Genomic DNA, 144,179 nt, shown 5'->3' with positions numbered 1-144,179 from the left:
TAAATGCGCTTTGCACTGATGGTTTTTATCCTAAGAAATTGGTCAAAGAGGGCCCAGTGGACCCCTTTTTCCAACTTAAGGGGGGATACAGGGTGTCTAGTCTAGTCTGTATGGTTGAGACGGTGAGAAAACGAAGAAGACAGCAAATGAGACCATAAGATGTAAAAGAGTTCAAAGAGAGTTTTATTTCTTTGGAAATTATTTTGGGCCCTCAGCAGCTGTTTTTAATAATCTTGCTGTCACTCATACAAGTACTTTCTTTCCAAAAAAATATGGTCATTTAAAATAGCACTTATCCTGGCACAATTATTTGCTCCCAATTGGACGTAAATTTTGTGCGGTAGTTTCTTTCCATTTTTGGAAATCCCTCTAATCCCCCTCTGGAACTTTGTACTTTCAGGTTTGGTTGAAATTTCTCTTTTAATCATTTGCAGCTTTGTTGTGGTGTTGTTGAAGACACTTGTATGTCTGTTTCGTGAGACAGACATTCTGTCCACATGATTGATGGTCATAAAAGCACACAAGTAAGTTGGTGATGCTGAGGCATCTTAATTATTGTAAGTGACTACTTTACAACAACCTTTCTCACATGTTTTGCTCGAAGATTCCAAGGCCCCTTCAGGTAGGCACTTAACTCCAGTTTCCGTAGCAATATGAAGTGACGAGAGTAAAGTGTCTTGCCTAAGAACAACACAATGTTCCTGGCCATGCAGGGCTTGAACCTGGACTGAATATTCGCTGAGCTGAATCTCGCACTTGAAAACACAAACTGCTGCCTGCAAGCAGGCTAGTGAAAATATTATTTGTACACAAGTCACTCTGTTAATTTTCCAGACACTGGCTCAGTTGAAGTGCTTTCTTTTTACGCAGGACAAGCTATCAAGGATCTTCTCAAATGCATTGTTCTTCATCCTTTAACCACATCACAGCAACCAGTTGGTATCTCTCCAGCAGCTCAACTGTTGTTGTCAGGAGCTGACAAGAACATGTTTACAGTGGGAGATAGGGAACAAGAGGTAGGATTATTGTTTTCAAATACATCTACAAGGGTGCACTGTTGCTACAGTCCATCCTAGTTGTATCACAAACAAAATAAGCAAGGACACAACTAACAAGTTGTAAGTCTACTAAACTGCGCATGGCCGAGCCAACTCGGGCTCAGGCCCCATCCTATAAAGTGACTCCTAACCTTTTGGGTGATGAAGTGTTAACGAAAAAAATAAAATATAATGTGTTGCATATGCTCTTTATCAAAAACCCAGGGACTTTTTGTGTTGTCCTCCATTTATATCCTTTGCGGGTTCACTTCATGGTGATTTTCTGTATGTGGACTCCTGGGTTCTCATTAGAGGGCAGGACCTCCAAGTCAGCACCAGGATACTTAAGTATCAGTACCTGCTCACCTTTGCATGGGACTCAAAGGAATCCAATTCTAGAAATAATTTCTCGCCAAGTAATTCTCATAAGGATGCCTCTGTACCAAAAAATGTAATGAGACATGTGCTGTTATCAGTTATATATAAAGTACTTTCTGTTTCTTTTCAGACTGATAAATTATTGAGAGAAGTTCTGGACAATGCTACTTCGCCTCTGTTTGAACTGATGTGTGCTCTGCATCAGGTTAGGTTTGAATACCATTAACTCCTGACTAACATCTCATTTCTCCTGAAACTACCTCTCCTAAATTGAACTTGTAGGTGATGAGAATGAAAAAAAAGATCGCAATCAAAAGGACTTCCTGATTGTCAAACAAGTTCTCCTTGCCAGTATCACAGGAGATGTATAGAGAAATGGAGAACATAAATATGGATGTTATGCACAGCGTTGTTTATTAAGATTTTTGTTTCTTTACACGTTTCCTAAGCTCATGACAAGGAGAATTTGTTAAACAGTCAAGAACTTCTTTAGTTGGTGATCATTTCCTACATTCTCGTGACTCTAATATATGACTCAGGGATGACATTGTGAGGAGAAATCAGGTGCTAGTCACTCATTGTTAACTTTGATGCAGGGTTGACCTTGTAACTCATCCTTATATTCTTATAGTGAACAATGTTTAGTAACTGGACTGAATTTATGATAACTTTATGAGATTATGTTTCTTGTTATTTCAGGCCAACTGCTTTTCAGTAGAAGACAATGTCCTAAACATTTTTTGGCTCATAAAGATTGTTGAAGCTCAAAAACAAGCAGTAAGTATTTCACTTGAGGACATCAAGTATTTTGCTTGGTCCTTCAAAAATTGCTTGTTTGAGGGGTTCAGGCTTTTTAGGTGATTCGAGTGTTTAAATTCAATCTATATGAGCTCAAAAATTTCAAATTCACAGACAAACCTTCCTTAACTCTTTCACTTCCATGATCTCATTAGTAATTCTCATTACTGTCAGCCAAACAATTCTTATGATGTTTGATCTGAGAATTTGGTATTGGATCAACTAATTAGTTTTTTTGTGTGGCTTACACAAAGTGTAAACTGCACTATGTCATGATCCAAGTTATTTATTTGATACCAGTAGTCTATTTGGGTTAAGGTAATTCATCGCAACACTGATATACATGAAAAACTACACTCTTGATTGGCTGAAAACAGCTAGATGCCTTTTCCATGTATCACTAGTGCAAAACTGAGTCACAAATGTAAATTAGATCACACTGGAAACCAATCAGACTTATACAAAGGAGGTTGTGCTGATTGATGCACCCTTTAGCTGACCAAAATAAACAAAAGCCTGAATAAATTTTAGGTATATTGAAAAAAAAACAACAAAACTGCATTCCTGAGTAAGATTTTAGCTGAAAGCAAATTTTGATAGAATGTCAAGTTGACCATTTACATGACGATGTCAAGTTCAACTATTCATTTCATGTCTACACATAGCTTGAATTTGGGAAACACACAGGCATGAAATTACAATTTCAATAATGAGAAAAGCTTAAAAATTCTGATACTTTAAATCATGATACTATTGTGCACTAGCTTACCTGTACATTGAACCCTGTTATGTTTGCGTCATCATATCTCTGATTACTGTTCCTGAAATCTATTATGATGAAATTCTATCTATAATAAACTTTCTGTCAAATAAACCTCCCGGTAAAATTGTATATCTTATTGGGTTAAAATCTTATTAGCAGTGTCAGTGTAATGTACTACTCAACACATGATTCATTAAAATATTGCTTGTGTTCTGATCTTGTTATACACCTATTTTTTTCCCTGAAATTCTTCCCTTTGCAACCCCATATCTATACCTACCTTAACTGAATTTTTCTGTGTTGTTTACTGAAAATACAATCAAACCAAAATAAAATAATTATAATAAATGAAAACCTATGCTTACATGTATGTATTGTCGAAAACTAGTCATACATTCAAACCAAATCAAGCTCCCAATGGCTTCTGGTGTAGATTATATCATGCTCCTCATGTACTGGTACACAAAATGCCAAAAATATTCATACCTTGCTTCCCTGGAGTTAATTTCACATCACTTGCCTTGGAAGAGAAGATTAACCTAGAAATTTCAGAACCCAATTCCACTTTGTTACGTAAACAAATCATGACTGAATCTATCTGGCCACTGTATGATGTAGTGCTGAGGTTTTTTTCAGTACCTAAAATCTTCATATTACAAGTGTAACCTTTGTTGTCGAAATGAGACCTCCACAACAAAGTTTGGCAATTAACCCTCAACCCTCAACTTTAATGAACATTTCAACACTATATTGTATGCTAGTTATCTTGTTTTTTATCGATGAGCAAGAAAAATATTGAAAACTATCTAACCATAATCAGATTATTAACTAGAAGAAGCTCATTATGACACCAGACACTAAAAGCAGCTAAATTGCGTAAGACACACATGTACGCATTGCGGCTTACTTTTCTTTATTCTCATCACTTGTCTGCTTGATGTTTTATTGACATTGTGAGGAGAAATTCTGTTTCTGTCACTCATGGCAGTCAACGGGTTGAAGAATAATAGAAGCAAACATTTAGAAAAGATTGCTCATTCCAAGAATTATCGAAACGAAGAGAAATACAAATTAAGATAATATCAATGGACAAAAAGATTAACCAAATATTTTAAAGTTTATGCAACTGCAATTCGTTTCGAGGTGGCGAAAGGCACTTTTCCTAAACTTCTACCCGCTCTATTCGGAACGTGCAAAAAACAGTTTTCCTTCTTAACGGCGGGGATTGACATTTACGGTCTATTCGTTCATACTTTGGTCAATCTGTGTCTTTAAAGGAAACGTTTCAGCTTGGTTTGCTGCCACTTAGAAAATTTGAGGAATTGACGAATTCAACAACGTTTCTTTTCCAATAGAACACGACAATACCCAACCGACTTAAAATAAGCAAAGTTCCAATAGTACGCGACCATGACCAATTTAATTTAGCAACTAAATTGTGAACACAAATTTCACGTCGCCTGATGGTTGATGAGAACAACGGAAATATTCTAAATGCTTTACAGTTTGCTTCTTCCGGTCATCTAAAACTTTTAAGTCAAAACAAGACAGACTCGTCTTTTTCAATTTTTATTCTGGTTACAAACGCACATTTTCAGGCTACAGGCGAGTAAGTTGGCCAATCAGATAGCAGAACTAGTGATGGAACGCCGGTAGATTTTTACTAACATCTGTCAACGTTGGTTAGTGCGTATCTTAACCCATAAAACTTTTACAACATCAGTGTGCATATTATCCAGAGTGTTCTTTATACATTTCTTATTGCGCTCCTTCAGTCGGCAACCATTATCCTTTATTCTCGTGACCTTAATGTTTGATTTAGCCCCGACAATGTTGGGAGAAATTAGCTGCTGGTCAATCTGAATGGTGAAGGGTTAAGGGATCTTAAGAACGACCTTAATCCAACGACAACAGCAGCTTCTCACAATCAAAGGTTGATATTCTTCCTTCTATTTTCAGAAATATTGTGTACAGAGAATCATGGAACGTTTAACGTTGTTAGTATCATCTTCTGGCCGATATCTCTCTCCCGCCGAAGCTGTTCTTCTTTACCGACAACTTTACCTGCTCAATAATTTTCTGGAATGTGGTGCAGTGGTTGCGAATCAGATCCGAGCTGGATACGCAGAGGAATTTAGGTATGATAGTGCAGTAGACTATGAACAGTCCGTCCTTTTCGATGTAGTTCGTGGCGCGAGTCAAAAAAAAAAAAATCTTTTTGTACCATTTTTCCCGAAATTGTTGTTGCAGTTGTAATATTTGATAACTTATAGTAAGCGTTTTGAGAAGGTTTATCAATTACAAAGGCTTGCAGACGAGGAAAGGGGAATTATTCAGAGGTTTATGAGAGGGGACATATCGGAGTGGTAGTAGTCAAAAACTTGCTTCACTATCTTAAAAAAAGTACATGAAAATTAACACTGAAAAAAATACAAGACAAATCCAAAAACAAAACAAAACAAAACGTATACAGGCTGTTAAATGATTTGAAGAAGATTTGTTTTGTAACGCCCAAGCATTAATGATAAACATGTAAATTACTGTCGTAGAGTAAATGATTAGGGGCAGAAGAAATGAAAGGGCAAATTAGACAGGTGAACCTTTAAATCTCTAATGAATCATTGCCATCAATATTTTTTGTTGTCTCGTAAATGTTGCAGATATTACATCAGAAAGCCAGTGGTAAAGAAGAAACTTTCCACCAAGTTTCCCCTGACAAGTCCCATAATTGAACTACTGGAGAAAGTCACGGATTTAGTGTTAAAACAGCCATCACTTAGGTGACGATGGAAACATTTCTCGTTCCCTTTATCAAATCTAGTGTATAGGTATCATATTGAATTCTCTTTCCCATTGTTACCAGTTCAAGAGGTCATTTTATTTAAGATAAGTCATTCTTAAAACAATTTTTTGTATTTAAATCTGTTGAACTCTTGGATTATTTTTGCCGAACGTTTTCCAAAATCCTGCTCGACCATGCTCCTCTATCCCAAACTTCACAGTCAGTCATAACGGGCCGTGAAACAATTGAGGACTCTGTATGTAGTATTTTAGTCGTTTTGAATTCTGTCCTCTGCATGGAAAGTCCACAGAATTTTGCGTAGAGTTGAGCTTGAAACAAATGAGATTTGTTCGAGATACCCCAACTGGAAAAAGAAAGGAATAAAACTCACCAATTTTGAACTGACCTACAGTTGCTGTGGTTGTTTCCGTTAATAACTGCTTTTCCATAACGAAAAGGTGTAAGTTTACATTACTTTATTAAACGTAGACAGCCTTGGGGGTTCGACTTCATCTCAGAAAGAGTTCATGCTTGTTACACGGCTATCAACCGTGCCTAGAAAGCTGGTGTTGTAGAGCGCCGCACTGCCTTACGGGAGGTCAAAGGTTAAAGCCCTAGACCGTACCAACACTCAGGGTCTTAAAATAACTGAGGGGAACGTGCTGCCTTTGCTGTGACATTTGCAAATGGTTAGATGTTCTTGTCTTTTCGGATTAGGACGGTAAGTCCTAGGCGTCGTCTCCTACGTCTTTTGTATATTGTTTAGCAAGGGACGTCCCTCGACTAAACAGTGAAAACTGCCTTACACAGAAGCTTGTAAATTATTTGGACCAAAGCAACGATCACTAAAAAGAATTGTCTTCTATGCAGCGGACTCGGGAAGTTCAAGCACTGATGCTCTTTTGATCAGTGTTGCATCATCCTGATCGGCGCACCAAGTTAGTACTGATCGAGATGATCGGGGCGGTCGTACATCCGAACGATGGAAGTTCTCTTCATCGTCCAAATCGTTACCGATCTTTTGCCTTGGTTTCCAAAAATTTATGTTGATCTCTCGAGCTTCATTTGGGACGATTGGGGTGACACAGAGGATAATTTAGGAAGGCCACCGTATTACGACCCGCCTTCATCATCCTAAACGCTTGCCAATTACTGATAACTGTAAAAAGACAAAACGATACAGACTTAAATCGAGAAACAAAAACGAGACACAGAACATGAAAAACAAAGAAAAAATAATTTAAAACTGTTTGAAATGGAAATTTTTTTCTTGCCGGCCGTCGGCTAAAACAGTCTAATGACGTTACTAAACGTTATGTTATTTGTCACCATAGGGCTGGAAGTGTCATGGGTCTCTCACTTGATTGGCTGATTTAAAAGAATGATGATGTTATAATTCTAATTTTTGACCAACAGAGATAGCAATATGTTAAATGCCGAGGGGCCGTGATCTTTGAAAACATTAAAACTACATGAGACTTATTTATCTATAGGGTAGTTAATATTCCTTTTCTTAGGATGGTTGTTAATATTATACCATTGCATTTATCATCACCGTCATTATCGCAATCATTATTATCATTCTCACTTTTTCTATCCTGACACAACAATCTTTACCATGCGCGTTTCTATCTATTTTCACGGGACATATTTAGAAATATTTTATTTCAGAAGTAATTTCTAGTTTGAAACGCCTTTAACGTTTCATTATTGAAGAAACCTTCACAAGCTCTATAATGATAAGACTCCGTATTAACTCTCGATATAACTTTTCCAACGTGTTGGTTTGAATATTATTACGTTAAGAATACCACAAATAATAATATGATAATTGCAGAAGTTAATTTAGTTCTCCAGACGGTTGCAAGCCCACAATGTTCGTGTCCTCTTATTGGCTCGATTCGAATTTAGGTCATCGACATATGTGATTATTGGATTCTGAAATACGTCCTTATGCAAAGTAAACAGCACAGTCTTCCTTTTTGTTGGTTTATGTCACCACGGAAGGAATATTTATATTCAGCCACTTTCGACTTTGTTTAACGAGAATCTATTAATTCTCAGAGAAACACCCTTGATAAAGGTAATCTTTTGTTATTAATTTTGGCTCCATCTGGAGTATTGAGAACATCGTTACTCGTTTTATAATTCGGTTGTTAACCTGCCGATGAGGTACCGCGTATAATTAATCGTCGCCGACGATCATCATCTCTATTACTTCGATTCTGTAAAAATTTCTCCCATCGTTTTGCTCCTCTCTTTCGTTCTTAAATAACTATTTTAAGCTGATTGTTTTTAAGAGGCATTCTTTAGTATTATACAAATACTGATTCTAATTCTGACCAAGAAACAGCTTTGACAAACATAATATTAATGTTGCGTTAATACCGTATCTCTGTGTATTACGCATGTTTGGGCCAATATCTATTTTAGAGTAATTTGCTTCTGTATGCTTTATTTCAGATTAATGCTAGGTAAAATGAGCGTTGCTTCTATGGTCTTCTTTAGTTTTAGATCCAAGTGGTCGACTGAAGTTGAACTGAATTATATTTGTAAGTTCACTTGTTTCTCCTTTTGGCAAAAAAGGAAATAACTGAAGCACTTCATCTTAAAACAGTTCATTCAAAAGGAAGAAAACCAAAACTAAAAAACAACTGAAAGGAAAAGAGAGATTAAAAAAAAAACATAGGAATGCAAAGTTTGTAAACCACTTGGCTGCACCTCGAGTTACACCAAATTTTCTCGTATTTTCCCAACATCCCGCGCGGTCTATTACCGCGGTTCATTTTTTACTGGCAGCGCCCGCAGGCAAAACGAAGCGATCGTGTGTTCTGATTGGCGACCCGTACAGGAAAGACGGGGCCCGCTGAAGATTGTCCGCTTCTATAGCGTGCAAGAAATAAAGTGCGGGGAGCGGATCCACAAAGTTCGTGGCTTTTGGACAATGTCGGCAACAAAGTGGAAGACAGTCAAAACAAGAAAAAAAAAAGATAAAAAAAAAAACAAAACAAAACAAAAGCAAACAAACAAAAGCAAAACATACACACACACACACACACGCACAGAAAAAAAAGAAAAACCCCGACCAATATATCTAGCCATCCTGTCCGAACAAGCTTGATAAATAACGCATATGAACTGTTAGAAAGTGTGCTTTGTTTCCTAAATGATTTATCATTGTTCATTAAACTGTTATATTTGTTATTTTATTATTGCAAATATCAACATCATTATCATCAAAGAAATTAGGATTGACATTATATTGCATCATATTTCTGCGCTCTGTGAAAATTCCATGAAAAGTCACAATTACCGTCGTTCTGAATTGTTTTAATGAGCCGGTTGGAAGTAGTATCTGTATTAAACTTTAACCCAAGTTGAACTTGTTTATTCGGAATCTACTTCAGGTGGCTTTAGAAGACTGTGGCGAAAAAGTAATATACTTAATCAAAAGGTATTTATAAATCGATATATCTCTATGCTTTAATTTTGTCAGTTTGATACGAGCCGTAATTTCTTAAATATACACTCAGTATTTTTTTATTGGCTCCACACGACATTTGTGAAAACAACATTTTAAAAAGACGAGAAATTTCTCTCCAATTTAATTACTTCCTGGAAATGGTTTTATCTATGTATAGAAATCCTTTAAATAGTCTGCAAGATCTAAAAATTTCTTTTTCCCCCTTATTTATCGGTGGGAATGCTTATCTTGACTTCACGACACTCAGCAGGTAATTGTAATTTTTGCTTTCCTCCACCAACTCCCCCCCCCCCCCCCAAAAAAAAAAATATGATAAATAAATTAAATAACCTTTTGACTTTCCACATAGATTGTCATGAATCCCCTGGCTGTTCTACTGCTCATGCTGGTAGCTGTTCCCTTCACATCTGCAAGTATGTTACTGTAATATTAGGTTATGTTTAGCTCTCACTGCTACCCTAATAAGTAAACAGAATATTTGCATATGAAAATTTAACCTGCTAGAGAAAATTAAAAACAAATATTCCAACCCTATTCTGAACAGGCTTTTCTGGATCCGAAAAAGATCTTGGAGGACTCAACTTGCTACTTAAAAAGACCTATAAACAACTCATTGTAATGTCTATAAATTTTGACAAAAATTATTCACTCACTACTTGTGACGATAGGTCGAAATCAAATAACCATGTAATGCTCACATTATAGAAGAAAAAAAGCACACAAAAAAAGAGACCACATCTCAGGTAAAAGGCCAGTGGTGACTAATGAGCTCGGAGGGGAGGAGCGCGAAAAAATAACTCCTGTACCCACACTATTGTCCGAGCTGTTCTTCTGTTCATATATGAACAGAGCTATTCAATTGGTCACGCGAACGCTGTTGTATGGACAAAGCTATTCAAGAGGCCCCTTGTTTGATTGCGAACGAACCATCTGAGTTATAGGCAAAGGAAATGGATCGATTAGGTATTGAAAATCACAAATGGAAATAAATCGGGGATAAAAACACTATTGACCTTAAATAACAACTGTAAACAATAGCACACACTCAATGTCATTTATGAGATTTACTCAGTATGTGGGATTGGCCTCGCGTGTGGCTTCTATACAAACCACTTCGAGCCACTTATTTTTAAACGCTGTGATTGGTTGGTGACCGAAGTGGTGTCTGAGCGCGGAGGAGCTAGAACAAATGCTAAATGTGGAGCTCACGGATAAATTCTTCTTCACACATAAATTGTGGTCGCCCTTGGTTAATGAAATTATGATTTTACCGCAAAAGTGAATGGAGTTTAGTGGTATTGTCAAAAAACTATCTGATCACTCAATTAACTTTTCCTCTTTTTCATTTCTTTTACCAGCACCGATCAGCTAACGATAGGGACCTTAGGTTTATATTTATTTGTACAGTCCCATACATATTGCTACTGTAGCAGCATTAAACGAATATTGTATTATGAATGCGCCTTTCACAATTGTCTTTTGGTTTACGATTGGTTTGCATGTAGCCATAGACAAGAAATCTGAAATTGAACATGATCGCGATCGCAATAGTGAAAAAAAAAATAGCTTCTTTCTCTATTTAGAGGAAGAATAAAAAAGAATAGGGTGGAACAAAAACAAGGTCAGGCAGTGCTTGATAGGGAGGTTGCATGAGAAGATAAATGTAAAACAATAACAACAACAACAATATCAAATTGATAAATTTGTTCATTTAATTAAATGATATTTTTAAATTCCTTTGCCTCTTTGACAGCTGAAATTTATTAAAAGCATTATTATGTCTCTTCCTTATCCCTTCTCAATCCTCCGCGGTTTCTTTAATTTCTTGTTTTTCTTTTCATTTTCTTCTACAAAATACCATTAGTCGATACACTCATACTAAGGGAAATGAGAGAGCAAACCGACCTTAAAAAAAGGACAAAAGAAAAAAAAAGAATTAAAGAAGTCGAGGGTCAGCGGCAACTGTTTCCTTGTAATTTAGAATGTAGACCCTGTTCCTTCTGATCTTTTTCTGAGAGTTTCAATAAATTTCAGGACTTTCTCAATCGACGAAAACATAATCTGACGGCTATATCCTGCCAGTCTAACGTATCAAATACAAATAAGCATAAAAGCTCACTCGAACTCGCATTATCGGGAAATCGACAGAACACAAAAATAACAGCTTTCCAGGGAAGACAGCTTTATTAAAAAAACAAATTATCCTAAAAAAACAACACGCTTAATGTCAGTAAAGAAAGGTAAGAAAAACTTTGACAAAAGAGAAATGCAGAAATTCTGTGCTATCAAGAGATTGTCTGCAGCTAAGTCTGAAAAGAGATCAAACGCGTCGCCATCAAGGGTACTCCGACCCATCGCGAGTGCCTTCCAAAAAAAAAAACCGGGTAGAGATTAATCTTGATCTCTGATGAAATGTAACTTCACAATATCAGTTACAAAAGATCAATCCCTCAAATTAAGCTGCTAACCGCCCATTCATGGGGTTTTCAATTGTGACAGCGCTTGCATGATTCGTGATGTGGCCCTTAATATTCGTTGTCTATTCTTTTTTTTTAAATGTACATGAAGTGTAAACGATTTGTCACAATTCGTGCGTTTCTTTTCATCATCTCATAGTAGCTTGTGCAGGCGATGAGTTTGCTTGTGCAAATCAACAGAAGTGTATCCATGCGTCTCGGCGCTGCGATGGGTACAGGCACTGTAGTGATGGATCAGACGAACAATGCAGTAAGTACTGTAGTTACTTTGTTTTTAAATTATTGTATATATTTTAATATTTATTGTGGGCTGTGCTTTTTCCACCCTGAAAGTATTACAAAAAATAATAATAATCATGCTGACTTGCAAATACATTTTTTTCAAAAGAAAGAAAGAAAAAATTGTGCACCAAGAGCCCAATTTACAAGAACATCTCCTAATAGCGAAATAAAGCCTTGGCGCATAATGTTATCATATGGGAAGGTAGATTTACAGTAATGGCTGGTTATTCGTCGAATGCTGTCATATCCGTTCATCTTTAATTTGAATGAAGAGTCTCAATGGTATGAAAGAGATTTTTGTGATGGCGAAAGTTACCGTGAAAACAAATGATATAAACTGTAACAAGCAGAATAAGATGTCTGCGATTTCATGTTCGAGATGACCTGATCATTTGTATCTTAGCGCCCGGCAAACTCAATTGCAAATGCATTCAGTTGGCGACAGGAAACAACAGATTATACCTTGCAAGATAAACTGCTCGATGTAAATTATTCTGAAAGCAGACAACTGTTATGCTGTGAATGAATACTACGAGTTTTCTCGGGTATACTGAGTTCCTCAAGCGCTGGTATATTAATTTCAAAAAGAGCTAATATAGAAATATAGTCACTGACGCATCAACATTGCCTGACTACATCAATTTGACCGGGAAAAAGTAAACAAACCGTTCACAACGCAGGCGAAACTAAATTGCTGAAGGCAGGGCTTACGAAAAAATTTTTCTTTTACATGCTACATTTTGTCACCCATCATGATAAACAGCATTTAAATTTCACCGCTGAAGCTTAAACAGTCTTAGTGGTATTGTAAACATATAAATAAAAAATTTGATTGACTTTTCCTTTTCTTTCATGTTTTATCTGCACCAATCAGCTGGCCGTAAGTACCTAAATCTAGTTCTATTTTTGTGTCATTTAAAATAACTGATACATACATACATGTTTACTGATTTGATTTTTTGTCGTGGGGCAGAATATGCATATGTGTCACTCACTCAGATGTAAAAGAATCGATATGTCGACGGCAGACCAATTAATAGCCACCTTCCGAGATTATACGGAAATGCTGCCGCTATGACCTTTCCGAAGTAGTGCTACGACGTTAAAATTTAACTCGGTCTTTCTTCAAAGGACCTCGATTTTAATTAAAACACTCGTTCCAATTAGCATATGTGTAACCGAGTCAAAGCTCTTTAAAAGACTAAAGGTGTAACTATGAGTAAAGACGCTTAATGCAATCGCTTTTCCGCGCTCATCTTTCGCCATCATTTGCATTATTGTGGAATATTCCTCGCCTTTCCCGGGTATATTTTGTTTTCAAAAAAGCGTCCAGGCCACAATCGTTGTTAAATACAATTTCGAGCTTTCATTCTTCTCCCTGCGAGCCGTCAGTATTTCTATCGTTATATATCGTTCAAATGAGTAACCGGTGAATTTTTATAGGGGAAAGAGAAGCGTTGTTTTCGTGGCTGGCCAACTGTTTACTTTTCTGATGGTTTTATGTCTCATCTGCTCGGTGAAAAATTTTCTGTACTAAACAAGCAGGCTTCGGTGTAACAAGTAAGGCTAGTCGATCCGCCGAGGTCAGCGAAGATGTGATTATCCTTGTCAATGAGGGAATACCCCCAAAGAACCAAGGAGGCGACTTCGTATGCGGGTGAAATCTTTGAAGGTAAGGAAACTTTAAGTAGGACATATTTGTTTCAAAGTTACACTGCATTTGACGAATTAAAAGATACCCACCAAGAAACCACAACAACGAATAAAAGTTAATTCAATGAAATTGTTTTTACCTTTAAGCTTGGTCTAGAGAGAAAGGAATAACGGAAAGAATTGAAGAGTTTCTGGCAGAAAGACTTGCTGAAGTCCTTCGCAAATTTTACGTGAAGACACGTACAGTTAGTGGGCAACACCATTCGCGAAACTCCATGAAAGCCATTCGAGCGGGTCTTGAACGGTACCTACTTAAGCTCCACACAGGAAAGCATTTTCAATCACACGCAACAAATTTTTTGTTCCATCTACCGAGGCTTCAGATTACCGCCTAAAAAAATTGGCGAAGACGGGGGTGTCGTCACCTATAAAACACAAGCAAGCCTTGGAGCGCGAAGATGTGCAGCAGTTGTTTACCGCGAAGCAGTTAGGAAACGACAATTCTGAAAGTCTAGTTCAGACTCCTCGATTCTATCTGATGCTCTAATTTGGCAGGCGAGGCCGAGAAACCAGAGAAATGTGGTAAAGGAAGAAATTGTTTTCGGAAAAACCGCAAACGGCCTGGAATATATTGCCCTTCGAGAGCGAGCGACAAAAAAATCATCCTGGCGGCTTCCGTGACAACTTAGATAATTCGCAAGCCATAATGTATGAGAGACCAGACACTACGGAAAGATGTACAGTCAGATGTATAGAAAAGTATTTGCAGAAGCGAAACCCCAGCTGCTCACCTTACGGCAAAGGCCAAGAAACAACAGCACCGGCGAATTTAATGAAAGCGACGCGGTGCGGTACTGCAATGTCCCTTTAGGGAAAAACACCTTGCAAGATTTACTCGGCCGCATGAATAAGAAAGCTAGTTTGTCTACTCACTTCGCATCGCACTGTATTCGGGCGACATCAGTAACCATCCTCAAAGCAGCCGGCCTGGAGAATTCGAGAGAGTAAGAAGTGTTACTGGCCACAAAAGTTATGCCTCAATCTATTCGTACCGCGAAAGACTGACAATTCAACAAGTGCAGTCCTCAGCCATAATCAGCAATTTTGTGGTTCCAGTGACAGCGAGCCAAGCTGTTGCACCGCTCAGAGTCACCGCTCAGTCACGAAGTTCTCTTGGAACTCTGCAGCAAAATCAGAGCCAAACACTGCAGCAAAATAACATGCAAGTGATTGTTAAAAGGCGATTGCGTGACACTCGGTAAGTTGTAAGATGACATTTGTTACCATGTATCAGACGAAAAAACAGTTTTCAAAATTTCCAGACTGCATTCTGTACCCAATCTGCAGTCTGCATTTTGTCCCTAGTCTGCATTTCGTAGCCGGTTTGCAGTCTGTATTTTGTACTGATCGATAGCTAAAATGTCAATTCTGACCGTTCACCCGACGTCACCCCAGCAGTTCAAAATAATATCAAGTACTTTCAACTGTATCCGGGAGTTACCCATTGGAAATTGATTATCTTCAAAACTTGTTCAAATGCAATGTATCCATGACTTATTCACAGTTTCCTGTGATTTTTTTCATGATTTACTAAGCCCTTCTGTGAAGACAGCTGAAGTTCATGAATATTCATGGCATCAAAAATAGTATAATGTGGAGTCCTCATCTTTCCTTATTTGGTCTCATCCTTCTGTAATTTCCAAATGCACGCATTTTTTGTTGTTGTTAAACACCTCGCTTTTCCCAAAGGAAAAGTATATATTTAACGCCCTCAAACAGAAAAAGAAATGGGAAATCAATTAAACAGCTAAAAAAAAGGGAAAAAAATGACAGTGAAGCTAAGGGTCAGCAGCAACTTTTTCCTTTCTAGAAACGACATGAACTAAAATGTTATAATGTGACACTTGGTAGCAAGAGCTATTTTAAATCATTTGGCAATCAACATAAAAGGTCTCATTGTTTCCTAACAATACTTGTCTGTCTGCATATTGGTTGAAATAACATGAGAATAATGACACAAGCCCCATAACCCTGGCGATAAAAAAAGAAAAAAAAGAAAAAGAAAATGCTATATTTTTGATCTATATTGGCTCGGATTCACCTTGATTGTGGACTGTCTTTTGTTTTCCATCGCCAACTATGGTGGCCAAGCGCCCGCGTAACGTAAGCGGTTTCTTACAAATGTAACTCTAAAATCGGCGTCAAAGTTTATAAAGAAATGTATGGAGAGATTTTTGATAGTTCAAAAAAATTCGGTTAAAAATTTACAGATGGAACGTTTGCCAGTAGTATTAAAAAAAGGATGTCTTGGCACAGTTGCAATGTTTTTGCCTTTCTTACCCCCCCCCCCCCCCCTCAACTACCAAAAAATATACCTCCGTTGACCACTAACTCGACGATCGACTCTACGGGCACGAAAAGTTTGAGGTTTTTGTTTGGCCTCAACAGTGGCTATTCCATATTCTTGTTTCTGTTGAACAATGCAGTGGTTTACTCTTGTTGGTGGTTAATACCGTATTAACCACCAACGGAGGTTAATGCAAAGGTATCGTGACCTTGGGAATTTTGCGGTTGACCTTGGGATTTGGGTATTTAATGTTAGAAGTTTTTTCTACCACCCAGTTAATATTTCTTTATTTCTTGGCTTGGATTCTTAATACAACTTTCATCTTTCTACGACTAGCTCAGGTGTCAATACTATTCAATTCTACGCTGATTAAAAATGCTGTTCCCCAGCGCATTAAGGCGACACTAAAGGTGACACTACTAGGCTGTCAGTCTTTTTGCATCTTCATCGTTCTATCTCATCAGCCAGCGAATCGCGTTAAGTTACATGCAACAGTTCCTGCATACTAAGTATGCGCCTTCGAGTTGTTTACGAAGTTACAAAATCAGCTGGATAACTCAGAAAAATTGGCAGTCTGTTTATGATGAGCTACTTGTCATTGACAAACTCACTATATTCACCAACCTCCAGTCTGCGGCTGTAGATTCATATCTACCCTTACATAAGATAAAAGTGTGCTCGTCTGATAAACCATGGATTACCACCAAAATCAAGTCTCTAATCCGCAATCGCCAGAAGGCTGTTCCTTACAAAGGTAAGAATTCTGAGGTTTACAAAGTCTATTGGAATACTGTGCAGATTAATTGTTCTATCGCCAAGAGGACCTTTTAAACCTGAAAAGTAGCTGCCTTAAGATCTTCGAATGTTAAGCGTTGGTGGAGCAAAATCAATAGATTGAGTGGCAAAGGGGGGAGTACCTCCCCCTGGCATCTACAAATGTTGGACGAACAGATGTCAAATGAGGTTCTGCTTGCCGAGCGTTTCAAGTAGTTCCTCGGCAGCCTCACTCTTGACTTCTCTCCCTTGGAACCTCCTAGTCCTAGCATGGTTTACAATGTCCCTCCTGGGTTCCTAATTCATGAACGTACAGCATATCACGCCCTTAGGCGGGTTAAGGCTAATAAGTCACCCGGCCCTGACCCAACCCTCAACAGGGTATGGTCTGAACTCGCCTTGGAGCTGGCTCCGGTTGTCTGTGACAATTATAATTCTTCGATTATTCAAGGGTTTATCCCGCCCCAACTAAAGCAGTCAATTTTGTGTCCTGTTCCTAAATGCAGCCCTCCAAAGGTGGTTGAAGAGGATTTGCGCCCAATTTCCCTAACTTCACAGCTCGCTAAGATCTTCAAGGGATTTACCTACTCGTCCATGCTCTCCCAAGTTCAACATCAGCTTGACGAGAAGCATTTTGCGGTTGCACGTAAATCTACTACTCACGCACTGGTCTACTTCATGTACGTCATCCTCGAATCACTCGACAGGGAGGACATGTACACCAGGATTTTGTTTACTGATTTTAGTAGGGGGGTCGATCTTGTCGACCACAGCATGCGGTCGGAGGAGATTGGTGTTTATGAAGCCATTGTCTGTTGGGTTGGCGCCTTTTTGGTTGGCCGGTTGCAACGTGTTAGGATTAATGGCCAACTGTCCTCGGCCATCTCGCCTCGTGGTGGTATCCCACAAGGTACGCACTTGGCTCCCCTTCTCTTCGCTATACTTGTGAATAGCCTGGTCAGTGAATGGTGTGCTCGTCTTTAGTACGCTGATGACCTCACCATCCTGGAACTTATTCCCAGGAACTCCAATAGTTGTCTGCCCATCATCGCATCTAATGTAAATAAGTACTCCCTGGAGCGCAATATGAAACTAAACCCTAAAAAGTGTAAAGAGATGGTCCTTGACCTTCTCAGGTATAAATCAACATGTTCCAGTCCTCTACTAATAGGGGGGCGCCCTAATCGAAATGGTATCCCAGTACAAACTATTGGGGATCATAGTTTCTGATGACCTTTCATGGAACGCACATTGTGAGTACATATACGACAAAGCTACCGAACGCCTCTACGGGTTGAGGATTCTGAAGAAGAGTGGACTTTCACCTTCCCAATTAGTATCTGTATATTGCAGTACGATTCGCTCTGTGCTCGAATATGCGTCCCCTGCATGGGCGCAATTCCAGCCTACCTAAGTGACCTTTTAGAATAAGTCCAGAAGAAAGCTCTTGATATTGTCTTCCCTGATCGTTGTTATAGTGACGCACTGCATCTTGCTGCCCTTGAACTCCTTAGCGATAGGCGGCAACAAGCTTGCGTGAGTTTTGCCAAGTCCTGTCATATGTCAGAAACACTTACTAGTCTCTTTCGGGTTCCTCTGGTTTACTACCACGGTTATAATTTACGCTCAGGCTCACAATCGGTTCAGGCTTCTACTGGAAAATGCAAAACATTTAATGATTTTGTGAAGTCTGTCAAATTTCAAAATATATGTCGCGACCGCCCCCTGTAATTCAATTGTTACTGCAATAGGGTTGAATAAACGATTGATTGTTTGATTGATTGATTTTCTACCTTAAATTTCAAACCTTTTTACGGTTAAGATCGGCCAGAACGGAAACAAGATTGATAATACAAAAATCATAATTAACCTATCGGAAGAACTAGAATCATTCTTGAAAAGAGATATTAAGAGAAAATGGCCTTAGAAGACTTACACAACAACAAAATAAACAGAAGATTCTGAGAAGGGGCGTTCACAAGTACCACCCCCAAAAAATGCTACGTGGTCTAACAGCACATTATCTAATTCAAAATTCAGTGCAAAGATAAAAAGGTATAAGCTGTTTACACTCAGTGTCACCTTAAAGAAAGGGGATTGACATAATCAAAAACATAGCTTACCGCGAAATATACTACAACAAATTCCATTTACCGTAGAAACTGAACATCTCCTTCATTACCAAATTCACAACGTTACCACAATAAGAAGGTGAGAGAAATTGTACTTAGATGAGACCGTCAAAAGGAAAGGGAAATAAACAAACTGCTTTCTATAATTTTTACATTGACTGGCTTAAAGTAATCATACACTTCTATTCCTTTTCTTAACTCTTAAATAAAAAAAATCAAGTCTAAAAACACACTTGACGAAAAATCTCGCTAGATTTCAGTTTTGTCTTTCACCATTAAGGTTAAGTTTTAAAAGGTAAATGACGTACAAAAAGCAGAAATGAGTATGGCCAAGAATTAGGGTGAAAAATTTTATCTAACTATAGTACGGAGATGAGCCATCTTAAAAAAATAGATTTGAAAAAAATGAAAAATCTGTTTTGATTGATTGGATTTTAAAACATGACAAAAGATTGGCTGAATTAAACCAATTCCAATGCCAAGATCACAAGAATCTGTTAAGTACAATGGTTCAAGAATATGAGAAAAATAATATCGCAACTCCTGTTCCAAAACCAAGGACTATTAGAACTAATATTACATTCAAGGATAAAGCACTGAGTGAATTTACTAAATCATTTAAAATCAGTATTCGTAGTGATAATAATGCTTTGAAACAGTTGAGAGAAACAAGGAAAGCGATTTTTCATATGTTAAGAGGTCAATTCTTGGAAATGAAAGGTCTTAAGTTTGTTGAGACTTTAAAAATTACTTTTAGTAAATGAAGGGTGGTGAAGATGAATTTCAAAGTGCATTTTTAATTCATATTCAAAAACTGTGATTAATGAGGCTGATCTTGAGAGGGATCCTAAAAGTTCAACCTCTGAACTTATTAATAGAATTGGTAATTGGATTTCTAAAGGATCTGGATGGAGACAATAGATAGATTTGATCAACATAATTATTATAAATATTGTTAAATAACGGCGAATGAAAGGGTCTTCATACATGCAACTTCCAAGTGAATTAGTACTTACAAAGAGTTTGATAAAATAATATGAAGAATGAAAATAATGAATGTTTTAGATGGTGCCATGTGAGGCATCTCAATCGGCAGCAGAGACTAATCTACAAAGAATCAGAAAGACAGACAAATAGTTTGTTGACGAATTGGATTACTCAGGTGTTGATTTTCAAGTTTCACTGAAACATTACAATAATAAGATTGAAAAACAGAATGACATCAGAATTGATGTTTTTGGTTATGAAAATAACCTAAACATTTGAGAATGAAATGAGCCTACTTATAATTGATAAGTTATGACAACAAGAGCCGTTATGTATTGATAAAAGATTTCAACAAGATGATGAGGCATAAAACCAAGCATAATGAGGAAATACTTTTGTACATGTATGTATTATTCACAGTGTTTTAGTAGTCAAGATATATTAAGTAAACATATGGAGATTGTATTGCTATAAATAGAAAGCAAAATAAAAAAAATGCCAGAAAAGGGTGAAAAATTTTTCTTTACGTCTACACAGACAGATTCCACTTCCATTTTGCATTTATGTTGATTTTGAGGCCACACACAGAACCTTATCAGAAGCACACAGATTGTTGTTATAAATGCTTATAAACTACTTTGTTGTTATGATGACAAACTTAGTTAACCAGTTCAGTATTTCAGAAGTGAGAATGCTGTGGAGAAACTTTTGAAACAAATTCTTGAGGAAACAAAATATTGCAAAGATATGGTTTATAAGCCTTTCAATAAAGCTTTGAAATGACTGATGATGAAGAAATTCAAGAAAGCTAAAAGTTACAATATTTGTACAAAACAAATACACAAATGAATGCATCAGAGTGGGAGATCATGATCATATTACTGGAGAACTCAGTTGAAGAGCACATCAGGATTGTAACTTGAAGCTTAGGCTCAATATTTAAAAAAATGAGGATTCCTGTGATTTTGCATAATTTGAGAGGTCATGATTCTCAATTCACTATGCAAAATATTGGTAAGTTGGTTGAAGAAAAAAACAAATTAAATTGGACGTCATTCCAAATAATATGGAGAAATATAATGGCTTTCACATTGAATAATAATTTGGTGTTTCTTGACAGTTTCCAGTTTATGAGCAGTTCTCTTGTAAAGCTTGTTGATAATTTAATTACCTGAAGACAGTTTCAAATACACAAGACAAAAGTTCAAGAAATATGAAAAATACAAACTTATGAAACAAAAAGGTGTTTATTCTTATGACTACAGGGACAGCTTTGAAAAATTTGAAGAAACACAGCTGCCACCAAAAGAAGAATTTTACTGACAGTTAATTCTGACTGGTGAGCACATAACAGATGAAGAATATGAACATGCTCAAAAAAAATAATGCTTGAAAGACATTGAAATTGAAAAATATGGGTGAATATCACAATTTGTATCTGCAAAGTGATGCATTGTTGTTGGCTGATGTGTTTGAAAATTTCCGAAAGACATGTTTGCAATTTATTATAAACTTCAGATTTGAATAAAATTAATATACAAATTATGAAAACAGCTCAGCAAAAACCACAGACATGAGAAAAGCAGTCAAACAAACTGTCAGAAATTATAATGATCAAATAATTGAATCACAGTTTGCAAGCAGACAGTTTCTCAAACCTGTTATAGAGAGTCAGACAGAATTGAAAAAGTCAGTTGATGAAAAACAAGACAGATTGATTCATTTGGTGAATTAAAGGAAACTCAGTTTGCAGTAAGAAAAGGTCTCAATGATATTACAGAAATGATCAGAGACATTATTACTTTAAACAGAGTCAATTACCTAGTAAAATAATGCCAGAGATTGAACCACCACCTACCTGCTAACATTTATAATGTTGATGAAGGGTTGTCTACACAAGACACTGAAGTGCTCGGTGACCCTTTGATTTTACAAATCAAGAGAAATTCAAGAAGCTTTTCCACTAGCTTCCATCACAATTATTAAGTGCACCTCCAGAAGGTGTTAAAAGAACAAAAAAGATTCTCCTCTTTTGGAGTTTTATGATTCAATTATTAAATCACATTAAAATTACAGAGATTCATTAGATATTCTAATTTATAAAAGGTGATAAGATGAAAGTCGATCAAGACAGGAAAAGGAATGGGGAGTTACAAACAGAAGGAAAGAAATGCTTATAAAATAGATAACGGACAATTATTATGGTAAATTGATGATAAATGTTCGAAGATTGATGAATGACATGGTTATTGAAGTACAAAAAGGTGGGCAGATTATTTAAGATGGTTAAAAGCCAATAAGAGTTTGATTGATTTAATTATAAAAAGAAGAAATTTATGTAGTGCTAAAGCTATTAAAATATTCAATAATCTCAATACTATTGCAAATAATTATGCCAAAAAACAGAGGCAGTGGAAAACAATCTCTAGCTGATTCAAAAGTATTCAATACAACACCAAAAGATTTGATTCAAAAGATTGACACTTCTTACAGGTACAAGACTTGCAGGACACAATAATGGTTGAGGTCACACTTGGCCCTTTTTTACCATAGTAAAGTTAAGTTTACCATAGTTACGTCAATTTGTAGTGTGACCGATGATTTTCGCTTTACTATGGTAAATGTAATTGGAGTGTGTCGCGATAGCAACCGCGGCAGGATGAAGAAAAGTTAACCATGGTAAAACGACCTGAAAAAGCATGGTTTATCACGCGTTTATCTAAACTTTGTTTATTTAAGTGACAGCTTGTCTACTCTCTTAGCATGGAAGGTCTAAAAGCTCCGGAAGAATGAAATAGTTGCGCTATTTCTATTCACGCGCTTTTTTCTTGTCTTCGGATCACGACGATCAACGCAGAAGCAACGTTAGACCCGGTTGTAAAACTTACCCAACGAAAGTCGCTGAAATATGTCAGACAAATTCAATTCAAAGTAAGTTAATGCTTTTACAATTGTTTCCTCTTCAAATGCCGCTTTTTTTTGTTCAAGCTGCTTAATTTGCGTTAGACTGCGTTTAGCTTGTGGTAAACGCTGTTTTCGATTGTAATCCTTTACTTAAATCTTTCAGCTTTCCATCTCGACGTTTCACAATTCCATCAGCTGCATTTGTAGATGATCGACCTCCTTTCCAACGCACACCTTACGTTTTCGGCCAACAGGAAAACAGTGTTTTTCCCGAATTTAACGTCCGTGGCATTGCCCCACAGTATCCGCTCAATATTCCTTTTCACCCCTCAACAGCAGCTTTGCCAAGAAACGATTTAGCTGTGGACCCGGCGTATTCCGCAGAAAGTGCCAAAATATCCACTTTAACCGAGCAGTCACGCATTCGTTGGAGTGATGGAGAGGTTACGTTGCTTATTGCAATTTACGGCGAGGAGTACCCTAGACGAGAAAGGGGAAAAAGCCTGGAGACGATGTGGGAAAGGATAGCAGCACGACTTGTCGCCGAAAGTAAAGAAATAAATGATTTTATCAGCGATAAGTCAGCAAAAAATTGCCGTGATAAAATAAACAACCTCAACAAAAAATACAAGACAGTCAAGGATAAAAGCAAACTAACAGGAGAAGGCAGCGAGGGCATTAAATCATTCCCAGAATTTGATGCTCTGGATGAAATTTGGGGGACAAGGGATTCAGTAAATCCCAAATACGTCGTGGAGGCAGGTACGTCCCACACTCCAATGACTCCTGTACCGAGTCCGAGTTCCTCCTCGGGTGGAAGTGCAAGTAACACAACGGCAAGTCGCGAGTCTGAATTAGATGAAGAGTCACCCCTGTCGCAGGCACTAGTTAGAAGCGGAGCTCGACGGGGAAAAGGGAAAGAACTAGTTGTGCAGCCGGGAAAACGCGCTCGACCTGAAGATGACGATGACGATGCCTTAACAGACGATGACGAACTAGAACAAGCAAAACGGCTATTTTTCAAAGACAAGAAAAAGCCAGGCTCAAAGAAGAAAAAAACCAAGCAGAGTAAAAAGGAGGACGAACGTGCTAAGGATCAAAACAAGGAAGAGGACATGCTGAAGGAGCTAATCAAGGCACAAACAGAGGCTGCAAAGAGAGCAGAAGAGGAAAAGAAGGAACTTTTCCAATATCTTAGGGAGTCTGACAACCGTACCCAAGATCTTGTGCTTGGTGCGATACGGGAATTAGGCGTAATCCTCAAAAAATGAAAGTTAGACCTTTCTTTTTCCTCTTGTTTACAAGGTTCTTCTTTTTCGTTTTATTGTTGTTGTTTTTTACCGTTACAGTTGCAGTTACAGTTTTGTTCCAGAGCTTTTGAACAATTTGCGAATGGAGTTTCCCAATTAATTTTTTTTTTCAGACTAAATATATAGGCAGGAATGGAAAGTAATAATCCACAGTTTGACCATAATCGTGACAGCACTTTTTCATGAGTATAAATGTTATGAATGGAGTTAAGCAAGAACTCATCAATAATTTCAGATTTGTCCGTTTAATAAAAGGACAGTCTATATAAAAAAAATGAGTTCATTCAGCGAGAAATGCAGTTAGAGCTTGCCTTACAATTCGTCCCTGCCCGAATGCAATTTGATCGCCGTCATCATCCCCATCTTCATCATCTTCATCATCGGAACTATGGTCATCTTCGAACTCGTCGGCCCTTAAAACGCAAATGTTGTGCAAAATACAACAGGTCAGGATAGTATGTGGAACTTTTGGTGTCTTTTCTTCAAGTGGCTTTAGTAGGCACCTCCAACGACACTTCAGCTTTCCAAAGGCCCTTTCTACTATTACCCTACTCTTGCTCAAAATCTTATTAAACTTGGCCTGATTTCGATTAAGGTTACGGGAATGGGGATAAGGACTAACCAGCCAGGGTAGTAAGGGGTAAGCAGAATCACCGATCAGAAGGGGGCGCACAGTTACTCCATTAATGCGTTTAACTGGCTCAGTCAAAATAAGGTTGTGCTCGGCTCTTTGGTACAGTGTACTAAGTCTCAATACTCTGGCATCGTGAATACTACCGGGCCATCCTGTGCTGACATCTATAAATTTACCAGTTGCATCGACTACTCCTTGCAAATTAATTGAATAGTTTTGCTTTCTGTTAAAATAATCTTCATGATTAACATGGGGTGCTTTTATGGCGATATGAGATCCATCTATCGCTCCAACAACATTTGGAAATCCAGCTAAACTTTCACTCCTCCTCATAGCCAGTGTAACATCAAGCGGATCATCTGGGAACTGTATAAAATCGTCCTTGTGGCGTATTAAGGCTTCCATAAAGTTTTCACATATCTTTATTACAGTAGATTTTCCTTGTCCGAATGTTATTCCCGTCGTTCTATATGAATTGCCGGTTCCCATTCTCCATAACGCAATTGCCACGCGCTTGTTCAAAGCAACAGCCTTTCGGAAGCGAGTGTTTTTCCTTGAAAGGTCTGGTCCAACCAGCTGGCAAATGTAATCAAATGTCTCCTTTGTGACGCGAAAGTCATTTTTCCACAAGGTAGAGAAGACTGGATTCTGGTACATCTCTTCAAACCAACCCTGTGGTCTGGGATATACCCACGCCGCTCTTCGTCGCCGCACACAAGTATGTCTTATCCTCCTAATTCTTCTGGCGAGAAGAGCAGAGATTAAGTCATGCTGCCTTCTCTTACGAAGAAAATACATGTTCAGGGCAATAAACCTGAACCTTTGAGCTTTCCGGATAGCAATTATAACAAGAAGAATAGCAACTATCATAAAGAGCGAGCGTTCAGAATCCATGGCGCAAGGGGGAAACAGAACATTTCTTTTCCCAGACGAACGTAACGCAAGTAAAACATGGAATGTCTGAACTTGTTTGTCTTTCTTATCAAATTGCAATTTGATTGACACTCTTTGGACAAAAATCCATCTGGGAAATGTTTAAGTCAACAAGCACAATTTACTATGGTCAACTTTTGTTTACTTACTTTACCACAGTTAAGTTTCTAATGTGACCTCAACCAATATTCAACTTAGAAATGAAGCATACTACAGTAGCAAATGTTTGACCATCTCATCAAACTCAAAAAAATTGATAAAAATGAATACAATAAATAATATTCATTGAACAGATATAATATTCATGATTAATAATTGGAGCATTGGATAATGCAATTGAAGCCTCTTTATTGGCTTAGCCATTACGGTATATGAGCCAATATACCATAATCTAATATCTATACATTGTAACATCTGGTTTCTTCTTACCAAATAAAGTCGAGAAGATTTGTCTAATATCTTGAGGTTGGTTTTTTATAATAAAACAATTATTCCACTCGTACTTGTTGGATATGAGATGATTATAGCCAACTCGGCGCTACACGCCTTGTTGGCTATCTATCATCTCATATCCAACGTGCGCTCATGGAATAATTGTTAATTATATCATAAAGTTTTTTAATTATTATGGGCATATTATACATGAAAAGAACATTTTATAAGTTTTTCTTCAAATGGGACTGGAATTGAAGGTTCTGTCACTCATGATTTTACATTCAAGCCTATTCCTGATTTTGTTTTGGATGAAAGAGCAAAATATAGCATTGCATGCTGTTGATTCACTCAGCATGAGCTACAGCTGGTACAGCAACAAAGTATAACTGTTACAATAATAAATTAAAATACAGCACTGATGATGGATCGACTTGGAATACAATCACTTTTCCAGAAGGAACTTTTGATTATCAAGATCTTGATCTGTGTATTAATGCTATTTTGAAATCAAGTGGACACAGTGAACCAGGGATTCAAATAAAACTATATGCAGAAAGATTAGAGTTTTGATTGCTCCTGAAGAGAAATTTTGAGTAGATCTCAGAGAAGGTGATTTCAATATTTTGCTTAGTTTTGACTAGAAAATACCCCCAGTGACTTCTTATGGAGATAAATTGCCAAATATTACAAATGGAATTGATGCTATTCTATTGAAAGCAAATGTATTTTCTGAAAAGCGTTATCAATAGAATAAGTTCAAATGCACTTTTAACAGTTGACATCAGCAACCTAATCCTCTCAGTTTTCCATTTTCAGTTGAACCAAGAATGAAAAAAATTCCAACCAATTAGTTTGTATTTCACAGATGAACAACAGACCGATCGATCTGAATGGAACTACATACTGTATCTCTGACTTTGGTTTTTCAAAGAGAAGATTGATAGTATACATATAATATGCAGAAACATACCAAAAACAGAGACACTGGAACATACAACATTCATCAAACTGGTGAAGGTTTAAGTGATTTATTTTCCAAAGTAGCAAGTGCGGTAGCTAGAAAAACAGCACAGAATAATTATTCGAAAAAAGGCTTCAACAAAAGTTGCAGAAAAGTGTGCTGAAAGAATTGGTGAAAAAACTGGACAAGTTGTCGGTGAAAAAATTTATGATAAATTCAGTAAGAAAGGCACAGGGATAAAAAAACCTGTCATTCAAGGAAAAGGTTGGGAAATAGCAAAAATAATGAAGTCAAGGTCAACAACATCAATATTCGTAATGGTTCTGACAGGTATAATGTGCATTTTGAAACTGATTTTTATGTCAGCAAAAGAGCAGATAATTAATGCACAATTTGCTGCTGCAGACAATATTGCAATAATCAAAGAAGCACAATAGTTTAATCAATCACCAGATATCAACAGGAGTCTGCATTTGAAGAATCTTGTTGAATTTACACAAATTCTTATGCAAAAGATGATGAACCAACAATTCTTCATTTCCAGACACAAATACTGGTACTGTACAGAAAGACAAATTTGATTTCAAACAGGCACAACATAATTATGAGAAACGACGCTGATGAATCATGCCTACTGTAGTAATATGTAGTATGAAATGTTATGTTCCAGCCAAATGCAGTATACCATTATGAAGGATTTGTAAAAAGTCAAAAAATTATTCAATCATCAACAGCTGCAGCTCAAGTTAATGTAGTCGGCTTTCACAGGTTTGGTTTCTTTAAATCATTTGCGGATCAAATTTGTTCAAATGGAAAAATTGGAATCACAGCAACACGTGAATATGATGATCATGTTATTTTCAGAGCTAATGGAGTAACTGATCCAGAAAGATTAATTATTACAAGATTCATTCCAAAATGGTATTTAATTTAACTAGTGAACAAATGTTTTTGAAAAATTACCATACGCCAAATTCTTGGAATTATTTGAAAGAAAGACTTGTGAAAAGTATCCAAAATCCAGATGGAAGTTTTATGATAAGTACAGCAATAAGAAACCAAGACAAGCCATGTGTTCATTTGGGCTCTCAATACAACCAAAAAATATTGGAAACCATAAGAATTTAATCCATTTGTTTTTGATACTTATAAAGTTGGATCAAACATGGCTGGTGCAAAGTGAAAGGTGGTGTTTTTTATCCACAACAAAGAATGAGACAAGACAGAGAAGTAGCAAAAACATACAGAACATTGATGAGATCCACCAAGCAATTTCACGATTTTCTCAGCTGTGGCCCAACAATTAATGTTAAATCATTTGGAAAGCTTTAATGCATTCTATACTTAGATCTGACCAATCAAGAAGTTGAATTGAAAAGTGGAAGCACAAAACTTGAACTACATTATACACTGACTGCTGTAGCAGCAAATAGCTACTTTTCGTATGCTCTTGTGCTTCAAAAAAAACTATCTGTGGATAATGTGTCTGAAAAAGCTAGAGTATAAATGAAAGTATAACAAATTTTATTTTAATTATACATTTTAGTGACAACATTAATTTCTCATCTAAAATGTATCTACAAAATAATTAAAAAAACAACTTTCTACAATAGATAAAAAATTCACAGTAATTTATACATCAGGATGGTCAAGATTCACAATTTCTCATGTAGAAGAACTTGATGAAAATGACAAAATAAGATTCAATAGTCATTTTGGAAGATGAAAATAAGGGTAGTAAGGCCATTTAAAACATGATTTCTGTTTCATCACAAAATTCTATAAAAGCATACTGCAAAACTAATAGAGGCAGTTTAGTTGCAATTTCATACCAAGATTTTCATGCTATTATTGAAGAAAAAATATATGAAATATTACAGTCTACATTAAATAAATACAGTCAAAATACATTAAATGCAAAAAGACCATCTTATGCAACTTCTACTTTAACTCCATCTTTTGATGCCAGACCAAAACACAATTTAAATTTACCAAATTCATTTTCTGATGATGATGAAGCTAGAAGTAAAAAATAAAAATTATGCCAAAAACTTTCATAATTTACCACACAAAATAATAATAAATTAATAAAAAAAAAGGAGGAAGTAATTCATATATAATCAATTACGAAAATGACCATGGTGGAATTTACACAAAATGATCAATTATATATATAAATTGTTTCAAAAAACAGGTCTTTATAAATTTTTCATTCGTGGCTATTTAAGTGAAGATGATTGATGTCAGCAATGATGTAATGATTTTCACTTTCTTATTTGGAAAAGATGGCAGTTCACTGAACACTATCAATTACAAAAAATCAATTCAGCCCATGCAAAGCATACTCAGGAATCATTAATTGAACACAAACCAGTTACGTACCAACAATAAGATGTTTGACATTAACAAGAAATGATTTAAAACCAATGATCCCGTTATCTATCATAAACTTCAACCATATCGATTCTGAATGAGATAAGACACAAGAACAGAACTTGAAAACCTTTACAAATTCTATCGTGAAAAATACTGTTTATTGAAAGGAACTTTCAAACATTTCAAACAAGTGAACTTGATTTGTGAAATAACCAGTTCTATTCTCATTGTAAGTGGGACAATTGCTGGAGCTGCTACACTCAACCCAATAGTTCTCAGTTCAATCACTGAATCAGGCGTAGATTGAGAGCATACACAAAAATGAAAAATTATCCAAGAAAAATAAAATATTAATGTGCAAATTCACATTCACATCATATGAAAAAATGTTGAATGAAATGAGATCATATGCGCCTGATTCCAACTTCAACAACAAACACTTTCTGAACCAAACGAAACTACCAGTACTTGGAAACATAGTCAGATAAATGACAAATATGAAAACAATTACAGAAAGAAATTCAGCACAAAATAGATTTTATATTATTTCCTCTTTCCTCTAAAGGCTTATTCCAAAATTGGTCATATCTTTTCATCATTTTCTTCCATTTGGTTGCTTCAATATGAGCCTTAATACCAATCAAAGAGAAAATCTTGTTTATCGCAAATTTCATGTTGATCGTTCTTTTCTTTTTTGCCCTTCCATTCATCAAGAACAAAAAACATTTTTTCTATTCTGTTGATGATGTCTCTGTTGATCTGAATATTATATTCTCTTTCAATGTCAAATAATTTATTATTCTCTCAATACGATGCTTTCTGTGAATTAAATACTCTTTTTCCTGAACTTGAATTTGGTAGTCAATGAATTCATTCACAAGTCCATATCCTTCAACAAAACCACATTCAACACAAATGAATTGATAACCAACACATTGTATATAAGAATTTAAGCAGCAACCTCTTCATATTCGACAAGTATTTCCATACAAAAAAGACAAACATCTTCTCCAAAATCAACCAAACCTTCATAAATATTATCTCCACATATTAATTTTTTTCAATTTCTTTTCTCATGTCAGTCTTTTCAATCTTCTTCAATCTGTCTACAAACACCACAAATTATTGTTATTTTCCAATCCAAGGTGAATAGTTATCATAATAACACATACTATATTTTAACAATATAAATTAGTTTTACATACATTTCACACACCATAACATACAACATCATCTTCAGAAACAATCTCATTATCAATCAAACACTGCTTAATCACAGCAACTTTGTTACCTTGTAACTAAATAAAACTCTTGTCATTATTATTCAAAACATTTCCACCACATTTACATACATTCTTTTCAAAAAAGAAACCATTTTTTAACATCATTTAGACTCATAAAATTATTGAAACCTTCAACTGTAGTCACACATATTTTTCTATTTCTCATTATCATCATTCATGTATGAGTATTTTTATCAAATTGCAGAAAATCCATCTTGCCATACAATCAGTACATACAATTTTTAACCACTTACATGTATCATATTCAATTTGTGTTGTAAGATTTTCTAAGCATCCTTTTCCAGAAGAAATCTTTTAATTATCTAGTCTCAAGTTACTCTGATCTTTATCTTTAAAATCAATTTTCTTTCCTATTGGAATCAAACCATTAAAACATTCATAAACAGATCTATAAGCAGCAGCAGCATTATTATTAGATGGATCATATTCAACAATAGAAAGTTCTTCTGGACAATCTTTGGGGTAACACCACTGACCAACCAATATGTTTTCCTTGACCATGAATACAATTATTAAAGTTCACAAACATTTTTATCTAGACAAGCAAAAGCATTCTTTAAAATCTGGATGCTGACGATAATTTCTTCCATTCAGTTTCATAGAATCCGATTCTAAATCTTCTAAAATAATTCGGTTAACGTCAACAGGTAAATTTGGATCTCTTAGTTTTAGAATTGGTTTTAAACCTTTATCAGTAACCAAAAATTTACGACCAGTAAAAATAACTTTTTTACTTTCCATATTAATTTTTATAATACAGAACGCGATTTACCCTTTTAAGGCTTTCTTTCCGTATTAGCCACCAACAAGAGTAAACCACTGTATAATTCAACAGAAACAAGCATAATTATGAAATAGCCACTGTCGAGGCCAAACAAAAAAATTAAATTTTCGTGCCCACAGCGTCGATCGTTGAGTTGGCGGTCAACAGAGGTATATTTGTTTGGTAGTTGGGAGTAAGGAGGGCAAAAACATTGCAACTGTGCCAGGACACCTATTTTTCATGTACTTTTGCCGCAGCGAGATGCCATTATAACAACTGCTGTCTGTGTACTACTGTAAATAATAATATTTAAGGTAAAAAAAAAAAAACACTTCATTTTTCCTTTGCTTTGTATCAAGGTAAGCGACCCGTCTAAGCCTTTATAGCTGGCAAAGATACACTGAAAAGCAAAAAATTAGAAACAGATCGATACCTGTATTCCTGTGCTTGGTACCTCACTCGCCGGAGTGGAGGCCCATAGCGAATTGTTTGCTCTGTCGTTTTCCTTTCCAAAGAACGCAAAACCAATCCTGAGCCTTGTAGTTAAATTCTAATTATTTCCCTGGAAAAGATAGTGTGAAATAAACCGTTCTGCAAAAATGCCTTGTCATAGGCTCAGTGTGGGAGTTGAACGCTCCAAGTAATGGGTCTTTGGTTTAATTCATTTGGATTGTTTTCGGTTATGTGAGTGCTCTCCATTTCCATCGATGCACTGGCTCAATATTCTTGTCTTTGAATCGATGTTATTTGCATTATTGTACAGGAAAGTGTGAGAACTATGAGTTCACCTGTGCAAATGGAAAGTGTCTTAGTAAATGGAAGCGTTGTTTGGACGGAGATAACTGTGGTGATAACTCAGATGAACATCAGTGCCGTAAGTTTGTTTTATTACTATGATCCCTTTCTTTCTTTCTTTCTTTCCTCCTTTCTTTCTTTAGTTGTTAAATAATAATAATTATGTACTGAATATGGACCAGATAGAGAAAATGAAGGCTGTTCCTGTAGTTATATCTACTGACTAAATAGGATGATTTTCTCAGTTCAGCTGCCATTTAAGTCGATGTTATTGTATTTGTTTGTTTTAATTTGCAAAAGCCAGGAGTAGAGCAAATCTTAGCTACTAAATACATATATTGAATTTGAGATTATTTTCTTTCTTTTTATCATTTTCGAATCATTCACGTGGAAATGATAGCTCAGCGTAAGTGTTCTCTTTTTATCTTTTGACATTTATCTGCTTCATGCATTCGCTTATTTAATCATTTCCTTATATTCTATTTCATTTATACTTTTCTTTAACTGTTTCAGTACAATGTTAATCACACTGTCAAAGAAAAGCCTTACAGCTAGTTACTTGGGGAATTTACGTGTATGGGCGTGGAATCTGTTTCAAACCTTTCTTTCTTTCAAAAAAATATAATAATAATAATAATATACGTTTATTGAGGCTCCCCCTTAGGGGCTTTTCAGCCACAATGTAGACTAACTAAGGGCTTAAAAATCCCCACTGGCAGGAGGCAGACCAGTAGGCTATTTACAGAGCGCAGCCGAGGAGTTGAACCAGGGGCAACCGAGAACAAATCCAGTGAGTGGCAGGGTGAAGGACTTGAACCCGGGACACCGGATTACAAGTCCAGCACCCTAACCACTCGGCCACGCCGCCTCCTGAAAAAAAGAAAAAAACCGAGTGTGTTTCCTCCTCTTAAAATGAAAAGCATTCAAATAAATTTGATTAATTTTCTGACATTGCATAGGAAATAACTTTATACTTTCTCCGGTTTTCTATGCTGTTTTTTTTTAACATGTACGTCCGTGTAATCACCGGTGAATGCCATTTAATTAATTATCTTACATTGTATAGGAAATAACTCAATAATTTCCCTTTTGTTCTATGCCTTTTTTCTTTTTTTGGTTCTTCCTTTTTTTTAACATGATGTGGCACGATCGTGTAGTTAACGGGGAATTTCACTTTTCTTTCATTCTTTCCTATGTTTTTTTTTTTATGTACTGCGCCTTGGAAATATCAGGAAGTAAGTGCTACTTAATTTTCTTAATGAAAATGTTACTACACATATCACATGACCAAAAAGCTGCTGACCACCCTTAGTCTGTACCCTTTCTACCAGCTGAACGCCGATAGGGACAAAAGAAAAGATCAAGAGATGCTGCACTTCATTAAGAAATCAAGATCTGTGTATCGGCTCGGAAAACTAGTCGTGTTTCAAGATTGTACAATGAATCCAATACTTTGCTGAATAATTTTGCTTTACCCTCCCTTCAGGACTCCTTTAGTTTCGCTTTTGCTTTGATTTGAATAGCGAATTATAGTTTCAATTAGGTAAAGAGACTAGGATTGGCTGTGTGTTGTGGCATCTACTCAACTTCATACGAAATTTAGCGTGTAGTTTTTCCTCTTTATTCTCTACAAAAGAGGTGTCAAAACGTTGCCACCTTAGAATGTGGGAATAAACAGTAATATATATTTAGATATAATTATAATAATCAGTGTCTCATGTTCCTATGTCGATAAGCTCTATTTTGATAATCATCGAGTAATTAACTTAACGAAGCTTGTTTTCGGGGAAAGTCTTGGATACTTGGTGCTCTTCTGCTAAGAAAATTTCGTATTCAACAGATGCTTTAAAATATTTCCGGTCTAAATGGCGTGCTATTTTAGTTATCTAGTTATTTGTTTTTATTCATTTATTGATTAATGCGTCGATTAATTCGAAGCTTCAACATCCCGCCGTGCGACCCATGAGCATTTGACTGCCGTCCATGCCCTTATGTAGGGAAATTTGAGCCTTGCCTGGTTTGGGTGGAGAGTTTAAACCGGAAGTTTCAAGTCTTTCCAGCAGAATACAAGTGTTTTACCTTTTAATATGGAGTTTAGTAAAGGTGAAAAACTTAAATCTAGGCTCTAACGCTTGGTAGGCATGTAGGAATAATATTGACAATCAAATCCACCACTTGGATGGGGAATTTGAACACAATTTTGGTCGGAGGGCCGCAAATTTAAACAAACCAATCTTCAAAGGTTCAAATGCCCGGAGGGATTTTGAAGTTTCAAACTGATCGTCACATATTCATTTATTGGTTCAGTAATTTTTTTTATCTAGTCTCTCTAACTTTATTGTTGTTCTGTATTTCTCTACTCATATGCCGCACTGGTGAAATAAACTAGCCTGTGAGTGACTTTTAATTAGACTACTAAAATTAGTGATTTACCTGTTTATATTTGTTTCTGCTACACTTTCCATAATCATCCCTAAATACCGCAAACGTGCATGAGAAGATGACGGTGAGAGTTTGACTTTTTAATTCCATTCGTTGTAAGAGAAAAATAAAAGACTTATCTCGAAAAAAGTTTGTGAAAAAAAAAACTAAGTTAGCATGACATAAGTATAAATTATAGTTGAACTGAACATTGTGTTATAATGCTTGATTTTCTATCGTTTTCTCTGCTCTCCATATCGCCCACGATGGATCAAATACATGTAATTGCATCAGGCGGTAAGTGAAAGCTTAAAACTAAATATTGTAACGAAGATAATACGTATCTTTATGTATCTTTCATTTACCGTATCGAAAATAAAGTAAACAGGGTGTTGACATTTGCTTAAATAGAAGTCAAGTGATGGAAGATCTTATGCTCAATACAAAGATAAAAAAAAAAAAATAGGTGAAAAATTTTCATAAGTGACACACGTACTGTACAGTTATTGAATAAGCAATGTCGTAGGGTCCATTGGCTAGTCCGGCATTTAAACAAAGTTTTGCCTTTGTTTAACAAAACTCGTTCTAAGCCATCTTCAGTTTATCTGAATCAGTTTATATGAATATCTATTTTTTTAAACAGTGTCAAGGGGGCCGAAAGCTAATGGTGGAAGGACATTTCCTTAACTAATAAAATTAACCCTCTTACAGAGAATCTTCGAGGCCCACTCCTTGCGTAAAACCGCGGTTTGGGTTAAACCTGTTCTACATAGCCGGCCCTATGCATGTGGCTAAATCCCAATGGGAACTTAAAAGTATTTCTTTTACCATCCGTCATGACAAGACAAAACAGGTCTTCCTACACGTTGTTGACTTGTTTTTTCATGAATGCGTCATGTTCGTGAGGTTTTTGTTTGTTCTTGATGATTAGGAATATGACAAGGAAATTGTCATGTGTTTTCTCAATGTTTTCGTCATTTTCTTCTGACTCGCAGTACTTATTTTTCTGCTGTTTGCAAAATGTCGAAGAAATTCCCCCAAAATTTACTACGGCAGCAATTTCCACAATTTCCTCAACTCGATATAGCCATTGGAGAGAGACTGGGGCTAAGTTATCTAAGCTAGTTCGCCAATCCAAACTGAATTTGATGCTTCTTACAATTCAGTTCTTGAGCAACGAGGGTGATAAAATGCAACCCATGCATAAGATACAGCAGATTGTCTCGAAATTACTTTAGCGAGGTTAATGTCTGCTCTGTTTCATACGAAATTAATATATCTTATGAGACGTTTTACTGCGTAGTATCGCTGAGTATTTTTAAGAGTTGTGCCGTATCTTGACGAGCCCGTTGGGCGAGTCAAAATACAAATAACGAGTAAGAAATCCTCAGCGATACTACACAACGAAACGTTTAATAAGTTACTTATTATCCCAAACGCCAAATTGTAATTTGAGTGCGGGCGAATTTTGCGGACATTTCTTTACGCGAATGCGTGACAGAAGTAGTACGGAATTCGCACTTTGTCGTGTTGCTGTTTCTGTTTTGTTCTACAAAATGATGAAATTTCATCGTCGTCTAACTGCTTTTCTTCGTTCGATATATCCGATAAACTTGGATCAATATTCGCCAGTCATTCCGACTCTTCCTCGTCAGAAAAATGACTTCAATTCTCCGCCAGTTTTTGTAACTTCAATTCATCGCTTGTGCGATGCGAGAAAACCTGTGTAACCAGTTCTCTGGAGTACAAATACCGCGTGATATTTGTACCCGTCGTAGGCGTTATTTGTACTCTACGGAGCGTAGTTGGATAATAAAATAGGGTAAACAGTGACAAACCTGATAGAAGAAAAATATCTCCCTGATTTAAAAAGTTCGAACCATGAAAGATATTTATTACAATGAAATGAACTGCAAAGCATTATGGTATGTTAACTTAGAGGAGTCTCTATAAAGAAGTAGCATTTATCTCATTTTATCTATTTGCGTCATAATGATACAGTAATCAGCGGGCGCTGTCGACCTTGATACACTTATTGCATTAGCTCACTTTAGCAATGATTTCATCAATAATTGGAAACAAGAGATTCTTACTATTTTCCATCAGTTCAATTCTGATAATTTTGGAATTTTGTACGAAATAAGAGTTATCTTGCCACGATTTCCGTTGCTAAATACCCCGGAAAAAAAAAAAAAAAACACTATTGAGCGACGGACATTCCAAAGATAAAGTACAAACAAAAACTTTCCATTCCGGTCAGATGTGCAACTAATTCCGAAATAATTTACAAAGCCAAAACAGCAGAGTATTTTTTTTTCTAATTTGTTTCTTCCTCCGCTCATATATTTAGCAAACTTATCATCATTTAGCATAATTAATCGAACAAGAACAAATGAAGTGAAAATCTGGCAATTTCTTCAAGCGTCCTATACACAGTCAAACCTCTGCCAAAACAGCAGAGTATTGTTTTTTCTAATTTTTTTCTTCCTCCGCTCATATATTTAGCAAACTTATCATCATTTAGCATAATTAATCGAACAAGAACAAATGAAGTGAAAATCTGGCAATTTCTGCGAGCGTCCTATACACAGTCAAACCCCTGCCAAAACACCAGAGTATTGTTTTCTTTGATTTGTTTCTTCCTCCGCTCATATATTTAGGAAACTTATCATCATTTAGCATAATTAATCGAACAAGAACAAATGAAGTGAAAATCTGGCAATTTCTGCAAGCGTCCTATACACAGTCAAACCTGTCTTAAACGTTAACGTGCGGGAAATAGCTTTGTAACCGCTCCATGCAGGTTCCACAGAATAGGTTACTATAAGGAAACGATAAAAAAGTCATTTGTACCATAATTGACCAATCCATGTAAAAGAATTCGACCAGTAATAGTACGTGCATTGATTTCGGGAATTAAATATCGATTCAATTCTACAGAGAGATCATACTTAATTTTATTTGAGTGGTCCGCTTTAAGTGGCTGTTCGATCCAGGTGAAAGACAATGCAAACGGGCCGTTGGGACTCAGTAAAGGCTGATCACAACCGCTAATGGAAGTGATAATTTTACATTGATTAAGGGGTAAAAATTTCGGGACTTTGATAACTGATCAACTAATACAGGGTGACCTCTACTATGGTGCCTCTTAATACAGGGTTCGACTGTATTCAGCAAAAATGCTTCTGTTAAAAAGTTCGCTTTACAAGGTCGAAATATTTTCGAATTTCTGACAAACAACTTTGTCACTTAAGAAACAAAGGGAAAGACATGCATCAATGTGTTGCCTACAAATATCCTGTGTTACCTTGGATTGTTCTTCATCTATTAATCCTCAAGGCATCTAGGCCATTAATCCAACAATAAGAGGAATTTTTCAAATCCTTAGCCCATATGATAAATCCATCTTCATTAAATAAGATTTATCATTAGTGCAATATTCTTTCTTTAATTCAACTAACTCTTTTCTTTTTATTACTTTCTTCTCCTGGTAACTGCTTATTACAGCATGTAAGTATTAGTCTAACGGGTTAACCCACTCGATGATGAAATGTTGAATGATAACAATTTTGACAAGTTTTAAGTCAATTAAAACCTATTGATTTATGTTTTTATTGTTTCCTTTTTTTTTTCTCTTTTTTCTGTTATCAACTTAACTGACCCTGTGACAATAAGGCTGTAAGTAGCCATTATTTTTCTTTTAACCCTGTAATGCATTATCGGTTTCATCATTTACATATTAAGTTAATTAAGACAATGTTATTAATCATTTTATTTTTATTCATTTGTAATTATTTAATCCAAAGTTTATAACTTATTTCATTATTTCGTAAATAAGGTTGTGCTTATTCATCATGGTAAAGTACAATAATAATAAAGTATTATGGTTTGTCTCACGATATGGTCACTTATGATGTAGATCGCGCCCGTTCGACTGCATCCGGCTAGTCTTCATCAGGTGATAAGGTAGACTGGTTTCGGGTCTTCTTATAAAGCAGGATGCTCCGCTGTGATTGGTTGGTATTCCACAGCTGGGATCCGCGCGTTTTAATCCTTGATGTTGGTATATGTATTTACGGTATTTAGACAGGCCAGCCCAGTTCAGCTTGAAGCTGGTTTAAATAGGGCCCTGTACATCCCACCATCCCACCCCAGAGGAAGACATCCATCACACAGTAAACTCGTGTGTGGGAAATTAACGTCTCCTACCCCCAACTCTGCAGGAGACGGGACCTCCATTTATTCGTCCCTATCCGAGAAGACTAGAATATCTAACCATTTCTTGATGTTATAGAAAGGTAGCAGATTCTTCTCAATGATTTTAAGACCTTGAGTGTTGGTCCGGCCGGAGCTCGAACCCTCGACCTCCCGCACAACAGTCCAGAGCACTATCCATTGGGCTAACTGGGCGGCGGTCAGATGAGACGCTCTCTCGGCAGTCAGCTGTCGTACGGTTCTCCTGTTGTTGTGTTTCTTGATCGTGGCCATCCACCCTTCAAGAATTTCTATTCCACTGTCTTCATCGATGTTCTAAGGATTAAATTTTATGTGAATAGCCCTTTCACCCTGCGAGTTTACCAGTGAGGATCTCGATCAATAAACCTAACCTCATTTGAAAGCGGTTGGTGTCCGGTGACGGTTGTAGGCGTGCTATGAAATGGCGGAGGTCTGGGTACAAGCTAGTCGGATGTCTCGATCGTGTTCCATTATTCTGTCTTACATTGGTCTTCCAGTCTCACCGATGTAAACTTTGCCGCATTCACAGGGAATCCTGTAATCTACATCGTCTTGTTTGGCCGGATCAACAGTGTATTTTGCTCTTACCAGCTATGTGATCGTATTTTATGATTTCCGACTTGAAGACAGCGCGTACGCTTTGTTGTTATAGGCAGCGGCGAAGCTGTTCCGATAGACCTTTAACATAAAGTAACACTACAGTGGATTTGAAATCGATTGCGGACTCGGAAGCGGCGGTAGATTTTCTGATCTTGGTGACTTTCTGCAAGAAAGAAATAGGGTAATCATTAGACGTAAGAGTGGATGAAAAATGTTTCTTTTCCTTAGAGATGACAGAGCCTTTTGTTAGGAGGCGTTGATACGCTCGTGAAGTTACTTAACAATACTATGTTTTACTGATTGTGGGTGGTGTGAATCATACGATAAGTATTATTAGTGTGTGGGCTTCCTATATACGATGCTGGTGAGGCAGCCGTCAGGATCTCTTAAAACTGCGGTGTCGAAGAGCATGTGGATCTTAAAACGAAACTCAGAAGGTCTGCGATTTGAGCAGGTGTTAGCGCCGTGTGTTCTGGGAGGCTGGGGTCCTTTTACAGTTTTCGCAATGCGGCTTCTACACCGGCGTTTGCAGGGACGTTGGTAAAAAGGGACTCTACGTCGAAAGACACCATGATCTCGTCGTCTGGGAATCGCACCAATCACAGCTGGGGAGTGCCAACCAATCACAGCGGAGCATCCTGATTTATAAAAAGACTCGAAGCCAGTCGACCTTATCTCCTGATGAAGACTAGCCGGATGCAGTCGAAACGTCGCGATCTACATCACAAGTGACCATATCGTTAGACAAACGATAATACTTTATTATTATTAATTCATTGTAAAAAGTTAGAAAGTGTAAGCGAACTTTTGTAGAGGGGGAAGTGTTGTAGCTAAAATACGGATTGTTTCTTTCGGATACTGCGAGCACAAAACGTTTTCGGCCGTGAGTTTTATTAATATAGTGGTGAACAGCATAACTTCGAGATGGATTTTAATAACAAGGGACATAGTATGTAAAATGTACCTTTTGACTGGGTGGGAGGGTCGGACGGGAAAAACAATTTGCTCGAGGTCATGCTCGTGCAGAGAGCATGACCTCCAGCAGAGGGTCAAATATTGTCTCATGTGCTCCTAACAAACTCAGTCACTAAGCCTTTTATCACATGACCACTAGGTGTTGAAGATTTCGAAACCTTTGTCGTAATAGATAGGATGTACTTGTATACAGAAGAAAGGCACGCACTGCACACTCGGTAAAACATTCTCCAGTAAAAATATTTCTCGTTATTACTGCAGGTCATAATTCATCGAGAAGTTTTACTCGTTTTCTCATTTCCTATACTTTTATTTCAAGTGCACAATTTCAAATGCGTTATCAGAAAATTAAAAAGATCCAAATGAGTGCAGGGCTGAAATTATTTTTTCTGGACCGGTCTACGTCAACCCGTCGGCCCTTCACACGTCAGCTTTCACCTTGGCTTATACGACTGCGCACGGGATCGTACAGGTCATATGATAATTACTTTTAAAATTACTTTACCTGCCTTTACATATGTTTCGTGTCTAATTCAGATAGCGCGTCCACTTTAAAGGGGCTCAATGGGTTTAACTGTCAGCCATCGATTAGCTCAAACTTTAGTCGTCAACCATCAAAAAAGTCACTTCAGTTTGAACTTTCAAACGGTTTTAAGGTCTTTCAGATACTTCCACTCATGCTGCTCAGTTGCCACAAACAGTTCTAAATCTCCAAGACGAGTTTTGAGAATGTTATCGTCAGTTGTGGGCTATTGGCTCACTGTTATCAACATCTTTATTGACGAATATAATGTCAGACAATCAAAGAAGTGCGTTCGAATCCTAAAAGGAAGTCACATTGTTATGAAATGCTCAGATAATAAAGTATACGAAACGATTTGATATTTACCAAGTGAGTCGACCAGGCCCACAGCTGACAAATGACTTACATTAGTATTATGACATCACTATAACGTATCTTATTAGCGGATAAATTAACTTAATGATCAATAATAGAATTTCTCGACGAAACAGTCTTCAGGTTTCAAAATACATTCCCTTCTTTCGCATCATGTTCAATGGACAAAGCTATTTGAAAAGCCCTTCGATCGACTAATTCCGAACAAGCTTACTGTATGTAAAACTAAACAAGCAAAGGAAACACATCAATTATGTATTACAATCGCAAATAATAAAATAATAATAATAATAATAATAATAATAATAATAATATTAAATAAACCGGTGTTAAGAACACTACTGACCATAAACAAGAACCGTACACAATATTCCATGTCGTTTAAGATATTTACCCTCGACCTCCAACCATAGGTTTTTTTCTCCCTTTATTTTTTCGCCACATTCCGTCGTTGTCTTCTTCGCTCGAGTGTCGTGCAAAAATTGCATACTGGATACAAAGATTTTCACGGAGTCATTCGAGAGCGAAAGAAATCTCCTGATAGTAATTCAATAAGACGAGATTAGAAAGATCGCGGCTTTCCTGACCTTTTCTAAGAGTAAGGGTTGATAATTACTATTTTTGCTATGCATGTTTATCCATTCCTTGAACTTCTTGCTTATTTAAATTAAGCCTTTGGCTGTATTTGCATAGAATGCACTTACTTTCGAGCGGCTGAATAATATCGATCGAGATAGCTTGGAAGTTACGAGAACAATAACAAACAGGTAGCTGCATTTGACATAGGACTTGTTCCATTTTGTTATTGATAAAAGCAAAAAGGGCACTGCAACCCGATTCCCTTTTTTTGGACGACTTTTCATATTTCTAAAGTATTAAAAAGTCTGATCGTAACGCCCTTCGCTATTCACTACTCGCAAAATAACTTTCTACGTAGTCTCCGAATAGACGAGACTTCAACCAACACAGGTTTCCTGCCATTTTTTCTGGAAATAAGTTTATGATAAGTATGCTAAAATAATTAACAACAGTTGACTATTTGTTGTTTTCTTTCTTTCATTTCACGTCATGCTCAACAGACGGTAAGTACCTATTTATTGTGCTACGTATGTTTACCTATTCCTTAATTTAATTGTTTGAGATCAAAGTACTCGTATTTCAAATAAGCCTTTGGTTGTATTTGCATAGAATGCACTTACTTTCGAGCGGCTGAATAATATCGATCGAGATAGCTTGGAAGTTACGAGAACAATAACAAACAGGTAGCTGCATTTGACATAGGATGTGTTCCATTTTGTTACTGATAAAAGCAAAAAGGGCCCTGCAACCCGATTCCCTTTTTTTGGACGACTTTTCATATTTCTAAAGTATTGAAAAGTCTGATCGTAACGCCCTTTTCTATCCACTACGCGCAAAATAACTTTCTACGTAGTCTCCGAATAGACGAGACTTCAACCAACATAGGATTCCTGCCATTTTTTCTGGGAATAAAGGTTAATGATAAGTATGCTAAAATGATTAACAACAGTTGACAATTTGTTGTTTTCTTTCTTTCATTTTACATCATGCTCAACAGATGGTAAGTACCTATTTATTGGGCTACGTATGTTTACCTATTCGTTAATTTAATTGTTTGAGATCAAAGTACTCGTATTTCAAATAAACGTTTGGTTGTATTTGCATAGAATGCACTTACTTTCGAGCGGCTGAATAATATCGATCGAGATAGCTTGGAAGTTACGAGAACAATAACAAACAGGTAGCTGCATTTGACATAGGATTTGTTCCATTTTGTTACTGATATAAGCAAAAAGGGCCCTGCAACCCGATTCCCTTTTTTTGGACGACTTTTCATATTTCTAAAGTATTGAAAAGTCTGATCGTAACGCCCCTCGCCATTCACTACTCGCAAAATAACTTTTTACGTAGTCTCCGAATAGACGAGATTTAAATCAACACATGTTTCCTGCCATTTTTTCTGGGAATAAAGGTTAATGATAAGTATGCTAAAATGATTAACAACAGTTGACTATTTGTTTTCTTTCTTTCATTTCACCTCATGCTCAACAGAAGGTAAGTACCTATTTATTGTGCTACGTATGTTTACCTATTCCTTAATTTAATTGTTTGAGATCAAAGTACTCGTATTTCAAATAAGCCTTTGGTTGTATTTGCATAGAATGCACTTACTTTCGAGTGGCTGAATACATACATACATACATACATACATACATTATTTATTCCAGAAGCAGATGATAACTATTATATACAAATAAAACTAAAAAGAAAATACTTCTAGAAAAGGAAGTTAAGAGGTTATCCCTGTGTAAAAACTCCCTTAAAAGAAAAGACAAAATATAAATCAAGATCATTACAATCAAATATTTAAGTACGATTTAAGTTTAGATTTAAAATGCTGAAAGCTGTCAGCTTCCACTATATCACCCGGTAACTCATTCCATAATTTGACAATCCTAATAAAAAAAGAATTTTTGTAACAATTAAGTCTAGCTGGTTTAATATAGAGTTTGTATTGATGATTTGCTCTCGTAGACCGAATCGTGGCAATATCAAAGAAGTCTTCAAAATTTAAATGATAAAAACCAAAAACTATCTTATAACATTCGACTAAAGATAAGTAAGTTCTACGGTCAGAGAGAGTGGGCCATTTTAGCAGTTTGCATCGGTCTTCATAGGACATTTCTCCTTTGCGTTGATTTAAAGCGAGTCTTGAGGCTCTTCGCTGTACATTTTCAAGGGTATGGATGTCCTTAACAAGGTAAGGACACCAAACAGGTACCGCATATTCCAAGATTGGCCGTACCAGAGACATGTACAGCATAGAAAAAACATTTGTGTTAGCGGTGCCTACTGAGCGTTTAATGGAACCTAAAACTTTGTTCGCTTTATTGACAGTGATACTTATGTGATGGCCCCATGAAAGATCTCTAGTTAGTGTGACACCGAGATCTTTAAAATTAGTCACATCTTTCAGGGGCTTTTCTAAGAAATAATTAGTTACCGACTTATCGCGTAAATGCGTAATTCGCATAGATTCGCATTTGTCTGCGTTGAAACGTAGCTGCCACTTACGAGCCCATGCGCTAAGATTATTAAGATCATCCTGAAGAAGCTGACTATCTTTTATAGGATAATATCGATCGAGATAGCTTGGAAGTTACGAGAACAATAACAAACAGGTAGCCGCAGTTGACATAGGATTTGTTCCATTTTGTTACTGATAAAAGCAAAAAGGGCCCTGCAACCCGATTCCCTTTTTGGACGACTTTTCATATTTCTAAAGTAATAAAAAGTCTGATCTTAACGCCCTTCGCTCTTCACTACTCGCAAAATAACTTTCTACGTAGTCTCCGAATAGACGAGATTTCAAGCAACACAGGTTTCCTGCCATTTTTTCTGGGAATAAAGGTTAATGATAAGTATGCTAAAATGATTAACAACAGTTGACTTTTTGTTGTTTTCTTTCTTTCATTTCACCTCATGCTCTTCAGTGTGTAAGTACCTATTTATTGTGCTACGTATGTTTACCTATTCCTTAATTTAATTGTTTGAGATCAAAGTACTCGTATTTCAAATAAGCCTTTGGTTGTATTGGCATAGAATGCACTTACTTTCGAGCGGCTGAAAAATATCGATCGAGATAGCTTGGAAGTTACGAGAACAATAACAAACAGGTAGCCGCAGTTGACATAGGATTTGTTCCAGTTTGTTATTGATAAAAGCAAAAAGGGCCCTGCGACCCGATTCCCTTTTTTTTGGACGACTTTTCATATTTCTGAAGTATTAAAGAGTCTGATCGTAACGCCCTTCGCTATTCACTATTCGCAATATAATGGCATCGTTGAATACAATCTCGCATTCTGATTGGTTAAGTGAGCTTGAGGTTCTTCCTTGTTTTGAACTGAACAGTTAATTCTTGGAGAGGCATGAAAAACCTCTTTCGCTCGCGAAAACGCGAAAGCGAGAAAATCCTGTGAACACGGCCCACAAAAAAGAATCTCCGAGCTAACAGGTCAGGTCAACACGGGCTCAATATCCACCTACAGCCATACTATTTTAGAAAATCAAGGAAGGATGTCAAGCAAGTTGGCTGGGTTTGCAGTCGTACGACTACGACTGTCACAGCTGCCAACGTCAGCGACGGTCCACGCACTGAAGGCGTTTGCGAGAAATTTAAGTCAACAGCCTTGTATTTCCATTAGTAGTTGGCAATGACACAACAGCAATGAATAACGGCAGTGATGATCTAACAGAGAGAGTTATAGGTGGACTGTTCACCAATGTATCGTTCAACAACTCTCCAGTGAATATTTTCTTCAACTTTCAGTCGAATGCTCATCCTAACGACTTAGCTAATGGCAGTTTCCTGCAATGAATTTCTACAAATAAAAAGATCAAAGTTTTTGGACTTTGTATGAAATACTTCTAAGTTTTTAAAGGAATAAGATACCGATGAATACACGTATTTACACTTCAAGGTACTTACCTTGTATTAATAGCGATGTTAAACTTTCAGCGCTTTCGCTTGAACACTTCATTTCTTTCCGTTTTTCCACCTAAGAGACAAAAGGTGTAAATTATTTTCCTTCTCGAGCAAATTCAGTAGAAACTTGAAAAAAAGATGTTAATAATAAACGGCTTGTAAATTCTGTGAAATACCACCATTGTCTTTCAATAGTGTGAAGCTTGCTAAAAAATTTTGAAAACCAATGTACAAACAGGGTTCAAATAAAATGTGTCGAAGGTTCTAACGTGGACCTTGCTTCCTATTCGCTAACATGATAACAGTTCTGACAGTTGACTTCGAAATGGCTTTCTGGAGCGCACGCTCAGGATGAAAACAAACAATATTATGTGCTACGTATGTTTACCTCTCCCTTGATCTAATTGTTTGAGATCAAAGTACTCGTATTTCAAATAAGCCTTTGGTTGTATTTGCATAGAATGCATTTACTTTCGAGCGGCTGAATAATATCGATAGAGACGGCTTAGAAGCTACGGGAACAATAAGAAATAGGTAGCTGCATTTTACATAAGGGTTGGTCCATTTTGTTTTTAACACCTGATTTCCCTTTTATAAACGACTTGTAACATTTCTTTTTTAATTATTGAAAAGCCTGATCATAACGCCCTTCGCTATTCACTATTTGGGAAAAACTATTTGCGTAATATCTCGTAATTCTCTGATGAGTCAGGTTGTTTTTTTTTTAAATACACTCGCTCTACTTCACTTAATAAGAGAAAGACTTAGAAGGTCTGAGTATAATCTATAACTAAAATCAAGAGAACACAAGTTTAAATCCTCTTGTTAAGATTAAAAAGAGTCGAAGAAATATCCTCCTATTAATCGTCAACTGTGAACGTCTAAGTTCTTGGAAATCTACCGTCAACCGTTAAAGTGAGTTTAAATAGCTGCGAACCGTCAAAAATACTCCAATACTCCCCATCCATTGAGAACGTTTTTGAATTAAAGAGACCAAGAGATGTTCCCGTTAACAACCTCTTGTAGATAATCAAAGCCCCTCTTCAAGAAGAAAACGCCAACTTTCTTGGATTATGACATAGTGAATATATGGTATGCATCGTCTGATTGGTCAATTCAGTTTTCAAGCGCATGTTTCATCAGGTTGTAGAGGTTGGATTTGATCTGTTTATGTCATAAAAGGAATGAGCGCCCTTTTTGGCATTTTTGACAGCTTACGTATTGTTCAACTGATCAAATAACTTGAACCATTCTAACGAGGATTCTGATGGCCTTGTTTTAGCAATCCAACCAAGCATGAAAAAACTTCAGAACTCGGACATTCTATTTCGTTTTCTGTTAGTCGAGGAATTTCTTCTCCGCTCGCGTGATAATGACGTCAATTACGGTGCTTGGCATGCTTACAAACCTTTATTTGGTTCTTTCGATGCACAGAGTGCTATTTCTTCAAAATATGAAGTTTCCTTATTAAAATGAAAAGCCATAATTTGTTTCGCTTCAAATTCGATGAATCTTGGCCTGAAAAGCGGTTCTCGAACAACACACCGCGAGAGAGAAAACCATTTAATAGCGATTGTGTCGTGCGTCGGCTTTCTTTATGAGCTTTTGATTGATTTTTCACACTAACTTGTATGTTTGAAATCATGAATGTATTCTGAACCTCAAATGTTAAGAAACATTTTTTTCCTGAAATTAATCCAACAAGGATATGATGTGATTCCTTGGATTTTTGGTAAACCTTAGCTCAGCTCCATGTTTCGTACTCTGATAGAGCACACTCTTTCAACTAATTACAGCGCGCGTTATAACTAAAATTTATTAGAAGGCGTCACAAAACCTCTCGGGATGTTGGGAGAACACTCACAAAGCTTTCTAATCACCCGCCCTTTAGCTCATGTTCTCCCAACGTTTTGTGTGGCTCTAAAGCCCAAAAAATGTGTTTTAGTGCTTAATGAAAAGAAATGTCGAATCTTGTCGGGAAATCCGAATGCTAGGATTCGAGAAAGTGTTGAAATGTTACATGACAAAGTAAAATTTCGAATTTTTTGGAATAATGAAAACCAACGAATAGGATACATACAAACATACGTTATCTAACCACTCCCTCATAGGGCTTTTCGGGGCCATTCTTACAACACCACTCACCCATCCCACCCTAAGGAAGGACATCCACCACACAGTGATCTCGCGCGTGTGAAATTAACGTCTCCTAGGCCTACCCCTAACCCTGCAGGAGACGGGGTCTACGGCCATCAAATTAATTCGACATAAACCCGTAGATTGATTTATCATCTACGGGTTTATGTCGAATTAATTTGATGGCCTGCTCCCAGTTGGCTTGTTAGCTCAATTGGTAGAGCGCTGCACTAGTATCGCAGAGGTCAGTGGTTCGAATCCCGTACAGGCCTGAATTTTTTTCAGGTCCGATTTTCACTATTGCTTAAATAGTGCTTTACTGCGAAGGATCGTTCACATATACGTTTCATAACCGCAGTACATATATATGTATTTCATATATATTTGTTGTTTGATTTATCATCTACGGGTTTATGTCGAATTAAATTGATGGCCTGCTCCCAGTTGGCTTGTTAGCTCAATTGGTAGAGCGCTGCACTAGTATCGCAGAGGTCAGTGGTTTGAATCCCGTACAGGCCTGAATTTTTTTCAGGTCTGATTTTCACTATTGCTTAAATAGTGCTTTACTGCGAAGGATCGTGCGCATATACATTTCATAACCGCAGTTCATATATATGCATTTTATATATATTTGTTGTTTAAACTTATCAGTGTTAATGACCAACCAGCCACTTTTAAATGCTCTCGTGCACGATGCAAAACGTGTCCTTTCATTCACAACACTGAGAAAATATCGGGACCTAAGCGATCCATTAAGATCACCGATCACATCACGTGCACCTCCGCCAATGTAATCTATTGCATAACTCGCACTTATTGCAAAAAGATATACATCGGCGAAACAGGCAGAAGACTAGGTGACCGATTCCGGGAACACCTTCGAGACGTGGAAAAGAATGACAAGGACACATCGAAACCAGTCGCTGGACATTTTCATTTACCTAATCATTCTAAGCAACATATGGCAATCTGCGGTCTTTCCTTACACTTATATAGCACGGAAAGCCGTAAAACTCTTGAACAAAAGCTCATCTTTCAAACCGGCAGTCTAAATCCCACAGGGATCAACGAACGCTTTTTATTCCACTAATTCATTCGTGTTTTTCTCGTTGCCATGCTCCCACCAATAACGTAGCTCCATTTTCTGCCTTTAAAAGCACACAAAACCCACAATTCCTCTATTCGCTCCGACGAAGGGCTAACGCTCGAAACGTCAGCTTTTGTAATCGTTACGACGGCCAATTTACCATTTCAACTTTGTTGATATATCCAAATTATCAGTGTTAAAGTACCTAGGTAATGTGTTACATTTACTTCCATACTTGGTCCTGCTGAGATCTTAATCCATGAAACTTTATGTTTAATACTTGCATCGTATGTTCTGCATAAATTTCAGTTTTATATATAGCTTGTTTGACTTAACCGACTTTCCGTTCGTTTCTTTGCTAGTGACACGTTTGTTCTAGCTAAAGAATGTTGCAGGACCTACAATGCTTGGAATTCTTTGCAACTGTGTCTTTAAATATAAGTTTTATTTCACAATTTAATTTTGCTATATTAAATCGTTTTGCAATGTTATGATTAATAACAGAGTAATAATGATTAAGAAATAATTATCCAAACTTGTACTGAATTGTTACAAGTTTGAATTGTACAAAGTCCCAGTCAATTACACTATTGGCGGCTTTATTGAAACATTAGATCGAACTTCTAAGATGCGGGAATCCTAGTAACTCTGAGAATAGACTGTCTAGTTCTAAATTGAACACTAGAAAAAAAAATACATAAGAATTCCCTACGTAAACATTTAGATAAAGCGGTAGTTAGGAAAATATATATTAGTTTTTTAGCTTTTGCATTTAAATACTAACAATATGTTCTTCTTTCATTATCATTTCTCTCAATTTTCCAAAATGAACTCAATCTCTAGGTTGTAAGTAGCCACCATTTTATCTTTTTTAAGCATTTCGTAGACATTATAGTTTATGTACATGGCAAAATATATTGAAGTGCTTTGTAAGCTTGAAACACTAATTTTGCTTCTTCCGCTTCTTTTATTCCCTTAATGTTACCGGATATGTCAGACGGTAAGTGGTTTTATGTTCACTATCAAAACGAGTTTTTATCGAGAACACTTTTCACTCGGGCGCTTCGTAATGGGGTCGATTAATTCACACATCTGCCTGTCAAACATCTAAAGAAAAAGCAGGAGTTCAATTTTTTCATATTTAGGGCTAGAAACTATTGGAAAAGGAAAACACATAAAAAGATTGAACATTTGACCGCTAGTTTGCTAATTTGAGGTCACGTGACCTGATTTGACCTTAAAAACTAAGGAAAATACGTTACGCTAATAGTACAGGTTTTTGAAGTATTATTATTTTTTTGGATTAAACTGAACCATTCCAAATTACGCTTTGAAATATTATGCACATTTAATTAGTAGTTGAGTTCCGCAACTGAAAGGTTAGCTCGTTATTACTAAGACCTCTCTAAACATTAATTTAAATTTTTCGCAGTTATCCCGATACACTCTCGACCTTCTAGTCATCAAAGGAAAATACAAATGTCAATGCGAGCACTCTAATTCCTTAGAAATTCGTGGGCACTATACAGACACTAGGAATAGTTAGATTACCCTTGAGATATATTTCATCAACACTACTTGCTTACCGAAGGCTTAGGTGTAGCTGTATCCCCCTCCTTCTCCCCGGAAGAGAGGGAACGTCTACGAAAGCCTGACATGCTCGTGTTTATGACGTCACTCTTTTGCATGAAACAGTGCGATGATTTTCCATTGGCTAACTGTTTTGTCGATTCTTTCATAAATTCTGATTAGTTAGTAGATGGTTTTATTTTCTATTAACGAACAAGATGGTCAACAGAGTGTTTTAATGATCACCTCTACGGACAACAATGTGACCCTCGGGAATAGGGAAATTTCAAGAAGAACGGCAGAAAGCCATTGTTATGTTTTTTGTGAGGTAAAGATGTCTCGGTTTCGTTGCCAACTGGCTATGGAAAATCTTTTATATATCAGGCCGCCCCAGTAGTCGCCACATCTTCTCCGGAAGAAATTCTTCACTATAATTATTGTGCCGTCGTTAAAGCTCAAATGGAAGACAAGAAGCACTACCTCAATGGACTTGGGGTAAAAGAATTGTCTACCTTCAACACTCGGTCTCGTTGGGTACAGTGCTGCAAGGCTAATAGAGCTATCCAACTTTTTTCAGACGACCGTGTCACTGACTACTATTGGAAGCAGAGACGGTGTGAACGTTGAAATCGTTTCGAAAGTGCGATGCTAATTGAACATCGTCCTTTTCTTACTCTGTACCAAACATCGCTCATAGTCCTCTTCTGTGTATCCCTATAACATTCTACATACTGAAACACAGACACTGAATTGCGAATTTACCCAAAATAATGGAAAACGAATTCTTTCGAATTCTGTTGTTTACTTCGATTATTTTTTGCGCAAGAACGTGCCACCACGCGGAAAATACCACCAGTCTATCAAGTTACAAGATTTTTCATAGATTAGAGTGACGTCATATAACACGATTCTTGTCAGGTTTTCAAAGACGTTTCCTCCCTTCCGTTTCTCTTTTTGGATGAGGGGGGGGGGGGGTATGGCTACATTTATGCTATGCATCTAGTTTAAAAAGTAACTTTCTCTTCTTATATGAAAGCAATGATATGACCAATAATCTTAGGCAAAAGTTAGCGTCGCTAACATATTTGCTCTGATCTTTTTCTTTCCTTGAAATCTGCGTTGGACTACAGAAAGTAAGTAGATACAGTATCTCTCCTTTTTACCTAATTTTGAGTTTGAGAAGCCCAGCCACACGCATTCTCCTATAAGCAGCACATACTGTCTCCAGGCCTGTTGTGGGAGAAGGACAGGTTTGGGGTGTACAGATGTTTTGCTTGATCTTTACCTTAATTCCTTCTACGAACTGAAGTCAGTCATCAATATTTGTTTGACTGAAATGCATTTCAGCCTTTCCCTTCCTCTGTGATTACGAGAGGCTTGAGATATTTCAATGATTTGTGTGAGGCAGTCTTGTGTTCTTCACAAAGATCATTTCGTTACCACCTGAGTCTTATTCATAACTCTTTCAATGAGTTGTAATAAATGCCATGCCTTTTTTGTTTTTTTGTTTTTTGTTTGGTTGCGTGGATGCAAAGTTAGCTAAACTCGACGTCTCGCCACCTTTTTTTTCCTCTCGAAGTAGATTGTACAGTCTCAGCACCCAAGACGATTTTCTCTCTTTTCCTCGTAATTAGAATATATTAATCAGAGTGAATTCTGCTGTAGTATCTTTGTTTGTTTGTTTTTCATTCCTGTACAACTATGTATTTGACATAGTGTCAGAATACATTTGAAGTCGAGTTGAGTTACAGTCTTTGAATATTTGTTTATCTTACCGCTATTATTGATTTGAATATCTCAACCTATAGTCATTTTTCTCTTTTTATTTTTCGGAAGGGTGGCATAGTCAAATCCATCTAAAAAGATTTCACTCCCCCCTTTTCCTCGTAAATAAAATACATTAGTAGGGATTCTGTTTTAGTTTGTTCTTTTAATCTGTTCATTCTTCCTTTTCTCATTCCCGTTCCACCATGTATTTGATGGACACATCAGGACGGCTAGGATGTAAGTGCAAACTTTCTTTACTTTGATTTTGGCATAGTGGTAATAAAAATTCCATGTCAAGTTCAGGTTAATTCTTTAGATGATTTGTACATGTTACTTTATTATTGATTTTGTGTATCTTTTTTTCTCTTCTACTTCTTGGTGTGGGTGGCACAGTCATATTCATCCAAAGTGATTGTATTCCGCCTGTCACTCGTCATTTGAAAATATTCGCAAAATGAACGGTAGAGGGGAAGCTCGTTATGATATGACATTATTCTTCTGTTTAATCGTTTGATTGATTTATCGTTTTGTCGTTTTGTTCTTGTGAAACAATATATATGATGGAATGATTAAGAATTCAATGATTGGCAAAGTGTCAATTGAAATTCGATGTCAAAGTGAGGTCCGTTATTTGGATGAAATACATCTTCAATTACATGGCTAGCGATTGATTAAGATCAAGGGCTTTAGGCCTGTGTTAAACTGGCTATCGAAGCGGACAAGATGGATAAATCTTTTGATCCCATTAAAACCATCCCATGGATGGTTTTAATTATCTGTGACTTTAAGGAGGCTCGAAAGGGTTTTTTTGACCGAGCGGAGAATGGATTCCAAGATACACTCAAGCTAACTACTCGTGAGAGAATTAAGCGGTAGCGCGCTCGTTCGCATCCGCGGAAATGAAACCCTATTTTCTGCTAAGTTTAAAGCTCGTGACGCTCTGAAAGACGACAGAGCCCTTCGAAAACTGGTCACCCATGGTGAATGTGTATCGGCGGACGAGGCCTTCAATGAGGCTATTTTCTTAGAACGACGTATTAAGACACCACGCAGACGTTTGATTAATTTAATATTTAATAATAAGTTCTTATATAGCGCATTAAAATTGAACTCTATGAAAGCTTAATCTTTTCTCAAGCATTGTCCAGAAGCTGGCAGATGCTGGTCTTTCTTATCGTAAACTACAATCTCTGTACGAGAAATTCAACACCAATGGCCTGTATGGTATACTTGCATTGGCGCCAACAGCAACATTCACTTGTCGCCATAAATCGAATTCCGCAGGAGTGACCTCAAACAAGAGAAATACTTTCACATTTCCTACACTCGTAACGGGAAGCAGTCTGACACTCAAATGATAATTTTTTTTAAGAATGTGTAAAATTACAAAAGAGGTCGAGTCCATTTTCAGAACGAGCGCTTTTTCTTACGGGTTGCCTTTCCCTTCCCTGAAGACATCGTTTGATCACGCGGACGCGGACTCGTCCTCTCGAACATGAGCCACTGAGTCAGCGGTATCATTTAAAACGCATGACCGACGGTAAAGTGTGAGCTAAAATTGCGGAAACCGGAAATAAAGCTTGCAAAGTTGATGAGCTAGTATCTCGAAAATTAGCGCGGTGACCTATCTGGCCCTGATTTTCTGAATAAAAATTATTTTCGCCATTACGAAAAAAATAAAGATAAAAAGTTGTAGAAAAGAGTGAATAGCTTAGGTTTCTACCATTCATTAAATCAAGAAACATTTCCAGTTGCATTTACTTTCTTTCTCACAGACACAGTGTTGAACATTAAAAGCATGCTTTTTGATTGCTACATGCGATTTTTTTCACGAATCATGTGAAGACTGAAATTTAGTTCTTTGGCAATGAATTGAGTTGCCTGATTACTCTGGTACATTTAATTTCCTCTTTTCTTGTTTTCTTCACATTCCTTTTAATCTGGCTCCTTGGCCCCGGAAATTTGACAAATCAGCGAGTAAGTAACATTTCCGTTCCTTAATAGTTATTAGTTACGATGATGGTATCTATTGGACTTGAATTATATGAAGCAAGTTGATTATCAACAAGTGAAATACGCGCAGAACCTGTCTTCCTTTCCGTAACTGATAATTGAGTTTTATTTATGAATTGTAGTTGGTGTGCTAATGTGCTTTCTCTCTCTCTAAAATTCCTTATCCTCGCGTAAAATAATTGTTGTCAAGGCGACACTTTCTAACCAGTTCAGATCTTTTGTTTAGCAAGCTGGCATTACGATTGCTTATGTTTCATTAAACAACTTGACATTGATTTAGCGTAGCCTGGACTTTTATTGACGACGATATTCATCCCCATAGTAGTTAAAATGTTGTGGAATCTCGAAGCGCAGCTGAGTGAGTCCACAATAAATATCGACATCACTTAAAAAGATTATTTGAGTGCGTGCCACGTTGACTTGAGTAGCGTTGTCTGTACTCATATCGACAATGGCAAATTGGCCGATCAGATTGCGACATTATTGCCAATTGTGGTAAAAAGCTCCTTATCGTGACCAGTATTAGAAGCACAATTCCAACCGAACAGAATTTTTTTTATTGAATTAATTAAATTAAACTTTAAGCGCACAATTCTACTTGCGTAGAAAACTCTTCAATCTGGTAATCACATAATATGTGAAACTTGAGTTATCTAAAATCGATGCTTTTTCTCAGCGTATCTATCAGAGCACATAAGGACAAGTGAAACAACCTACGCAGAGTATATTCAACCACTTAAAAGAATTAGAAAATCATCCATGCAGAACAGTTTCCTCTTTTGTTATTATTTGCCTTTTTCACTTTAAGTTCTTGTCTGCACCTGATTACTCTGGTACATTTATTTTCTTCTTTTCTTGTTTTCCTCATTTTCCTTTTAAACTGGCACATTGGCCCGCAAATTTGACAAATCAGGGAGTAAGTAACATTTACGTTCCTTAATAGTTATTAGTTACGATGATGGTATCTATTGGATTTGAATTACTTGAAGCAAGTTGACTATCAACAAGCGAAATACGCGCAGAACCTGTCTTCCTTTCCGTAACTGATAATTGAGTTTTATTTATGAATTGTAGTTGGTGTGCTAATGTGCTTTCTCTCTCTGTAAAATTCCTAATCGTCATAAAAAATTATTGTTCTCAAGGCGACATTTGGAGCGATTGCAGAATACCCGGCCACTCACACTCTTTATAAGTGGACTGCTCCCGCGGTCCGCAGTCCCATAGTGGATGAATGAAAGGAGCACGATAAACTGCCACCGCGGTCCGCAGTCCCGTTGTCGTTGAATGAAATTTTTTATAGGGCAAGGAGTAGGATGAATTGCCACCGCGGTCCGCAGTCCCGTAGTCGATGAATGAAATGTGTTCAGATGGGCAAGGAGTACGATAAACTGCCACCGCGGTCCGCAGTCCCGTTGTCATTGAATGAAATTTGTTAAAGGGCAAGGAGTAGGATGAACTGCCACCGCGGTCCGCAGTCCCATAGTCCATGAATAAAATTTGCGCAGAAAAATATAAACAAAAGGATACTAATTTGATGCCACGAAATTAGCCCGATTTGTTAAAGCCTTTTTAAAAGGATAATAGCTTATCCGCCCAAAAGTCGCAAGTTATTCCATCAATAGCCTTTTTACTCTCATCGGACAAAGGGGGAACGCCTGCGAACGGCTCTCGGAAATGCATTTTGTGAGCCCTCGTGGTAAAAATGCCAGCGACTACCCCCATTTAAAAAAGGCAAACTCTAACCGTTTTCATTGTGAAGTTTTAATGGCGTTCCGCAGTCCCGTAGTCTATGAAAGAAATTTGTCTAACTCTTCTAAGATGCTTAAACGTAATGATTATTCTTTGCTGAGGGAAACCCAAACCCTAAAAAGAAGGTAAAACCCTAACACTGGATGAAATAATGGATTTGAACAAAATTTGGCTCTAGGTCAATTATGAGACAAATCTGACTTTACATTTGTCCTGGTCGCAGAGACTTCAAATGTGTGACAAATATGTTATCATATTTGTCCCTGATAAATGCAAGACAAATATTGTTTGAATATGAAGCCATTCAAGGACAAATATTAGACAAAACAGACAAATGTGTTCAACATCATACGAACCCTATTTTACCCCACGGAGACGTTTTTTTCACTCGCGTCCCCCCTTGTATGATCTATTCAGTTCCCCTACTTTGTATCTCTAAGGAGATCACTAAGATTTGGGCATTTTTTGTCTGGATCAAAAGTGTGATTTTTACTAAAACAAATTGAATATTGGTAGAGGCTCGTACAAGGAATTGCGTGACTTGACCGGTGCAAGCCATACAGTTGCCTGAACTGACTGTTAACTTCTGCGGTACTGTTCGTATTTTATTAGTAAAAACCCAAGCCAATGTCCCCCATTAGACTGTCGAAAAGAAGAGAAATGTCATTTTGTTAAAAGTAAATAAAAAAGATAGAACAAGGGATAGGGACAGGGCTAAATCTGCACTGAGGTATTCCTCATGATCCTCAAAACTATCGTAGGATTCCAAGCAGTGTACTTCAGAATCTCTCTTTCGACGGCGCTAGCGCTATTGTCACTTTCAGAGGCAATTTCGAGATGTCTCGATCGGGTACCTGGACTGACAAAGTCATCACAGTGACTGCAGTAATAACTCATTTTCGAGTTGAGAAAAGATATTGAGCTGAGAAATGACGAGAACTGACGAGCATTACAGTAACATTTGCCGCTGCACTCCGATCCGCAAAAATATGTACAAATTTTCGGAAGTGCATGCGCAGGTAATCCCCAAGGGCCCTCGCCCGACGCTTTTATGTAATTCGAATTCTTGGACATTATCATAATCGGCGGGATTTGGAACGACACTTCAAATTTAAAGCGTCTTTCGTCTAAGTGTCACGTCTTCGTTGCAGCAAGCCTTTAACCAAAAGTTACTCCGCAGTTTTGTAATATGTCTCACAGAAACAGATCGAGCAGTGCAGGGATTGATTTTGACGAGCTTTCCGAGTCACCGCTAACGTCTGGGCACTTCACCGTCGAACGGTAAGCTTTTAGGTGTATTAATTAAACGTAGGTCAGTAAGACAGGTCAGCAATTCACTCGATTTGCTCTTTGAATATTTAGACAACTCCAGGGACAACTGCAGTCGTTCCTCGAGCGCAAGACCGTCCGCGGATTTCCATCGAGAGATCTCGATCTGAAAATCATATCCGTCGTGATTTGCAGCTTGACAGTACTGGTGATTCAGAAGAGACCTCGCCAGTTTATCAACCAGTCGCCTCCACTCGCTTGCCTTCAATTGTGCCCTGCGGTACACCATCTTCCTCCTCATCGAGGAGCCGATCAACTCCAGCCACCACGCCACCGTCTCATGTAAACGCTAGAGCGAGTTGTTCCGACCACGAAGGGCAGTTTGACGCACTTCAGTGAAAACTTGTTCTTACAGAAAAAATTGACAACTTACAAGGCCAACAGTCAGCACCCGCAATGGCAGAAAAAAGGAAAAGTGAAAACCTTCCACGAGATATGGTGGTGAGTATTTTGGTTATTTTAACTTTTAGACGTCACGGTGTTGATAACAGCTTGTTGATAACACTTTGTTGCTGATTTCATGCACATAGCCGTCATAACAATAGACGGCCATTTTGTTTTTAAAGGATGAAACTTATTGTTGAGTTATTGTAGTATGTAGTTTTAAAAAGGGGCTATGTCATGATATTTTAAGCCATTTTGCTGATGAACAAAGATTACTTTCAAATTTAGAAAAACACCAAAGAGGTAACAATAAACCAAAAGGAACAAGGATGGTTAAGATTGGGCAAGATTGAGAATGGTAGACTTGAAAAACTTGGCCAAATTTTTAAGATGCGCTGTCTGTGATGTAAGTAAGGGATTGAGAATGGTAGACTTGAAAAACTTGGCCAAATTTTTAAGATGTGCTGTCTGTAATGTAAGCAGGGTTTTTTGTACATGTATGTTGGGAAAGTCCCAGAAGCTCTGGGATTTCGCTGTTTTGTGACCGTCCCGGATTTTGCCAATTTATGTTTTCATATGTTGGGAATGATTGCAGAAATCTGGCAGCTATCAGGTAAATAGAAGCACTCCCGATTTATCCTCGACCATCTCATTTGATCAGGGATATGTATGATTTTGTGTTTTCATTAAGCCCTGGTGAAATGGTGCATGATAGTCGAACAGTCATAGGTAAGTTGGGAGAATGAGAAATGCTGTGGGAATATGAGCCATTGGCCAGTGTTTAGCAACTTTTTTGCTTCTCCCAAACTTCTACTGAACAATATATGTCTTGAGTGTTTCTATTAATTTGAGTTACAGTATACATCAACCCAAGTACTTAAAAGCTTAACCTCATTTTGCTTTTCAGTTTTAATGATCACACCAACCTTGAGGTTATCCAGGCAATTGAAAGAGGTGTCAGAGCAACGTCAGCTTTCAAAGAGGCTGATCCTGTTATATTAGAGTGTAAGTATAGATTAATTTTCTATAATTATGACTATAATATTTGGTGGCTTAATAGCTAGCACATTGAACTGTGGTTTGAGCATTGGCCTGGACCAGTGTGTCGTATTGTGTGTTCTTGGGCAAGACACTTTACTTCCATTGTAGCGGCCGACATAAGCGAAGCAAAATTTCGACGACAACTATGAGTTTCGCAAATGAAGACACACTATGAAGCGAGGATATATTTTAAGGACAAGCCTTGAATCGTTTTATTTAACGTTGGTATCCAAGTACTTATCATAAACTGAAATATGAATTTATAAGGAAGAAGCTAAGCTAAATGCGAATAGACAAACCAACATTCCAAACATTCCGATATAAAGGCAAGATGCAAAGCTAGCTAAAAACTCAAACAAACTCACAAAAGAACTATATATAAGTTCAAGGAAAGGAACATTAGCACTTACATAACAGTCCCGCTCGTAAGAATTGAACCAAAACGAACTTCAATATAAGTTAGGTATTCAGAAGCGAAACGGGAAATCCAAACAGACACTTACTCTAACACAGAAAACTGTAATCTTATGGCAAACGACAACAACCAAACGATAAACTAAAAAAAAACTTCAACTACTCTTCTCTAAAACTCGCACACGTCAACATTAAAAAGGCTCCGCGTGATTTACTTACGAGATTACTTCGTAACCTCAAAGCACGTGCACGCGAGTCGCGCGCGCACAAGTTTGTTAATGTCTTCTTAACAGCAGGCAAAAATGTGGCAGCCGTTACATCCATAGTGCCTCTCTAGCCTTTAACTTAAGTCAGCTGTGACCGAGGCAGGTTCTGATGTTGTTATTTGAACAACGAGACAGACTTATAGCCACAATAAAATTTATTTATACAGGAAAGTACAAAATAAATAATACTGATGAAAAGAAAGGGTGATTGAAAGCAAATCCTCAGTAAAATAGGTCACTAACTTGAGGTTACATGTACTGGAGTTACTTTTTTTGTGACCAAGAGGTTCTGAGCTTGTAATTGCTGGTCTTGACACTCTGAACTACTGAGTTAAACAAACTAACTGTACTTCTTTTATAAGGAATCGAACAATAGCAGGAAATTCTCTAAAATTTTGGAAGTGAGGTGTGATCATTCTACAGGAAATTTAGCTGCAAATCCTGTGTTTAGGATGATTTGGTTATCATAGGAAATAGTTAGGTGTGATGGTGCAACTTAAAGGAAATTTATGATGCAAATCCTGTGTGTATGATAATTTGATTATCATAGGAAATAGTTTTTGAAGATGTAATTCTAAAATTATAACAAAAGTATTGCAATGTCATGCACAATTGTGAGCCTGGTCACACAGCTATTCTGTTAAGTTTATCCATTGATGATATGATTGACTAAGAAGGTGAAAATTAAGGTGTTTGAATTAATTTGTATGTACTTTGGCCACTTTTGAAGATTCCTTTGTTGGGTCCATTTATCCCATATCAAACAAGGAAAATGAGTGTAACATTCAGACATTTTCAGTAATATTATTTTTCAGAGGTATTTTTATTTTATTCTGGACAATGATCAAGATTTGTGATATAATTTTTGAATTGCTTTTGTCACAGGTGCCTGAAAGACTTACTTTAAAACCCTCAAGGCAAAAATCAGAGGAGTTGTCAACCCACGTGAGGAATGAGGGATTGTCCCAAGTGGCAAACAAGCAGGATGAAAGAGTAATAAATTCTAGGGGGAATCAAAGGGGTCACAATGTGAGTGAATAATGGTGTACCTATCCTAAACAGAAATGACTAAAAATTTTTATCACGTGACCAATTATTTTTTTGTTTTGACCAGGTGTGTTGTCACTTGCATCAGTTTCAAAACTTTAGTGTCAACAACACTATAAGGAAAGTAATTAGCTACTGTGGTGATTGTTGTAAAAAATTTGAATTTTATAGCTTTTCTAACCAAAAATAAAGCCTCGGATGCTTACAGTCAAACTGGGTATTCTTTTTATTGCAAACTTGCAAACTTTTGCCTCATCATTGGTATTTGATTGACAGCTTGAGTCAAGCAAGTTTCAACCTGTACAAGCAAGTTGCAACTTTCACTATCAAATTTGCTCAAGCAAGTTTCCAAGTTCCAGTTTTCATTTTGCGGTATAAAACAAGGTAATACCAGCTCTGTTTCAAAGAAACAGAGTAAATTCAGTCAGCCGTCGCCCGCCTGTTTATCAAGAGACTGCGAGAAATAAGTGACGGACTTAGTTAAATTAGCAAAACCAGGAATCGTGCTTCAAAATTTGAAAATTAAATGAAACTTACCTGGAAGTTGAAGTTTGATTGAGATTCTTCTAGTCACCATAACATTTAGGGATCAGGTGAGATTGCAACGCGCATGCGCAAGATCAGTCTTAAAAGTAGATTGTAGTCTTCTTGATTAATAACAGACCACAATCATGTGACAATATTAAAATATTGTGTGACCTAGGAAGGTGCAAGCACACTACAGTCCTCACAGGGCAGGGTAGCGCCACCGTGCAAGGGCGGGCACCTGATCCCTAAATGTTATGGTGACTAGAAGAATCCCAATCAAACTTCAACTTCCAGGTAAGTTTCGTTTAATTTTCAAATTCTTCTACGTCACCACATTTAAGGATCATGTGAGACTTCGTAGCCAAGATGACTACAATCTAACACTTTGAAATAACCTCTAAAATGGGTTACAAGTGAATGTGTGGAAAAACCTTAATCACACTAGCATGTTCCAAAGTAGCAAAAACAACTTTAATATATATTGAGCAATGGTAACTCAAGTAACATAAGCTACATGAAAACATAGCTTACTCTTTAAAAGTATGTTGTTAAGGTAATGACATGAATAAAAATGTCTTTTCAAAAAATTAACAACAGTTCAAAAAACACTATATGAATAGTATGGTATCTACTCATGAGAAAACTGCCTTGGTAAATTGCAATGCTTTGGTGCCTTCAACAGGAACATTATAATGTCTAGCAGATGTGGTCTCATTAGACCATCCAGCCTTTTCCAATATTAGTTGAAGTGGCAAACCCCCTTTTTGTGCCGCAGATGTTGATGCTGCCTGTGTACTGTGGGCCGTGAAAACAGCTGTATCAATTTTGGCTTTTGTTAGACATGTTTTTATCCACCTTCGTATTGTGTCCTTACTAGCTGCATGGTGTGGTTTTGAGTAAGTGATAAATACCTTGGTGTCTTGACCACGCAAACATGAGGTTCTTCTAAGATAGCATGTCAAAGTTCTCACCACACAAAGGTTTTCATCCTCTGGATACTTATGGAATTCAAGGAACATTGACTTAGCTGTAGGCCTGCTCTGCTTCAAGAGACCCATCTGGAAAGTTATAGTATCCTCCAATTCTATCATATTAGCGGTGTCCAACATGTGTATCGATTGAACTCGTTGAGCACTAACTAGTGAAATTAACATAACAGTTTTTAGAGTTAAGTCTTTTAAAGACAGTTCCTTGTTAGTTTTCCATTTTCGAAACATGTTCAACACTTTCTTTACATCCCACACTGAAGAGTATTTACTTTGTATCGGTCTTGACTCATATACACCTTTCATAAATCTTACTATAATGGGGTGATTGCCAATTGTGATTCTACTGTCAAAGTTCAGGCTGGATAACGCGCAGCGTGCAGTATTAATAGCACTATACTTCAGTCCCGATACATAAAGATTTGTCAAAAACATCAAGGCACTGTTCACAGTGACTTCAGTTTTACTGATCTTCCTTTCACCACAAAATTGTATCCACTTTTTTAAGATAGACGTTGTATTGCTTTTGTGTTCCGTCTCGCCAGGATTTGAGAATGATGGGTTTTGCTTCATCAGGAATTCCTTTTGCTGCCATTGCTTCCCTGATACATGACAGGCCATTAACTGGACCTTGTCTCTCAGAGGATGCAGTGCTGATGAATGAGGTAGAGTCAGGAGGTTGTCCTTCTTTGGAAGTAGTCGAGGATTGTCTATGAGCATAGTCAAGATTACTGCAAAAAACGTCTGAGGTGGCCAGATTGGGACAACTATCACTGCTTTCGCTTTGTCTTTTGAGATCTTCTGAAGGCATCTATTTATAAGAGAGAATGGGGGGAAAACATAAATGCTTTTATCAGTCCACGACAGTGAGAAAGCATCTATATAGGTTGCTTCAGGGTCTGGTCGCCAAGCCACATATTTATCTAATTGCCTATTCAATCTAGATGCAAATAAATCAAGTTCTAATGGGCCCCAAAGATTATTTATTTTAGAAAATATTGCAGTGTTCAATTGCCACTCTGTCCTGTCATTAAACAGACGGGATTCACGGTCAGCAACAGTGTTGTCTTTCCCTGGTAAATGAGCTGTTGTAATCCAATTATCATGCTCTAGTGCCCACATCCAAATTTGTCTGGCAATATTATTGCATGGTCTGGACTTACTCCCCCCCATGTTGTTAACATAACACACTGCTGTTGTGTTGTCACTTTCTACTCGGATGTGAGTCTTTTTTACATCATTGCACAATGACTTCAATGCAAACAAAATTGCTAAAAGTTCTAGCTCATTAATATGAAGGATGGTTTCATCTGGCAGCCAGCGCCCCCCTGTGCGCTTATTATTTAGTTCTGCCCCCCAACCTTCTTTTGATGCATCAGACCTTATTGTAATGTCTGGGTCAGTTTGCAATATTTTCTTTTTTGCATGGGTGATATTGCCACGCCACCATTGTAAGTCTGACGTACATGTCTCACTTATAGTACACAGTGCATCAAAGTTCCCATTATTAGCTTTAAGTATGTCTATTTTCTCATTTTCGAGATGTCGGTAAAACAACATGCCCATTTGGACTCCAGGTAAACTGGAAACTAGGAGTCCTATAATGTGTGCAAGATCTCTAATCTTGACTATTGATTTGTGCAAGAATTTAGTGCACTGTGATTGAATATTCAGGGCTTTCTCTGGCGTAATCCTTATTGTCATTGTCACCGAATTTACTATGAAGCCAAGAAATTCCAGTTCTTGAGTAGGGTGAAAGGCAGATTTGACTGGATGTATTATAAAGCCAAGCTTTTGAAATAATGTCACAGTTTCTCTAACATTTTCCCAGCATTCGAGCTCTGATTCCCCTTGTAAATAAGAGTCATCTAGGTAGGGGACCAGGAGAAGTCCTTTTTTACGAAGCTCAGCATATACAGGCTTCAGCAATGTAGTGAATTTTCTTGGGCAGCAGGCCAGCCCATTAGGGAAGCAAGTGTATTGAAATAATTGATTATTCCAATGAAATCTCAAAAATTTTCTGTGCTCCACTGCCACTGGCACTGAGTAATAAGCATCCTTAAAGTCTATTGATGCCATGTAACAGGCCTTATTAAGGTAGTGACTGTATGAATGCTTTCCATCTTAAAATGATGGTACTCAATATTCTCATTAAACTCTTTCAAATTTAAGATCAGTCTGAAGGTGCCATCTTTCTTAGGCCTGGCAAAGATTGGGGACACAAATTGTCCAATACAAGGCAAACATTCTTCAATAATTCCCTTATCAAGGAGTTTCGTAATCTCCTTATCAATAGCTACTTTCTCGATAGAATTAACATGACAAGTTAACCTCGTGCCCTGTTGACAATTCAATTCGCTACTGATCAAGTCGAGATGACTGTGGGCGACTGTGTCCAAAATAGTCTTATCTGAAGTTAGTTTTTTCCACTCTGGGAGAAAATCATTAAGTCTGCCAGCTCTGAATTCGTCAATAGGCACCAGGTTAATTGTTTCCTTCTTAAAATGAATGCAGGTAGGAGATTCACTCACTGTTTCCGGTGTAACAGAGCTTACTGCTTCTGGTTTTCGTATCTCCCTTTTTTCTCCTGTTGGTTGTACAATCGTTTGCCTAAAAAAGGCTTTCGTGAGCTGGATACGTTTGCGCTGTGCGAACTCCTGGAATATTTATAATCGTTGCCGCGGTATCCTCGCGAGCGGCCATATTGTTTACTAGGAAATCTCTTCCTGCTCGATTGACCATGGGGTTTCACCATGGCTTTCTTTACAGCGCGGTTGGTCTTGTCAATGTCTTCCAACCTTTTGGAGGTATCTCCCCCGAATAGGAAGTTGTTCACAGGGACTGACGAGGAGAATAGCGAGGTTTGGTAGTCTTCATTGAGGTCGGGTTTTATGCACTCTCGTCGTCTCATGTTGATCTCGAAATTTGCGTAGCTAAGCATTTCTATAGCTGACATTCCTTTGTCGATCAGCTGGTTAAGTTTGCTCTCATAATCTGTACTGTCATTCACTGACTCGTCATTTGCTTTGGACTTCAGGTCCAGCATTTCATTGAGCATTTTGGTGACCTCAATGACACCTTTGATCAACATGCCTTGGGCTGTTTGTACCCTCGAGTCAAAGGACCTCGTGTTCGGCCTCAGCCTGTTCCAAATAAGCTCGTGCACTTTTGTGACGACCAAACTTTCGCAGTTTTGTGGTCGGAGGATTTTTTCCCCTTCTTCTTTGAGCTTTGATTCTTCAGGATTTTTCAATTTGAACATGAGTCCGTTCACGAGTGTAGCAAGTTGTTCGTTGACAGCAACGTCTGTACTCTCCTTCGGAGCTCTCCAACAGATTATTTTCCTCTGTGGACCAAGTTCTTTCAATAGTAATTTGCAGTTTTTCAAACTGCCGAGTCAAAGTTGTTTGGAGAGTAAGCATAGAATTCGTTAGCATACTGCCAAATGTTGACAGCTCACTCTGTTCTGTTGTGTCATTTTCGGGCGCGTTTCCCGACAAACCGTTTGAAGTAGTGTTTTCTACACCACTAGTGCCCTCTGACCTGGGAACCTCGTTCCCGCCTTGAGGGAGCTTCTTTGCCTTCTTTTTAGAAGAACTTTTCGAGGCGGAATCCTCAGTGTGTTCAATATTTGACATTTTTTCACGCCTGATTCGATCGTTCGTGACCAATCTTGCTGACAAGCAAACGTGCACTGATCTTGCGCATGCGCGTTGCAATCTCACATGATCCTTAAATGTGGTGACGTAGAAGAATTAAAAGTGTAAGCCATAACCTTGAAGGAGAGATTTGAATTTTTAATGAAAATTCACAGTTTGGCAATTTGGAGCTAAGCCTGTCACTAATTCATCGCAGTCTGTTGATTAACAGCAAATGTTAGGCAATATCATTCTGTTTATTTGAAACTTAGTTTGTCTTACCTGACTTTATATGGCAAAATGAAAACCAGGGCTTGAGAACTTACTCAGCAAATTCAAATCGAAAGTTTCAACCTGCTCACATAGGTTGCAGCTTGCTTGACTCAGACTGTCATCAAATACCAATGTTGAGGTAGAAGTTTGCAAGGTTGCCATCAAAAGAACATCTGGTTAACATTTGACTATAGAAATTTATAGTCAAACTGGTTGCCTCCTGATGGGAACTCTAGAATATTGCATTGTGATGTGAAAATATTGATTGACAGCTTGCTGAATGCAACTTGCAACTTTCACTTCAAATTTGCTAGAATAGTTTGTGAATTATTTTCAAGTTCCATTTTCCCATATAAAACAAGGTAATTGCTGATCTGTTTCTAAGAAACGAAATAAATTGCTCAATTTTTGCCTGTTTATCAACGTAATAGACTGCAAGAATGTAGCATTCAAATTGCCATTGTCAGGAAATCACACTTCAAAAGTAGTCATGTGAAATATGACTTTTTTAGTTAAATTCCTATGAAGTGAGTCTGTTGCTAATTTCATGCAGCAAACTTTCAATCAATATTGGAACATTGCAACACAACATTGATGAGTTCCTGTAAAAAAAATTACCAGCAGTTTGACAGTAATTTGTAGGATTAGCTATGTTGGTGATGTGATCAAAGACTAATTGGTATGTTGCGATGATATTCGGTCTTTTAATGCCTTATAAAAAGAGAACCTACTGTATTGAAACTGATAGGACAGGCAGTACCTGAGTGAAGTTTTTTGGAAGTAACTCCTCTTCATGAATCATAACACACTAAGTACAGTTCATGTGAAAATGTTTTATCGAGAATGTCCTGCTGGCAGGAGTGTTGTAAAGACTTAAAATCAATGATGTTATATTTTAGACTTACCTTGTAGCTTTCCCCCATTATTTAGGCTATATTCTGTATCACATATATGGTATATATTTAAGTGTACAGGGACTGATTACATACACTTATTTATTAAATGTTAATTTCCCTTAACAGAAATGGTTTTGTTTGTACATAAAAGGAGAAATGTTAAATAAACTTTCCATTTACTATACATTTATGTGTGTTGATTTTAGTCGGGACTGTGGGTGTGAGATGATTGGAAATGAGAGGATTGCATTAATCAAAGTAAATGCGATTCCATTTTAAACTGCCACTGAAACAATGAAATTTCTGATATTTATTGAATGCAGTGTATTATTGGGTACTTGCAACCCTAATACTGAAATAACATGTGGAAAAAGCAATTTTGTGTAAATTGACAACAGGGTCAATGGAGGGGAAGAGAATTTTGGATTATACCATGACAAAGATGATATTTGCCCTACATTTGTCCTGAATTTGTTCTTACAAATGTCATCTTTAACGCATTTGTCCTTGTTTAGAGCAGGACAAATCATGATATTTAATTCAAATTAATACCACATTTGTCCATATTTACACCCAAAAGCAAATGCACAATTATCCTGTTTATCTTTAGGACAAATGTCATATTTGTCTTCAAGTCAAATACTGACAAATATGACAAACATCACATTTGAACCACATTTGGACAGCATTTGTCTGACGTCAAATCTGATTTTTCGCCCAGTGTAACCGTAAAAATAAGCTAATCGTTAACCATTATAACTATTCTAAGTTGCTTAACCCTGGTCAGTATTCTTAGTGGACATGAATAATAACCTAATTCATTTGACAACACGGGTAAGCTATAGATTTTTAATGAAGGCTTAAGAGAAAGCTACCTCATTAGGGGTGTCGTTAACGCGCCGCAAAATTAAGAGCAATGCATCATTTCAAGCATCAGCCATAAATTTGACTTTATTTAAATTACATCGTACGTTATTGAAACAAAAAGGAGATTTGTTGGATGAACTAACCTAAGTTTAAAAGCACCTAACTTGGAAAATTTTCTAAAGGGAGTGGGAAAGTGACAGGCTTAAATGAATTTACATGCTTGGCGAGTTAAAAAACTTCTTAGGCACGGTAAGACACCAGAAGTTGATGAAAACGTTTCTTAAAATTACTGAAGGAAGTTATTTGACTGAAGATAATTAACCATTGGCTGAGTAATGTCTCTATGTATTGGTTTAGCCAAAACAATATGAAACTCAGTACTTGTTACTGGTGCTGTGGTCGGATACGGGTCTGGTTTCGACTTCACAAAGACTTTGTTTGTAGCTCTGGCCCGTGGAACACGGAATTGTACTATTCTTCCAAACCCATCCGCCTGCAACGACTCTGTGGCGCGCTCGTACTCTGCCTCAGCGATTGTTGGGGATGATCTCTTTCCATGCTTAAAGGCTTTGTACGTTACTGCCGGTCCAGGTGACAAAAGGATGCTCTCCTCGACTGAATCGCTCGTTGGTTGTTCGATCGTTTTATCTCAAAACGAATTAATGATTTCTTTGAGGAACTGGAGGAGAATAAAAGGGAGTTACACAAGAATTAAGGCATGTAAGAAAAGGATTGAATTGGGAAGAAAAACTTAAACGAGTATTTTACAATGAGTGCTCTACTGGTCAAATTCAGTTACCGTAGCCACAGACTTTCGACGGAGGGCATTCCTTTCAAATGTAGGAAAAATGCGACTTAATAGTAAAATATGTTGCTTTAAAATAAACTTCTGTTGCTTTACCTGACATAAGATTCCCTTCTGAGTCTCAAGATGGTTAACGAAGGCTGAGGCATTCTCCAGCGTTGACTTGCTTATTTTGGTTGGAGGTTCCGTGGAAGGGACGCCAGCGAGCAGTTCGGCTGTGACGTGATTGAAGACGTGTAGGGCTGTAGCTATGCGGGGGATGAGTTCTGGTGTCTTGGATTTTGGAGGCACTGTGCCGTCTTGAATTGCTTCAGTTACCTCTGCGACAAACATGTCAAGGTTTTCTCGCAAAAGGGCGATTGCGTCATCCTCAAAGGTGTAAACTGCATTCTTGGCAATTTTATTAATAGTCAGAAAGAGTTCCTCGAAATCGCTTATGACTTCGGTTCATAGGTAGTCTTTAGCAGCCTCCATTTCGGAAAGAGTAGGCCTTAAAGCTAGAGGAGTTGCAAATAAAATTCGGCCGATTAAACCGTGGCCATGGTCCATCTTTGCGATGAGCTTGGCGGCGTTTAACAATTGTGTTGAGCCAAGGATGCTGAAAGCAGTGTTAGGTGGTATTAGTCTTGTGTCTTCCGTTGAGTAGTGAAAGGAACAGCGCTCACCAGAAAACAGTTTGAAGAGTAGCTGGACGTTTCCTGTGGCGTTGTCCTCGTCTGACTTCATCAATTTGTTGATTCTGTCAAACACCTCCGGAGATAATAGAATGGCTTTCTTGTTCTGGGCCAGATGCTTCATCAGACCTGACGAAGTTGTTTTGCTGAGTACAGTTGAGGTTAGGTCTGAAGCTTCTAGGGGATCTTGGGCTGCGTGCTGTAACGCAGACGATTTTCCTGTTGTAGAAACAAAAAGTCTTGTTTATGAAAAGGGCCCTTAAGAATAAGGGTTGAGTTAGAATTAGCAAGAGGTTTGCAAGACTAACCATATACGATCTAACCCATGTAAACCGTTGCCGAACGGAGGAAAAAAGTAGGAAATTTTTGGTTAAGGCATCGTAAAACCAAATATACATATTTTATACTCACCAGTCCCTGGATATCCAAAAAATATGGTGAACAGGTTAAGAGGCTGCCTGTGGGTGGAAATGATTTCAACGCGGGAGTCGTTGCATGCGAGGATAAAGGCTGTTGTTGTAAGCAAAATGGGAATAAAATAGCTTTCTGAGCTTCCAACCGATACAGCCTTATTTTTAACAAAACGGTGTATTTCGTTGTCAGTGAAGAGCTTGCTGTAAGGAAATTGTACAGAATTCAATCGTCGCTGTAAATTCACTCACGTCTGTTCGTTCTGCTTGTAAAGCTTGGAAACGGTATAATTTCTTGAAGGGATTACCACGAGTATAACTAGAATATCATATCTTAGCTTACTACAGTGAACTAAGAAAGAGGTTAACATGACTGGAATAACGTGAGCTGTTGTTTGAGACGCCGGCACTAAAATTTATGCTAGTGGTATTGTTCTGGCGAGTAATTGAAAGCAATTTTCGTTTGTTCATTATTTAAGAGTTGTTAAATCTCTGAAATTAAAAGTTAAGGAATTAAAAGAAGTTTGTTCTCACATTTAATAAGATATCATATCCTTAGGACAAACAAAGGGAGGCGGTTGTTTTGATTAAAAAAGGTAGTTTATTGAGACATGTTTACAAGTGTGTATAGGATCGAAAAAACTCCGGAAATCTAGCAGTGGCACACAAACTCCACCTGAAGCCCAAAAACAAGACAAGGTGATGCAATGTGGCATGCCAAAGGGAAGCTATGCGCGAGATGAGAGAAAGCAGAGAAAATGGCGTTACGATGACTTGATTGTTTTACTGAACGATAAAGATAGACTTATTCAGTGGTTAATGGGGGAAGGTTTGCTGGCCAAATCTCGATTATGTTCTATTTGTGGAGGCGACATGAACCTTTTTAATTGCGATGACCGCTTTTGTAAATATAGTAAAAAGTTTTCCACGATTAGCTTGCGCCTCCTCGGACTAAGTATGTAAGGTTTAATTTGAAATGTGTGTAATTATTATTAATAGTTCGCGTAAACGCGCGGCGATGACTGTAGTTAATAGTTCGCTTCGCTGTTTGTTAATCGGCAGTTACTATTTATTAAAGTTCATAGAAAAAGAATTACCAAAAAAATTAATCAATTTCTTTATTTTGGTTAAGGGGTTGATGCGGTCGATTCGCAACGCGCGGCGATGACTGTATTTAATGATGTGGTCGGTTTAGCAAAAGACTTGCCACTGCGGACTGCGGGGGCAGCATTATTAAACACCACTGCGGGACTGCGGTGGCAACTTCTCAAGTAAGACATTTTTGTGGCCGGATATTCTGCAATATAGCCCGACATTTTCTAACCAGATCAGATCTTTTGTTCAGCAAGTTGACATTGCCATTGCTTAAGGTGCATTAAACAAACCGACAGTGGTTTAGCGTAGTCTGTACTCTTATCGACAACGATATTCATCCTCACAGTGGTCAAAATGTTGTGGACTCTTCAAGCGCAGCCGATTGGTCGACAACAAAATATCGACGTCGAATAAAGGCATCATTTGAGTGCGTGTCACGTTGACATGAGCAGCTTTGTCTGTACCCATATCGACAAGGGCAAATTGGCCGATCAGATTGCGACATTATTGCCACTTGTGGTAAAAAGTTCCTTGTAGTAACCAGTAATAGAAAGCACAATTCCAACCGAACTAAATAATTTTTTAACTGGAATTTTTAATTAAAAACTTGATCGTATAATTCTGCTTTCGTAGAATACTCTTCAGTCTGATGATCGCTTAGTAGGTGAAACTTAAGTAATCTAAAATCGATATTTTCCTCGACGTATCTATTAGATCACTTTAGGACAAGTGAAACAACCTACGCAGAGTATATTCAGCCATTTAAAAAAGTAGAATAACATTCGCGCACAACAGTTTCATTGTGGGTTATCATTTTCAGTTTGGGATCATTGGCCTTTGTACACGTTCAATCTCTTACTAACACAAAATTGATTTCGCACAATGCGGTGAAAGAAAAAATGTACTATTTAGTATCGGTGTGTTGTCTTTGTACATGTGTAATCATTTTGTATGAAACACTTTAATTCAACTAACAATTTATTTTGCCGTTCTTTCCTCTTTAAAATTATGGTTTATGGATATTTTAGCGGGTAAGAAAATATTTTAATTCAGAAATCGTGTTTCAAGCAAAACGCTAAAAAATTAACAATTTATTTTAACAACACTTCCCGAAGCATTTCTCGTTATTTTTACTTTTCAAAGTGGTTCGCAATTCATGTAAATTTTGGTCAAATAAAGAATTTGACTTTCTTAGCTTTGCTAGGTATATTAAGTTTTGTTTCGCTTGTAAGTCAGTCACTATTTCTTATTATCTTCATCCTCTCTTTTCCTTTCTTTTTCTTCCTTTTTTGGCGGTAAAATGTCGCTTCATCTTTTGTTTAGGAAAATTAATCGTTTTTGCATGTCTCTAAATGGTCTACTTAACCGAAAACAGGAGCTCATAACTTGGAGCGTTAAACTGCTCTTTGTTTCTGTTTGCAATCTCTTGCGTCCGCAAGAGATTATGATATAAGTACAAAAATATGTTCAAATACAAAAGTTAATTCACATTAATGATTCGTATTTTAAACCGGCTTTAAAATGACACAACCTTCAAGTTTAATTATGTCCTTTTTCTATTTTATCTGGTCACCAACGTGTCATTGACAAAACAGGTCGTAAGTATCTTTTTCTTTTATTTTTACTATTTCTCATTCATTTTCACATTTCTGACGCACCGGTCAGTCATTATCAGAGAGACACAGACTTATCATGATTTTTCGTTATCTCCTTTTGCGAAAGAGTAGAGTTGTAAGCTTTCCTGACAATGAATCGGGCGGGCTTAGTTTTCACCACAGTCACCATTTTATAATTGCAGCCAAGAGGAATACTTTTTTTTTCTCACCATATTTCACTGCATTACCGCAGTAGAGCAGGACTAGAACAGAACATATGCGATCCATGCGAGTAGTCCACCCATTAAATCCCACCCATTCCACCCCAGGAGAGGACATCCATCACACAGTAATCTCGTGCGTGGGAAATTAACGTCTCCTACCCCTAACCCTGTGGGAGACGGGACCTCCATTTATTCGTCCCTATCCGAGAAGACTAGAATATCTAACCATTACTTAATTAATGTTATAGAAAGGTAGGATATTCTTCTCAATTATTTTAAGACCTTGAGTGTTGGTCCGGCCGGGGCTTGAACCCTCGACCTCCCGCACAACAGTCCAGAGCTCTATCCATTGAGCTAACTGGAAGGCAAAGTGACCTTTTTACTAATGCTGGTTGACAATATGTCCAAGACTCTTTTCCGGTCAGGCTTTCCCATTCATTGCCAATATGGTCACTATTTGAAGTACCCGACAGTTGTAGCAAGTGCAATATGACTTGGCAGGTAGTCCTACCCCTGGTTGTTCAATTATCAAGACACTTTGTCTTAACGATACCAAGATTAAGAACTATGAAAGCAATAACAAATGTGCATAACTAACTAATACTTCTCTCTTTCCCATTACCTACCTTGCTTGGCAAACAGACCGTAAGTATCTGTATTTTATTTCATAGTAATTTTGGTGGGTTTAGCAAGTCTTTTCACTGCTTTCACTACTGCAGTAACCATCATGTAATATATATTCATATTTCATTGTAATGTAATCTTGGTGATAATAAAGATTACGATTTTCGTTGCACAAATATTATTGGGAACAAATATTTGGCCAAAAAATTATGATCACTAGCTAATAAACACGGCATTCTGATATTCGCCCTACTACCCAAGTTGTATTTGCCTAAAACTGCTTTAAGTTGTTTTGAAGTGGGTTCTTGTAAAAATATTCATTCAGGGTGAACCATAAGTAGCTAAGGATCCGGTTTCGATCGAGTGGCTCAGTTTAAGTAAAGATTTAGTGGTATCTGTAGAAGACTGTGACGTTGAAGTGTCATTCACTCGATACTTGGAATTTAAGTCTTGATTTTATAAGTAGTTACATATCAGAACTAACTACTGTACAGAGGTTTTGGACGACTGTATAATGAATATCAAATCTCTTGCTAGTTAGGTAATTCCATTCGTTTTTCTGTTCTTGATTTTTTTTCTTTGTTGTTTCTATTCCATGGCCTTGCCTCTGATAAAACCATTAGAACGTAAGTACATGCTTTATTTTTAAATAAAGCATTTGTATTTTCATGGCGCCTTTACAGTGCGTTTACGTTCACGCATTGAACTGGGGTACAGGTGTTGTGCGAAGGAAAACTTTTGCAGCATTTCTCAATAAACAACTGGATGTATTTGAGCTGAAGATGCATATTTTAATTTAATTTTTATATTTTTTATTTTACATGTCACTTCTTCAATCACTTAGCTGGTAAGTCCAAGAAAACTTATCTCACGCAAATTTTATACTTAATTTTCATGCTCAAAACGACATTTTTATTCTTTAGTGCGTAAGATCAAATTTACAATAAGATTATTTATGAGTTACATATTCTTTTCGGAGCCCATGTCGATTAAGTGTTATAAAAACAAATCCACATTATTGTAACCTATTGTTCCCCCATAAGGGAACTGAAATTCAAAGGAAGCATCTTGCAACCAGAACTCGAAAATGCATGTAATTATATGAAATGAAATTTTGCATCTGGTCGGATGGGGAGCTGTAGCACTGGACTGGGCTTGGCAAAACTCCGATGTAACCCGGGATTATTATCGAGAACCCATTAAAATTTCTTTTGCTTTCAATAGTACAGATTCAGTCAATGAACCCTTCGCTGACATTCATGAATTTGTGTCAAGTATATTTTTTGTGTTTTATTTTGAATATTAAGCGTAACGCTTGCTTCCGGTGTATCCTCATTAGCGAAGATTATCATAGCTGGCCTCTCACCGTCTAATCTCCTGCTGACCGCTGAAAAGAAAGATTATATTCGGTATTGCTAACTTTTCTGCTTTCGGATAGCGACTGAATCTCGTCAAGGACCGCAGATAAAAATGTTTAATGTCTGACGGAGAACCATGATAGGTCTGACAAAGGCAAAGCAGAGGTAAAGCAAATTTAGCGAAAAATACTTCAAGGGCTGTTTAAAGGACTTATATAATCAGTCAGACCTTAGCGTGACACCGGAATTTAAAATCAAATTCAGAAATGCAACCCATCCTTGAATATTTCGCTTAGTTATTTGGAGAAAAATTTCCCAACATCACATCCTTCTCTAAGAAATGTAAATTTAGAAGCTAATACTCGCTTCCCATGTAAAGATAATGTACTGGAACATAAGTCCTTTGTAAATAGTTAGTTAGAGTCTACGATGGATTGGCATTCCATAGCTTAGCTATGTTATCCACATTATTGACTGCTCATCTTCTCTTATCTCATCTTTTCTGTCCAGCCAAAAGGGAAGGTAACTATCAATATCATCCGTTCCTATAAATTAAGAACTCTTCCGTGGGTCATTATATACATACATTCAATTCATTGTCTAATCACTGATCAGCAAATTGCAATCGTAATTTAGAAGAGAATCTCTGAGTATATATTAATGACAGCTCGCGATAGCTGTTACCGTGCAGATGTTACTATGGGAACGATGTTACTGATATGATATGTATACCTCCATACCTAAGTCCTACAATAAACGATAGTTGTGTGATTATCGTCAGATGTCGGTCATATTTGGCTGACTGTTTGTTTCATTAAACAAATTCTGTCATCTGTTTCAACATAAAGCATTGACATACTAAACAAACTGAATAGTTTAAAAAGAAAAGACAAATGAATAGATAAATGAATGGAGATTTTTTTAATTTTTTCCCTTTTGCGGCGTTTTTTTCCGGATTCATTAGCGGGTGAGTGCGATGTGTTCAGTTTTTTCGTTAAGCTTATGGTGTTTGTAGCCAAGAGATCCAAGGTTATGTTGAGCCACTTGTTTACTTACCAGATGTGGATCTTTTTTTTTTCATGTTCATCTAACATTCCCATTCTAACTGGTTCAACAGATTGTAAGTAGCCATGCTTAAACTATCATTTATAAGTAAACAAGGTAAATTTGGTTGAACAAACGAAAGGTTCCCAATAGAAGGATATAGACAGAGTACAATGTTATTGTTTGGATCAGTAGACGAGTGTGCAAAGATGCAGCATAGGAAAAAAAGTCTTATGTATTATTACAATTTAATTTTCAGCGTTTGGCCATCTTCAGCAAAAGTTAAGAAATAAGAATTGAATTCTTCAAAATCTTAGTTTGTTTCTTTGAGCATTTCTGTACAGTCATCTATTAAAGCAATAGAAAACAATGTTACTTTCTCAGGCTTAATAACATGATAACATGATGAATCCCTGAGAGAAATTGGAAGAACAAGAATGAGGGTTATAAATTGGGAACTGTATGGTGGATGATTTATAAGCTTCAAGCTTTCAATATTTTTAACGTGGAGATTTTGGCTCGAACTCACGTTGCAAATTATAAACGGTGATTACAGACGGTAATACTTTTTTACTTTGGTATCCTTTGTAATAAGCTGTAGAATTATGCAGCAACCGAGGTAAAGAGCACAGGAAATGTGATAAATGCGTAAAATAAGCTTATAATTTGACGTTGGACTCTTTTCTTACAACATTGTTTTCAAAGGTTGTATGGCGTGGTCATCTTGGAGTGCGCCTGGCGACTGCAAAGAATGCATTTCTTTGCAGTATCGGGAAAGAGTCGGTATGTGACAAGAGGAAAATTTTAGAATTTATGATTCGAAAATGCGGTCCCGGGTTTTTACTTCCGTTTTGCAACTTCAAAAATCTGTACATGTATTATAAGCTTTTACTCAAATATATGAATTCTCATGTATAGATTGCAATATATACCACAAGTAAAGTCAATGCCATTACACAATGCGAAATAGATTGATAACCGAGCACAAACTAATACTGAAAAATATAAAATACCTTACTTTCAGAATTCAACTGCACAAGAACTAAGGAATCACGAGCACAGCCTTGTAAATGTAAGTGGTTTTATGAATAAGGGAAAAGAAAAGGATTCCTCGTGCGCTGGTTGAAAATGTTGCACAGATATCCCTCAACTGGCCTTTTATCAACTTCCAAGTTCTTTGTAAAAGATACTTTGGTGTTATCAACTGAGTGGATAATGCGAATTGGCCACCGCAAAGAGTTTCCAAGCTGACGTTTCGAGCGTTAACTCTGACGAAGCGCTAACACTCGAGACGTCAACTTCTTTTCGCGGTACCACGTTACATTATCAACTCAGTTGATGAAATCCTTCCACTGACGCAGCACCACAATTTATTTATAAACCTTACCCCCACCCCACTGCTCCCATTTATCATTGCAAAACAGCACGACGCGTGCAGATTAATTTTTGTCCTGCTAAACAAAACCAATTTTTTTTTATTTTAGCGAGTCAGTGCTTAGTATTTTCTCAGTGAAAATCATAGCTGGTATCTTTGATTTTTACGGCAGCGGTCAACTGGGGAGAGAAAGAAATCTGCACCAAGGGGATGAGCGACGGTTTATAGGAAGTAGAGGGTAGAGAATGGAATTGATGGTGCACATTAATCATTACTTTCCTTTTCAAAAGAAGGCTGTCAGATAAGATTTAACATTTCAAGTGCGATGTTTTGTGAGAGGTTTTCCAAAACCAGTGTTGAATTGCACAAAATATGAGAAATCTCTTGATACCACGAACATGCTCATGACTAATCAAGTAGATAAAATCATGGAAATGTTGGTCAATATACTTGCAGCGCTTTAAAACAGTGAAGGGAAACGGGAAGCAGCTTTTAAAATCGTTGTTGCGGATAAATCTTAATTCAAGTTTATTCCTTTATCTTGAGGTTACTCACCCCCCTTTTTTTTTTAATTATGCTCGTAAACTCCGTGCCCAACTCCCCCTGAAATTAATCATCTTCTCGAGAATTGGTGAGTTCCATATAATAAATTGCTTCACTTCAATCGCTCTCTAAGAGGTTCTCCTGCATCTGAGGCACTGTGGAATAAGGCTGGGGTGAATCTTTGTAAGAACAAGAACCTCACGAATCTTAAAACGACGCAGATCACAGTTTCTATAGAAACTTACCCCGTTATCCTCGGGGAAGAAAAAGGGAAAAAGGAAGGGGAAAAATAAATAGCGCGCACTTAGCCCGAGTTTTAATATTACCGATTAGAAACTAGATTTTTACTTGTCATTCAAAATAATGGCAATTTTTCGCTAGTGGAAAAAAAATATATATATATTTGCATTTGCCTGCAGAACTAGCGTGATTTTTGTGAGCAAGGGCTTAGTGCATTATCAGTGAAAACAATATATTGATTATAACAGCAGGGGAGGGCAAGGGAAAGACAGAAACTTACAACAAGGGGGTGAGCGAGAGCTAAAAGGAAGGAGAGTGGAGATGATGAGGGGCGTTAGAAGAAGGTCCTCTTTAAATTAATTATCGGCAATGAAAGCCCGTCAAATCAGATTAAACAACTCGAGGGAAATGCTTCATAAGGGGTTTCTCCTAAGACAGAGTTGAATTGGACGAAGGATGGAAAGTTATTTGGTAACACAAACATGGTCACCATTATTAATCGAGTGAATTATGGAGTCGCTGGTCAATACGCATCCAGTGTAATACGGCATTTGTTAAAACACTGAGAGGGGAAGGGAAGCAGCTTTTCGGACCAAATGTCACAGACTAGTCTTATTTTACTTTTATTCTTTGAGTTATTCTCTTTGTTTTTCTGTTGTTCTTGTTTTATTATTTTTCACCTATTTTGAAATGTGTTTTTCAACTCTATGCCCAGGCCCTCCTCAAATCAATCCTCAGCTCAAGAATCAGGTGATTGTATATAATTCATCGCTTCAGTTCAATTGCTTCCTAAGAGGTTTCCCTACACCTGAGGTAAACTGGACTAAGGATGGGGTGAGCCTCGGTAACAACAACATTCTCACGATTCGTCAAGCGAGATCGGAGGACTCTGGCCAATACACATGCAGCGCCAAAAACAGCGAAGGGAGCACGAGTTCAAGCTTCTGGATTAAAGTGAGAGGTATGGTTCACATTTATAAATAGAAAGAGCTGGAGTCCATAATCAATATAATTTCGGTTAGATATGCGGAAAAAGCCGATTCTTAGGTTCCAAATCAGATTCAAGGGCTTCAAACCACTTATATATCTACGTCAAAATTGATGAGAATGATAAAAAACAAATTCATTGATAACGGCATTTAAAGAGCGAGTACATGTCAACTGATATAAATGATGTGAATTTATTTTGTATCTAGACGTATGCAAATAGTTGTTTGGCAGTCTCAACCGATTGTTTTTGCAGTGTCGTTGAATATTTTTTGTATCGATCTCGACACCCCATCTTTTTTAACATGGCATTCAGTATAAAAATTCGTTTGAGATTATAATTGACCTCCCATTTCACTCCTCATCAAAATGCTCGATGAATATCAATGACTGACGAGTCATGATTTTATGTACATTATCAAAATTAGTAACGGTGTACGTGTTATGGTTTGTCAAAGCAACTATCGGCGCGTCTTTATCTAGTAAGTATATATCATTGAGGTTGGAAAGCAATCTCTCTTTAAAAAACTTCCCTGAAAACATTTCACCGAGTTTAAATTTGCTAATTCAGCGATCAAAAATTAGGAAGAGATATATGAAAACAACCCAGACTTCGTTATGAACTTATACCCCTGTTAGAATTTGGATGTATAGAATGACAGATTTGAAATGGACGTAGCAAGTTATTTTAAGCCTAGTCCATACCTCGTAAGAATAGTGCAGGAATAATAAAAACAATAAAAATAATCGAATTTTTTACCCAAGATAACCCTTCAGTACAAAGTATTGTTATCAACAGGGTCCTGCTGGCTAAGAAATAAAGCTATAAATAAGAATTATTCAGATATGTAAAATAAAACTGACTAAAATACATATGAAGGCAAAAATGGATTAAGTTAAAAACCGTGAAAAATATTAAACAATAAATTTTCAAGTAATAAACGTCTAAGGCTTTCCTGAATAAAACTCTAAAATTAATGTTTCTTAAAATTAGAGGTAATGAATTAAAAATCGAATCACCTATAAAATAAAAGCTACGGTGCGCAAAATCCAGTCTGAGCTTTTGGTGGTGTTTCTGATTTCCCATTGTTTCTAGTGTTCAAAGTGTTATGATGTAATCTTTGAATTTAATCTTTCAATGAAAAACATGCGGTGCCATTAAGGCAGTCAAATACAAAGTAGCGCGCTCTTTTTTCCAAAAGTTATCAATTGTTAAAAATTGAAGATGACAGTTCTGCAGACTGCATTTCGGGGAAATGATGGCTTCGGGTCTCAATGGAGCGGATCATGCGTTTGCGGGACTCTGACCATCAAAGACTAGTATAGCAGCCATACGTAAATATTTCTATAATCATCAATTGGTGAATTTGTTGGGCACTAACAGTATCAATGCTGGAACGAATGCGCCGTAAGAGGTTTGCTCTTCCTGCTGCCTTCTTGTAAATTTTTGGAAAATGCGTTTTAAAACTAAGCGTGGGATCCAGATGCACGCCGAGGTACTTGTAACATGTAATGGTGTTCATGGGAGAACCATTGACTGAGAGCTTGACCTGACAGCCTTGAAACAGATTTAAGCGTTTACCGGTACCAAACAGCATCATTTCAGATTTTCCTTTCTTCAGATTGAAAATAAGTTCATTATCACGAGACCAGTTAGAGAGATTATCTAAGTCCTTTGAAAGGCTGCTTTGTATCGTATCGATGTCACTTGAGGATGTAAAAGTCCCCGTATCATCAGTATAAGTGATAATCCTACAATGACAAAGGGGGCTATGCATATTATTAAAGAAAATGAAAAAAGGAGGGGTCTAAGGAACTCCAATGTTAATTGGATTTGGTTCAGAGGGCACACCATGAAACTGACCCATCTATTTGCGATAAAATAAACAATCAGTAAAGCATTGTAGTTCCATATCATATACACCATAACTGGACAGTTTACTCAATAGAACGGAATGACTGATGGTATCGAATGCCTTTAATAAGTCAACAAAAACGGCTCCTGTTGCCTTTCCACTGTCGGCCTTCTTTCTGATCAAATCAGTGAAGTAAGTAACAGCTAGCTGAGCTACTCGGACGGAAAGGAGACTGGTGCTCAAAAAGTAGACCATGACGCTTCAGATGAGCCATCAGCTGCTTGTAGAATAATTGCAGACTATTACCAGTTGTTAATAAACATGAAGATGAATATGGAGATGAAGATGGCGGAGATAAATGGAGACGAAGATAAAGATGAAGGTGACGGTGATAGTGAGAAAGGGGGGAAATAGGAGCTCAAGGGTTGTACATATATACTGCTTACGGACTACACACACAAAAGATGGAATAGGTATAATTGTTATTGAAGTTTCATTATTATCGAAGTGAGAATTTTCTCAAGCTTGAGGAAGCTTAAGAGTCAATACGGGCGATAACAGTCCCGAGTAATAATATTATTGAGTCTATTACATTACAAAGGGATACGATTTGTTACAACTTATTCAGTTCCAGACCTTAAAAGAGCCCGCAAAGGAAAACTACGGTAACGGTGCTGTCGTCTGTTGATTGGTACGAAATTCTTGATAATATGCTTGGGTCCTCTGTAATCGGCTACGCTGTTGCAGTATCCCTGCCATTTTTGTCATTTTCAGCTGTGGGTACGCGAAGCGTGGAAACAGCTATTAGAATGGGGCAGATTATGCAAATGTGTCACTCACTTAGATGTAAACAAATCGATATGTCGACGGCAGACCAATTGATAGCGACCTTCCGAAATTATACCGTAACGCTTCTATCACGTTTCCAGAGAAATGCTGCGACATAATTTAACTCGACCTTTCTTCGAAGGAGTTTCGATTTGAATTAAAATACTCGTCGCAGTTAGAATATTGGTAGCCGAGTCAAAGCTCTTTGAAATACTAAAGGTGTAACTATGAGTGAAGACGCTTAATGCAATTGCTTTTGGCGATCATCTTTCGCCATTATTTGCATTATTGTGGAATATTCCTCGCCGTTTCCGAGCATATTTTGTTTTTAACAAGGCTTCCAGGCCACAATCGTTCTTAAATACAATTTCAAGCCTTCATTCTTCTCACTGCGAGCCGTCAGTATTTATATTGTTGTATATCGCTGAAATGAGTAACCGGCGAGTTTTTATAGCGGAAAGCGTAACGTTGTTTTAACGTCGGACTGGTCAATTGTTTGCTTTTCTGATGGTTTTACCTTTCATTTGTTTAGTGACTACACCAACATTCATTTGTGAAAATCATTGTGTGTACACCCCTGAATGTTAAAAATATAGCAATTCGAAGGAACAGTTTTAGTCTAAGTCCACATTTTTGTCAACAAAATGAAAACAGTTAGAGGTGAAGAGCTCGTACCACATACAAAGCTGTCTTTTTTTTCAATACTGACATCGCGCGAAATGAGAAGACTATACGAAAGCTTGAAACTCTATTTGAGAACGATTGTGGCCGCTTTTTTAAAAACCAAATTCAGTGGCCGAATTATTGCCGAATTATTTAACGAACACTTTGTACACATCGCTGATAATGTACCTTTGAGAGAGGAAGAGGATTATGGCAATGATTTTGCTAATCATCTGAGTATCAAAGTAATCTTTGAAAACAGGGGCAAAGACGAACCTGCTTGCTTCAGTTTTCATCACACAAGCAAATCTCAGGTTGAAAGCGTATTGAAAGAGATCAATGTTCGTAAATCGCCTGGTCACGATATGATCCCACCACGGCTGGTCAAACACGCTGCATCTGTTGTTTTTCCTTCCCAGTAAAGGACACATTAGAGATATTCGGAATGGAAATAGATGATAAGCTCGATTTATCTAGTCACATATCCAATATATGCAAAGAGATCAATAATCAGTTTAATGTTATGTTACGATTTCGAAAACTGATTTCGAGGGACACCTTACTTACGCTTTACAAAGCTTACATTTTACCTCATTTCAATTATTGTTCCTCAGTTTGGCACTTTTGCGGGGCGCGGAATACGGATAAACTAGAGGCGTTGAATAAGAGAATACTTAGATTTATACTTAGGGATTACTTGTCGCCGTATGATAGCCTTCCGACTAAGGTCAACACTAGTTCCTTATATAATGGGTGTATCCAGAATTTCCTTATTTTGTTGTACAAGAGCTTGTTTTTCACTCATTTTCCAGCTTATATGAGAGGTATGTTTTCACATCGGTCCTCTTCTTATAATCTTCGCGGTAATTACATACTGTCACTTAGAAAGCCTAGAACAACTAGTTATGGCCTTAATTCATTTTTATACTTCTCAGCTAAGCTATGGAATACACTGCCTGACTATATCCGCATGAGTGCATTTAAAGACTTTACAAAGATAATCTAAGGCAACATTGTACTTTTTTTAAGTCGATGGTGGCTGGAGCGAATGGAACTCATGGAGTATCTGTACCAAGCCAGTTGGTGGTATACAAACAAGGGAAAGAGAATGTACTAATCCAGAACCAGAATATGGTGGAAAACACTGCAGTGGGGCCAGAGCACTGCTGAGAGAATGTAGCAACACGTCCAGCTGTCATCAAGGTAACATACAAGAATCTAATTTTGTGATTTCAGTGAAAGGAATGTCTCTGACAAAAAAGAAAAATATAATGAATACACGAATAGATATTAAAATAACAACGAATTTAGGACAAATTCTGAGTTTGAACTTCAATCACACACTATCATGAAGGCACGCATGTAAAAACCGCAAATTACTTTAAAGTAAGGATTTCATTAGAGGTCTCACATCCTTCATGAATGCATTATAATTGTACGTGTACAAAATTCACCATGTACTTTTTGAAAGAAAGAGAAAAAAGCTCGTTCCATGTACATAAATTGTCGTTACCGTTTGCTGATAGCTATAGATTATGCTCGTTTTAAAATCTCCTCTCCTCTTCTATTCAGTATAGCAATTATTACAATGAACGCTATGAGGGTCCTACTTTGATTACAAAACTTTTTCATACCCGTTTCACTGAACCTCGATGGCACCATTATTTCTGAGATTTTCCCTAATCTGAAATATTTAGGTATTTTCTATGGCATACAAGGGAAAAGTCTAAGGACATGAATTCATAATCAGCTAAATCATTTTAATCGGCAAACATCATTATGTCTGTAAATAGAATAAGAAAGAAGGTAAATTTTGAGCTCGGTAAAGAACGAAATAGAGAAAGTTGTTGTTCGTCTTGTCACAAGCGTGGGACACAGAATAAAATTCTAACTCTCCATGAGGAATGAAACCCAAGACCTTCAGATTCCGCACTCCTATGCCCTACCACTGAGCCACAGCGGTGACTCTGTGGTGACCAAGGCCCAATATGTGGCCCATGTATAACACGCGTCCTGCATTCTGCTGGGATATTTGTTATTATTTTGATTATTATTGATGTTATTTTCATCATCAAAACTATTAAAAAACAAAAACAAACTAACTAGATTTTTTCCTTTTTTAAAATTTTTTGAAGCATTTCCGCTGCGTTTTAAAACAGAGAAGAACCCATCTGTCGGTAGAATGGAAATCTACACAAACAATAGCTGGGAAAAGCTTTGTACCAGTCAATGGGATGAAGGTGATCTCAAATCAACCTGCATGGCCATGGGCTACTACAACAACGGTCTCTATGTTAATGACACATGGTATGCAAAAAGAGGCAACGCCTCCAAGACATACATCTACCATAACTGCACCATTCCAACTACATGTGAAAAAAACCTGGCAAAGAAAAAGCAATTTTGCAAAGGTAAAAGTGAATTGTACTCATTTTCCGTATTTTGTACCACGATAACTTCAAGTACATTGACAGAGAGGTAAAATGGCCCGAGAAAAATTATTTTTTGTCCTCCAAGTTTGCTCAGATACAAAAAAGGTATAAAAAATTAAAAATTCAGCCACAGCTGGAAGTAATGTCGCACTATGACTGGCCAATGTGTTGCGGACTCACTTGACTGCGCCTCGTGAGCCCTCAAACCATTGTCGAATAGTTGATTTTAGCTGATTTCTACAACTCTAGTTACATGCTTAAAAGATAACTATTTAATATAGCTGTCGAAATAAGAACCTGCGCTATCATGCATTTAGGGCTCATAAACGTTATAGTATTCAAAAGAATAGTCAAATTGATACTTTTGAATCCTTAATTTCAGCTCCCCTAAAACTTTTTTCTCCTTTTCCTTTACCATTTTTTCTCATTTGCGTGCAATAAGAAAATGTCCAAATCTCCAACTGACACCTGACAGAACGTCTCTTCCCTCAGAGGTTATAGTCTATCATATGAATTTCCCGATTGCACTCTCAAAGTTTACCGTTTTAAAGTTACGAAAACATGCTTTCAACAGTTCTAAAATACTGCAAATATAAATTAGATCTTGTTTGCTTTCAAGTTAGTATAATGATGAAACTTGCGAGGTGAATCACACGAATGCTTTGATAAAGGGATCGTCGACCACATCGCCTCAAGGAGACTAACAATATGCAATGTAAACGTCTTGATCCACACTGGAAAACAAATGACACCTGCAACATCGAAACTATTATTTTCCGAACCAATGAAACTTGTAGCCTGACGGACAAAAGAAAATAATATGCCGAGAATGTTGAAGAACACAATCACTAAGTTGGCACTAACTGAATAATTCACTTCGTGATTTATGGCCATTCGTAATGTTTCATAAATTTATCATTCCTATAATTAGCGAATTTTATTCCAGTGTATTTAACGTTTTATAATTTCCTAAGTTCCTGTTCGCTTGAATGGTGCAAATGTGGAGTATGGAGGAAGAGTGGAAGTATTTTACAAAGGAAAATGGGCAAAGATCTGCAGGAATGGCTGGGATTTTGACGATGTCAAAGTCATTTGTCGTCAACTTGGCTTTGAGGAGGCTTTGGCGGAATTCACTGGTTCAGACGTAAAGGATGAGGGAATTCCTTTTGTAATGTCAAATGTCTCTTGCAAAGGAGATGAGCCAGAACTTGCATCTTGTGCTCGTATTGATGGAAAGGTTAATATCCCACCCCAATGTCTATCAGATGGCAAGGGTTCTCAGGCTTTGTGTCAACCAAGTAAGTCGTTCATTGTCAAGCCCGAAAGGTGATTCTGTTCTCTTGTGTTGTCTCTCTTCCACGGCTAGACATTTTAGGTTAAAGGAAAATCAGCTAAAAACTCGGAGCTATAGATCTAGTCGACCAGTAGCTCTTTTCAATTTTATGACTCGTACAATTTAAAAAATCTCTAATATTGTCTCTGATTTAGTTAGACTCTCTGTTTGTTGGAGTATGGCTTGCGAAAAAGCATATTTTTATTCGCATATTTTACACTTAAGATAAAGATATGACTCGAACTGGGGATGAAATGACTTGGTTTGGGGTGACATGACTAAGCTTATTGGTGATTTTACTTAATTGGTCTGAGGTAATATGACTCAAGTGACTTAAGCTAGGGTTCAAATGACTTTTATGAAGGTTTCAATGGCTGTTTATCGGATTTCATGACTCGATGAAGGGTTACCTAGGTCTTTCAGGGTCTTCACGTATTTTAAAATTTGGATGTAACATAAATTAACAACGGTTGACATGACTTTTTGTGGAGTAATGGAACTTTACCTAATAGAAGGTCCGAAAGATCTACAAATTTGTCATATTAAGGATTTGTGTAGCTAAATACATTCATCTTTCCTTTCTCTATCTGTGATGGTATTCAAAATGAACTAGTTTTTTTATAACATCCTCTAACTGAACCATTTCTTGCAGAGAACAAAAAAGTGTTGGTGAAAAATGAACTCTATTTTGATATTGGTAGCGATGAAGAGCTTCAATGCTCAATACGTAATGAAACCAGTTATGCAATATGGACCATTAATGGTCAAAGAGCAAACTCTACTTCTCAAAGAATCAGGACTAAAGAAACTGGTGAACTGTTTATTGGCAAGGTGCAGTTGTCTGATGCAGGATTATACGAATGCTACAGATTGGAATATGTTCAATATTACATTGTCTACGTTAATGGTAAGAAAACACATCTTTTCAACCCACAGAGATACAGGCACAGGCTAACAATGCAGGATAATGACGGGTAAGATCAGTATACTACTGACTTTTTAATAGTACTGCTATAATATGGGGGGTTCTTTTCACTTTTTTCGACAGCAAAATTTACTGAGAACAAGCTGGACAAACAAACCCTGATTGCGGACACATCTGGTTTATTAAGCTGCGGTGCCGAGGGAGTACCAAGCCCACAGATATCTTGGAGTAAAAAAGGAGGAAACTCTTTAGACCACATACGATTCAATCAAGTATCCAATGGCAGCCTATTTATTAACCCCGTAAACTCTGAAGACGATGGGACATTCATTTGTACAATGAAACAAACTAAAGGAGCAAAGAGGATCACAAGCCGTGATAAAACCATTCTTGTGACAGTTATGGGTGAGTAACCAATGGGGGTAATATAAAGCCATTTGAGGTGAGACCATATCATTATTACATTTGTTGATTTAAGTTGTTTTAAAAAAGGTATCGTGTTAAATATTTATCGCTTTTTTTTTCAAAACTCTCTACGTATAGGTTAGCAGTAACTGCAGAAACCGAACTTCCCATCACTGCGCCTTCTGTCTGCTTCTAAATTTGTCCGTTATAATGGAAGACTACTATCAATAGATCTTTAAAAAGAAGTTCGAGAGGTCTGCAATATGAAAAAACAAACAAAGAAAACTGTATTTCTAGTCTAGTGCTAATTTTATCATTTAAAGTTCTAGTGCTTAAGGCCAAGCTGTTGGTATCTCACCCAATTGATCTCTATTTTTCCCTTTAACTCCTGACTCAGTCCAATGCGTTCTGTGGAAATGAAAATAAGAATTGCTCAAAATAGGTCTGAAACATTTGTTTAAAATCTGTACGAAAAATGTTAATATTGGACAGGAGTAGTTTTTTTCCGTTTAGAGATGCCACCGTTTTCTCTTTTTGTTTTTTGTTTTACCTCTTAGTTCCACCAAAAGTAAACATTTCTGGAGCAAGCAATCTCATCATAGAGGGAAACAGTGTCAACTTGACGTGTGAAATTGTGGCTGGTCGGCCTGAGCCTGAGATAACTTGGCTCAAGAATAACACTTTGCAGGAAAAAAGCTCGTCTCTGTTTTTCCCTAAAATAAAAAAGAGCAACGAAGGGTGGTACATTTGTAAGGCACAGAATGACGCAGGTATATTTAAAAAGGACGTCCAAATTTTTGTTAAGGGTGAGTTTGTTAGTCTCACATTTATATTTCAAATCAGTCATGCATTTGGTTTGTCTTCCGGGCGAAAATTAATGTTCAGTGGGCCGGATTCTGGTAAAGGGGTCTGGGTCTGAGCCTCTGGGTCACTGTGTAAATAGTTAACAACTTGTTTCATAAACAGTATAAACTGTTCAACTAATGGCTCTGTGCTCTAAAAATCTTGTAAAATTTCAAGAATGTTTTTAAAAAGGCAGAACTAAAGGAACAAATGGAGTCCTTTTAAAGTATTTCTAAAGGGACTCCATCCCAGAGCCTTACCCCACGAACTTTAAAGGTCATCTATTTCTGTTTCTCTGTTGCAAAGGGGGCACATTGAATTGTAGTTCCCATAACGACTGATCCTATTTGTTAGAATCTCTAGGAATCACCTGCGTTTTGTAACTTAGACGGTCGCTCTCTCTAATACATCTTGTGTTGTTGGGTGAGACAAGAGTACTTAATAAATAGAAAAAAAAAATGTTCGGAAAGCCATCAGAAAAACTTGACATCTAATGTTTCAGCTATTAACTGCAAAGGATTGATCTGTTAGGATCAGGTCCATTATAAGTGTTTTTTCAAGACTGTTTGATCTTATAATTTATTCGTGCGTGATGGATTCAAAGCTCAGTTAGTAATATAGCCTAGCCTATGTGGTTTTTCTAAGCATTTGCATGATCATCATGCAGGCTTTGATTATCATAATCAACGCCTGTTTAATCTTCCTCTTCCTTTTTACTTAGTTATTTATTTTGATGGGGATGAGGGGGGGGGGGGCGTGGAATCGAGGTGGAGGGTTTGTATGAGTAATTACCATATTTGCAATCCGCGTTTTTTTCTACTCACTTTGCAGTTCCACCCCGTGTGGAGTTTGAGTTCAAGAATATTAACATTGAAGTTAACTCCACATTTACTGAAAAGTGTTATCGAAGAGGTGATCCAGAAGTATCTGTCAACTGGACCAAGGATGGAGCGCCACTTAGTACCAGTAACACCCTGGTCATTAAACGCGCGACTTTTAAGGATAAGGGCAATTATGAATGCACTGCTCAAAATGATTATGGCAAAGCTAATGCCTCCTTCTGGATCGATGTCACAGGTAAACTCCATGCTGTAGTCTATGTCATATATTGAGCTTGTAACTGGACAAAGTGTTAGTTTTCGTTGTTTAAGCCAGAACAAAAGAACATTTTTTCTCTTTTCACTCATTTCTTAAAATATACCAATGACTAAGGAATAATGATCTGATGATACACTTTCAATACATAGTTATTTATTGCTGAATTTGGAGAGAGATTTGAAAATAACCTCTATGTTTATTAAGTTTCAATTTGCCAGCACTGGTTCGTTTCTCTGTTGAAGGGTTCCTGATCATATACAGTTGGTTCTGATCTACGGACACCCACTAGTACTCTCCGAAGCTGAAATACAACTAAAACTACAAATAAATTCAAAATAACAACTCCCAATATTACATTATGACAAACAGTTCATGTGGTCTCTTTCAACAATATCATGCGTGTACTCATGTTACGGAAAGTAAAACTTAGAAAAAAGATAGGCTTACTTACAATGTAGTTTGTTTATTCGTTTGTTTGTTTGTTAGTTTGTTTGTTTGTTTTTGCAATTTATTTAGGGTTAAGCGGAAAGGGTTAACATTGTCAACGTGAACCTTTGTTGAATCTGTTGGTCTTTTTACTTCAAGTTTCTCCCCAGATCACTAAGCCTCCGATAAACCAGTCTGTAACCGAAGGGTATGCAGTCAACTTCAGTTGTCGAGCCTCAGGTGTGCCAACACCAACCCTAGTCTGGGTTTTTAGTAATGGTAGCCTCAGTCAAACCGATCACGATGGAGAATCGTTGCTAGAATTGCAAAGTGTCACAAAAGAGATGGAAGGCACTTACAAGTGTGAAGCGAAAAACAAAGCAAATACTACAAGTTCCTCTGCAACACTGCGTGTTTATGGTAAGTTTAATGATAATGAGAATGATGACAATGACTTTGACGATGACGATAACGACAACAAAGACGACGACAATGGAGAAGGAGACGGATATGGAGATAAGGCTGTAGTAATTTTCGAGACGAGAACAAACGAAGAAAAAAATAAAAGTGACGGCGCCATCATGGGTTCACTGATACGAATTCATGTCATTGCTGCGGTGATTATAGGGATGTGCGCTGTTTTTGAGAAATCGAGCGGGTAAATCTTTTGAATAATCAGATCCTTGGCTGGGAAACATCGCGTTTGCAAATTTGTGAAAGGTGTGGAATGATGTGACCTATTTGCTGATTTTATAATTTTTAACAAGACTGACAGATATTCAGGCGCAAACAACTTTTGGTGAGCAAATTTTGTTTTACTTTGGAGAGTTGTAAATGTGAGTTGGATTTTTTTCAATCAATTACCCCTTATTTACGTCGTAGGAAAATCCTCTGCTCAAGTTGTTCCGGATCCATATCCAACACTCACAACAGGAGATGTCCTCACATTGACCTGCCAGGTCAACGAAGACACAATAAATGTGACTTGGAAGAAAGATGGAGACTCACCATCAGAAAGAGCAAAGATTACTACACCATTGGATAAGAAAGGGAGTAAACTTACCATTAATGAGGTTTTGGAAGAAGATGGGGGAAACTATTCGTGTGAAGGACGTAACAAGCTTGGGTTTGTGGCCTGCTCCTTTGTAAAAATAGCTGTCAGAGGTGAGCACATAAAACTTCAATAATGAAGTAGCAAGGTCATTGTTATAGAAGTAAACTTCCACTCCTTACTTTCTTCTCATAGTTTACTATTGGTTTTTGTTTTCTAAAAAAAATTATTTCTTCAATTTAAAAATAGATGACAAACAGTGGCAGAACCTTATACATGTAGATATCTACATACTACATTTTTCCCCATGGAGGATCACAAGAAAATAACCTCGGATTTCTCCATAGATCTGTAAAAGAAATTTAAGTTATTTCGCTTTTAAAAAAAGAAGTCAATCACGGGCTAAAATAACGCACAGTAGGGATGCACACAGCCATTCCGGACGGTAACATGACTATTATTACTGTTACAGTTAATATCGTTGAGGTTTATCTTATGGCTTCATATTTAACTGACACAATTAGCTGAGCAAGTGTCACGAGCCATGCAAGGTTCCAATTCTTTGTGGTATTACATTGGTGGATCAGTGGCAGCAGTAATTGTGGTTTCGCTGATTGCCTGTTTCTTTTGCAAGCGTCGAAGGACAGGTGAGGCCCAGTTGTCCTGTTTTATTTCAGCTAGCTTTGTTTAAATTAAGAAAAGCTAAAAATTGGTTAAATTGATTATTTTTGTCTACCTCACCCCACACTTTAACTGTTTCCTCGAGCTTACCCTTACACAATAAAAGAACAAAAAACAATAAAACGTACCAACGGAAATTGGATTTTTTTTATTATTAATATTGTAATAATAATAATGATAATTATTATTATTATTACAATATTAATAATGAAAAATATCCAATTTCCAAAATCCAAAAATAATGATAATTATTATTATTATTATTATTATTATTATTAATGTCGGTATTTTGAGAACAATTGAAAATGTTAGCTAATATTAGGTGCAAATTCAAATCATGCTGCCGTTGCATAGCAATTTTATAAGATACTTGATTAACTAAAGTAAAACAAATTTGTCCCTCTTTGTCTCCTTCCTTGAATTCTCCAATTGGAATTGCAGCTATGGCTCTGTAAGTCAACCGTTTTACCTTTTAATCATCAAATTTCTACACGTGGAGTTCTCGCCATGTGCTTTAATATTTCCCATGCTATCTCTATAGTCAGTAACATAAACTTACTATTGTTTTAGCTTTTTTTTGAAGTATTGTTCACTTTCAGCCAAAAAAGGTTAAATTCTCTCATTATCCTTCTCATGACTCACGACCTTGCATGATGACTGTAACAGAGATAATATCACTACTTTTATCATGGTCAATATGCCTAATTATTATATGGCTGTGTCTGACAAGGACTGGAAACTACAGAATTCACGAATTTGATTGGCTGAAATCAATATTGAAAGCGGTCTAGATTTTCCCATCTAGACCGGCATCTAGACCGGTCTATAAAAAAAGGATAGTAAGAATATAAAATATTGGCATATAAGACACAGCCATATAATAAACATCCTATTAACCGAGCTAGGTCGGTCTGTATAGGAGAATCTTGATCTCGGTCGCTGGTACAGACATCACTGCGCTCGGTCTGTACTGGTGACCTAGGTCAAGGTTCTCCCATACAGACCTCCCGCTCGGTTAATAAGAACTAATTAACATTCATCAATTGTTATTTAGAATCAGCTTCATTTGTTCGTTTGTTAATTCTTTTCTTTCCGGTCTCACAAGTCTCTTTGAATTCCATTTGTTTGTATCATCAAATTCAATGTCTTTTTTCCTTTAATTTGACATTCAAGTATAATTTTCTGGTTTAGAAATCGACTAAAAATGTTTCCATGATTGATTTCAACAAACAACGTGGTTATTTTTTTTTTTAATTGATCCGATTTGCAGTGTACTTACATAATCATAGTTACAAACGTGTTTTGTGATAAAATAGGTCCCTGGTTTGGCAAAACTTTGTGTTCTCACTATCTGTATGGGTGCTTAAATCGATATAAGTCAGGGCAATCAATCAGATTATACTAGGAAATTAATATAAACTTTTTTTGCGTCTGATCTCTTTTTACTTTATCGCTTTTCTTTGTTTTAACCCAGTAAATTTGTAATGTTTCCAATTTTTAGTCCTGATCAAGAGCAGGCAATTCAGATGGAGCCATTGAATGTAGAGGTAGATGAATGGGAGATTGAGGTGAGCCGTGTCCTGCTTCAAGAAGTCATTGGGCGAGGGGCGTTCGGAGCCGTGTGGAGGGCTCTGCTGAGCTCACCAAATGGAAGACCTGGAAACCGAACAGTCGCCGCTAAATGCTTCACGCGTAAGATTCCTTTGATTCGATATGTTAATACATATATAGATTCCAGGGGTGGATTCAAAAAAGTTTATTCTCGAATCGATACACACCCTTCCCCACTCTTCTACGCCCATAGATAAACACGGAACAAACGGGAGAAGAGGCAAACAAATTAATTCAATAGAATCAGCCTGTTGGGCGATACTGTCGTTGCAAACATTTTTGTGTCGGGTATTTTTGAAGGGGTGGAGAGGAGGGGGAGGGTGGTCTCCCGGATCTTCCCTGGAGCTCTACATCTGCCACTGGATCCACTGGAGCTTACTTTTCCCTTAAACTATGTTTTCTCAAAGTGCAAGCACCTCCGATATAAAGTGACTCATTCCAATTTTTCCAGTGGTTGACTGTCTCGGATTGACGGGGGCATTGTAACATACTGAGTGGATGATGGTTTTCGATACTATTTGCCATGTTGCGGATGGTCAACGCACGGCCGTCGCCTGAGTTCTCATACGGGACATCTAAGTGTTCATTGATGCGCGGTGGTGGCATCTCCGAACGGTGCCACGAGGCCATCGATTTCAAACCTCTTTATATCGTTCACTTTTTCTCGATTTCCGTTATGATGTTGGGTTAATCACTGTAAAATATTTAGTGTCAGTTCTCTCGAAGCCTTCGCAAAGAATTTTGGTTTAAAAGGTCCAATTTTTTCCCGGTTGCCATTGCAACAACTGTTCAAATTGATATTTATCATTTTCAACGATTATTCTCAGCATTTGTCACCACTATATAAATTGCATCAACTCATTACATTATATATTATATTTATTATCGAATAGCCTTAATTTTTAATATTGTATATATATAATGCTTTTCATATTTTCTTTGTCAATCACATTTGTCATGAGCCTCTGGCTCGGGAGATCTGGACAACTACTCCCTGTGTAATTGACTTTGAATAAATACTTACTATATAAATACGGAACAAAAGCCCTAAGGATGCTAAACAAAGAAAACCAACAGTCCATTGTTAAGATTTGAACCTAAGCTGGTTCCGATCTTATATCGACTCAGCAGTGTCTGGAGAAAACTCGTCGGTAAGTAGAGTAACGTGCTGGTTTCAAATAAAATCATCTAAATGGTAAAAGGAAGATGTAAGGTTTGAAACCCAAATAGACTATTTCTCAGTCTCAAGCTTCAAACAAATGCATTTATCAGAATGATTATCTATCCATCAACATACCCTGTTCTTGTAGCCACTGCTGGAGAGGAAGGAAGGAAATGTTTGATGAGAGAAATTGAGCTGGGAAAACTTATTGGTGAAAACAATCAGCCTAACATTGTAAAGTTCATGGGCTGCGTTACAACTCAAAGTAAGTACTAAGTGTAAAGCATTTTTCTATGTATAAGTTAGTAAAAATACTACACTACTTCTTTATATGAGCTCCATAACCAGAATGGCCTGTTGATCGGACGAAGTTTGTGGTTTCTTTTCTTATTGTTTTGTTTTATTGTTTTGTTTTATTTGTTTCTTTGTGTGTGTGTCCGCGCGAGCGCGCGGTAGCGAGACTGTTCCTCTTCGAGAACATTTATCGATAGCCCGATCACGAAGATCCTGGACGCACGACCAGAGTATCTAATATCATTAATCTTGGTAACATTAGTCTCATGAAGGAAAATCCTTAAAATGAGTCCTCTTCCGAAGTTTTTAATAGATATTGTGCTCATGAGCCTTCACTTTTATTTCTTTAACGCCACTTCAAGCTGACCCAATTCTCATCATGGAATACATGCCATGCGGCGACCTACTTGGTTATCTGAGAAAATGCCGAGGAGTGAGGGATCGGTATTATCTTGGTGATTGTATGGCTCAAGATTTGACCAACCATGATCTTGTGATGTTTGCCAAACAAATCGCTGCCGGTATGGTGTTCCTTGGATCGAGAGGGGTAAGTGAAGTCCTTCATTGTTGTCATAAATCAATTCTAACTCCGAAAAATCTATCAGATCTTTAAACTGTTTTACATTAGCTTGGATGCTGACCAACATTTGTTGGTAAGTTTCACTTATATAAAGTCTGAGACCTTCTTTGGGCCATGGTACTTTTATTACAGTGAGCAGATCACTTCGGATGTCAAACTTATAGGACTGGTTATTCAAACAAAGTTTAGCAGTTGTTTAACAAAAATGTGATCTAAACTATCTTCATGTTAGCCGAACCTTTTTTGTGAGCCTTTTATTTTTATGATCGAAGCTGAGAAAGCCGAAAACTTACAGTCGAGGGACATTTATTCAAATAATAGAGAAAACCCGACGCCCATTGCTCGGGTAAAACCGTGGATGGGTTGGACCTCGTTTGAATAACTAAACCTTATTGATGAATGTGTGACCTGTACAAAAGGTATGTTTACTTCAATAAGGAAAAAGATTTGAGAGTCATTTTCATAATAGTTTGGTGAATGTGTGACCTTGTACAAAAGGTATGTTTACTTCAATAAGGAGAAAGATGTGAGAGTCATTTTCATAATAGTTTGGTTGAAACAGCTAAAATAGGATGCCTACTAAGGTAGGCATCCTATGAAAAATGGATGCAACGGTAAAATGGTGGGATACGCGCCAACCAAATTAGATATTGGTCTGTTGTGGGACACTCTGCTGCGCTAACAGGAACAGGGAAAAAAAAAAAGCAAGAACCGAGCCTTTTTTTCCAATTTTAAGAAAAAAAGCAAAAAAACGGAACACCCCTCGACATTCGTAACAAGAAACGAAGGTAATGAAAAGAGCAAATTGTTTTTCTGAGCGGTCTTCTGTTGGTTTACCATTTCTACATTTTATTTTACTGTCATAATCAACATTACTGTGATTCGTATGATGGACGATCAAATAGCGAAATCAACTATTGCTCAAATAGCGCTATCTACTGCGAGGATCGTCCATCATACGTATCAAATACCGCAGTTCAAAATATATGATTTTCATATATTTATTCTATCTCATTACTGTGATTATCATAATTATCATCATCATCATCACTACTGTTTGCCATTTTTCCCGAGAAGGTAAACGACTTAGTCCTGACATCCTTGAAGAACTATAATGGCCTGCCTATTTGTCCTCTTCTCTTCGCACATACTCAGACGTTTAACTCGCCGTTTTGTAATGAAATCAAATAATTTAGAAGCTTTCACGTCATGGATCTTTGTCTCCTGGTAGATCATCCATCGTGACCTTGCGGCCCGAAACATTCTCCTCGATAACAACTATGTTTGCAAAGTGACTGACTTTGGCATGGCATATCAAAGCTTTAAATATGGCCATGGAAATGCCAAAAAGGTAGGAAATGCTTTTTGTTGTTCTTTTTGTTGCTTTATTGTGGAGCTTTCCAGAAACAAGCTGTAAACGTCAGCATTTTCTCAGCATGAAATTAACTTAGCTAGACCACCAACACGGCTTTCATAGTTCACATTGACCTAAGAAAAAGGGAAAAAGACAAAGTAAAACGCTAAGTATCGGGGTGCATAAATTTCACTGAAGTTGTTAGAAGAAAGTCTCACGAAAGGAAGTATGTTTTCTATTTTCTAATAGGGCTGCTTGAAAGCTATTTTTAAAGAATGGCATATTTATTTTTGTTTTACATTTTTACATAATTTTATTACGTAGCTTCACATTTTGTAAAATATGACTTTGCCGAAGAAGGGAGATAATTTTTAAAGCAAAATGTAGATCTGGGGAAGCAGACATCTATTCTCGCCAAATGCTACAAATAGCTTTAGTCGTTACTATCGCAACTACTCGGTTGCCCCCTACAGTCCTCTCATTTTCTCTTGATTTGAGTTTCTTCTTTTCCTCCTTTGTCTCCGACTCATTCTGTTAGAGGCTGTATGCACTAATCCGAAAGAAGTTTCCTTTGGATAGTTTCTTTATTCTGCACTAATTCATGATTTTCATGCGAGCAAAACCTCCTGTATGCACCTTTCCCACTGCCTTCTTAATTGAGTCTTTCTCTTAATTTAATTATGCACTAGTTTTCTCCTAAGATCATCAGTTCTAATGCATCTCGCTGTTCAAGGACCCAAAATATTTATCTCTTTTGCTTTTCTCATTTTCGCTAGCCATTCCTCTCGTACTTGTTTCATCTTCTTGGCAAAAAAAATAGACAACTTTATTTTCTGAAACTGAATGAAGTGCATGAAGGACCAACTATTCTTTTGGTGTTCAACATTTCACGGTGTTTTTGTTTACACTACCACTCCTTTTTTTTTGCAAAATAACAGATACCCAGGTAGAATTAATATTGAAGAAAATAATAAAAAAAAAATGTAAAGCAGAAATAACAAAAAACAAACAAAAAACAAAGCAAAACAAATAACATTATGATAATGATAGTTTAAACAGAAGTTTTAATGTTTGTTTCCACAGGGATGTTTGCCAATCAAATGGACTGCACCAGAAATTCTGCTGGGAAATCTCGCTGGACTTTCCACTTTGAGTGATGTGTATGTATTGTGTATATTCTTCCCTCACCTCAACAAAATGATCACCCAATTTGATTTTTTTTTGTTATTACTTCACATCCAAAATTCACTTGGTATTAACTATGGAATATTTCTGATATATTCATCAGGTGGTCCTATGGAATCGTTCTGTATGAGATAGTTACCCTTGGTAAAGTTCAATAAGAATATTATTTTATAATAAAGATTTCTTTTTACTTTTTATCCAGGCCTTTTATTCCTGAAATGGGCCTTAAACAAGATAATATAGATCTTGTCTTAAGTTAATTGACTAATGTCCCAGTCTTGTAAGACTGATCAAGTAGTCTAACTTCTTTTGTAAAAATGAACCCTGATAATGGGTTCGGGTGGAATTGTATAACCTCCAGGCAAAACGTGAGACAGTTTTCGTTTTTAGGACTATCCCGTGTTCAGTACAGATCATATGCTTTTTACACCTGAAAATCAAGTCTCAGTAACGCTGTTTTCATCTTAATATGTAGCAAACTGTTTATCGATTGTTAATCTCATGAAATAAAATGAAACAAGAAGGAGAAGGCTTCCATAATGTTCACATGTTAGAGACTACCACAAAAACCGAACCAAAACGAAGAAACTTTAAACTACACGGACTCGGAAAAATTTATGTTTGAACATCATCAAGCTATGTAAATGTACATGCAGGATTAAGGAAAATTTAGATTTGGGCATCATCAAGCTATGTAAATGCAGATTTCTTTCTTGTTTCAAATGATGTCAAAAAGGAACATGACGTCTAAACCGCAGCACTTTCGTGGAACATGTTTATACACACTCTTATCATTTCACCTGATAGGTGTTTACAATTGTAATCAATTATTAAAATTATACCTCTCTGACTACAATTTCAACAACTTTATCAGTGATGTATTCAGTAATATCACATGCACACGTCCTTATGCCTTGACAGGAGGAATTCCATACGATGGATGGTCAGGAGGCAGGGTGGTTGCAGAGGTCACAAAAGGATATCAGATGCCAAAGCCTGATCATGTTGATAAAAAACTGTGAGATGTACCTCTCTGGTGCGATATCGACGTGTTCCAATGTATAGCCTAAAATTCAACACATCACAATTAACAGTTCTACTTGTAGAATTCTTTGCAATGAACAAATTATAAAAGCTGCCTTCTTTTAAAACTGTGTACTAAGAGCATAAGGTATTCAGCTGTGCTAATGCATGTCTACGTACTTCGACGAGGTCAGAGCGAGTGAAATAGTGCAGATATGTTTAATGACCCAAAACGAACCTAAACCATTATTTTCGTTAAAAGGGTTCCTGTAGAAGAAACTTTCTTGCAATTCTTCGTATAGTCCAAAAAACGCAGTTGACAATTGAGTATCATTGTTTAATTTCAGGCATAATATTATGAAACGGTGCTGGAATTTTAAACCTGACTTCCGTCCTCCATTTGAAAACCTGCAACAAAGAATGGACAAGTACATTCGGGAAGAGGTTTGTTTTAAAAATTTAAAACTACCCAACATTCTATGAATTTTTAAGCCTCTACGATTTCTCAGTACTTTAACACCATTTAGTTTCGGGAGCAATGCTTGATGTTATTGGTTTTGTACCCCTAAGTGCTGTAAACGGCTCCACTAAAACCATTTAGATCCCTGGGCAGTGGTGTTTTCACACTCGTTACGCCGTCTAAGCGCATTTCACCATTTCCAGTTTATAAATCTCTCTTAAAACCACAGAGATTCTCAAACCACCCTGGAAGTAACTGCACTTTTCAGCTTAACATCATAGTAATACAGTGCTGTGTTGCAAGTATACAACCCTTATTTCTTGCTTTCCACCCCAGACATTTGAGGAACTACTTAATCTGGGAGCTTATGACAAGAAAAAATACTCCAGGGTTGAAGATCTTGGAGAAGAAGATGCAGGACCGAGTGAGGAAGTTGCAAAGAGTGCCGCTGCAAAAAGATTGGGAAAATGGTCCAGTGCCCGCCGTTAGGGTACCCTTCTCTCACTTCACGGTGCTAAACTATGGGTGATAATAGCGATGATTTGGAGGTCTTTCCATATCAGAGAAACAAATGAGGTCTTTGTTTTAGATAATAATTCATCAAGTTAATTGTTTAAAGATACAAATAATTAATCAATTCAGTTGAATTCAGAGTAGGAGAACTTGCGTAGATATTTCTTAAATTTCCTTGATTGATTAAAACAGGAGAGAAAGAGATAAAATAATAACATCCAAACAATTAAAAAACAAAACAAACTTGAGAAACGGCCCGTCCATACTCCTTAAATTTGCTAAATGTTGTAGTGAAAACGTTCTGCCGTAAATTGTTTTGTTGCAAATCTAGTAAGGAATCCTACCAAGGATATTTGAAATTTGGTAATTTTTTGGTAGTTTGGTAATATATTAGTTGTGTGGTATTAATCACCATTGAAGTATCCCGTATGCTGACATTATCGATTCCATATCATGTTCTTTAGTTCAAATGCAGTTTGCTCTCATATTGCTTTGTTCAACTTTCGATCCATTGGCATTTGAAAACAATTGATTGCATTGTTATTGAAATGTATTGCTTTGCCTTAAGCGTTAAATGCTTTTGTCGTAAACGGAGAGAACCGTCTTAATAGAGTGAATAAATTTAGGTTAATTTTCTTAAGTGGTTTAGGTTCGTACGAGAAAAGAAGAAACCCCTAATGAGGAGAATTCGTTTTGGTAGACAGACACTACTTTTCCGTGGTAGAACGGAATTCTTATTTGAAAACTGAATGGAGTTTGATCATGTAAATTTATGGGCGTTATTTCAGTACTATACAAAAATCACACATTGTATTTAGTGTTATTTCACACACTCTATTTAATATCTGCAATTAAAAGGTTAGAAGCATATGTTATGGCTTTTTATTGATCGCAAAATTCCTTTAAATTGATACATTGCCGTATCCTTGTTTAGCTTTCCTAGGGATGACGTTGTCCATAAAGAAGAATTGTCAAAAAATCAATGGTGTTTTTCTCTTCAGCGGTAACTATATTCCATCCAAGGTGAATCAATTAATCAGACACCTACACCAACTGCTATTGTTGAGCTCGTAAGAGAAAGTTTTAAAGCGTGTCCATCTGACAAACATGCAGACCAGTCTACACGACCCCGCACCGATGTAGCTCAAATTTGCTCACTTGTTGCCCACAATGAACCTACAATCGAGACCAAACGGCTTATCCAGATACTAATTTTCAAAACAGCCAAACAAGTTTTAAGTTTTTGGTAAAAATGCACAAAAATCTGTGCAAAAATGCAGTGAATTCATGATGTGGGTATGTATCCAAAATCTCAAGCCAACAAAAATATTACGCTATAGTTAAAATTAGAAACCTAAATCTTTATGTGCGAACATAAAAATATATGATTGTCCTGTTTTTATATTTGTGAGCTATCAATATCAAGCTTAACGACTTTCACCATTTTGCGAAATAACGGAGAATACTCCTAAAACAGCTGGAAAAAGCGACAAACGGCCATGTTTTGATTTATTTCAATGCTTTTTCCAACTCGAACAATTGATGATCTAAGCGATTACAGAAATATAAGTGTGTGATGTTTCCCTTTTTTGATGAAGAATTTTCCCTTGAAATACGTCAATCCGGCGTGCCTGGGAGGGTCACGTGACACGTTCCAGACCGTACAACAGAGTCCGTAGCGCAAGGAAAACTTCGAGAAGATCTTTAGTAGTATTTTGAAAAACCATTTTCATACTTCACTCCAGTTTTATCTTATCTAACAATCATATGGGAAGCCCAACCGCTTTTTATTTAATTTTTTTTAATTGCAGCTCAACTTTAATTTTAGGCCTTTTATACTGTCTCTGTTACAGATGAAAAAGTAAGAAAAGTACTTATTTGTTTCAAATAAAAGCAAAGTAATGATCAAGTATATCGAAAATACAAATTCAATATATTTAGACTATTTTTCTTTCCCGAAGACATTATTTTGGTAACGCACTGAGAGAATTGTTTGAGACTCACCAGACACCGACGTTTCCCACGCTTGCCATGCAAAACCATCCCAGCAGACATTTCGTAAAGATGGGCCATTGTAAATGTATTTGTTCTTTTCAGCAATATTCTGAGAAAGAATGTAACCTTTCTGCTGGGAATAGGACCGCTAAATCTGTTTTTATTGTGAATAATTGTTCTAGTAGTACAAAAGAGCACTTGTGTTATTGCCTTCCGGGAAGGAGTGGAGGACGACGGTAGATTATGTTTGGCCCACGTTGGATTGTTTGACGAGTGCGGAGAACTCGCAATTTGTCCCGAGCACAGCAACGAATTTGGCTTGGGATGGCGGCCAAGTAAAGTTTGTAAATATCCGGAGCATCAGAGCAAACAGAAACCGTACAGAGGGATAACTAGTGAGATGTCGAGAAAAATATATTTACACTTCGGTGTACATTACGAGACTGGACAAGGTAACTCATTGTAATAATGTTGTGTTGGAATACCGGCTACATTTTATAACGAACATAGCACGAGTTAAAACAGTATTATTATTTTGGTTTTCTGGGGATATGTAGGAAATGTTTATCTAATTAGAGCGAGACAGTGCGCTGCTCCGAGGAGACAACCACTGATAAACAAGTACAATACTGTGAAATTATAATATTAGTGCTTTTCTAAACCGGTAGTGATCCCAATAAATTTAGCTTTAGGCCTTTATGCAACAATAAGGCAACATTTCACAGAAGGTTTTCATTTCGAGAAGTCCTGGCAGCGAGTGCCACTCGAATGTACACTATACTCTATTTGCAAGTGGGGCGAGGGAATGAAAAATTTCGAAATCAATTGTTTGCAAAACCGTAAATACTGAAATGAGTTATTTGCAAGCGCAAAGAACAGAAATAAATTGTACATAGTCCTCACCCCCAAAATAGAATTGTTTGCTGCTGCAAAAAGGAAATAAGTTGTTTGCATGCGAAACAAGTTTTGTCTCTCCAGCCCGCCTTAAGAGAAGTAATGGTCCGTCCCTAACAGTCTACATGTATGCGCTCAAAGCATGGTTGTTATGATTACAAGAAAAGAAATGATCGTTGAAACCTTTTAGATACCCGAAGAAGTTGAAAGGTAAAGGATAATATTTGACTGTGTTCCCACCACACCCTATTTTCAAACTGAATGTAGAAATTTCATTTTGATGGGGGACTCCTACTGCCGAGTGTTTTGAAAAACACCAGGAAGAGGACATATCCCTGAAGAGATGCACAAGAGTACAAGTGAGTATTTAAAATGCTGCACCTGCAACGAAAAATTGATTATGTACGACCGCCTAGATAAATATAAAACAATTTAAAAGCACGTGATCATCAACAGTGTCGAAGCGCGCAAAGCATTACGGATGTACTTTTTATGAAGGCTTGGTTGGAATAAAAGAGAACTTATTTCTGTCAAACTATCGGTAATTAAAAAATGTTCCTGCGTTGCGCGATTACATCCAATATTAGAATGATCAAAACAATGCCGGTTGTACATATTTGTAGTGTTGTAGGGCACCCGAATTTCTTCTCCAATAGTATAAGGGATGGTTCATTAGTCACCCCCAAAGTTTGGGGGTGATGGAGGGGGAAGCTGAAAACTTTTGAAAAGAATTGTTAACAGAGCATTAAGCACTGAAATAAATTATTTGCACGGGCAATAAACCAAAATGAATTGTTAGCAATCAAAATTTTTTTTCATCCCCCACTAGAAACATAACGATCCGTCTCTAACATACAGGTAACTTTTTAGGAACCGACCAGGTATGTAAAGGGAGGAACTGGAGCTTCCTGGTCTTTCTATGTTAGAAGAAAAAATGTCGCAGCTGTTTGTTGAGGACGATGAAGAGTCGGATTACATGCCTGCTCCTATGGGAAGAGAGCACTCTGGTTTTGAAGCACTAAATAGAAATATCAGCATGTTAACAGACGGAAGGGTCAGCCCAATCCGATTCCAGCTTACTCGACCACTTGTTGAGTCTGCAAAGAGTACGCAGTATTACATAAAGCATAAGGGGGCAGAAGTAATAACCGCCAGCCTTAACTGCATTTTCCCTGGTCAATCGAAATAATTGTTTGATCTTGTTACCGTTCAGACCGCAGGACCAGAGGACGAGAGTCCTGGCGACAAGGTGGATAAAGGAACTGATTTCCCCCTATGAAGAATCGACCTCGTGACATACAAAGATGACAGTACTTTCCGTTTTCGTCTCGAATAACACGAGATCGCAGCTACAGCAGATGATACCAGGCCCAACCACATGGTGGATAGACCAGGAAAGGAAGCACGCGGTAGTGGTTGGAGCAGGTATGACTGAAAAGCAGCAATCTGTGGCTCGCTACAGACTCGACGACTAGAAACTTGACCCCTTTTTGGACTCCATCAGTTACCTTATTATATTCAAGATGTGGCGTACGGCACCAAAAAGCTGCAAATGTCAACTGGTGAGGTGTTACAGATCCCAAACGTGGTGCACACTGTGCTAAGCTCCCGTTTGGTTGCACAATATCAGAACTACTACTGCGAAATGGAGTTTGAACCTCTCGCAAGATCAACCCTTTTCGCTGTGCATAAATTAAGTAACCCTGTACAATCTACTTGTTTATCATACACCTTTTCGTGTTTTTTTCTCTCACAGTGTTGACAGGTAGGACCAACATATGTAGATTAGCCTTTTCGTTGCCGTATCGTTCTATACAATCTTTCAACAGATGTGTGGCGCATCGAAAAAAGGAAGAGCCTCTCAGCCTGGATATCGTGACAAGTGAGGGTTCGTTAGCCTTTGACACTTTGGAAACCGCCGTTCATACTATCGGGTCGCTAGGTGAGTGCAATTTCTCAAATTTGTCATTTGTTATGAAACTGACCAAACGTGCATGGTAATAATTAGGTTTGATTAATATTGGTCATAGTTTTTCATTGTATATGCAGGCATGTCTACTTAATGGATGAACAGCACTGTTAAAAGGCTCCGATTAACCAAGGTATACCTTGAGACCGATTGCAAGCTGCGCGTTATCGAGAAAAGCCATTGCGTAGATCACTGCCAGGCGCATGCGCTGTCTTCCGACGGGAAAGACAGAGTTTGTCATTTAGTGCGCATACTGTTATTTGTAATTGTTCGTCTGCAACAAAGCAGATTCCAAATGACTGTCGAAAAACTAGGCGCAAGAAAGACTTATAAAAACTGCAACTAGCCAATTAGGTTTTGAAGCAAGGCACATGTGGGCTTCATAAGTTAGACTAAGAAAGCGCATTCGATAAAACATGCAGGATCGCAACGTGCTTAAGTGACAGCCCTAAAAAGCAAGCCTTTGACCACTAGGAATGTAACTTACATTTACAATTTGATTATCATCTCAAATATGCTTTACGAAATTCAAAGTAACGCTTGCAGGCGCTATTTTAACCTTGAATTACTCTTTGTGGACTCATCTTCTTAAAACTTTAGGTATAGTTGTAGAGAGGAAAGAGTATACTAATGAGAAAATCAAACAAATGACACGGGAACAAAAATCAGATTTGATAAAATAAGATCCGGTCACTTGTGCAAGAAACGTTGAGCACATGGTTCAGTTATTTATTCGTGATGTCTTAAATAGCACTGTAATGCCAATAGGAGAAATAGCTGATTATTTTTACAGAGGAAGCCCACATATCCATGGTCTATTTTGGGTAAAGGAAGCCCCACAGTATCAAAACAGTTCTAATGAAGAACTTGTCACCTCCGTTGATAAGTATATCACTTGTCACAAATCAGACAGTTCAAGTGAAATGGAAGAGTTTGTGAATTTAAAAATGGGCAGACATGCTTACACATGTAAGAAGGCAGGGCATACGATATGTAGATTCAACTTCCCATTGCCACCAATTCCAAGAATAATAACTTTACACCTCTTGACATCTCTTCTTTGATGAAGAGAACAAGAAAATGACCAAAGAAAATGCTGAACAAATAAAAGAAGTTCTTGACAACATGAAATACTGTCAAGAAATCAGTTTTGAAGATTTTCTCAGCAAATTGTAATTGGCTGAAGAAGGTTACATCTTGGCTATAAAATACACATTAAAGCGTGACACATTATTTTTCAAAAGGGCACCATCGAAATTAAGGATCAATAGTTAGAGCACTACTTTACTTAAAGCCTGGCAAGCAAACATGGACATACAATATGTACAGGATCCTGATGTATGTGCTACATACATACTGTCTTATATTACAAAAGGGCAAAGAGGTAGGAGCAGACTCCTAAAAAGAGCATCGGAAGAAGCTAATTCTGGAAATAAAGACATCGCAAATAGAGTAAGGCACATTGGAAACAAATTTCTTAATGCAGTTGAAATTAGCGCTGAAGAAGCTGTGTATCTCGTATTGCAAATGCCATTGAGAATATCTTTTCGTGATTATTAGTCTATCAGCACCTCATGCACCCCCAGATGAGAGTGAATTTTTGTTAAAGAAATTAGATAAGCTCTAACAGTTGCCCGACGACTCAACTGACATATAATCTGACAATATCAGTAAAGGTTATCAATTAAAGAAGCCCAAAATAATTTGAAAAGTAATATGCTTGGTTAACTTTGTTGCATAGTTCAACTATGTTAAAGATGACCAAATGGATAGCAGCAGTGCTAGTAATCATAATGAGTCACCACTGACAGGCATTGATGAGTCTCTGCCAGTAACTAATTTTGAAAACAACACTGATGATGACCCTAATAGTATTAATATCATTGAATGTGAATCTGGACCAAATGATTACAAACTAAATGGAGGTATGAAACTAGTAAAAAGAAAAAAGCCCAAAATAATCCACACTGTCAGGTACCATAGATATAATGACCAAGGAAATTATTTTAGAGAGCAGCTAATGCTTTATACACGATAGCAAAAGGAAAGCACTGATTTGATAAAAGACTGTCAAACTTTCCAAGAACAGTCTGAACAAGTTAAGGATGAAGTTCTCTGCAATGGGCGCCAATATGAGTACCATTCAGAAATACTAGATAAGGCAATGGACGTTATGAAAAATGCTGAATTTGACAACTTTGATAATGTTGCTCCAAATGCAGAACATATCAATAAGCAGGACTGTACTGTCAAGGAAAAGCATAGTGAATTATTTGGTTGCTTTGACCTTGAAAAAAACAAGCAGCATAGCCAGTATGAAATGTTTGATGATATAGGTATTTTCCGTAGAAATAATGTTGACAAAGAACTTCCTATAAAGCGCAGCTCTGATGTTGATTATTACGCACTTGTACATACATACATACATACATACATACATAAACTTTATTTATCCTCGGATTTTAGATTAGCTTATAAGCTAGTATCTCCGATCCTAATTACTACTTTAAAATTACAGCAACAACAGGTTAAAAGATAAAAATAATTCATAATATAATAATATAATAGTCGTTAATATAATAATATGTGATATAAATGTAATATTAACAGAAATTGTGCGCTGACAGTTTGCTCTTAAATTCGCTATAGTCTACAGTTTTTCTAAAGTGGTCAGGGAGGGAGTTCCAATACTTAACAGATGAATAGCTAAAAGAATTTAGACCATATGTGGTTGTAAATGGCTTAGGAAGTGATAAAATATTTGTTCCCCTTAGGGAGTAAGCAGTAGATCTTAGCTTGATTAGTTGTTTCAGATAGCACGGATATTTACCAAGATGGAGACAGTTGAATATACAATTCATCATATTTTGTATCCTCCTGTTGGCTAAACCACACACACCTGCCTTGTCTAAAAGATCATCGTAGTTCGAGTCCCAGTCCTTTAAAACAAATCTTAAAATATGTCTATTTATGGTGTCCAGTTTAACAGAGTCCTCTGAGTTACAAAAGTGCCATATCATTGAACAGTAGTGAAAATGGGGTAACATAAACGTTTTATAAAGGCGAAGCATAATTTCGGTAGAAATAAGTTTGCCAAATCTTTTGAGGACACTCAACTGATTATTTATTTTTTTACATACAGAGGATATGTGTTCCTTGAAGTTAAGTTCATTATCAAGAATTATTCCAAAAAGTGTTAGGCATCTTGTGGTTGAGAAGGAGAAAGGGTAGTCGGTTTTGCCAAGAACCATCCCTTGGTGTTTAGCGGGGTTGGCTTTCATCTCATTGTCTTCGAACCATTTGTTTGCTCTTTGTACATCATGATTGATCCGCTGTTCCAAGGCTACTGGGTCTACGTCAGATGTGTGCAGTTGGCAGTCATCAGCATATGTGTTTAGTTTTACAGACTTAATGTGAAAGATGAGGTCATTGAGGAACATGTTGAAAAACATGGGTCCCAGGACGCTGCCTTAGGGCACACCACGCTTCACGCTCATCCAATCCGAATAAGTATCGCCAATTTTCACTCGCCGCATTCTATCTGTCAAGTAGTCACCGATAAGGGCACAGCTGGATTCATGCATACCATACAGTTTCAGTTTCGCCAGTAGCAAAGCATGAGGTACAGTGTCGAAAGCTTTTGACAAATCCATTGATATAACCGCCACGATCTCTTTATTATCTAGACTACGCCTCCAGTCCTCAGTCATCCTAAGCAAAGATGTCTCACAGCTATGGTGCCTTCTGTACGCAGATACGTGTTCAGACAATATGTTTTGGTAAAAGTCGCGCATTTGAGCTGAAAGGAACCTCTCGAAAACATTATTAAGCGCAGGTAGAACGGTCACTGGTCGGTAATTGCTTTTATTCAGTTCATTGTCCTTTTTAAATATAGGAGTAACTTGACCTAATTTCCAGCGCGACGGATACTGTCCTGTGCTGATCGAGTGATTCATTATTGCAGCAATAGGACCAGCAATCGCGTTGGCAGACTCTTTTACCAGTCGTAAATGTATGTACTTGTCCACTCTTTCAACGAAAAACAAAGAGAGCTTTTTTTTTTTTTTTCATGTGTTACATTCAATTAAAACTAAAGATGATCCTCTCGGATTATTCTTAAGTGGAGGTGCTGGTGTTGGCAAAAGTATTGTCACAAATTCTTTGTATGAAGCATTGATAAGGTATCTCAATTATGTCACAGGTGAAAATCCAGATGATTTGAAAGTTCTCAAAACAGCCCTTATTGTGGAGGGGGACAGGGGGGCGGAAGCTCGGGAGAACAAGGGAAGAGAGGGAGGGAAGCTGGAGATCAAGGGGCGGGAAGCGATATCTACATGAGGGCGGGAACCGGGAGTAGAAATAAATAAGGCGATAGTTTGTTGTTTATTGCTGGGTATTACTCACTCATAACCACTTATCTAGCAAGGTTTTGAAATTTCCAGTTAACATCTACCAATGCTTAAAAATATTTTCGGAGGCAAGAAAACGTAAATTTGTACCCGTGCTGGAAAAACAGCATTACTTCCGGTAAGTTTGTGAATCCCTTCAAATTGATTACGTCATTGCTGATGAGATAGCATGACATGTACAGTGTCTGGTAAGTTGTAGCTGTTGAAAATCTCCAACAAAGAAAGTGATTCAGGGTCATTCAGGTCAATTGTGACAAATGTCGTCAAAGACCATATTAATCAGTCTCAGTATTTTCCGTTGTGGCCACGAAAAATCCGTTCACCGAAGACTTTCTTGGGAGCTCGCTTCTTATGACTGCACCTCCCAAATTACTGACGCTTTTTCCTCATGGTGCAGACTTATTTCAAAGAAATGCCGCTTCAGTAAGCGCGCCGGAGAGTGCGGAGTGGTCCACTTTTCGACGCAATTTTTTATTTTGGATAAGGCTAAGGCACTTCTCATTAGGATAGGGAGTCAAACAGGATGGCAAGCCATCAGATTGGATTTTATAGACAACAAAGACAAAATGATAGCAAAAGATTACGAAACACACGGTAGGTGTGATTTCCTGTGCTCTTTGACAAGTAGTAGCTTTCATCGGGAACTAATGATCTCCAGCCAAAACAAAGGCCAGCCGAAATGAACAACAATATTAACTTTTAGCTCTGTTTGAAAGTTAAACCCAGGTTTCTAATCCTCTTGATTAACCTGAGGACGGGAGCAACACCGCAATTGAGGGCGGGTGTCGGGAGGCAAGGGGGCACCAAGTACGGGAGACGGGAGAGCATGGCACGGGAAGTGAGAGAATCCGACCCCCCTCCCCCTCCCCCCACCTTACTGGTAGAGCTGTATTCAACATAAGAGGTAACTCTTTGCATTCTGCTTTTAAGATACCTGTTAATAGAGGTTTTGAGCATTGTGCACTGGACAGTGATAAACTAAATACTATACAGACTCAACTAAAGAAACTAAAGCTTATATATTGATTGATGAAATATCTATGGTTGGAAGGGGTATGTTCAGCTTTTTTAATGGACGATTACAACAAGTGATGGGAGCCAAAGAGCCACTTTGAGGAATAAGTTCGATAACTGTTGGAGATCTTTTGCAGCTAAAGTGAGTTTTTGATAGTTGGATCTTTGAGAATTGTCAATCTGCCTATAATGCTTTAGCAACTAACATTTGGAGAGAATACTTCACTTGCACAAGAAGATGACAAACAATTTGCAGAGCTACTTTATCGTTTGACAGAGGGAAAACACTGAAGACTATATAGCCATTTTGGAACAAAGAATTTTGAATGTAACACCAGAGAATGAAAATTATCCAGTGAACATAACACATTTATTTGCTACAAATGCATGAATAGATGCTCACAATGCCCTATATACGCTCTCTAAAACTGATAAAGCTCAACTTAGGGTTGTGAGCATTATAACTGGAGATATTTCTGATGATCTCAAGAGAAAATAAAAGATAGAATCCAGATGATCCACCACAGACAATTGGCTAATATTCACAAGTATAAAAAGATATAAAAATGGGATACCAGTTTTAGAAGTAAGAAAACAATTCCAGATCAATAAAAAAGTAAAGTACAGATTCTTCGGTGTCAGTTTCCACTTTGACCTGTTGCTGCCAAAAGTATTCATCGTTGTGAGGGTGATACACTAAATAAAGTAGTTGTCGATTTTCCAACATCCACAAGGGAGCATATGCATTTTGTTGGCTTGAGCAGGGTAAGAAACAGTTCTTCACTGCATGTTCTCAATTTGAATGAAAAAAAAAAATAAAATAAAAGTCAGTGACTAAGTTAAAAATGAAATGAGTAGACTGAGAACAGATTCAGTCTTGTTTCAAAATGTTAGATCTCTCCACCTACATATACAAGTTGTGTCGGCCAATTACAACATTAAAAAATTTTATGTTAACATTTTTTTTCAAACAAAACTTTGCTTGTCAGATAGAGATGACGCATATCAGCTAACTGGATTTACTCTGTACAGAAATGACTTCAATCTTTCTAACATAAGAATATCCCATGGAGTTTCTGCATACATTGGGAATGTTTTGAATTGTTCAGCAATTCCATACAGGTTCAATGTTAATAATGTAGAAATTACTGTAACAGTCCTTAGCCATCCAGTTCCAAATTTCCACACTGTAGATATATACCGATTAAAACTTGATAAATTTCACAGGTGATTGAAGTCCTTACTCATCTTCATATCTCAATATTGATGGTACCAACAATTCCCATTGTACTGCTTGGAGATTTCAATATTAACCTGATGCAGGAGGATAACGATAAAACAAAAAGCTCTCAAAGCATTTCTAATAGTGAACAGAGGATATACACAGTTGATCAACCAGTATACTTCTTACTATCATACACAGATAGATCACATTTATACAAATATGCCACACCTTATACAATCTGCAGGTACACTAAATACTGATTACAGTGACCAGAAGCCAATCTTTATGTCATCGGCAGCATTGTAAATAATGTGACATTTTGTGCTTACCTTCATATTGAATATAATAACTCCAACAACCTGCAAAGTTACCAGTCAATAATACCAGTAATATATTTTCCGCATTTTAGTTCTATTTGTTACTTCAAAAAACTTTTGTATCTCTTTTCTTTTCTTGGGCGACTTCCACTAGGGGGAGCACACATCCCAGGTATAAAGAAGGTGTTCTTGAATTGTTGTTGATTCGAATATTTGAGTGAGCGTGGGTACGCTTATGTGTGTGTATGTAAACCCCTCGCGACCATTTTTCCAAGTTAGAAAGTAAATAGCGAGCTTGCCCGCATTTCAGCTTAGTTTAGTTGTCCTTTGACGTCACTATAGTTTTTTTTTAAGACAAATTTTACGTTTAGAAGTGGAGATGAATTCCCGTGACACTTGCTCTTAAACGCGAAAGGACTGACGTGTTGTCTCGTAACTTTTTTGGGAAAAAAAAAAAAACAGGTATAGCTTCCTTTCATTTTGTTTTCAATGTTCATCTAAATTTATTATGTTTTCTTTTTGTTTCCCCGCATAATTGAAAAACATTGATAGATAGTATTCAAAGATATTCTCAAACGTTCTCAAAGAGGACTGTTCCAAGCGCCAATGATATTGCATACCAATTTCATTTTTGTATGCTCCACGTATGACGAATGACGCAATACTTTCCTTTCAATTGGTTACTTTTTTGTGAACATTTATTTCATAAGATTGTGTGCATTGAATTCAACAAATTTTCCAAGAGTGCAAGAGTGTTAAAACAAACTTAATACTTTTCTGTAGAATGTTATCCTCATGAGTAAGGGATTTAAAGAATTTGGGTTCATGTAAACGGAAATGAATCGCCTCACGCTAAGGCTTTGGATCACATAAAAAGAACTAGAATTTCTGGAATCTTAGGCGTGTAAAGGACTTATCGTGAAAATAGTTGGGGTTATCCCTTGAATGGAGAAACATAAACGTACTTATGTAAGGAATTCTACGTGTTAAAAATTAAGGATGATATGGAGGGTAAGGGATCATCAGTGTCGTTCTATAGAAAGAATATCAGACTGTGTGAGAATCGGAGTAAACTTTATGTCCAACCCAAATAATCAACAGAATAGTCTCAAACAATATTTATATTCTTATTCCGGGTTCTATTCTCAGGTGTCCTTTGTGCTGTGTTGCAATTACGGCCAATCAATTATTTTGAAAAGAAGGAGTTGTTGGTTATTACTTTAATCATAACTTCCTTTCTTTTTATCCTTGTGCGAGTTTGCGGAAGCATTCTTTCACTTGATTGACACAAATGGTTTACATGTAGAGGCAAAGAATAAAAGATTTACTGCGTCTAAAAAAATTTCAGCACGATTCTTTTACCTAATTAAATCAATCATATCACTTTTATTTGTGAGAATGTAGCTGCCATTGCCATCGCCGTTCGTTAAGTTTCCCTATAAATCAAGTTTCATATTTCGGGAACCCATACGTTAGAGTTTTTCTTATTGTTTACAATCATTTAATAAGGTAAAACAAAAAATTGTCATAATATATCAGGGTTCAAGTTTGAGTCTATGGCACTTCACTTAATGACTTCGTTTAAATAACAGGTAGCTTCTAGTAAGCTTGCTTCTTTCAAGCGAGACTGGGTAATTACAGTGGCGGATCCAGACCTTGAGCTAGGGGGGGGGGGTGAGAAACAATATATTTTTACCCAAAATAAGGGGGAGGTGACCCCCTCCAGACCCCTCCGCTAGATTCGCCACTGAATTGGGACATACGTTTCCAGCAAACAATTAAAAAGCAAGTAGTCATATTTTGATCTCATTTTAACCCCCAACGTTAGTTGAAAGTATTTTTCAACAAAATAATATATTTCAGCTGATATTTACTGGGACTGTTGTATTAACAGTCACTAACGATAACCGAAATTGTTTAAAATATACATACAGAGGCAAATAGGTAGGCCTCAGAGCTAACACTGCTCAGTAAATGTGTCATCAGATGTCTAGAAATGCTAAAGTATGGCTAAGTATGGCAAGGCATGCTTAAGTACGGCTAAGTGTGACTAAGGACGTTTAAGGACGGTTAAGTTTGGCTAAGGATGCATAGGGACGGCTAAGATCGCTAGTGATGCTTAAGGACAGCTAAGGATGGCTAAGGATACTTGAGTATGGCTAAGGATGGCTAGGGATGCATTAAGGGCAGCTAGAGATGACTAGAGATACTTACGTACGGCCAAGGATGGCTAGGGATGCTTAAGTACGGCCAAGGATGGCTAGGGATGCTTAAGGATGGCTAGGGATGCTTAAGGATGGCGAGGGATACTTAAGAACGGCTAAGGATGACTAAGGATGGCTAAGGGTGGCTAGGTACAGCTAAGGATGGCTAGAGGTGTTTAAGTGTGGCTAGGACGGCTACGGATGTGTGGCCAAGTACAGCTATCATCTTGTTAAAGGAGAGGATCATAACAAGGTGATCCTGAAAACATGATCTCGTTCAAAGGCATTCTTTTATAAGACAAATGCCAGGAGGTTTTGCGAGACTTCATATATATTTACTGAGGAAAAACAAAAACAAACAAACATGTTATCTATCATCATAATTGTACCTTTTATTATCACTATTGATAGAATTGTTACTATATATCAATGTTATTATCTTTCATCTCATTATTGTTATTACTATTATTATTACTATCATTATTATTATTATTGTCATAATTATTTGGCAAAGAAACAAGGAACTGCAAAAAGATAGTTCAAAGCTAAGAATGCCCTTGATGTCTCCCTGAGCTGTATGCAGAGATCACTGTCGTCATATGTTTGCCCACTTGAGACTTGTCATTGTTATCGACCCTGGACAAAGCAAGAACTCTTTAATGTGTTTCCACTCTGTAGGATTGCGTCCGGGGTCATGAAGGACACTAACCCCAAAAACGACTTGAAGAATCTGCGCCTGCACACAAAGAAGCATGAAATAATTATGGCGCCTCAAAAATCAGGAAAACAAAGGCAGCAAATGTTAAAAAATCTCATAGATACATTTTTTTGCCATGTTTTAATCATTTTGTTTAATATCTCTTCGTTTTGCTTATTTGTGTGCAATGAGATATAATTGTACTTTAACTGTGAACGGACATCGATTATAGCTGAAGAAATAACGTGACTTTCTGAAACGAGAAGTATCACTGTTATTGAGTGAAAAATTAGAAGTAGTTCTTTCATATTACCCTCCGTCTAGAAAATATCGGTGAGTGAATTGAGAACCACCACTGTTTTGAAAATGAGAGGCTTCCACAGACATCGTGATAGCAAAATGAGTCTATGATTAGCTAATTTTTTTTTAGCTTAAGGCTGTATGTTGATGAGACAGCGGGGTTTCATTACTAATACAGTGATTTTTAAAAGCAGTTAAGTAATCATTAAAGTAACATAAATCAATACAAATTAATATGCTCCGGACTTTGAATTCATTAAGTAACTAAATTCTAAATGAGACGAATGACTAAACCATACTGAGCTGACTAAGTACATAATTGAGTTAACCCCTGTTTTCGTTATTCACTGACTAATTTTTCAAGTAGGCGGGGAAATTAAAAAAGTAGCCGGAGGACAAACATTTACTGATGTGACTGTCAATGAGAAAAGGTGGTGCAGGGGGATAAGAATTTTGGGAAACAATACAAAATTTTCCGAATACATTTTTATTTTAATGCAACTTTTACATGGAGTAAATAAAATGCCACAACTTTCCCCTTTCCTTAAGGGATTGGGAAGACTCTGACAAGTTTCCAAGAGTCATTTTCCATTCTTACGCTTTTATCGTGACAAAACAGGGCTGCAGTAAATTTAAACTTAACTTCACTTTCACAAATTCTGAAATGTCTTGCATAGCAGTTAGTGAGTACATAGACCACACTGTTCTAAATGTGTTTTTGATTGTCTGTGTCTATAAATGCTTCATGCAAAAATGGACAATAACTTAGCTTTACTGTAGATTCTATATAGGATGATTTAACAGTCAGTCACTCATAAAATTCATCGTCTCCAAAGCCTTCATCATCAAATTCATCAACATCATCAGGGACATCAGGAATATCACAAGCTTTATAAAAAGCCTCCACTTCATCTCACACAGTCAGTGCCTTGCATCTCTTCTGACAACCTTTCTAATGAATCTGATTGCACCCCAGCGTCCACAAAAACATGTAGCTGTGATTCTCTTTGGAGATCAGCTGTGTATTGTCTTGCTCTTGGTAGTCTCCTTCTGTTCTTGGCAGAGCTCCAAGCCTTCACTGACTTTTCAATAAGCCCTTTTGAATCTTTTGTTCAATTAGCTGGCCCACTGATGGAAACTTGTAGCAACGATTGCAGCATGTCATTTTTTAAGATTCATCGAAACCTTGTTTTGACACGTTTCACACAACTGGCACCACTCTCTGGCCAAGCATTTGATACAGGAGTTGATAGCATTATGTCAGCCACGTTACTGATCTTGGAGTAAAAGTGGGAAAGGCTGCAAATCTGCTTCAGACACCATTCAGTAGCTGTTACTTTACATAGATACATAGAGGGATTGCATTCTTCTGGAAGATCTTCTTTCCACGTGAACATGTCATATTTCAGTTTCGCAATCTCTGTTTTGATTTCCTCTTGAACAGACTCCTTCTGATTAGCAGTCATGGAACTTGTGAAGTGCTTAGCTATTGTTTGGACCTGGGTTTTACCATACAGCTTAAACCTAGGGTGATCCTTGTTTGGGACTTTCAATGGATCAAATGTTGACCAACCAGATACCACAGGCAGACTTTCCTCGAACCTCCTATCGATGTTGGTCTTTAGAGCTTCTACATATTTGCACAGAAGATTCTCTAAGCCCTGATACTGGTGCTCTGAGGCATTCATGTTAAGCAACCACAACCTTCCATCTTCTTGTAGATCTACTTTCAGCCTGTTGATGGGAGACTTTGTTTCCATTGCTTCATGGAGCTGCCCTTTGGTGTACTCAATTGTTGGCGTAATCCGTGAAAAATCCACAACTCCCTTTTGAAAAAAGGCTGATAGTTTCGAAAGAAATTGTTTGGGACTGCGTCGGTGGGAGTAACGAAATAATTTGGATATATCAACAAAGTTGAAATGGCAGATTGGCCACCGTAACGATTACAAAAGCTGACGTTTCGAGCGTTAGCCCTTCGTCGGAACGAATAGAGGAATTGTGGGTTGTGTGTGCTTTTAAAGGCAGAAAATGGAGCTACGTTATTGGTGGGAACATGGCAACGAGAAAACAAGAATAAATTAGTGGAATGAAGAGCTCTTGAAAAGCCTTACTCATGGTTGAGAGATGTGGCAATACCTCTGAAAGAATGTACACTGTTCCGATGAACTTCACATCCTTCACCTTTGTTAACAGACCCAGAGAGGTAGCGTCGCCATCCATTAAATGGTTCAAGGTAGAAAGTAGAGCAGGATAATCTGCACACACTGCCTTAACTGATGTATCAAATGAAAGCCATCTGGTTGTACATGTTTTCTTCAGACACCTTGAAACTTGACTGCGAGCTTTCTCAGTTGACAATGTCAGCGCCTTCATTTGAGCCTGAGTTTTGAGATATACAGCCATCTTTTTAGGGGAGTTTTGAAACATAACTATACCATAGTTGTGACAACCATTTCAGGACACTACTTATGTAAGACACACTTGACAAGATTTCGGTACACGCTAGTACCATTCTGTGGCAAATACAATGAAAGTTTATGAGTTGAGGGTTCAACTCTTTCAACTTTGTGGCAACACCTGATCTCGAGCCTGTCAAAACAGCGCTCCATCAGACACAAATGATGACAACTTTGTGGAATCTAAACTGAACTTATCCAGGATTTTGATAATGCAGTTAGTGATGGTGCTTGCATCTGCAGATGGTGAATCATCCAGAAGGTTGTTTATAGACAAGAAACCTGTTTCAATTGCACCACCTGATTTGTTGTAGAACTGTACAAAAGATATCATTTGTTCAGTAACAGAGATATATGTTAAGTCGTCAACTAGACCAAAGTGGGCTACTTGTTTGATCTTGCTGACAAAGGTATCCTGAACAGTTTCCCAAGTGTCAAGAATATTTCCCTGAAAACACCTTCGGATCTGTAAACGAAATGCTTCATGTCACTCATTCCTACTTGTTCAAGAAGTTGAAGAAGTTATTTTATTTTCCGATTTAGCAACTCCTCCTTCATCAGCCAATAAGCAGCTTTAAACGCCTTAACGAGCACATTCTCTGCGACTCTTCCACGCTCATCAAGCGTTTTTTGGAAGCAGGACACCCTCTGTAACATTTCAGTAGTTATAGCGTACTTGTGCTGTGTTGTTTGGAGGTGGTCTGCCAAAGCTTCAGGGCGAAATCTTTTGCAGAGTACCTTGTTAAAAATTTTAGACTTGTTTTGGGGGTTACATTTGTCATGTTTTTTGCACAGTAAGCAGTAAAGGCCTTCACCTTCCACATCAACACGATCTCCTACTCAAATGAAGTATAATCATCATTTTTCATACATGCACAAATGAAGTATAATTCTTCAATGCAAATGACCGTGATTTCCTGGACATGTGCGTACTCATGTTACGGGAAGTAACAAGGAAAGAAAACTTAGAAAAAAGATAGGCTTAGTTATTGCGTGGCTTGTTTGTTCGTTCATTCGTTTGTTTGTTTGTTTGTTTGTTTTTTTTTGGAATTTTATTAAGAGTTGAGCGGAAATGGTTAAAATGGTCAATGTGAACCTTTCGTGAATCTGTTGGTCTTTTTACTTTAAGTTTCTCCCCAGATCACTAAGCCTCCGATAAAGCAGTCTGTTACCGAAGGGCATCCAGTTAACCTCAGTTGCCGAGCCTCAGGTGTGCTAACACCAACTCTAGTCTGGGTTTTTAATGATGGTGACTTCCCATTTGACATCAATCAAACCGATCACGATGGAGAATCGTTGCTAGAGTTTTCAAGTGTCACAAAAGAGATGAAAGGCAATTAAAGACGTCAAGCGAAAAACAAAGCAAACACTACTAGTTCCTCTGCAATACTGCGTGTTTATGGTAAGTTTAATAATGATATCGATGATAATGACTAGGATGGCTTTAACGATAAAGAGGACGAAAAGAAAGACGACGATAATGGAGAAAGGAACGGATGTGAAGATAAGGCTGTAGTTATTTGGGAAGCGAGAGCAAACAAAGAACAAAAATAGAAGTGACGGCGCTGTCATGGTTGATTGATACGAGTTAGTGTAATTGCTCCGTTAATTAAAGAGATGCACGCGTTTTCTGAGAAAGTGAGCCGGTAAACTTTTTGGATAATCAGATCCTTAGCTGAGTAACACCCCACTTCTAAATTTGTAATATGTTTGAAGCGACATGACATGTTTGCTGATTTTACAATTTTCAACATGACTTTGGCATGCAATTGCCTCTGGTAGATATTCAGGCGCAAACTGCTTTTGGTAACCATAAGCATATTGAATTGCCAGCTTTTAAAACTTCCGGGTTGACGTGTGAACGTGCGTAGATGCTCATCCTGACGGGTGAATAAGCAAGTGCAATATTCCTTGTGAGGGAAGGAGTACAAAATCACTACCAATGAAAACCAACTAGAGTACGCTTTGCCGCTAATACGATACTTAGATTTCTAACTTTTGCGGCTGCTGCATGTAAATGTTTTGAGAACAATAGGTCTTTCGCGCGTAATTTTTAAAAACCCGATGATAGGTATCTGAAAAAGCAAGTCGCAAAGTCATCAATTATTTATGCGACGCACAATTGATAATCTTGACTATGAACCTGGGGATGAACAGATTGGGCTGCTTAACTGATTTGTGGAGTCCTTTTGATACGCTTACCGAGAAGTTAGTTTAAAATTTTAAAGTAAAGGAACCATAGGAAATTGTCTATGTTCTTAGTTGTCATTTTGGGTACTTGCGACAGTTGCCAGTCATTTGAAAACATGGGTCCTCAAATTCTTCCCTGAAGCCCGTTTTCCAAACCTTTTCATCCGAAGCGACATGTTCCAAACTTTCCTTTTGTAAAGTCAAATTTACCTTGTTTTCCTTTCGTTAATCCAATGTTTTTTTTTTTACTTTGGAGAGTTGCAAATGCGAGTTAGAATTTCTTTAAATAAATTACCCCTTATTCTCAACGTAGGAAAAGCCTCTGCTAAAGTTGTTCCAGATCCATATCCAACATTCACAACAGGAGATGTCCTCACATTGACCTGCCAGGTCAACCAAGATACAATAAATGTAACTTGGAAAAAAGATGGAGACTCACCATCAGAAAGAGCAAAGATTTATAAAGAACGGGATAAGAAAGAGAGTGAACTTACCATTGCTAAGGTTTTGGAAGAAGACGGTGGAAAATACTCCTGTGAAGGACGTAACAAGCTTGGGTTTGTGGTCAAAGGTAAGCTGACGTTACTGTTGTGTCTAAGGAGGCACATAAAACTCCAATAATCAACTAACGGGGTCCTCCTTATAGAAGAAAAGTACTATTTAATTTTCTATTTTAATTTTTACTATTTAACTAGTACTTACGTTCTTCTTAAAGTTTACTATTAGTTTTTGTTTTCTGGGAAAATATTTTCTGCTTTTAAAAACAGGCGTCAATCAGGGGTTAAAATAACAGACAGTAGGGATGCTCACAACCATTCCCCCGGGACGGTAACATGACTATCATTATTGTAACAGTTATTATCGCTGAGATTTATCCATGGCCACATATTTATCTAACACAATTAGTTAAGCGAGTGCCACGAGCCATGCAGGGTCCTAATTCTTTGTGGTATTACATTGTCATTTCGGTGATTGCCTGCTTTTTCTGCAAGCGTCGAAGGGCAGGTGAGGCCCAGTTACCCTGTTTTATTTTAGCTATTTATTTTTTAAAATAAGACAAAACTAAAATGGTCGTTTTTTTCTTTTTTTCTACTTCCCCTCGCACCTTAACGCAGTGTTTCCTCGAGCTAACCCTTACCCGTAGAAAAAAGCAATAGAACGAACGAACAGAAATTGTAATTTTTTCAATTACTTTTATGGCTAACATTGTTTATGTTGGTATTTGGAGAACAGTTAAAAATTTTTAGCTCATATTTTCCGAAAATTCAAATCATGCTTCCATTGTATAGCAATTTTTATAAGAATACTTGATTGAATTAATTCATACAAAGTTTTGTCTTTGTCTCCATTAATTTTTTCGATTGGAATTGCAGCTATGACTCTGTAAGTCAAGTGTTTTACCTTTTGTTCATCACATTTCTACACGTGGAGTTCTCGCCATGTGCTTTAATCTTTTCCGTGCTGTCTCTATAGTCAGTAACATCAACTTAGTTTTTCTTTTGTGAAGCATTGTTCTCATTTTTCCAAAAAAATTGCAATTTACTTATTACCCCCCTCATGACTCACGACCTTGAATGATGACTGTCACAGGGATAATATCACTTACTTTTATCATGGTCAATATGCATAGTTAGCATTCATCAATTGTTATTTAGAATTAGCTTCATTCGTTCGTTTGATAATTCTTTTCTTTCTTGTCTCACAAGTCTCTTTGAATTCATTGTGTTTTTATCATTGAATTCAATGTTTTTTTTCCTTTAATTTAGAATTCAAGGATAATAATCTGGTTTTGAGACCAACTGAAAAGGTTTCCAACAACGAGGCTATTTTTTAACTTCATCTGATTAGCAGAGTGTATTTTCATAATCATAGTTACAAACGTGTTTTGTGATATGTAGATCCCTAGTTTGGCTAAAACTTTGTCTTCTCATTATCGGTAAGAGTACTCATCTCGATTTGAGTCTGGGCAATAAATCAGATTATACTAGCAAATTAATATATATATATATTTTTTTGCTTCTGATGTCTTTTTTTTATCGCTTTTCTTTGTTTTAACCCAGAAAATTTGTAATGCTTCCAATTTTAAGTCCTGATCAAGAGCAGGCAATTCAGATGGAGCCATTGAGTGTAGAGGTAGATGAATGGGAAATTGAGGTGAGCCGTGTCCTGCCTCAAGAAGTCATTGGACGAGGGGCGTTCGGAGCCGTGTGGAGGGCTCTACTGAGCTCACCAAATGGAAGACCTGGAAACCGAACAGTCGCCGCTAAATGCTTCACGCGTAAGATTCCTTTGATTCGATATGTTAATACATATAGAGATTCCAGGGATGGATTAAAAAAAGTCTGTTCTCGAATCAATACACAACCTTCCTCACTCTTCTTCACTCACAGATAAACACGGAAGAAACGGGAAAAGAGGCAAACAAATTAATTGAAAATAATCAGCCATTTTGGCGATACTGTCATTGCAAACATTTTTGTGTCGGGTATTTTTGAAGGGGGGGATTTGGGAAGGGTGGTCTCCCGGATCTTCCCTCGAGCCCTAAATCCTCCACTGGATCCACTGGAGCTTACTTTTCCCTTAAACTATGTTTTATCAAAGTGCAAGTACCTCCGATATCAAGTGACTCATTCCCATTTTCCAGTGGTTGACTGTCTCGGGTTGACGGGGGCATTGTAACAGACTGAGTGGATGGTGGTTTTCGATGGTATTTGCGATGTTGCGGATGGTCAACGTGCGGCCGTCGCCTGGGTTCCCATACGGGACATCTAAGTTTTCGTGCATGCACGGTGGGGGCATCTCCGAACGGTGCCATGAGGCCATCGATTTGAAACCTCTTTTTATCGTCACTTTTTCTCGATTTCGGTCATAATGTTGGGTTAATCACTGAAAATATTTAGTATGAATTTTCTCGAAGCCTTCGCAAAGAATTTTGGTTCAAAAGTTCAAATTTTTTCCCGGTTGCCAATGCAACAATTGTTCAAATCGATATTTATCATTTTACAACGATCATTCTCAGCATTTGTCACCACTATATCAATTGCATCAATTCATTACCTTATATATTATATTTATTATCCAAAAACCCTTTTTTTTTAATATTGTATACATATAATGCTTTTTATATTTTCTTTGTCAATCACATTTGTCATGAGCCTCTGGCTCGGGAGATCTGGGCAACCACTCCCTGTGTAATTGACTTTAAATAAATACTTACTTACTATATAAATACGGAACAAACCACAACAAAAATAATTTACATAAGGATGCTAAACAAAGAAAACCAAGAGTCCATTGTTAGGATTTGAACCTAAGCTGGTTCCGATCTTATATCGACTCAGCAGTGCCTGAGGGGAACTCGTCGGTGAGTTGAGTAACGTAATGCTTTCAAAAAAAATCATCTAAATGGTAAAAGGAAGATGTGACGTTTCAAACCCAAATAGACTATTTCTCAGTCTTAAGCTTGAAACAAATGCATTTATCAGAATGATTATCTATCCATCAACATACCCTGTTGTTGTAGCCACAGTTGGAGAGGAAGGAAGGAAATGTTTGATGAGAGAGATTGAGCTGGGAAAACTTATCGGTGAAAACAATCAGCCAAACATTGTAAAGTTCATGGGCTGCGTTACAACTCAAAGTAACTACTAAGTGTAAAGCATTTTTCTATGTATAAGTTATTATAAATACTACACTACTTCTTTATATGAGCTCCATAACCAGAATGGCCTGTTGATCGGACGAAGTTTGTGGTTTCTTTTTTTATTGTTTTGTTTTGTTTTACTTGTTTCTTTGTGTGTGTGTGTGTGTGTGTGTGTGTGTGTATGTGTGTGTGTGTGTGTGTGTGTGTGTGTGTGTGTGTGTGTGTGCGTGTGCGCGCGCGCGCGGTAGCAAGACTGTTCTTCTTTGTGAACATTTATCAATAGCCGATCACGAGGATCTTGGACGCACGACCAGAGTATCTAATATCATTAATCTTGGTAACTGGGTTATCTTGCTTTCTCATTTCAAAAGTTTAGGCTTAAGTCTCATGAAGGAAAATCCTAAAAATGAGTCCTCTTCCGAAGTTTTTAATAGATATTGTTGTAATGAGCCTTGACTTTTTTTTTTTAACGCCACTTCAAGTTCACCCAGTTCTCATCATGGAATACATGCCATGCGGCGACCTACTTGGTTATCTGAGAAAATGCCGAGTAGTGAGGGATCGGTCTTATCTTGGTGATGGTGGGGCACAAGATTTGACCAACTATGATCTTGTGATGTTTGCCAAACAAATCGCTGCCGGTATGGTGTTCCTTGGATCGAGAGGGGTAAGTGAACTCCTTAATTGTTGTCATAAATCAATTCTAACTACGAAACTCTCTCAGATCTTTAAACTGTTTTATATTAGCTCTAATGCTGACCAACATTTGTAAGTACGTTTCACTTACATAAAGTCTGAGACCTTCTTTGGGCCGTGGTACTTTTATTACAGTGAGCAGATCACTTCGGATGTCAAACTTATAGGACCGGTTATTCAAACAAAGTTTAGCAGTTGTTTAACAAAACTGCGATCTAAACTATCTTCATTTTCGCCGAACCTTTTGTGTGAGCCTTTTATTTTTATGATCGAAGCTGAGAAAGCCGAAAACTTACAGTAGAGGGACATTTATTCAAATAATGGAGAAAACCTGACGCCCATTGTTCGGGTAAAACCGTGGTTGGGTTGGACCTCGTTTGATTAACTAAACCTTATTGATGAATCTGTGAGCTTGTACAAAAGGTATTTTTACTTCAATGAGGGAAAGGATACGAGAGTAAGTTTCATAATAGTTTGGTTGGAACACCTAAAATAGGATTCCTACCCTAAGAAAAATCGATGCAACGGTAAATTGATCGGATACGCGCCAACCATATTAGATATTGGTCTGTTGTGGGACACTCCGCTGCGCTAACAGGAACAGAAAAAAAGCAAGAACCGAGCTTTTTTTCCAATTTTAAGAAAAGAAAGGGAAAAAAGCGGAACGTCCCTCGACATTTGTAACAACAAACGAAGGAAATGAAAAGAGCAAATTGTTTTTCTGAGCGGTCTTCTGTTGGTTTATTATTTCTATATTTTATTTTACTGTCATAATCATTATTACTGTGATTATCATAATTATCATCATCGTCATCACTACTGTTTGCCATTTTTCCTGAGAAGGTAAACGACTTAGTCCTGACAGCCTTGAAGAACTGTAATGGCCTGCCTAGTTGTCCTTTTCTCTTCGCACATACTCAGACGTTTGACTCGCCGTTTTGTCATGAAATCAAATAATTTAGAAGCTTTCACGTCATGGATCTTTGTCTCCTGGTAGATTATCCATCGTGACCTTGCGGCCCGAAAAATTCTCCTCGATAACAGCTTTTCAGGTCTGATTTTCGCTATTTCATAAATAGCGCTCCCTACTGCGAGGATCGTGCATTATACGATAACAACTATGTTTGCAAAGTGACCGACTTTGGCATGGCATATCAAAGCTTTAAATATGGCCATGGAAATTTCAAAAAGGTAGGAAATGCTTTTTGTTGTTGTTGTTGTCGTTGTTGTTGTTGTCGTTGTTGTTGTTGCTTTATTGTGGAGCTTTCCAGTAACAAGCTGTAAACGCCAGCATTTTCTCTGCATAAAATTAACTGAGCTCGACCACTAACATGGCTTTCATAGTTCACATTGACTTAAAAATAGGGAAAAAGACAAAGTGAAACGCTAAACATTGGGGAATATAAATTTCACTGAAGTTGTTTGTTGAAAGTCTCGCGAAAGGAAGTACGTTTTCTATTTTCTAATAGGGCTGCTTGAAAGCTATTTTCAAAGAATGGCAACTTTATTTTTGTTTTTACATGTTACATAATTATATTACGTAGCTTCTTATTTTGTAAAATATGAATTTTTCGAAGGGAGATCATTTTTAAACCCAAATGTAGATCTGGGGAAGCAGCCATCTTTTCTCGTCAAATGCTACAAATAGCTTCAGTCGTTGCTATCGCTACTACTCGGTTGCCCCCTTCAGTCCTCTCATTTTCTCTTCATTTGAGTTTCTTCTTTTCCTCCTTTGTCTCCGACTCATTCTGTTTGAGGTTGTATGCACTGATCCGAAAGAAGTTTCCTTTGGATACTTTCTTTATTCTGTACTAATCCATAATTTTCATGCGAGCAAAACCTGCTGTATGTGCCTTTCCCATTGCCATCTTGAGTCTTTCTCTTAATTTAATCATGCGCTTGTTTTCTCCAAGATCATCAGTTCCAATGCATCTCGCCGTTCAAGGACCTAAAGTATTTTAGCTCTTTTGCTTTTCTCATTTTCGTTAGCCGTTCTTCTCCTACTTGTTTCATCTTCTGCGCAAAAAAATTGACAACTTTATTTTCTCAAACTGAATGAAGTGCAGGAAGGACCAACTATTCTTTTGGTGTTCAACATGTCGCAGTGTTTTTGTTTACACTACCACTGATCTCTCTTTGCAAAATAACACATACCCAGGAAGAATTAATATTGAAGAAAATAATAAAAAAGACGCAAAGCAAAAATAACAAAAAGCAAACAAAAAACAAAGCAAAACAGATAACATTATGTTAATGATAGTTTAAACAGAAGTTTTAATGTTTGTTTCCGCAGGGATGTTTGCCAATCAAATGAACTGCACCAGAAATTCTTCTGGGAAATCACGCTGGACTTTCCACTCTGATTGATGTGTATGTATTGTGTATATTCTTCCATCACCTCAACAAAATGATCACCCAATTTGATTTTTTCTCGTTATTACTTCACATCCAAAATTCACTCGGCATTAACAGTGGAATATTTTTGATACTATGTTCATCAGGTGGTCCTATGGAATCGTTCTGTATGAGATAGTTACCCTTGGTAAGCCAAACTAAGTTCAATAAGAATATTATTTCATAATAAAGATTTGTTTTCACTTTTTTCCATTCCACTCCTGGAATGGGCCTTAAACAAGATAATATAGATGGTTTACATCCTCTTGCCTTAAGTTAATTGACTAATGTCCCAGACTAGTAAGAATGATCAAGTAGTCTAGCTTCTTTTGTAAAAATGAACCCTGGTTATGCGTTCCGGTCGAATGCTATGACCTCCAGGCAAAACGTGAGACAGTTTTCGTTTTTAGGACCATCCCGTGTTCAGTACAGATTATATGCTTTTTACGCCTGAAAATCAAATCCCATTGACACTGTTTTCATTTTAATATATATGTAGCAAACTGTTTATCGATAGTTATTAATCTTATGAAATGAAACAAGAAGTAGAAGGCTTCCATAACGTTCACTTGTTAGCGACTACCACAAAAACCGAACCAAAACGATCGAGGAAACTTTAAACTACACTGACTCAGGAAAATTTATGTTTGAGCATCATCAAGCTATGTGAATGTACATGCAAGATCGAGGAAAATCTAGATTTTGGCATCATGAAGATATGTAAATACAAATTTCTTTCTTGTTTAAAATGATGTAAAAAAGGAACACGTCTCAGCCGCAGCAATTTCGTGGAACATGTTTATACGCACTCTTATCATTTCACCTGATAGGTGTTTACAATTGTAATCAATTATTAAAACTATAGCCCTCTGACTACAATTTCAACAACTTTATCAGTGATATATTCAGTAATATCACATGCACACGTCCTTATGCCTTGACAGGAGGAATTCCATACGATGGATGGTCAGAAGGCAGGGTGGTTGCAGAGGTCACAAAAGGATATCAGATGCCAAAGCCTGATCATGTTGATAAAAAACTGTGAGTTGTACCACAGGAGGCCCAGACAAGCGACGAGTCTGGTTGTTTATTCGAAATATAAGGGAATGTATAGGAGAATATTAAAGAGTCTTATTATCGTAAACTTATATCATGAAATGTCTGAGTTAAAGCTCAAAATAAATGTAAACCTAACTCACTTCCTGTGTATTGTCGTTTCTGTGGCTCTAAATGGCGAATTTGAGCGATTTGGTGGGTTTTGCGTCGACTGTTACTAACCAAATCGCTCAAATTCGCCATTTAGAGCCACAGAAACGACAATACACAGAAAGTGAGGTAGGTTTACATTTATTTTGAGCTTTAACTCAGACATTTCATGATATAAGTTTACGAAAATAAGACTCTTTAATACTCTCCCATACATTCCCTTATATTTCGAATAAACAACCAGACTCGTCGCTTGTCTAGGATCCCTGTGGTTGTACCTCTCTGGTGCGATATCGACGCGTTCCAATGTATAGCCTAAAATTCAACACATCACAATTAACGTTCTTCTTGTAGAATTCTTTGCAATGGACTAACTATAAAAGCTATCTTCTTTTAAAAGTGTGAACTAAGAGCATAAGTGTAACGAACGAAGTTCTTCTCACATGGTCTTACACTCTATTAGTGCTCCGAACGCGATAGGGTTGGATAAGAATATTACTAGGAACCAAGCCAGTCTTTCTATCTATCAAATTCCTTTAATAACTTGCTTGATTCACGTAAAAACTGAAAAGATAATTACAACGAAACGCCTATTACTACGGTGACGACACGAAACAGGGGGCGTATCACAATACTAGAAAATTACTAAATATTTCAAATCACTGGCGATACAGGCAATAACATCGAACCCAATTATAACTAAATCGACAAGTATGCACAGTAAACTACAAATCATACCTCTTTCTCCAATCTTAAATCTTATTCTTCCCATCTTTTATCCTTCGTTCCGTTTGTTCTGATAGCACGTTCTTATGAAACGCTAGTTTTGTCTGTGTGTCAAATGTTCCTTGAGTGACAACGGAAGTTACGCGATCATTCTTAACTATTATGCGTTAATCAGTTACAATAAGGTATTCAGCTGTGATAATGTATGTCTACGTACTTCGACGAGATCAGAGCGAGTGAAATAGTGCAGATATGTTTGATGACCCAAAACGAACCTAGACCATTATTTTCGTTATAAGGGTTCCTGCAGAAGAAACTTCTTGCAATTGTTCGCATAGTCCCGGCCAAAAAACGTAGTTGAGAATTGACCATCATTGTTTAATTTCTGGCATGATATGATGAAACGGTGCTGGAATTTTAACCCTGACTTCCGTCCTCCATTTGAAAACCTGCGACAAAGAATGGACAACTACATTCGTGAAGAGGTTTGTTTTAAGAATTGAGACCTTGCTAACATTTTGTGAATTTTGAAGCCTCTAAGATTTTTCAGTACTTTCACACCGTTTAGTTTCGGGAGCAATGCTTGATGTTATTGGTTTTGTTCCCATACGCGCTGTAAACGGCTCAACTAAGACTATATAGACCTCTGGTCATTGGTGTTAGTTGTCACGCTCGTTACGCCGTCTACACGCATTTTACCATTTGCAGTTTATAAATCTCTCTTGGAACCACAGAGATTCTCAGTACGCCGTGGAAGTAACTACCCTTTTCAACTTAACATCTTAGTAATATAGTGCTGTGCAGCAAGTGTACAACGCTCATTTCTTGCATTCCACCCCAGACATATAAGGAACTACTTGATCTGGGAGCTTAAGACAAGAAAAATACTTCAGGGTTGAAGATCTTGGCGATGAAGATGCAGGATCGAGTGAGGAAGTTGCAAAGAAGGTCGCTGTAAAAAAGATTGGGAAAATGGTCCAGTGCCCGCCGTTAAAGTACTTTTCTGTCCCTTCTTGGTGCTAAACTATGGTTGATGACAGCGATATATAGTGAAGGTCTTTCCATGATAATCATTGAGATAATAATTTCAGATAATAGTTCATTAAGTTAATTGTTTAAAGATACAAATAATTCATCAATTTAGTTGGATTGAGAGTAGAAGAATTTAGGTAGATGTTACTTAAATTTCCTAAATTGATTAAAACAGGAGAGGAAGAGATCAAATCACATCCAAACAATTGAAAAACAAAACAAACTTGAGAAGCGGCCCGTGCATAATTTAAATTTGCGAGCTGTTGAAGTGAAAACATTCCGCCGTAAATTTTTTTGTAACAAAACTAGTATGGAACCTACCAAGGATATTTAAAATTTGGTCATTTCTTTTTTTGTTCGCTAGCTTATTAGTTGTGTGGTATTAATCACCATTGAAGTATCCCGTATACTGATATTATTGATTCCGTAGCATGTCCTTTAGTTCACATGCATTTTGCTCTCATATTGCTTTGTTTAACTCTCGAGCCATTGCTATTTGAAAACAATTGATTACATTGTTATTGAAATTTATTGCTTTGCTTTAAGTTTTAAATGCTTTTGTCGTAAACGGAGAGAACTGTCTTAATAGTGAGTAAATTTAGATATAATTTTCTTAAGTGGTTTCGGTTCGTACAAGAAAAAAAGGAACGCATATTGAGAAGAATTCCTTTTGGTAGACAGACACAGCTCTGCCGGAGTGAAACGGAGTTGAATTCTTATTTGAAAACTGGATGGAGTTAGATCATTTAGATGTATTAGCGATTATTTCTATGCTACATAAAAATCAGAGAAAAAAACTGTATTTGGTGTTATGTCACACACTCTTTTTAATATCTGCAATTAAATGGTTAAAAGCGTATCTTATGGATTTTTATTGATCGCAAAATTCCTTTAAATTGATACATTGCCGTATCCTTGCTCAGCTTTCCTATGGATGACGTTGTCCTTAAAGAAGAATTGTCAAAAAATTAATGGCATTTTTCTGTTCAGCGGTAATTATCATCTTATCCAAGGGGCATCAATGAATCAGACACCTACATCAACTCCTATTACTGAACTCATGAGAGAAAGTTTAATCATAACTCAAAGTAGTGTTGTACGACTCGTAAAGTTTACCTGCGGCAAATTGTAAGCACCGCTGACATTTATCAATGAGGCAGTTTCCCTCTATGCCCTCACCATGTGCATGGTGAGTAGTTAATCATTTTTTTTTTCGGTTTTGAAGAAGCAATAACTTCGAATCATTACCGGATAGATGGTTGTAAATCATTGTAGTGGCTATTACATCACAAAGAATCTGGACGCGTACGAGTTGCTGTGTATATTTCGCTAAGCGTAACTGGCTACTTTATCATTCGAAGTTAGAGTTCTCAAGTCAGGAACTGTTCACAAGAGTATTTCATCAACAGATAACCTGCAAAAGAAGTGTAACAAAGCGTCTCAGGTACGAAAATTCATTTCCAAGCCACCTTGACTAAAAGGGGAGTTGAATGGAATTTGAATTCGCCAGCAGTGAGCCACCAAGGGAGAGTCTGGGAAAAACTCCCACGCTCGATTAAAAGAATCTTGCAGTCATTAATTTCATAACCTCAGTTTTGAGTGACCAGCAAGACTTAGAAGCCGTTACGCCGAAGCAAATTTCCCTTCCGTAAAGGGTCGTTGCCATTTAAAACATTCGATGCGGTCGGAAAGGTCAATGCCAAGAATGTAACCGATGTTCCCGATTCTCCGACGACAGGGGTGGCAATCAGTGCGTCTCAATGAAGGGCTCGTGTAAATTCCGCGTGACTATCTTTCCTTCAAACCATCGCGATTTAATCAAATCGAATGGCGGACAAACCCGGCACTAGTTTTCTCAAAAAGCCAATAACTTCAACTGTAAAAGAAATCGATTCAGAGTTTAAATCAATTGAATCAACTGAAACTACAGAGTTTAGTTTTCTGGCTTCCCTATCACATGATTCATTTTATTATCTTAAGGCGATCTCAGGGAATGGAGAAAAGTTCAAAGTGCACTTTTTGACCGAAGATATAATTTAAGATATCCTGGGGCAATGGATCTCTGAATACGAAGTGATGAATAGCATCTAAATCAAGTTAAAGACAAAGGAGAGGCCAATTTCATTGTAACTAAGATTTTATTCATACTGTCCACAATATTGTGATCATTAAAAATTTGGTTTCAACAGTAACATGATGTAACTGGACTTCTAGGTCTTTTCATAGGTTCAGAAAATGTATACGATGCCATACCGTATGGTACTCTGGCCAATCTCAAATACCTACAATTTTAATTTATTTTTTGGTTGCTGATATCCTGATTGAATAATCACCAATTTCCAGACAACTATTTACATCTTTATGTGTCTTTTTTTTATGCCTCTCTTGTTAATTATCTAAGGTATCATTGCATTCCTTGCAAATGCACTCATGACAACCTCTCTGATGGTTTTTCTTCCTGGTGAACTGGGTGCTGCATATGAAATCGACATTTATTTATCTATACTCCCATGTCAAGGTCTTCCCTCGAGCTCTGTGCTTTATCTTTCCAAACCTTTGAAGGTTCATAGCAGGATATTTTGATAGAAACCAACTACAATCAGGGACAATAAAAAAAATAAAAATAAAATTCCCGATTGCTCTGTTCAAATGTAGCAGTATAGCCCAATGTAAACTGTTTTGTTACTCCCTCCCTTACTTCCATGATTTTGATAGCCTCAACCATTTCAAACGACATTGAACAGTGTGGAGAAGGTAAATAAGGGAGTAATCGCCAATTTTTGTCAAACGGCCTTTTTCTTGTCTCCGATCATAGCGTTCCATCACAAATCCAACAGCCTAATTGGCTGAACCCACTATCTATTGGGTGAAAATGGTGAGATGCAAAACTGTTGGTGTTTTGATAATGATGGCATAAATTATCAAACAGCTAAGCCTTCGTAAACTTTGCACTCCCAGGCTTTTTTTTAACTAAAATTTAAGGTCAATCGTTACATTTATAAAGACTATCCCCTAAGATATTTTAGAGTGTTGCCCGGACGAAAAAACAACTCTGAATAATAATAGGAAATGGACATTCGGCTTAATTCAAGATATAATGTCATAGCCTTGAAAATACGACTTGAATTGGAAAGTCTAGCGAAGTTTGAAGTTTGAGGTTTGAAGTTTATTAATTGATAAATACATGGCAGTTCGAAAACTGAATTGTGTATTTACCTTACAAAAAACTAAATTAGATAGAAATCATAAACTAATCTATCTTAATTAAAAGAATAAAAAAGGAAACAGGAGATGAGACGCTAAAAAGGTTATCGAAATACGAAATTCAAAACTCTAACCTATAAGTTACTTGCTTTAAGGCAAGAAAAGATAATAAAGCTATTCTTAAAAGGGTCGGTTTTAAAACGCGGCATGTTGAAAGGTCGCGCACGCCTTAATGAATAAGTAGATTCCTGTGGTGTAGCTAATAACTTATAAAGGCGGTGATTGTTGTCATTTACAATTGTGTAAAAAAGTGATTCACATATTTCGTCATAGTGGATGCTAATTCTTTAAATTTCATAATAACAAGAGCCTCATGATAGCTTACACCGGGGCAGATAATGGACATTCCTCTCTTCTGTATACTTTCCAACTCTTGCAGTAAATATTAAATAAGGTAAACTGAAGTGACAGGCCGGATTGCAAAGTCCATAAGTGATCTAATACAACTACAGTAGAAGAGCCCTAAATCAGTTCGAAAAACCTTAGCTATCTTAAGTTGCACCAAGAAATGAATTCTCTTAGAGGCCTTCTTAACAATTTCATTAATATGAATATTCCAGGTCAAATTAGATCATTGGAAATATTGAGACCCAATAGCTCAGTACATTGTCTACTTCTAAAGCATCGCCGTTGATAATAATGGGCTCAATTTCTTGCTGGGATTTTATAAAGGATATTCACATTTCTTTACACTTATCAGTGTTCAGCTGAACCCTGTTTTCTAATGAACATTGTACTACTCGATCTGTAGTACATTGGGCGTTGCTAAGGCCCCCTTCGCGACTGTTTCGGAGATAGTGGTATCATCTACAGATTTCCATAAATATGCATTCTCGACAACGAGGTCGTTGATGATAATCAAAAAAGCGAACGCGCTAATTTTGTTCACTGGGGGACGCCAGAGGGGACAGATTCCCACTCAGATACATATCATTCACCAAGTTTGATTCGTTGAGATCTGTTTGACAGAAAGTCAATTATCCAATTTACTATACTATTTGGCACGTCTAACATACATAATTTCGTAATAAGAATGCTATGTCCATTAAATCAAAAGCTTTACGGTAATCGAACAAGACAGCTGTTATAGTAGCATTGTTCCCGTAGGTGCCCTTAGACCAATCATGAAGCATGTCCAATTGAATTCAATTCAGTCAAGTTTATTGTCTTTACGTGAGGCATGCTTACCCAATTGCCCCAGCCAGAGGCTTATGTATGAAACGTAGGGCAACACCTACCCATCCCACCCCAGGGGAGGACATCCACCACACAGTAACCTCGTGCGTAGGAAATTAACCTCCCCTACCTCTAACCCTGCAGGAGACGGGGCGTACGGTTTATTCGTCCTTATCCGAGAAGACTAGAATATCTATCCATTTCTTCATATTATAGAAAGGTAGTAAATTCTCCTAACTTATTTTAAGACCATGAGTATTGGTCCGGCCGGGCCTCGAGCCCTTGACCTCCCGCACACCACAATCCGGCGCTCTTACCAATCGAGCTCGCCGGAGGGGGGAGGGGTTAGCAAGCATGGTTGACGATTTTGGTACGGCACCATACTGGCCCGTATCGAGATCTTTAAGTACAGCAGGTTTGATATAATCAGCTACAATGAACCCTTCAACTACATTGGAGAGACATGGCGTAAGTGAGATGGCCGGGTCTAAGATCTTTCTTTTAGATCACCACAGGTGTATTCTTTGGAAGGGGTATGACGACAGCAAATTTCCAGGATCGAGGTAGACGTTGGCCCCTGAACGATGCATTAACAATTCTGAAAACCCGAAAGGCAATGAGGTCGGCGTATTCCCGTAAAAGCCAACCGGTAACAATCCTGTCTGGGCCAACCGATTTAGAGGGTTAGCTCAATGGATAGAGCGCTGGACTGTTGTGAGGGAGGTCAAGGGTTCGAGCCCCGGCCGGACCAACACTTAGGGTCTTAAAATGATTGAGAAGAATATGCTACCTTTCTATAACATCAAGATATTCTAGTCTTCTCGGATAGGGACGAATAAATGGAGGTCCCGTATCCTGCAGGGTTAGGGGCAGGAGACGTTAATTTCTCACGCACGAGATAACTGTGTGATGGATGTCCTACCCTGGGGTGGGATGGGAGGGTAACAGGACCCCCGTTGATACCAGTGTTTAATACACTAAAGGGGCTATACTGTATAAATATAATTATTAAAAACTGGATCATTGGATAATGCAATTCAAGACTTTTTATTGGCTAAGCCATTATGGTATATCAGCCAATATACCATAATCTACAAATATGGTAAGCGTACGCGCCAGCTTAAAATCAAAAGGGGGCTAAAAAATCCAGTTTCTTCTTACAAAATAATAATTTCTTGGGGGCGTTTTTAATAAAACAATTATTCCACTCGCGCTTGTTGGATATGAAATGATTGTAGCCAACTCGGCGCTACGCACCTCGTTGGCTATCTATCTTCTCATATCCAACGCGCGCTCGTGGAATAATTGTTAATTATAACATAGCGCGCGCGGTAGTCCTATCTAATGCCTATTGCGCCATCATGAACAAAATCTTTATGTACGCACGGCCGTGCTCAATAAAATGACGTGTGCGGTTTCAAAATAGCTACAAAATTTCCGTCGTGTGAGTTCCTTAATTTAAAGTTTCGGAAAACAATATCAGTAAATGGGAGACCAACCAAACTTTTCTTTGGCTTTTGACCTTCCCGTAAGTAGTCAAGCCAACAAGCACAACAACAAAAAAAAGCACAACAGGCCCGTTTCCCGAATTTATCGGAACAGGAGCTGGAGAAGATTTTAGCTGAGAGACATTCAGCAAGAACTAAGAAGACTACAAATTGGTCTGTGGTAATTTTTAAAGGTAAACGTCTCTGTCGACCACGTTTTTTTATTGTAACATTTGTTAAACCCACCGGAAACCATTTAATTACAAAATTAACAAAACAAGCGGAGACGCCAACATTTTCGGGCAACTTTCATTTCAAAAAACATTACAGCTTCAATGTAACATAGTTAATTAAGAATAGCCGTCACCCATTGTCTATAAACTAAATGGTATTACCATTATTTCCTTCCTTAATTTAGCTTGGTATAAAGAGAAAAAAATACAGACACCGCTAGAACAAATGTCGCCTGACCAACTAGATGCGAACCTTCGCAGATTCTACGCAGAGGCCAGAAATAAATCCGGAGATGTGTACAGCAAATCTACACTACTTGATTTTCGTCACAGCATTGAAAGACATCTGAATGCACCGACACTGAACAAAGGCCTAAAGCTCACTTTTGATCCAAGATTTAAAAGGTCAAACGAAATGTTGAATGCGACAGTTGTCAGCTTGAAGCGTCAGGGAAAAGAAAATGTAAAACACAAACTGGCGATTGAAAACGAAGATTTGCTGAGGCTAAAATCCTCGCAAGTTCTCGCCTTGAGCAGCCCACTTTCTCTGCTCCGTAACGTGTGGTTCCATATCGTCCTCTTCTTTTGCAGAAGAGGTCGAGAGGGTCAGAGGACCCTGAAAACAACCAGCTTCAAGTTTGAAGTGGACCCAACTGGCCAGAACTTCGCGACGAAGACGCATGATGAAGCTACCAAAAATCATCCTAGTGGAATTGCCGACGTTTCAAGCACCGAAAAGTTAGCCCGAATGTACGAAACAGACGACGTAAATGACGGCTACAAGGCATTGAAATTATACATGTCCAAATTAAACCAGAGGAGCGAGTCGTTTTTCCAATATCCAAGAAAGAACTGGAGTTCTGACGACAACATCTGGTACGAAGCGCGTCCAGTCGGAGTTAACTCGCTCGACTCCATGATCAAAAACATTAGCGAAGCAGCATCCTTGTCGAAGCTCTACACCAACCACAGCGTCAGGGCCACAGCCATAACTTTGTGGTCTAATGCAGGAATTCCAAACAGGCACATCATGGTGATCTCCTGTCACAGAAATGAGCAAAGCCTTGCTCATTACAACACGCACCCATCCACATCCCAGCTTCGCAGTTGCAATGAGGTCCTGTCAAACAGCCTTGTCGACGGCACAACCGAGTCCTCTTTCAACAATACTACTGTCAGTCAAAATAACAGTGTGGTGGTGGCTCACGACAAGAATGCCAATTTCCTGGAGTCCCTCTTCGGCAATAATTGCACTATACAAGGCAATGTGAAGATCGTTTTCAAAAATGCAAATCCCACTACTTCTGGTCTTTGACTTTTACTAACCAAGCTTGTTTACCAAAACTTGTGTACTTTGACTTTTTTTGGGTACATTTTCATCGAGGAGTGTGACTTTGTTTAAAAAATTCACTCACTTTCGAAGAAACGACTTTTTTATTGACAATTTTAGAAATTAGATGAAGCGTTCCGTTCAACTGTCGCTAAAGTAATTGGGGCGTGTTTAGAACCAGCCAATGAACGCTTTTGTTCTGCATTGTGAGAACTTTGTAATCAATCCAAAAAATAACCCGTCTTTCAGCGCCCAAATTGTTGTCGTATGTTATAAAAGAATTGTTTCATGCTTTTAGCTGTGCGTATATCGAGTTATGGATGCACTTGGGAAGTTTGGAGAGCAGTCAAGAAGCTAGAGTTGCTCTCGGCTACGCCTCGAGCAACTCTTACGCTTCTCTCGTGCTCTCCAAACTCCCCGCGTGCATCCAGAGCTCGATATACGCACGCTAAGCATGAAACAATTCTTAAATGTCTACTCTACTCTATATTTGATAGGACTTTCCATACACGTTCCTCCGATACATCCAGGAACTCGGGGTAGTCTTTTTCCAGGGCAAGGTTAATGATGGGGCAAGACAGGCGATACTTTTCAAGAGGCTCAAGGAATGCTTTATTCATAGAGCTCGCCAGATCTTGTGTGAATAAATTCTCAACTTCTTTGACGTTCATTTGATTAAGGAGATCACCTGTAAAGCTTTCTCTCTCGGTTAACCCGATTTCTATAGAATTTGTATGGGACTGAGTCGGCACCAATATTGTGGAAAGCCTGTTGCCTTCTCCGGATTAATATTTCAAGCACTCCGTCATCCAAGGAGCATCGCGTGTGTTCATACGGACTTTTCTAACTGGCATCAGAAGGTCAAGGCCTGTGTGTATAACTTTCTGGAAAACACAGAGTAATACGCCGCAGGTCTCAAGAGAGCTGAGTAACAAAGGCCAATCCTATGAGCATAGATACCTACCCATCTCTGCATTGCGGCTGGGTTGTAGATCGCGTTTAAGAATGAACTTGTCAGAGGCAATACCCCGTTTCCTCACTAGAGGTGAGACAGATATAGAATTATGATCAAATAGGCTGAACGGTGGGAAGGTCTGCAGTTTGTCGTAGTGATCGTGTAAGGTAGTTAACACCTAGGTCCAAAATAGCTTCCTTCTGGGTTGGCACTTTCGCGATTTGTTTAAGAACGTGTCCACCTGAAAACCATGCAGGCGAGTTTACACGACCCCCCACTGAATTCGCTCAAATTTGGCTCACTGGTTGCCCACAATGAACCTTCAATCTAAACCCAACGGTTTATCCAGATACTGATTTTTTAGAGAGCTATACTAACTTTAAGTTTTTGTCAAGAAATGCCCAAAAATCCGTGCCAGAAATGCATGAATTCATGATGTGGGTGTTTCTCCAACATCTTAAGCCAACAATAAAATATTTTGCAAATTAAAAGTAGAAACCTAGATAATTATGTACAAACATAAAAATATACGATTGTGATTTGTCAGCCATCAATCAGACTTGACGATTTTCGCCATTTTGCGAAGTAACGAAAAATACCGCCAGAATAGCGGGAAAAGGCAAACAAGCAACCATGTTTTGATTCATTTCAATGGTTTTTCCAGCTTGAACAATTGATGATCTAAGCAATCACAAAAATAAAAGTGTATGATGTTTGCATTCTAGATGAGGAATTTTCCCTCGAAATACTGCAATCCGGCGTGCCAAGGCCCGGGAGGGTCACATAACACGTACCAGAGTATCGTAATACACAGTCCGTGCGTTGATAGGTCTCCCTAACGCTAAGAAAACTTCGAGAAGATCTTTAGGAGTATTTTGAAAAACCATTTTCATGTTTCATTTCAGTTTTATCTTATCTAAAAATATGGGAATCCCGGCCGCCTTTATTTTATTATTATTTTTTATTGCGCTGCAATTTCTAGGCCTTTTTAAGTGAGAAAAGTTCGTAATTGTTTGCAGTAAAAGCAAAGTAATGATCAAGTACATCGAAAATGCAAATTCAAAATATTTTGGGTATTTTTGTTTTCCGACGGCATTACTTTGGTAAAGCGCTGAGAGGATTGCTGGACACTCACAGACACCGACATTTCCCACGCTTTCCATGCATAGCTATACCAGCAGACATTTCGCAAAGATGAGCGATTATAAATGTGTTTGTTCTTTTCAGCAATATTCTAAGAAATAATTTAACCTTTCTTCTCCATGCAAGAGCGCTAGATCTATTTTTATCGTGAAGAATTGTTCTAGCAGTACAAAAGAGTACTTGTAAGGTTGTTTCAAAGCCTCCCGGGAGGGTGTAGAGGAAGACGGTAAATTATGTTTGGCTTGGCTTGGGATGGCGGCCAAGTAAAGTTTGTAAATATCCTGAGCATCAGAGCAGACAGAAGGGAAAGAGTTCCATATAACCCCATACATTAATTATGCATTCATTTCATAAAGACTAACTATAAAGGTTTCTTTGCAAAACTCTCTGCATAATCAATGTTGGGGTTCTATGGAACTCTTGCCGACAGAAACTGTACAGAGAGATATCCAGGGAGATGTCCAGAAACATATACTTACACTTCGATGTGCCTTGCGAGACTGGATAAGGTAACTCATTGTAATAATGCTGTGTCGGAATACCGGCTACTTTTTAAAATGAACAGAGCATGAGATAAAATATAAGTTTTGTCACGCTTCCGAGTTAAAATAGCATTATTATTTTGGTTTTCTGGGAATACGTAGGAAATGTTTATCTAATTACAGCCAGACTGTGCGCTGCTCTAAGGAGACAACTAGTGATACACGGGTAAAATACTGTCAAATAATGGGGGTGACCCTAAAAGTCGGACCGGCGAAGCGGCGGAATGGCGGAAAATAACCCTAAATCCTAAAACATGGAACGGCGGAAAATGACCCTAAATCCTAAAACACGGAACGGCGGAATATGACTAAGTCCTAAAACATGGAATGGAGGAAAATGAACCCAAATTCTAACACACGGAGTGGATGTCAGGGCATGTTGCAGGAACTTTGTACAAAGACACTCAAGCGCTTGGCTCATTCATCCCCAGGAAGATAACGCGCGTGACTAAAATTAAGTGTCATTAATTTTTTTCTTTTACTGATCGGTATTAATAATAATGAACCTTTATACGTGAAAGATAGCTGCGTTTTCGCATTGTAAACCTGTTTAGTTACCTTCTTTTGTGCTAAATTTGCCATGAGTTTTAGTTGCGGCATAAAAAGTCGCACAGCACGTTTCCTGGTCACGTCTGCACAGGAACATTTTCAGGCTTCTTAATTTATAACGACGTTCAGCCCCAGCTCCAAACTTAGACTAGCGTGAGAACAAGCCCTCGTTGGGAGCCCTTCAATACGAGCGTTTCTTCGTCCACGAAAAACTTTTAGGCCTTGAGTAATACTAGGTGAAGAGAGGTTTGCATGGGGTCATGCGCGTGGGAATTTCTCATGGCCATAGAATTGACGATTTGCAATTTGTTGAGGAACAGAAGAAATCTGCTAAACGAATTGGTGAAATAGCCTCTTTTTTGTCCAGAAAGTTTAATTGTTTCCCTGATGTGTAAGTCGTAAGTTTAATAATAGAATGGTGGTGTTTTGGACACCTGACGGCTTCCTTCTGCTGACTTTCTTTTGTCTTTTCATGCCATGAGAATTTCCCACGCGTTTGACCCCCTACAAACCTCTCTTCACCTAGTGTTACTCAAGGCCCAAAACTTATTCGTGGACGAAGAAACGCTCGTATTGAAGGGCTCCTAACGAGGGCTTGCTCTCACGCTACTCGAAGTTTGGAGCAGGGGCTGACCGTCGTTATATTTTGAGAAGCCTGAAAACGTTCTTGATGTTCTCACATTTAAAAGCGTTTAAGGATATTTTTGTTTCATTAAATCAATGCAGGCCTTACCAGGAAACGTATCAAAATTACAATTGTTTATTGTAATCTGGTATGTTTAGTTTTCACCTGCTGTGCTACTTTTTATGCCGCGACTTAAACGCATGGCAAAATTAGCATAACAAAAGGTAACTAAACAGGCTTACAACGCGAAAACGTAGCAAACTTTCATGTATGATGGTTCAAAACAAATTAAACAGTCACTAAAATAATACACAGCAGGGATTACTAATTCGTTTGTTTCCTTTTGAAGTTATTCGTACCAGTCAGTAAAAGAAAAAATAACAATAATACTTCATTTTAGTCACGCGCGTTATCGTCGAGGGGATGGATGAGCCAAGCGCTTGAGCGTCTTTGTACAAAATTAGTGCAACTTGCCGACATCCATTCCGTGTCTTAGAATTTGAAGTCATTTTCCGCGATTCCGTGTTTTAGGATTTGGGGTCATTTTCCGCCGTTCCGTGTTTTAGGATTTGGGACCATTTTCCGCCATCGTTCTTTTACAGAACAACCTCCAAAAACTTGATACGCCCCCTAAAACTTTTCAAAAATTAATTTTCTCCTTAAAACCTCTGGAAATAGGAAAATGCCTTCGACGAAAACAGAGTTCCTCGGTTTAAAAGTCAACCTTTATAATTTTCCGATTCGCTAACTTAGACATGGGACACTTGAGCCTGCGTTGTTAACCGCATACCCTCTGACATGAGCATTTATTATTCAGCTCTGTCGCGTTCAACCAAGGGCTTCCTCCTCTCTTTTTGTTCTTTGGTTTTATTTTATTTCAGAATGCGCGGAGATCTGCTGAAATATCGAAAAATGTCCATTTCTCGTCTTCTTTGGAGCGACCGAGGGAAACTTCATGGAGAAATACAGCGTCACGCCATCGTGAAAACGTACTCGTTTATGACAAATGACCGGTGATGGGATAGTTTCGTGTAGATCAGCCAGTGTATCTTCAGAGGATGTGAAATTGCTCAAATTCCCGTGAAATAAGGTACAGCACTCGGAATCTGGATGGTGTGCACACGATTTGAACACGATATGTTTGTAGTTTCGTCAAGCAGTCCTCCATGAAGGCTGATAATTTTTTTTAAAAGATGACAACCAGAGGTGAGATTAATTTTTCTCTTCGGGATATTGCTCATAAGATAACATTCTTTCCAACCCTTGTACGCTTCGTTTGTCTGAGACGTTTGTTGTTGAGAACATCGGATGCGAACATCGCCAAACTAAGCAATATCTAATTTTTGAGCTTCGTTCGCGAACTGCCCCTATGAAACGTAGAAGCCGGCCCGCAGATATTTTTACATATTTAAAAACTAGAATATTATTACCAACTAGGTGGGTAGTTTCAGTTTCAGAATCGGTGTACGTTTGTAGAAATTCAGATAAACGTTTTCCCTGTTTTTATAATCTTACATAAAAAATGGCCGAAACTGTACCGAGATAAATAATCTATTGGTTTGTTCACATTCACTCTCTGGGAAAATTGAATGTATCAAAGTGAAGATAAATGATGTCGCTATATATGGTAGAAGTACCAATCTGTAATGTTATATTTAGCTTGAGCAGAGTTCCGTCTGTTAACTCTGGCTTGAGATAGAGAAATAAACACTTTACTCTTTTTCTAAATGTTTTTGCACGGAAATGAGGCCCCAGGCTTCAAACAAGCAGCCATTGTTACCATGGCAACAAGAGTGCTGCAATCTTTAAAAAGAGCATTTTTGTGCATTAACCTGAGTGCCTAACTGCATGCAAGGTTTGAAGAGGGGTTAAAAATTTTCATTTCCCAGATGTTTGATTCTTACAGAGACTTGTTTTTATAAGCATTTTTAATTGGAAAATTGATATCTGTAATGTGAAATAATCCATAAAATGTTCTGGTATCCAGCACTTGAAGAATCCAACTTAAGTGCTTACACTGATTTTCTTTTGGTATTTCCTATATCTGAGTAATCTGTAATACACTTTGCATTTCCTATGCAAAATCCAGCTTTGGAATTATTTTTAATTTAATTAATCTGTCAAGATGATTGTAAATCCCAAGAGAAAGTAAAAACAATACTTTTGAATAATTGTGAGTGATGATGGACTATTCTAAATAAGCGATAAAAGAATCCTTGAAATTGTTGGTCAGAAAACAGGCTTTTTAAAAGACTAAAAATTATTCTTTAATTAATACATTCATGATCATTTTTCTTCTAGATTCATGATGTTGCAGAATTTCTTGGAGATTTGAAGACTAAAAACCAACACATTCTGATAGTTTACAAAAAGAATTTTAAGCAAATGGCATCAAGCCATGCAATAGCCATTCCACCCAATGAAAACAATTCAACATTGAAGTTAGCTCTCCAATCATCTTGCATTCTCAGTACTTCTCCAGTTTTAAGAGTGGATTCAGCACCCCAAGTGGGAGGTAACCTTAGATCTGAAACCTCTATGGGAGGTGTAGAAAGCCAGCCAGTCACAATGCAGCATCAGTCAGTAGAGACAAACAGATTTCATTTAAGCGTCTCAGACCTTGAGCAGCAAATTGTATTCAGGGTCACCTAGTAATATTGGAGCTGTTTCTACATCTCCTCGGAGCAGGCGACTCCTTCCGCCACCTCCACCTGGTCATAAATCAATTATTGTGCAGTCTAGTTCAAGCGCAAGACTGAAATTAGGAAGTGTTGATAAACAAAGAAGAAGGAAACCGTTGGCTTTACAGTATATAAGAACTAACAATGACTATGATGAATTAAATTGTAGCTCTAGCAGTAGTAAACTTGAAATTTCTTACCAGCATTCATCAACTAGTTTTAACAGACAAAAGTCAGTGGATTCCGCTAGTGGTCCATATGGGAGTAGTCATTACGGAAGTGACAGTAATGGCTCTGTAGACAGTGGGGAAGAGTTGGACTATAATTCTGATGATGGAGGCAATTATTCTGCCAACAAGAAATTTGAATTGATGGAAATGGACTTCTACATCCTCTCAGAAAAATCACCAATCTATATGCATCTTAAAAGCACCTGGAACAATTGCATTTTGGTAAGTTCCTTTAATTTTGTTTTTCCTTTTTAGTAAGCTGTGTGAGTGTATGTCATGTGTGTTAACAGCTACATGCTCTATTTACTGAACTTTAACTCTGTAGACAAAAAAATGGGAAGATCAATGGTGATTGGCAATTTTGTTTCCCAGTCGTCCCAGATTTTGCAAACATCTCGGTAAATTCAAAGATATCTGTGATTCAAGGGTACTGACTTACTAAGCAACTGAAGGACTGGTAGTGAGCCAAAACTACTTTTGAATAATTCTTTAACAGTGAAAATTTAAGTTTCCAAATATAGCAAGTGATTGTTGATCATCACAGAAATGTGGGATGTGTTGGCGGAGCATCCAGTTTCTACAACTTCTATAATTATTTGTTTGAAAACTTTGGGACAATTAAGAAACAGTGAAACTGTGAATCATAGGGGCTTTTCCCTACATGTACATGTACATATGGAAAACAGACTTCAGCACAGAAAATGCCATTATTAACAACCAGTTCAGATCATGGTAGTTTGGACTTCTTTGCATGAAAGAGCTACACGCTGTACATCGTGTAGTCATAATAAACTAGCTCTCATGTCTCAAGGGCTTACAATAAGTTTGAAATTTAGAGCTATAAAGATATAAGGGGCCACCAGGTTATTGTGGAGCCATGTTGTTTTGTCAGATTATGTGCAAGATTGGGAACTAATCAGATTATATTTCTTATGACTTTGTGTACACTGTTGGCATTAGAAAATTA

The 144,179-nt window shown here is 37.5% G+C and overlaps 3 protein-coding genes, 3 long non-coding RNA genes and 3 pseudogenes across 8 annotated transcripts in view; 6 read left to right on the top strand and 3 right to left on the bottom strand.

The window, feature by feature from the left end:
* Positions 1-6,163, top strand: part of LOC148730748 (uncharacterized protein C12orf56 homolog) — a 12,002-nt pseudogene extending 5,839 nt beyond the window's left edge. Inside the window, exons 6-11 of the transcript XR_016001002.1 lie at positions 435-532; positions 871-1,016; positions 1,546-1,620; positions 2,115-2,192; positions 4,936-5,114; positions 5,637-6,163. The product of XR_016001002.1 is annotated as an uncharacterized protein C12orf56 homolog (transcript). The remainder of the gene's footprint in view (positions 1-434; positions 533-870; positions 1,017-1,545; positions 1,621-2,114; positions 2,193-4,935; positions 5,115-5,636) is intronic.
* A 593-nt stretch (positions 6,164-6,756) lies between these two features.
* Positions 6,757-11,969, top strand: LOC148730747 (uncharacterized). The gene is made up of 4 exons (XR_016001006.1): positions 6,757-7,841; positions 9,166-9,212; positions 9,592-9,655; positions 11,859-11,969. It is a non-coding gene; the product is annotated as an uncharacterized LOC148730747 (long non-coding RNA).
* Positions 11,970-16,386: 4,417 nt separating this feature from the next.
* LOC148730746 (uncharacterized) lies at positions 16,387-32,048 on the bottom strand. 2 transcript variants are annotated; one of them, XR_016001007.1, is made up of 2 exons: positions 31,948-32,048; positions 16,387-18,429 (listed from the first exon to the last, which is right to left on the bottom strand). It is a non-coding gene; the product is annotated as an uncharacterized LOC148730746 (long non-coding RNA). The 2 variants fall into 2 exon arrangements; XR_016001008.1 differs by lacking the exon at positions 31,948-32,048 and adding an exon at positions 30,985-31,941.
* A 6,044-nt stretch (positions 32,049-38,092) lies between these two features.
* Positions 38,093-39,977, bottom strand: LOC148730745 (uncharacterized; annotated as a pseudogene).
* A 17,008-nt stretch (positions 39,978-56,985) lies between these two features.
* On the top strand, positions 56,986-61,256 carry LOC148730744 (uncharacterized). Its single transcript, XR_016001005.1, has 3 exons — positions 56,986-58,034; positions 58,885-58,982; positions 60,584-61,256. It is a non-coding gene; the product is annotated as an uncharacterized LOC148730744 (long non-coding RNA).
* Positions 61,257-61,905: 649 nt separating this feature from the next.
* LOC148730743 (uncharacterized) lies at positions 61,906-64,338 on the bottom strand. Its single transcript, XM_088761853.1, has one exon. It carries the CDS (start codon positions 64,336-64,338, stop codon positions 61,906-61,908), a length of 2,433 nt encoding a protein of 810 aa, XP_088617979.1.
* A 10,666-nt stretch (positions 64,339-75,004) lies between these two features.
* On the top strand, positions 75,005-100,500 carry LOC111346666 (inactive tyrosine-protein kinase 7-like). The gene is made up of 24 exons (XM_088759542.1): positions 75,005-75,838; positions 76,468-76,545; positions 76,787-76,834; positions 78,636-78,881; positions 83,284-83,457; positions 84,390-84,665; positions 85,661-85,984; positions 86,672-86,926; positions 87,068-87,349; positions 87,907-88,155; positions 89,024-89,269; positions 89,876-90,136; positions 90,599-90,880; positions 91,292-91,414; positions 91,890-91,899; positions 92,950-93,140; positions 94,370-94,486; positions 94,878-95,062; positions 96,327-96,446; positions 97,533-97,609; positions 97,738-97,778; positions 98,556-98,652; positions 99,005-99,101; positions 99,454-100,500. Exons 1-24 carry the CDS (start codon positions 75,628-75,630, stop codon positions 99,604-99,606), a joined length of 4,143 nt encoding a protein of 1,380 aa, XP_088615668.1. The 5' UTR covers positions 75,005-75,627; the 3' UTR covers positions 99,607-100,500.
* Positions 100,501-103,897: 3,397 nt separating this feature from the next.
* On the top strand, positions 103,898-108,826 carry LOC111319200 (uncharacterized; annotated as a pseudogene).
* Positions 108,827-135,383: 26,557 nt separating this feature from the next.
* Positions 135,384-136,516, top strand: LOC148730742 (uncharacterized). The gene has a single exon (XM_088759547.1). It carries the CDS (start codon positions 135,384-135,386, stop codon positions 136,470-136,472), a length of 1,089 nt encoding a protein of 362 aa, XP_088615673.1. The 3' UTR covers positions 136,473-136,516.
* Positions 136,517-144,179: the final 7,663 nt, after the last annotated feature.

Source organism: Stylophora pistillata, chromosome 5 (genome assembly GCF_964205215.1).
Source record: "Stylophora pistillata chromosome 5, jaStyPist1.2, whole genome shotgun sequence".
Lineage (NCBI taxonomy): Eukaryota > Metazoa > Cnidaria > Anthozoa > Scleractinia > Pocilloporidae > Stylophora > Stylophora pistillata.
This window is presented reverse-complemented; position numbering and strand designations above follow the sequence as displayed.

Excerpts from the sequence above, each read along its gene's own strand:
- LOC148730743 (XM_088761853.1), bottom strand. The coding sequence starts at position 64,338 with ATGGCATCAATAGACTTTAAGGATGCTTATTACTCAGTGCCAGTGGCA.
- LOC148730742 (XM_088759547.1), top strand. The coding sequence starts at position 135,384 with ATGTCGCCTGACCAACTAGATGCGAACCTTCGCAGATTCTACGCAGAG.
- LOC111346666 (XM_088759542.1), top strand. The coding sequence starts at position 75,628 with ATGGAGATTTTTTTAATTTTTTCCCTTTTGCGGCGTTTTTTTCCGGAT. Across the intron at positions 89,270-89,875 it reads CTTCTGGATCGATGTCACAG|TTTCTCCCCAGATCACTAAG; the intron begins GTAAACTCCATG and ends TTTTACTTCAAG. Across the intron at positions 94,487-94,877 it reads GGGCTGCGTTACAACTCAAA|CTGACCCAATTCTCATCATG; the intron begins GTAAGTACTAAG and ends CGCCACTTCAAG.